Consider the following 109,028-nt stretch of genomic DNA (forward strand, 5'->3'; position numbering starts at 1 on the left):
AATTATTATCTAACTGACATCGATAAATACAAAAATATGACTAAGTCGAAAGTCGACAAGACGGTATACAAGCCAAAATGCAAGTCGAAAATAAGAAATTAGGAAAAAACGAGTGGTGCTATTATCGCTGTGTGTTATTTGTTAATTTCCTATTTTCGAGTTGATTTAGGCTTGTATAGCGTGTTGTCGCCTCAAATTTTGTCGTAACTTCTACTTTTCGACTTTCGTGTTTTGAAGAGGCGAAAAGTAGAAATTATGAATGGTAGTTATAGGCTTCCATAGATATGTAATCAAGAAATTCGCAGTAACTAAACCCTCCACTCACAATTAATCAGTTTTATTTGCTGCAATAATGTCTGGAACATCTCCTTTAAGAAGTTGATAATAAAGTGGCGAAGGTCCAAGATGTTCGTGAATAATGAAAGATATTTCAATTCAGAATAAAACAATGTAATGGCGCGCCAAAGATACTTAAATATCTTGACAACATTACCATTTTTATCTTTTCTTTCATTATGAAGCATCTTTTCTGCATGTTTATTGCCTTCCGGTGATGCTAAAACCAGCAATATGCTCCAAAATAGTTGCATAATGAATTAACACCATTCTATTATTAGACGCAATATGTAAAGAAGAAAAATAAAAATAAATAACCATTGATCCATTTTTGTGATTTTTATTCAGAACTGTTCGGCTATTACTAAAAAGCAACCCTATCGAAATTCAGTACCGCGTATTTGCCATTTTATTGATATTTCATTTTGAGAAGTTATTGTCTATGTCATCAAACTTGTGTTAATCGAAGCCTTCTAAATACTATACTATTCAAAAAAAGTAGGGGATATTTGATTTTTGGGGCATAATACTAAAATATGCAAATGACTACGAAAAAAGTCACTATAGAACCTAACAGAAGAAACATTTCCAGTTACATGTGACGCCCAAACGCACCAATAGCTACCGCATGGAATGCAGGTGATGCTTGGGATCATCATGGGGGTCCAACCCAAGATTTGCACGACTCTGACTTTGAATGTTACAGTCATTGTGGCATTGAATTCCAGGGTGGAAACATCAGTTTAATTGTTTTAGTGACCAGAAAACAAATTTTGATATGCGTCGGCTTACCCAAAATGAAAGGTTACGTGCCCTTGGCATGCTACAGATCGGCACAACATAGGCGGTTGTGGCGCGGACGATGAATGTTTCTCAGTCTGTCATAAGCAGGCTATGGTCCAGATACCGTGATACACAATCTGTACAGGACAGACCACGCTCAGGTCGACCATGGGCGACAACTAGAGCCCAGGATCGATTTATCCGTACCTTGGCCTTGAGAAATCGTGTCATCACAGCAAATCAGATCAGCGCTCGTCTTCAAACAGACACTGGTGTGAGAGTGAGTGGCCAGACGATTCGGAATCGACTGCATAGGGGTCACCTTCGCGCCCGACGTCCTCGCGTGATCCCTTGTTTGAGAGATCATCACATTCAGGCAAGACGTCGTTGGTGTAGGGATCGTCAACACTGGGATAATCGACGCTGGAGCAATGTGATGTTTTCAGATGAGTCAAGGTTCACTGTTGATTTTTTGGACAGACGTAGGAGGGTGTGGCGTCGTCGAAACGAGCGCTTCCAAGACGTTAACGTCATCAGACATGATCGATTTGGGGGTGGTTCTGTTATGGTGTGGGGAGGCATCACTGTTGCTGGAAGAACGGCTTTACATGTTGTTGCAGGGCGTGTTACAGGCCAGTACTACCGGGACAACATCTTGGCAGTCTATGTTGTGCCGTTCGCACGACGTCATGGCCGCCGTTTCATCTTCCAGGATGACAACGCAAGATGTCACAGGGCCAGGATCGTTACAGGTTACCTCCAACAACAGAACATCACCACATTACCTTGGCCAGCACTGAGTCCCGACCTCTCCCCCATCGAGCATGTCTGGGACATGCTTGGACAGAGGTTACGTCAACGTCAACAACGTCCTGCCAATGTCCAAGAACTTGCTGCTGCGTTGCAACAGGAATGGGACAATCTGGACCAAAATGACCTTAGACGTCTCATTAGGAGTATGTCACGTCGGATCAATGCTTGTTTGGCAAACAGAGGAGGATTTACCCGTTACTGACTTGGTTGTGATGCTGTGGTAACTTTGCTGTTTGACCCCGGGTATCATTTTACCCTTATAATGGTCAGTCTGTGCCTTACTTAGTCTAACGATCATTTGGAATAAATCGATGAATGTGAACTTCATTTCATTTTGTCATTTGTTTCTTCGTCAGTTTCATTAGGTGACTTTAATAACACTTAAAAATCAAATATCCCCTACTTTTTTTGAATAGTATATAATGACAATAAGTGTTTTAGTTCGGCTACACTCTCCAATTTGTATGGCAGTCATTCTTATTTTAATTTAGGGGTGTTGTATGTAGATCTTCAGATTATTGGACAAAGAACTAGGCCCCAAGTTCTTATTGTTCTTTTTTGGTGGTGACGCTCTTCGGACAATGTCTAAGGCTCCGTCAATTCAAGTCCGACCGACTTGAAACTTGGCATGCCTGTTCTTTGTACACTTTCGCGTTGGCGGAATATGGGGTTACAATTACAACATGGCGACTATGACGTCATGCGCGGTTCCTCTATATTGGATCTCTCTTGGTTTAACCTTCAAATTGGGGTTGTGTTTAAAGTCTCGCCAGAAAATCTGGGACAGTCCCGATAATTTGCACTATAGCCTCTCACTTCCCTCATGTTTTTTTTTGACTAAGTATACGCATCAAAATAAAGTGTTTATTAGAAATGTTTCGTGACGATAATAGAAGGCGGGTGGTGGTAAATGAGACTGATTGTCAGTAATTTACGGGAGATCTTCAGTTCGTCGCATAATTGAGGTGAACAGCGAAGTAAAGTCTTTGTTAAGTACTCGCCAATCGAATCAGGTTATTTCCCCGACAGCTTTAAAAGAGTCTAAAAATCTAATTTTTCATTTTATTAGATCCCTACAGGCGTGTCAGAGCACACCAATCGATGGGAGTCTATATGGCAGTCAATTGATTAGAAACTATTTAGCAACATATTGATCACTCTGATGATATTTGAAATGGATTGGGTGTGTGTTTTTTCTATATAAAAACAGTAAGAGTTGGGTATTTATTTGCTGTGAATTAGTGTAGATGGCCGCGATAAATTATCACGCAAATATAATACAGCATTACATAAACCTGATGATTTGAGATAAACAAAAATGTGAACTTGTCGTCTCCTGAAAATTTGATCAAAAGAAATAATTCTCTGTCCTTAGTTACGTCCAAGAAGGACTGTCTCCCAATCCAATTCTAAATAGAGAATTTTATCATTAATTAATGATTACCGATACCAAGGGGGATTTGCTACTTCTTATTTACGGTTAGATACATATCTGCTCGCTTTGCGTTTAATTAAAGGTATCAATCAAGCGAGCACTATATAGTATGTATTTCTACTTCGGACAGTTGGCTATATGGGTTGTCTGGGCCGAGTTTAATAGTAGAATATTAAATCCACGTTTGTCATCACAAGCGAGGATTAACCAGGAAACCCGAATAGCAATGCGTGTATAGCAGTGATATATATATATATATATATATATATATATATATATATATATTATATATATATATATATAGTAGAATAGTTAATTAAAGCTGCTCTTTGGTAATATATAACTGAAATTAAAGATGGCAAAATAAAACTACATTTTTATGCTAACGTTTTCACCGCGATAGCGGCTCTTCAGGCATTTATTTCACTTTGCGAGTGAAATGGGGCCGTCAAATAAGCCGCCCCGAACTGTTTATGTTCACGTGTAGGCAATTGGCCTGTTATTAACATACACTGGTTACCTCTAATAAAAACAGCAGTGCATTTCCGCAGTTTTGTATTTTTTCTGAATATCCCCTCCTTTTTTTGAAGAGTCTATTTATATATATACCTATGTGTGTGTGTGTGTGTGTAAAATGGCGTGCGATGACGGTGAAAAATGCTTTTGAACAAGACCCATTCTTCGAATAACCGTGCTGAGAATTACTATTAATTAAATTAATCTTAGAGCCGTGTTTAACAGGTAAAAGGAACCACGGTTAAGTTGATCGGATATAAATATTTAACAAGGAGATTAGACAGGCTTAAATAATGAGTTATTCACGTCTTTTAATAACTGGGTCTTCGTGTCGAGGTAAAATATTAATTTACATAGCGGAAAATAAAACAAACCATAACTCAATTTTGGTATTAGGTGGGTTAAATGGCCGAATGGTTAGCGCGTGCGTGTTGTATCATAAGGTTTATCATTGAGTCAACTGGCGTGGTTTCGATTTCCCGGTTGTAGCGTCGCCTGTCCAACCTCCTGTATTTTCTCCGGGTCCTCCGGTTTACTCCCACTGTTAAAGACCCTTACGCGCAAGCGAATTATTGAAATAAAGTTGAACCATATGTTAGTTCCAGAGTTTGTGACCTAGTTTGTGTCGGATAGACGTTAAATCCCACCTCTCTCTGACGTGACGTAATGAGTAAAATGCTACATCATTTAATATTAAAATGGTAGAAATCTTGGCGAGAAAACAGAAAGTATAATACTGACGTTTCTTGGCGAGAGCACACACGTGTAGGTATTAAAGGGTTATTTGTACTGAGCACGAAAGCGAGAGAGAGAGAGAGAGAAATGGGGTTTAACGTCCACTCGACACAAACTAGGTCATTTCGGGACTAACATATGGTATAATTTTATTTCAATAATTCGCTTGCGCATAGGGGTCTTTAGCAGTGGGAGGAAACCGGAGGACCCGGAGAAAACCCACGAGGTTGGACAGGCGACCCTACTCCTTGTCACGTACAACCGGGGATTCGAAACCACGCCAGTCGACTCAATGACAGACTTTATGATACAGCGCGCGCACGCTAACCATTCAGCCATCCAACCCCCCGAGCACGAAAGCGAACGCGACCGCTGCGACTTTCCGCGCGAATCATCATGCGATATGCGCCGGTAATTCATAAATGAAACTGGCACATTGCCGATTTCACGATGTATGCCTTTCCACCTTGGGCTCTGTGTAAGATTCCAGACACTAGTGTAGTAAAGAAAAAGATATTCCAGTTTAATAGTTTCATGGTAAGTGTCTTGTGGTGATTATCCAGTATTAAATCTTATCCTACTTTCTTGGTTAGTCGTTGGAATTTCTCAAGGACTTACCTGCGATATCACTATTGAGGGAGCAGACGTTAAACCACAAGCTACTAGCTGTACTACAGTCGATTGCTCGCCGCAGATGACTAACATGAGATTCGCGGATCCAAACATTGTGTGACGTACCAAATACACTAAGGTCTTTGGAAATAAGCGTTTCGACAAACTATAAAATAAAACAGTTATTTAAAAACGATAACCGATGGCTATAAATTTAGACTATATTGTTTAATCCAAAATGAGTGGGATTAGTTCCATCCTGATGCATGTCGTTAATATGATTCTATTTTATTAGAATAAATAACAAGAATCACGACCGAAGAATTAAAAAACACGTTAGATATTTATTTTCGATGTTTTTCATGGTTACTAATAGACTAAACCCAAACGGCAATCGCTGCAGGCTTATTTATGATAACCGGTTGCATAGGAATCACATTGGCTAGCCATTTCATTTCCGCTAAATAATTGCAAGGGAGGAAAGTTTTCATTTCAATAATTAATGAGACTTAATATGAGTATAAGAGGAATGGCTTTGCAAATATAGCCGATATGTTTATATTAGCCTATATTGTACTAGAACAATTCATTCATTTTGAACCAAGCACATATATTATTATACTGTACTGTAAATCTATTAAAGGCTCAATACCACTCTCGTTGTAACTGAATAATATGTCCCAATCTTTATTCTGGTCAACAAATTGTACTATTTTACAATATTCTAATTAATTGATGATACCAATTTCATCTTAACACACCTAATTTAAAAAAATGGAAAAATTCAACTAAATGATTCGAAAAGCCTGACGCAAAGCTTTTCAAATGTGACTTGGATTTAAAAATATTTTCGAACCCTCTGGACAAGTAAAATAAGATTTAATGGATAATTTACACAACAGGTAGGACACTAACACATACTTAGAATAAGGCTGTTTTTTATTTTCTGGAGCTGTCAAGCCAGCAAGAGTGTTATTGTCGCTTTAATACGTGTGTGTTCATCGTCGCAGTACATTTCACTTTTATGAGCACATTGGATTTCTTGGCCGAGTGTATAAGATGCGCTATTTGTCAACAACTTACTAACAGAAACATAATAAATATACAATGAAATATACATAAAATTGCTTTTAGTGTAAATCTTATTCTTAATTTTTAAAATGATTTGTTTTGAAATTGAGTGCGTTTACTATTGAAATTTTAATAAACATGAGTTTAAAACCACTTTGTGCCTTCTATTCAAAGGCTTTGTGGTGGTGTAAATAATGCATTTTTTCACTTTTGTAAACTTCTATAAGTTCTCTACATTATTATATGTTTTGCATTGGATTTTATCGGCCAACCCTGTGCATAATTCAGTTGACGTCATCCGTCTAAACGGCAGCCACTAGGATAATGTCAGATCTCATCTAGCGAAGAAAATTAAAACTATAAAAACGGAACGAAAAAAAAAAAATATCATTTTAGTTAGATTGTCAGAACGTTAGAATTGTCAAGTGAGACAAATTCCCAAAGACAGGCGAAATACAGATGTAATTCAACCATGTGTAATGCAATCCATGAAAATATATCTGTGGTTCCAGTGTAAACATGTCAAAAGAAATATAATTTTCTGGACTATAATTTATAATATTATTTTTTTCAAAGTTTGAACTCTACAAAGTCCTGCGCGGGAGTGTAAGAATTCAAATAAAAAGAAATCGACTATTTGTTAGTCCCAATATGGCACAGTTAATCTAACTCTTTATTCCTTTGACATCTTAACAAATAAAAGGCGGTTAACTCGTTGTGCCTAGTTTGTCTGGAGGTGGCTCGAAATAGAAAACCGATGGGAGAAAGGTAGACGTAAAAGCCTGTCAACGCGTGTAAGTAGACGTAAAAGCCCGTCAACGCGTGTAAAACAATTACGAGTAACTGAACTCTTTTATTATACTCATTACAAATTACTGCCAAGTAGGTGCCCCTCGAATTGTAAGACACTCACATATACCCAGGGCCTAAAATAAGGTTAAATTCTCGTAGAATGGATTCTGTATCCGGGAGGCCGACCGTCCGCAAAAAATATTTGAAAATTCAGAGCTGAAAAACGGCATCTGTGGACTATTCTGGCACATAGGAGTTTTTTCGCATGAAAACTCAGCACTATGAAGATAACATAATAGCACTTTTGTTACAATAATAGTTGAACTTTTTTCAAATTTTATCATCACATCAACATGATGCGACTGGCGCTCACTCAACTCATCCGAGGGAGTCGATCGAGCCGCAGCTGATCTGATCTGACCGGTGCAACTGACCACTGGAAGAGGAAACATTCATTAGGGATCAGGAGGTATCGCTACCTTACACTTTTTCAGAGCACTACACCATTTTCTTTTTCAGAGCACGGTTTTCTTATTTTTGAAGCACGGAGTTTTCATTTCGAAGCACGTTCGTACTCCAAGGTACGTTATTTTAGGCCCTGTATATGCCTTTCAGACACTACATGTAGTTTAACTTGCACGAGAGTGGTTGATCGCTATATAGGACTAAGACTAAGACTACGAATGTAGTGCGAGTTATAAATAGACAATTTTTTCCTTATTTTTTTTCTCCCCTCTTCCTGCATTTTTGGGTTGACCTTTTGGTCTAGAATTGGAGAAAAGGGATCAAATTTGCAATTTCATAGCAGTTTTGGGTAATACGGATGATATTACAGCGGAGGGATAGGGGGTGTAAAGTGTCTTTCTGCAGAGCAATCATTGTGTCGGAAGTGAGATTTTCACCCCTGTCAACATCAAATTCCCGTAGCAAAAAATCTAAATGGTCAACCCCCTACAAATTTATGATGAGGATATTGTCAAATGTGGTCCCCATTGTGCCTATAAAGATTGAAACCAACGGAATGTTGAGCAAAGCTACAGCCTGTGATGTAACGGCCATTTAACATTGAAGTCAATGGGCAAATAATTGCTAGTCCGAAAGGAACAAGGGCACAGTTATTATATAACAGCGTGCTATATTGAGATACATTTTGTAATAATAATTTTATTAATTTGTAGACATTTTGTGGACATTTCATGGCCATTAGAGATATACTTTCAGATACAAATAAGATATGCGGCGTGAAAGATCTCATTATGCTCTTTAACTATAACACTAACAACAATCTGTGACAAGAAAACAAAAAGAACTCACACTTCGTTGCATTGAAAACAAATAGTTCAATAGAAAGATAGATATTATTCAGTATGATTGATATGATTGTTTTGAATCAGTCTGGTGATTATATTAGACTCTTAAAATAATATTCTCTCGAAACAAGCTCTACTGACGCTCTTCTATTTTCCACGTTGTTAAGTTAGAATTAGAATCTTTAAAGTAGCTAGACCTCTAACTCGATCAAAAATCTTCGACATTGAAAACACGAATTATTTGTCAATTCAAATCAACATTGGTCTTGTGATCTTACAGGGAAAAGATGGGCTTCTGATATCCAATATTCAAGACAAAATAAACATTTTGCCATTGGTACACGAATCGTGTACCATAATTAATGCGTTTCAGCACCATTTTGAACAAGGGACGCAAAGAACGAGGCTAGACATATTCCACAAGTCATGTCAAATGGCGCGCGGGGGGGGGGGGTAAAGAAGTTGATGTTCTCATATAATTTATGTTGTTTTGGATGAATTGGTAAGGTAGCTAATATGCTAAGGTTTGGGGTACTCAACATATATTTTAGATGGCACTATTTACAGGCATTAGAGAGTGGATCATATAGGTAAAACTAGAGAGTGAATAATGTATTATAGGTAAAACTTAGAGTGAATAATGTATTATAAGTAACACTAAAGGATGAGTATGTATTATAGGTAAAACTAGAGAGTGAATCATGTATTATAGGTAAAACTAGAGAGTGAATCATGTAGATAAAACTAGAGAGTGGATCATGTAGGTAAAACTAGAGAGTGAATCATGTAGCTAAAACTAGCGAGCGGATCATGTGGGTAAAACTAGAGAGTGGATCATGTAGGTAAAACTAGAGAGTGAATCATGTAGATAAAACTAGAGAGTGGATCATGCAGGTAAAACGAGAGAGCGGGCCTTGTAGATAAAACTAGCGAGAGGATCATGTGGGTATAACTAGAGAATCGTGTACGTAACACTTTAATTTAGAGTGAATCATGTATTATAGGTAAAACTCAATCTGGTTAAAACACAGTATTATAGGTAAAACTAGAGAGTGAATCATGTATTATATGTAAAACTAGGGATTGTGAATCGTGTATTATAGGTGAAACTAGGAAGTGAATCGTGTTTTATAGCTCAAACTAGAGTGTGAATCATGTATTATAGGTAAGACTAGAGAGTGAATCGTGTATTATAGGTAGAACTTAGAGTGAATCATGCATTGTAGGTAAATACATTGAATAATGTATTATAGGTAAAACCAGAGAGTAGATCATTTTATGCGGCACATACCGCAATTACCAACCGATTGCCATGAAACTTACATAATATGATGACATTAATAATATCTCCGAGTAGCGGTTTCCGAAACATCAAGATACAACGCATTTTATGTGGCACGACTACAGACCGCAATTATAACCCGATATCCACGAAACTTACAGAATATGATAACATAAGTAATATCTATGATTTATAGGTAAAACTATAGAGTGAATCGTTAATTATTATAGGTAAAACTATAGAGTGAATCGTAAATTATTATAGGTAAAACTATAGAGTGAATCTTTATTATAATTCTTGAACAATGGGTCGTGAAACACCTACACCAAGTTTGAAAATTCTAGCTTAATTAGAAGCAGTGTTATTGTTTTCCAGAAAGTGTGACGGACAGGGTTTTTGATAATTAAACGGTAGTCGCAAGAATTTCAAAATAACCTTACGACTACTGGCCGCAATTATTATCGACTGGGACTATTTGCCACATGTGGTAAGACAATTCGGAGACTATTTGCCACATGTGCCAAGTCTCCAAACCGCAATTATCAACCGATTTCAATGAAACTTACTGATTGTGATTATATTAATATACTCTTCAAAAAGAGTAGGGGATATTCCGAAACAATACAAAACTGCGGAAATGCACTGCTGTTTTTATTAGAGGTAACCATTGTATGTTAATAACAGGCCAATTGCCTACACATGAACATAAACAGTTCATATGGGCGACTTATCTGACGGTCCCATTTCACTCGCAAAGAGATACACCGTCAAAAGTGAAAATGGACGTTTTTGATTTTTGTCTTAATAATGAGTAATTGCTCCACCAATCCTCAGACATTCTTCAATTCGTCGTCGTAGCATGCTCCTAATCAACCCTCCAATCACGATTTTGGGCAATCTGACCCATTCCTCTTGAAGTGTCACGGCCAATTCTTGCAGTGTTGTCGGTGGACGTTGACGTCGACGAACAAGTCTCCCGATGAAATTAAACGTAACACACTAAAGCAAAGATACGCTAAACAGTAAATATTATGCAAGAACCGATAGGAAAGCTCAACCCTTCCTTGAAGTGTCAAATTTGACAATGAGCCCCTCCCACGTGTATGGCGCTATTGCGTGTCGCATGTGCAGCTCAGTGTTTCTGTTGGGGCGATAAGTTCTTCATCTGTGAACATACTCTCAAAGCATGTCAAGTGTCCGTTACTATTTATCATATCACAACCTACATAGGTATTTACATTTCAATATCCCCTACTTTTTTTGAAAAGTATATCTCAGAGTAGGTAAAGTTTCGTCCATTTCCGGTTAGCGGTTCCCAATTAAGATATCTGCTTACCACACATGTATAAATAAGTCTTTATCCAATGAAGTTTAATATCAAACTGACTGCTTTGTACATAGATACAATGATACAATGTTCACCGAACTAAGTTCCCACAATTCAGTAGACTGATTACTATTTAAGGTATATCATGTGTTCATACAATTCAGTATACTGATTACTATTTAACGTATATCAACATGTTATGTAGCACGACTACTGACCAACCGATATCCAGGAAACTCACAGAATATGATAACATTAATACCATCTCAGAGTAGCCAAAATTTCGACCACTTCCGGTTAGCGGTTTCCGAGATATCGGGTTACCACACATTTCATGTGGCACGACTGCTGACCGCAATTACGAACCGATGTCAATGAAACATGCAGATTATGATTACATTAATAATATCCCAGAGTAGGCAAAGTTTCAGCCACTTCCGGTTAGCGGTTTCCGAGATATCAGGTTACCACACATTTCATGTGGCACGACTGCAGACCGCAATTATCAATAATATGATAACATTAATAATATCTCGGAGTAGCCAAAAGTCTCGGGCGGGTTATCACACATTTTATGTGGCACGGCTGCAGACATCAATTGCCAACCGATTTCAATGAAACGCGTAGATCATGATAACATTAATAACATCGCAGACTAGGCAAAGTTTCGGCCACTTCAGGTCTGCTTACCGGAAGTGACCGCAATTTTGCTAACTCTAAGATATTATTAATGTTATAATCTGTAAGTTTCATTGAAATCGGTTGATAATTGCGGTACGCAGACTTACCACGTGGCAAATAACTCCAGTCAATTTTCCAATCTCGTCGGTTTTCTCTGTGTCTTCCGGTCCCCCCCCCCCACACACTGCTAAAGACCCCCACACGCAAGCGAATTATTGAAATAAAATTGACCATATGTTAGTCCCGAAATGACCTAGTTTGTGTTGAGTGGAAGGTACGTACGGTCCGATTTTCACAAAAATCTAATTCATCCGTGATTGTTGTGTAATAAACATATATTTTAACCTTAATCAAATTCGAACAAAAATTATGACCTTTAGAGGTTCAACAAACTGTGTTTGTGATTTTCGACCCATTCACTCCTACTTTAGTTCCGTGACTCCTTATAATCTCTGTTGTTTGTCCCAAGTTTTGTTGCCCAGTTCTCACCAGATTGAAGATAGTTGGACTATACCTAGTGATTTACATCGACTTCAAACCCTAAGTCTACCCAGTTAAATCTTGAAAGAGCAGGCAAACGCTGTCTTGACAAAACATTCCTATGGTAATGCAAATTTGAAAAAAGTGATCAACAGAAACATTTTGACCACAGGTTTAAAAACTTTTCCATTCCATTTATTTTCATACTGAATTCAGAGAACTCAGACCAGCTAGATATCATTTAGTTTTCGAGCAGTTTCGTACCACTTGTTTCCTGAGCGGTTTATGTCTCTTTAATTATAAAGCAAATTCCATTATTTTTTGAGTACAACAATCTAATATAAATGGTATTGACTAATACTTGTACTCCATGGATTTATTGGGAAATTAATAATAAGAAAAGTATATACAAATATTTACAATAACAATAAATAGTAAAAAAATAATATTATACACATCTTAAATTGGCGCTCCCTCTTTGATCCAGGCCAGAAACAAAATAGCTGATTCCATAGGATTTTATATATGGATTTGTATTGTGAGATATGAAAACAAAAGTTTAAAGAGAGAGAGAAATGGGGTTTAACGTCCACTCGACACAAACTAGGTCACTTCGGAACTAACATATGGTTTATTTTTTTATTTCAATAATTCGCTTGCGCGTAGGGGTCTTTAGCAGTGGGAGGAAACCGGAGGACCCGGAGAAAACCCACGAGGTTGGACAGGCGACCCTACTCCTTGTCACCTACAACCAGGGATCGAAACCCCGCCAGTTGACTCAATGACAGACCATATGATACAGCGCGCGCGTGCTAACCATTCGGCTATCCAACCCCCCCAAAAGTTTAAAGGACAGGCCTATAACACATTAGACCAACCCAAATCGATACCATATTTTGACTTAAATCAAAGAGGTTTAGCTTCTTTAAGTTTGACATAATTTAAAAACAAAATATAAATAAACAAATGAGAAGCTCAACATTTTTATAACAACATGGCGTACAGTGTTGGGATGTCTATACCCAATATTTGGATTATCAGTCATATGACTTTACTTCACCAATATTGGCTTAATTTACCAGTATTGACAGAACAGAATCTTATCTGATTTGCCTTCAAGTGACTTTCACATATTTTGCCCAATACCCACCCCAACCGATCTGCAACCATTCAGAATTCCTGAATGTATAACTGATAAAATATTTTTAAAAAAAATAAAATTCAAAGAACAACCTTAAGCTTGTATCTGTTATCAATTTTCAAAATATGGTAATGTTTTCCTTGTCTGAGTTAAACTTCCAGATCAATCTGATCTGACTACATTTTGGTAATAAACCTTTATTTAAGGAAAGAAACAACCGTTATTTCCATAATTAATTGGTATTATTTTCATTCCAAAAGACAACTAATTAGACTGATTAGCTTCTACCTCTAATTAAGTACAAGATAACTTCATTAATTATCTTATTATGTCCTTAAAGGGGCATTATGGGAGATTAGATAAAGAGTTGACAATTCTGGCTATAGTTAAAAACTAAATAATGTAAATAAAATAAGCTTTTGAATTTTAGGCTAGTCTCGATCATCGTTACTAAAGTCGGTACCATAAAAAACAAAGTCTCAATAATCCATTTTTTTTGTTTAAGTATTTTTTAAAAAATGTATTCCAATTTTCTAAATATTGCAGGCTAGCGATGGCATTGAGAGTTGATTATGGTCTGGATAATTTAATTAATGTCTAATTAATAATTTAGATAACATTTCAGGTCTAAAGAAGGACCTCCAATAGGCAGATTTAGCTCTAGCACAATGTATGTTTAATTACTATATTATGTCATTAACATTAAGCCACATGACTATAATTAGATAATTCATAACAGAAACTACTTACTACTGAATTACAGTTCCCAATAATTTTAATACTTGAGACAAAAGCTTATTTATAAGGCAAAATCACCTTGTAAATAACCACGCTAAGTCTTTGATAGCCAATAATACGAATAAAATATATTAATAACAGATAATCCGGTAATTATACAATATCTAATAATCTGGCTCATTACTGGCTCTAATCTACCTCAGTTTATCAGCATTTAATCAATATCTCTTGTATATGAATCAGTATTAGGTAACACATTACCTCACAGCAAACAAGTTATATATAAATAAAAACAAACAACCATATTTAGATTTGTGTGGAGATTTCATCAACTACAATATACATTAACATACATTTAGACAGTTTAGACTAGTCTCAAATCATCCACATTAATAAAAAAAGCTGACTTAATAAAACATGGTCTTCGAAGAGGCTAATAACAAATAAATACTTTAACTTAATTATTATAATATCATATTCTTTCTGTTATTACTGGGCTGATAACATATTTAATAACATTAATAGCTAATAACAATATAAACAAGCAGTTTTATCATTTAAAGCAACAAGTCAGGTCATTCACGTTATATTTTAATATAAAGATTGTAATTAAAGATGCATTATGTAAGATTTAGATAAAGAGCTGACAGTTGTCGGCATAATAGTTTAAAAAAAAAAGAAAAAAAAAGGGGAATATTTTGAAAATTTCAGTCAAATTACTTCATTCTAAGTGGAGTTATTGAGTGGAGTTATTGCCGTTAGAAGAACAGTAGAGTCTCGATTGTCATTGCTACCGTTGTTTCAATACTAAAAAAAAAAGTCTCAATTATCCAGTTTTTTAATTAAATCATTAACTAACAATCTTGTTAAAATCCGTTGAAAATCAAAAGCAACCGATGGTCTAGAGCGTTGATTATGAGATTGGCATGTGAATAAGTGTCTAATTAATGATTTATATAACATTTGAGGCCAAACAAGAATCTGCATTAAGCAGATTTAGCTCTTGCATAATGCATCTTTAAGGGCATTCAGTATAAAAAAAATGGCCTTATAGCTTGTAGGCAAAAGATGGAATTATTTTAACTTCATTTACTTAGGACACTTAGGATGACAGTGTAATACAGGCATGTAATCCAATAGAAACCAATGTTAGCTTTAATTTAAATGAATGTAATTTAAGCTTGAATAAATAGATTTGAATAATTATTGCACCAAAAATTATTTTTAATAACGGTACTTTTCATTGTATATGGTTATAAAAACACTATATTTAACCTTCATACTGGCATGTTGGGGATTTTATGTCCAATTAGAACCAGGGGTGTAAAAATGGAAATAGCTGCTATGCGATATTAAGAATTGCACAGCCAAATTTATTTTGATAATTCATAGATAAATTATTTTCACTGTAGACAAGTTTGTAGGAACATCTAATATCATGATCAGTGTCATGCTGACTTTATTAGAAAATAATTAGAGTAATATAATCCCAGAAATCCAAATTAAACAATGTCCCAGGAAACTAAGACTAATAACTGGGATTCTTACTTATAAAAAATAAAGATTATTAAAATATTCATTAATCCTATTCGGAGAATGGGATTCACATTTTATCAAAATTAAAATTTAAATCCTTTAATCTAAATATTAATTATATGCAAGAAATAAAAATTAAATTAACATTTTAATTATAGTTTATCATTTAAAGATACATTATGGGAGATTAGGTAAAGAGCTGGCAGTTCTCACAATAATAGTTCAAAAATAGATAATGTAAAGGGAATATGCTGAAAATTTCAGTCAAATTGATACACTCTGAACTGAGAATTTAGCGATTAAATTTTCTGCCTAGCCTCAATCATCATTACTAAAGTTGGTACGATAAAAAAACATGAAGCAAATCGGATCATAATCCAGTAAATTTCGCAGGCTAGCGATGACATCGCAAGTTGATTATGGTCTGGATAAGTTAATTAATGTCTAATTAATAATTTAGATAACATTTCAGGCCTAAAGAAAGACCTGCAAGAGGCAGATTTAGCTCTTGCATAATGTATGTTTAACAATTCAGCAGTCTATTTTTTCAAATTTCAGTAGTCAAATTAAGAGACTTTGTAATAAAAGCATTTTTATATACTTAATATAATATTAAAATATAATTTTTATCTTAACCCACACACTTAAGATATATTATCACAATGGAATGGACGGTTTAGCATGACAACAACATACTGTAATAAACTGTAACCCGTACTTATGCAAGTACAATTTAGTTTGGCAACATTTCGAAGAGTGTTATTTCAACATTTTCAAAATAAATAATTCTTTTCCATAAGTATATGTTATAGTTTGTTGCTTTATCCAGTTACTAAATGCCTCTAAAGGATTTAACATACATGTATTTCAACAAGAATATTCAAATATTCAATCAATCAAACTCACTGAATGTTGAGTGCTAAGCACTTATAGACAATGATTACAATATCCCATTCAATTTACCATCTCTCCATATAAATGAATCAAAGATTTTTATTTGAATTTATCTGTACACTTATCCAAGATGTATTTTAGCCTAGGACATATCTGTACACAATATCAAAATCAATTTAGAATTTTCTATTCAGATACTAAAAGATATTCTAAAGTCATTGAAAATAACTAGAACCTACCTATTTTTTAACTAAATAAAATAATACAATATTTTTACCACTTTGGTGTGCCTAGGCAATAAATGTTGGTTTATGCTGTCAAAAATGCTTTTGTTTTTCAGTAAACATCACTGGACACTGTGAAGTACACAATTCATAAATGTAGAGCCTGTTTTCATGTTTTGATGCAAGTCAAAGTTTACACAGATAATTTTATACTGTAGTGATAAAAATAGTTGTTGAGCAATCTTTTATGCTAATAGATAGCACATTTTTAAAAATTAGCATTTGATAATCAGCATTTACACATTAAAATAACAAAAATTTAATTCTCCATTCAGCAGTTGTTAATTTTGTTTGTTTTCACGCATAATCAGTCATCACAGTGGCCTAGGTGACTTTTCTAGTCTCTTTCATATTGTTCTAAGCAATTGACCAGTAAAATTAAAACAACAAAAATTTAATTAACCTTTCAGCTGCTGTTAGTTGTTTTGTGTTAGATTAAATTCATAATCATAAATTTCAGACGTAATCGGTTATCACAAAACTCCATCCTGAAAACAGTACTGGTGATTTTTGTAGTCGTTTTGATATATGTTCTAAGGGAGATAACTCCAAAAAATCTGATCCATTATCAGCAGTCAACTCTCTGAGCATTATCTCAACGAATGAGTCAATTGTATAAAAATAATAAAACAAAGTACTTCAATACTTCAGTAGGAAGAATAAATATTCTTTCACATTTTAAGAGAAATCTGTTAGCAATTCTATCTGAAACCAAACGTCAAATCCCCACTTCGTAAATTACGAGAGTAACGCTTTTAGTGTTGAACTCTGCACATAAATAATGCTGGTTTGTAAGTAGTTTTAAAACAAGCTACGATTTTGGAGATGACGGTTTAGAAGGTAAACTTGGTACTTGAGGAAGTTGTCGTCTGATTCGAGGTGGTGTGGGTAACACTGCTCGGGAAGAAGCTGATCGAGGTACAATGGGTGGCATAACTTTTTCCGGAGGAGTCTTAACTACTGGTACAGACATTCCACTGGATTCATAGGGGAACCTAAAAATGAAGAATATTATTAATACAAGATAAACAATATCCTTGAATGAAAAACAAAACTAGCAATCTCAAAACTCAATATAAACTACAATTATTGATTTCTTTACTCTTGTTTAATTGAAATATTTTAATTTAATTCCTTTCATTTGAAGTCAAGGAGAAAGAGGCTCATCCTAAGATTCAAGATGTGGTTACACAATGCTTCTCATAGTTTCGAAACTTTCAGAATATTTTAATATTTATAGCCTGTCGTCCTTGAAAGAAAACAATTCCAACGTTACCTGATGTCGTGTATCTGATTTAAAACTGGTTTCTGTTTATCTTCATTTCTGTTATAACCTGAACTATTTGACCGTCTAGTGGGGCTAGCAGAACGATGTTTTTTAAGTACATCTTCATTTATTTCATAATGAACATCATGCACTTCATCATGTTTATCACCACGACCGTAATTTTTACTGTCATTTAATGCTTTCTTTCTTGTTAAATTAGCAGTTTTATTAGATTTGGTCATATCTATATAATCATCGTCTACTGAACTATCTTCGTTATCGTCATGGTGATCAATCACTAACACTTCAGCTGTCTTAGTTTCTTGTAACCTGACCATTCGACTGAAAAAGAAAACAATTTATGTAGTACACAGTAACATATGTTTTATATCAGGATATAATTACGCCAACAAAGATAAAGATGAGTGGTCTTATTCCACATCTGCGTCTCTCATTTAGTGAATAGCACACCAATTTGGGAGGTAGCACACACTTTTGTGGAGGTAGCATATACATTTGGGGGCATAGCACACACTGTCATTGAGAAAAAACATGCACTTAAGTGGTGCCATAGGGTTGCAATCAAGTCCCCCAGCATTACCACTGGTTTTGGACAGAACTATGAAATGTCAAATCAGTTTTTGTGGAGGTAGCACACAGTTTTGTGCTGCCGACACATGCATTTGGGAGCTTTTGTGGAAGTGGCCCAGTAAATATGGGGGAGGTGGGGAACACATTGTTCTGGAGGTAGCCCACAGTTTTGGCAATCACTTTTGTAGAAGTGGCCCAGTATATTTGGGGGGGGGGGGGGGGGCAACACATTGTTCTGGAGATATCCCACAGTTTTGTGGTGCTGGATTAACTAGAAAATGTTAAATCTATTTCACTTAATAACACCTGATACCCACTCTATATTATGTGAGGAAGGTAGAAGAATGGTTTAGATACCTGACAAAAATCTCATAATGTGGAAATTATATGTGGATCAATTATGCCAAAGAATCTCTAATTTTCCTGTCCTCAAACCTTGGAAATGATTTCCTTTGCTACCTCATAATGGTCGTCATAGAAATTAAGGACAGCATTCAACAATGTCAATGAAATCAGTTTAAAGCCAAAATCCTGCATACATGTAGAATTATTTTATATATAACTTACTCATTATGATCTTTTCTCCATTCTTTTAATTCTTCTACAATATTAGTTTTACTGTCTTCTTCTTCATCTATACTTTTATTACTTGTCTTTTGCTACAAAAAAAAAATTACAATTTTTTTCCAATGTCACATTTACTATGGTGTAGCTGAACTAGAGACTACAAAAAGGATCCTATTTCCTTTTGTTTTTTATAGTTCAAAATTTTGTTTTACTTGTTTTTACTACAGTAGGATCTGGAATAGTTGTTATATAACCTGCATTCTGGTTGATGTGAGGGATTAGCCAATGAAACGGTCCATTGCAGCGAGTTCTTGGCGTGCGATGCACGGAACTGTGGGTATCCTACTAGAAACATCAATGTTGATCGGTTAATCAAATGTCTGACGTCATAGGGTGAAAAGCCACTAGTATGACCACTAACGTGACCTCCAATTACAACTGGTCAGATCTTCATGCAGTAGAGTCCATCGAAAGTATGATAAAACGAAACGAAATATAAATCTGTATTTTAATTGGTTTGAAGATCATGAAGACTATTACTCACTGTATTTCTAGGTGTATTAAAACTAAATTCATCTTGATCTGGTGTTTTGGGCGTTATCTTCCTTCTTTCTCTTAATGCACGAGATGGGTTACCACATATAACACTACCTAATGTTAAATCACTAGCACCATCAGTCGTCGTCTCGGCAGCATCTGGGATTAAAATGCATGAGGTTTTTATAGTTATATATATATATTTATTTCAATTTAAATTCGGACAGTAATTATGCTCTACCTGTAAGCTACAGTTTCGGAACTCCATGTCTAAATAAACTATCTCTTCATGTCATGCAAGGGGCAATGTATATGACTATTCACTTTATGGAAAACCTGATATCACTTCTTACTTGAATTCAAATTTCTAACAAATTCCTTAGTACTTTTTTATTACTATTCATTCAAGGATATAATACACGGCTTATAATATCTTATATATCTATATTTAACAATAGTATAGGTGAGGAATGAAAGATTTACTTACCACTTGAAGCAGGTCTTTCAGCAAAAGCTGTAGTTGGTCTAATGCTAGTGGAGGGTCTTCCGCTTATAGTAGCAGGTCGTTTAGTTGATGCCGATATTGGACGGAATCCAGAAGATGGTCTTAATGCTGACCCAGGGCGATATGCTGTTGCTGGTTTTAAGGCAGCAGTTCCTGGTCGACTGCCTGAAACAAAGAGATGTTTTTTTTTATTGTTTGAAATCATATATTTTCTCCTTTAAATATAAGATAAAAATATGACACAAAGAGGTGGATTTTTATATGCCCACATTTTCATGTAGACGTATATTGTTGTCGCCCCTGTCCATCCGCCCAGACCTCCACAATTTGTTTGTGAACAATCTACAGGTCACAATTTTGAATCTGATTTTGACGAAACTTGAAATATAGGTTTATCTCCAAAAGATCTTGGATTCTATTGATATTGGCATGTATCGGATTGAAACTTCATGGAATATGGCCCCTGATTGTACGAAAAATCACGTTTTTAGCTTGTGGACACTCTAGAGGTCACAATCTTTATCTGATTTAGATTAAACTTAAAAGTATGTTTATATCCCAAAGATCTTGGTTACTTTTGATGTTCGCACATATCGGACAATAATTTTCTGGATTGTGGCTCTTGATTGTATGAAAAATCATATTTTTAGCTTGTGGACCCATAAGCTAAAAACGTTTAAATATTTAAATATTTCACCGTTACACCCGAACAATGGTTGAGTTCCAATTCTGTGAAAATCAGACCGAAATTGTCTGACAAAAAACCGCTCATTGTACGCAAATAGTGTAAACGTATGTAATACCAAGGTTGTGGACATTCACATGTAGATATTCACACATATCGGACCGAAACTTCCTGGATTATGACCCCTGATTATATGAAAAATTGCTTCTTTTTTTGAGCTTGTCCATCTTTTGCAAAATGTGGGCGAATCTTGCATGGCAACCACTTGTTATTGTTTGAAATCATATATTTTCTCCTTTAAATAAATAATAAGATGAAGACATATTTTCATTTCATTAATTCAAAATCAAAACACAAGTTCTGAAAAGTATTTTTACAAGATATTTGATGATCTTGGGTGAATGAGATGCCTACAATGTAATTATTACATTGTAATATATGCCCACAACAGCCAAGTCATCTGACCAGTCCACAAAGGTTGTCACATATTTGTTCTTTTGTAGCATTTACAAGACATTGAAACTGATCAAGATTAACAACCTATAGTAGTAGTAGTAATTATCAGGACTGACTAAAATTTGATTGTCTTCCAGTTCTACCCAACAGATAATAACTTAAGCCACAAGAGGTTCCACATATTTTTCAAATTAATGAAGGGCCATATCTCAATGTAGGCAAATAAAAATCCAATAATTAGATTACCAACCAACATCAATTTGTGTATCATCTTCATCTGTTGGTGACTGTAATAAGGCATCATGCTGTAATTCTTCTAAATATTCCCAATCTTTATAGAAAGCATTAAGTGACATAGATGGTTGAGATCCAGTTATTAAAGGTTCATCATCTAGAATCTCTACATTAGGCAAAATATTCTTTACTGCTTCTCTATAATTATAGTTTACCTACAAAATATAATTAGAAAAATCAAGAAACTGTACTAAATACCTGTGGCGTCCATCTCGACAGATCTAAATTTTAGAGGTGTTTTTGTATAATTTACATAATTTAAGTGTACAACACAAATAAGTTTACTCTTTTCTGTTCTGAACATCTAATATTACTACTTTAAACTATATCACATTGTAAAAATTTCTTATATAAAAGTACCAAAAAATTTTATTTCTCACCTCTTCACTGTCAGGTGTTCTCATGACACAAACTGGATTTCCTTCTATAGTTAATCTGGTTAAATTCTGACATAAAGCTAAATACTGCATCTGTGCTATATCATCAATATTATTACTGAAAAATATAATATTTTCTAAATATAAACAACCATAATCTATCTTAATATACTTCAAGTGACACTAAATTTAATATCTACCAATGTTATTGTAGTATCATATATATACTACATGTGAACATGAGACAGAGCTCTAACGGCAACAGCCGAAACAGTGGTCAATGCTTTGTAATAATTAACTTTTTAACTTTTTGTAGGCATTTAATTTATGCAATTTGAATATTTAAAATTGTATATGTCCTGGCTGTTTGGGGTCAAATACATTCAGGGTCAAATTATGCATTAAGGAACACAGTTTTAAAAACTTAAACTTAGAGAAAAAATTGCCCAACAAAATTCACTGTTTTAAGCAGACATGACTATAGAGAGAGAGAGAAATGGGGTTTAACGTCCACTCGACACAAACTAGGTCATTTTGGGACTAACACATGGTTCAATTTTATTTCAATCATTCGCTTGCGCGTAGGGGTCTTTAGCCGTGAGAGGAAACCGGAGGACCCGGAGAAAACCCAAGGGGTTGGACAGGCGACCCTATTCCTTGTCACGTACAACCGGGAAATCGAGAGAGGGAGAGAGAAATGGGGTTTAACGTCCACTTGACACAAACAAGGTCATTTCGGGACTAGCACATGGTTCAATTTTATTCAATAATTCGCTTGCGCGTAGGGGTCCTTAGCAGTGGGAGGAAACCCGAGGACCCGGAGAAAACCCACAAGGTTGGACAGGCGACCCTACACCTTGTCACGTACAACTGGGGAATCGAAACCCCGCCAGTTGACTCAATGACATACCGTATGATACAGCGGGCGCGTGCTAACCATTCGGCCATCCACCCCCCCCCCCCCCGGGAATCGAAACCCCGCCAGTTGACTCAATGACAGACCGTATGATACAGCGTGCGCGTGCTAACCATTCGGCCATCCAACCCCCCAGACATGACTATACAATGTAGCTTCTCCTTGATGTGAAGAGAAACTTTTTAACTGTTAAAATAACCATTACTCACCCTTCTATATCTAAAATCTGTAAATCATCTAACATACTTAATGTACTTATATCAGATATTTCATTATAGGGTAAATATAATTCTTGTAAACTAGTCATTGATGAAATACCATCTACTTCATGTAAACCACACTGTGACATCCATAATACACGTACACCACGTAATGATGATCCTATATCTCTGTTTAAAATGTAATGGTATAATGTAAGTAAAATCTATTTACAGAGCATTACATTTTATAAAACACACAAAATACTGAAATCATCAAACAAAGTTCGCAACAAGGGTGTTTCTTCATCTGGCTGAACAACCAGCTTTATACACAATAATTTCAAAATACACAACAATCATTAGGAAATAACAGGCTGGTGTAAGGGAAAGTCATGACTGCAAGGATGTTTTTTATAGACCTTCTTACTGTCCATTCATGGAACAGTCTAAAACAGACGTTTCAAAAACATCTAAAAAATGAGCAAACTTTTGCTAATAAATGACTGTTCCATTACTGTAAGTCAAAAATAAATGTGAGCAAAAATGATATGTATCCTACCCTCAGAAGCATTAATTGCAATACTCCTGTAAATTGTCAAACATAATGGGGTTAATGACATGCCACATGGCAGTCCAATCAAAGTCATTGATAACTTAAAATGGTAACATAAAGTTAAGAGAAGTCACTTAATTTAAATAAGAATAGGTTATGATGGGTTACATTAACTTCAAGAACCATTAATTTCTTGTCTGACTGTAAAGAGATCTGGACATAACTTGCGACGGTCATATTTTTTTACGTTTAATAATATTATTACTACCTGATAGAATGGACAACACTTTCTGACATCTTAAGTTGTGTTAGATTCGGTAAAAGGGATCCAAAATTTCCTAAACTTGTTTCTGTTGTGTCTACTTTAAGATCTAGAGACGTCACCTCTTCTAAATTATCAGATCCAGTAAGAAGTTTCTGGAATTCAAAAGCAGATCATTTTTTATAATCTTGGTTTAAAAAACGGCTTAATCCCAGTAGGGAAGATAGGTGAAAATCAAAATATCTAACAAAAGACAATTAATCGAATAAACAAGGCATACTTATTTTTGATCCTGGAAATAGAAATAAGATTATACTGTTGTCAACGGCTATCTGATGATTGTCATTTCGGTATTAAGGCACATATAGACCGGAGGCTCAGTGTGTGGAGGTGTCAATCAAATGGGCACAAAACCAGACCCAACTTTCCTGGAGTAAAATTTTGCATAGAATATGATGCCGAGTGGTAATAGTCCATTGTTGATTCTTGTATCATTTTTGTATCATTCTTGACAATCTTTATTTATATTTGAAACAGGTTCGAAGTGTCTGCATCCTGTTATGCAGAATCTTTTTCGACATTCCAAAGTAAACGTACGGTGCTAAGACCCCCTTAAAATAAATTTCAAATGTTCCTATTATTAATTAGAAAATGTTTCTCTTTAGTTTTTATATTTTACGCTGATGTGTATAGCATTAAATCTTTCTAGTGCAAAAATGGACAATTTGACCTCTTGACCTCCAGGGTCACAGAAAACAAAGGTGAATTTAGCAAGTGTACATTTTTATTGAAAGAGTGATTAGTTTCTATCATTTTCAGCATGTTTTCATGATACAAGAATGGCTACGTATTCACTTTCAGTGTAAATGACCTCATTTGACCTTTGACGCCGAATATCTCGAAAACGCCCCAACAGTGGACTGATTACCACTCGACATCGTATTCTACGCAAAAAAATACTACAGAATTACTGAGCCTCCAGACTAATATACTTTTCTCTTTTCTCTGTTTTTATGGATATTCCGACACAAATTAAACATAACGGTATTTTTCTTATTAAACATACATTATGCAAGAGCTAAATCTGCCTATTGCAGGTCTTTCTTTAGGTCTGAAATATTTTCTAAATTATTAATTAGGCATTAATTAACTGATCCAGGCCATAATCAACTCTCGATGGCATCGCTAGCCTGCGATATTTACTGGATTAGAACCTGGTCTGCTGCTTCTGATTAAATCAAAAAATGGATAATGTTTTTTATTGTATCGACTTTAGTAATGATCGAGGCTAGGCCCAAAATTAAATCGCTAAATACTTGGTTCAGGGTGAATCAATTTGACTGAAATTTTCAACAAACTCCCTTTACATTATCTAGTTTTTATAGTGAGTACTACCAGCTCTTTATCTAATCTCCCATAATGTATGTTTAATTGTTCAATGCTAGAAAGAGATTTAGTAGACTAATAACAAATTCTACCTTTGGCTTAACATCGTTGAAAGGGAATTTGTTTTTTAATGACCTTTAGTCAAAATGAAATCAAGAAACCAGATATGACAGATTACATCAAAGATTCTATTTCTTGTCTTTTGTCTTTGGAATATGAATATAACAGTTTTATTTTACTTACTAATTTTCTTGGGGACAGATATTGTTCTAATAATATTTCTGTTTCTTCGAGAACCACTGGTTCAGGATTTACTGAAGTGTCTTTAAATTCTGTAATCTGAACACCTCTAGCCAAGGCGGAACTTGGCCTGTTAAAATTGGGATCCATATTTGATATTCTGAAATATAGTAGAAATAAATAAATTATCATTAACAGAACATTTAGAAACAATTCAGCCAACGAGTAATGTATTCAAGACTAGGGAAAATTAGAAAAGTGACTTTGTAATAGTTTATTAAAAATATCTTTACCTTCCTTGTGTAAGACTAAGGAAAATTGGAATGGCGACTTTGTAATTGTTTATAAAGATAGGTTTATCTTATGTAAGACAAAAGAAAATTAGAATGGACACTTTGTAATAGTTTATTAAAATTAGGTTTATCTTGGAAGAGAAAGTAAATTACCAAGGAGACTTTGTCATAGTTTATTAAAAATATAATTATATCTCACTACATGTACCAGACAAACAAAAATGAGAACAAATACTAAAAATTAAAGTTTATTAAACATTTGATTGAATGAAGACTTTTAAATGATTACCTTGCTGGAATAGCTGGTACTGATGATTGAGCTAGAGCCATTGAGATCTATGTATGGACTGATTAACCCTGTAATAAAAGTGGATAAATCATACTGAAACAACAAATGGGTGGTTTGTCAGCCCCACCTAATTCGCCCATGCTAACTTTAAAATCCTTGTTGAGAAATTTTGCAGTGCCATTCTTAAAAAAACAAAACAAACAAAGCTTTAATGTCAACAATGTGAACAGAAAAAAGGGGGTTTATTTCTTTAAAGATGTACCTTGATGAATAATTCCACTGAGTTTAAAATTTTCTACCTGTGAAATCTAGATCTGAAAAATTTCAAAATCTCTAAGCTTGCAGTAACAAAAAATCTTAGATTATTATCAATACATCTGAACTGTATCGTATTTTATGAATTGGAAAATAAATACTGGAATGACTCAGAAATTATTAAAAATTTTACCATCCAATGTGATATATAAATTTTTGATGTACAATCCTGATGACCCGATACTCTGTTCTGTAGAGTGGCCTCAAGAAATACACACTTGACTTGCTTAAACCCTATCCACACAGTGCTTACCCTAACATAATTGTCATGCCTCATTTAACATTTCTACAGTTTTTACACCTGGCAGACAGGTAACTAATCACAACCTGTACCATTAAATCCTTCAAAACATAGCCATGTTTACCAAGAAACAATTAAATCATAACTTATACACTGAAATTGCCAAAAAAGCAAGAAATAAATCAAAGGCCCAACATGGCAGATTCATTTTGAGACCATACACAAACAATAAAGAGTAAGTTTAATTTTAGATTTATTAAAAAAATTAAACCCACACATTTTGGTCAAATATTTATACCAATTGAAAAATTCTAACTTTAGTTATGGTATGGCCATACAAAGTTTACACTGGTTTCTGTATTGATTTCTCACAATTATCATGTGCCTTTTACTTAGTCCTTAGTCAGTGTTTAGATGAATATATATTAATAGAACCTTTTATATCCGAAGCTTAATTATTTATTGTCAAACTCAAACCAAAGCAGTCACAAAAAGTTGATTGTCCCTTTGAAGTCAACTAAACCCTCAATACAGACACCAAGTCCCAAGTTCACAATTATTAATGAATTATTATGTAAGTAAGCTAATAGTAATACTAATAATGTTTTTTTTAAATCTAATCTAATTCAATTGTACTGAGTTACTGTACTGTAGTCAGATTAACCATGCAACGTTTTGGATTTTTAAAATCAAATCCAAGTTTATTATTAAATTTTCACTTTTCTTTCATAAATATGTATATAACACTATTTCATGATACCTGATCTAGAATACAAAATCAGCGCTAACAAACAACAGATTTGTCTGTTTTCAATAATTCTCGTCTCGGTTTTCAATCCATAACAACCACGTTATTGAATATATAGAGATCTAAATCCATTTTAGAATTTCATATTAGTGAAAAGATCTGTAGAAAGTTTGTATAAATGTTTGGAAAGCGCAATAACAGAATATACACTGCAGGTTTGGTCAATATATTGATAAGTTGTACATCTTCACAGTTGGCACAACACTTTTTTCCGTTGCAACGGACGCTTTTCGGCCATCTTGTAATTCCTATGTCACGACGCATGCGCTAATTAAATACCCGGCGGATATGACGCGTTTTCGTAGACTTGGATGTAAAGACGTATCGTCAAAACGTCTTGTCGTTATCTGAATACAATAATTATTGTAAGACTGGATGACAAACGACTACATTTTGCGGGAAGTATATGAAAAAGTGAAAGTTTCATAAAAGTGATGTTTTGGTGAATTATTCAGCAGCCTGAAAAGCTAATTAGATTTTGTGATTTGTCAGTATGGGTCCGAAGAGAAAAAGGAAAACCACCGTAAATCATGATACAAATGGTGTTTGGAATAGTATAGACTATTGTATTTAAAAATTAATCTTTTAATTGAACCAAATGACACCACTGCCCTGCACTCTGACTCTATGTATAGACTATAGGCCTACTAATAACTATGAATATATGACACCCAGAAACGTTTATGTTGTAACTTTCGTAGTATTGTACTATACTATAATGTTGATACAATATAAATCTTAAAGGCGCTAAATCGCTAATATTTGGGACCTAGAAACTGACACAAATGGGTCGCAACACATACAATAATGTAATATGAATGTATATAAATTGATTTACATTCAATCGTTTCTGTTTTTACTGTAATTTCTAATCAGTAAGGTTCGGCAAAATACGCCAGAAGTCTCAATCGAATGGCAATCTCTAGCGTCTGGTTATTCCAGTCTACGCCGAAGATATTTACTGCGCATACTCTCCAGATAAGAATATAGCGTCACCGTTTGACATGACTTGTGGAATATGCCTAGCCTCATTTTTCAAGTCCCTTATTACAAATAACGCTGAAATGCGTTATGGTATACGATTCGTGTACCAATTGTAAAATGTTTATTTTGTCCTAAATATTGGATGTCAGAAGGCCATCTTTTCCCGGTAAGATCACAACATCAGTGTTTATTTAAGCCGACAAATAATTTGTGTTTTCAATGTCAAAGATTTTGAATGATATTGAGTTAGAGACTTAGCTACTTTAAATTAAACCTAAAAAATAGAACCTGACAGCAGGGACAGGCACTCCTTGACTCAGCTGAGATGAATCACTACTTAACTGCGTTATTAATTTATTGGCATGATTGATTGGATACTAAGCTGGATCCTGCAGTGCCAAGGATGTGACTCCTTATTGTGATTCAGTCTGTGATAAAAACTATCAACTAGAGGTACAGGTCAGATATCTTGAACGGCAGCAAAGTATATGACAATAAGAGATATGAAGTTTACGATATAAAAAAAGAAAATAATTACAAAAAATGTTAAGATACAAATTGATTTCTGATGATAGTAAGATATATCATTTCTAGTTAAAGTTTATGAAATTTAACCCCACCAATTTTTAATTTAAACTTACTTTATTCATGCATTATATTTGGTGTTTCAGAAATATCAGACGAAAAATCTAAATCAAAGAAAAGAAAACGAGAAATTGAGAAAGTAGAAGTTAAAACTGGACTTCATGTATCTGAGAGATATACGTGTTGGCTTATGAAGTCAGAGCCAGATACTCGTATGGAAAATGGCATTGATGTTAAGGTGAAAATCTAGTTTCTTAGTATAGTTAATAAACTAAAACATTTATTTACAGGGATAAATATTGGAGGAAACCAAAGATTAAGATGCCATTAATTTATTATTGTTGATTTATATAAAAGTTACTAATAATACTGTGGTACTTTAATTCAGTTTGGGTTTGAAGATCTGAAAGCTTGTACAGATCAGACATCTTATTGGGATGGAGTAAGAAACTATCAGGTATAGAATTATATTCAAATTTATGAAATCTTGTGAACTTGATAAAAAAAAAGATAAAAGAACTTGAAGGAGGCATAGACGTCTTTGCTGTTAGTGCATATATTACTATTAGAAAGGTCTAACAATATCTAGGGGGCCTACATGCATTGTTGTCTTAAACATCCATCATCATCCTCGGCATTGCTTAACATGTTTAAAACCACTTTAATCTTCCTCTAGTTGGGTGAGTGGGATGGGTCTCATAAGTGGAATAGCCTAGGGCCTCTCTTCATCTAAATCCAGCACTGATGCTATTATGAAGAAATCCCAATAGAAAAGTGATATTTTAGACTTTTAACAGTAATGAACACTGAGAAAATACAAAAAGTCCAAAAAATGTTGCCATTAATTTAAAAAAAACATAAATAGTGGAAGTTATTTTGTAATCTTGTATGAAAATCGCATGGGCTGTATTCTAATTTATTTCAGGCCCGTAATTTTATGAGAGATCAAATGAAAGTGGGTGATAAAGTATTTTTTTATCACAGTAACACAAAAATACCAGGCATTGTTGGAGTATGTTCGGTAATAATTTTTCATGTTCTATTTTATGTTAATATAAAAGCATTAAATGAAACATTAATTTTTTTTTCAAAATCAATTAAATATATGGAAGTGTTAAATGAAACATTATAAGAGAGAGAGAGAGAAATGGGGTTTAACATCCACTCGACACAAACTAGGTCATTTCGGGACTAACATATGGTTTAATTTTATTTCAATAATTCGCTTCCACGTAGGGGTCTTTAGCAGTGGGAGGAAACCGGAGGACCCAGAGAAAACCCACGAGGTTGGAGAAACATTATAAAGACCACATAATGTACCATATTTCCAATTTAGAAGCTAGGCTTATATTTTGGTTCTTTGCCATCGATAAGGTAAAGTCAGTACATGGAATTCCAACTTTTACGTGCACACTCAATTTATTTATCCCATCCGAATGATTAGATGCTGTTTCTTGCCAGGCTCTCCGTCATGCACCACTGACAACAGGAAACCACATCAGAGAATTTAGAGCACTGGGATCAAACCTGCGCTTTACTCCCTGAGCCACCAGTGCTCCCTAGTACATGTAGATACTGTATGGTAATTATTGGTACATGTTAGGGATTTATGAAGCTGTATAAATAGATATATATTTATAATATTTATTTACAATGTAATCAAGGTAATTGTTTGATATTTGTGTTATAGATTGTAAAAGAAGCTTATCCAGATCATACACAGTTTGATAAAAAGAGTTCATATTATGATGCGTAAGTGGCAGAGTTTAATAAATGTCAATATGAATACACAAAATTCATGCACGTCATAGAACTATTTCCTGGACAGTCAAGATGGAAATACATAACTATCGCACCATGGCTTCCTATTTTAATGTAAAGAATGTTGTTACTATGTAATTAAGCACAGCCTTGTACTTCAACAATTGAAATCTATCAGAATTTTGCCAAATCTTTTTTCATAAAAATTTGCACCTGATTGAAAAATTTATATATTAGTTAAAATATTTGTAGTTCTGAAATACACCAAATAACCTTCCACAACCAGTACACTCATCTTCTGAAATTTCAGTCAATAAATTATTGAGATATAGATAAGGGGTATGTGTCAAGCATGAGACAGGATATGTTTATATTTTCTTGAACACCTGATACCACTTCTCATTTATTTGAGAAGTTTGTTCATTCTAAAATTCAAGAGGCAGGGAAGGTGATGGGAATACTCTCTTTAAAAAAGAGTAGCAGAGGCTGGACAGGTTGATATAATTAATATAATAAACTGATTTTACAAATGATAATGAAAAATTTTCATTTTCACAGGAAATCAGATAAAGATAATCCAAGATGGGTTATGGTAGATGTTAAATATGAGTATGATTTAAAAAGATATGTGTCATTAAAGGAGTTAAAGGAATTACATATCAGTCACAAAGCTAATGGAGGACCTCTAAGAAATATAGCTTTATTTACAAAAGCTAGACTATCAGTACAACCTGTTACAGAAGGTAGGTTTGAAAACTAATCGATTTGTAAACTGGTATTAGACATTGATATACAAAAAGGCTCAAACTGTACAGTACAGTACATAAAAAAATCCACATATCCTGATTCCCCAGTTGTACGTGGCAAGGAGTAGGGTCGTCTGTCCAATCTCGTGGGTTTTCTCCGGGACCTCCGGTTTCCTCCCACTGCTAAAGACCCCTATGCGCAAGCGAATTATTGGCGCAATAGAAGGAAAGCAATTTTGAAATACACTCCATAACTTTTGAGCTTTATTTTGATCGTAATATTAGTTTTAAAGATTAAAATTTTTTCGTTCATCTAGTAATCACTCAATAGTCATTGTGAATAAAGTTTAGCATGGCTCAGAAAGTAGATTACAGTAAAATAAAAGATCCAAGGATTTGCTCAATGCTTCAAGCATGTACATGTAATAGTGTTACTGGAAAATACTTTATTTAATGGTGTGGACTGAATAGCAGAGTTAAAATTGATTATAAACTGAGTCATTTAGTGGCCTGTGGAATACTTTGAACATTAAAACCAACGCGAACAAACTAATATTCTCCCCCCCCCCCCCCCCCCCCCCCCAATTATTTGGTCGTTAAAAATTAGTAGATATGTTTGGATTGGGTGATTGATAATAATAGTTATAGGCATTTAGTGACTGGATAGAGAAATAAACAATAACACATGCTTATGGAAAATAAGCGACTTATTTATTAGCATGATAACCTTGAGAGAATACTCCTCGTCAGTCGTCACCCAAATAAATTAGTAGCTGTTTTCTGTTTTTCCATAAGTATGTGTTATTGTTTAATGTCTAAAGTGGTTACAGGATAATTTGGTAATGTTAATTATGAGTCAGAATTCTCCAAGTTATAAATGGTTGATTGACAAATGGTTGATTGTTTTTCAATAAATTGCACTGGGTGAAAACAGGACCCCGAGAAAACCCATGAGACTGGACAGTTGACCCTACTCATTGTTACGAAATTGATACCATGCCACTTGACTCTATGGCAGATCTTATGACCTAAAGCACTCATGTTAGAGCACTCGACCCCCCCCCCCCCATTCATTCATAAGGAAGCATACATTTATGTGTATTTGAAACAAATAATAAAGCTAATGAAATAGATAGTTATTATTTTGTTTTCTTTGCAGAAGAATGGGATTTTATTTGTAAACTTGCTGAAAAGCCTGTGGATGCATGAAACTGGATTGAAATAAAAAGAAAAAGTAACTTACCAAGAAAAGTGTGGTGTAGCCTAGCTGGTTTAATTATTCTTTCGAAAACTAGTACTAGTATCCAATAATAATTTACAAACATGTGAAACCTTTAAATGATTTACTTTAAAACTGAAGGATTCAGTGAAATGGCTGCCTCTCCAGTAGAGAATTATGTATGGATTAAAAGACATGTCCTATTGGATTAAAAATCAATAATCCAATCAAGAAGAGATTAGTGCGTTGAGTAATTAAGATTTTTTTGTTCTACATTGATCTGAATGTATGTGTCAGACATTATACCATTATTTTATAAGTATATAATCCCATTGTTTAGTTTGTGTATATTTTTTGGGAATAGAACAATTAAGACCATTGATATGTGTTTGGAGTAAAGTTTCTATATTGAACAGGGATAGTGTTATTATGTTAATTATCAATGACTTTAATTGAGGATAATTAATAAACAACAACATCAGTTAAAAGCCTTTCAAGATTGTTTTCTTTTTTTAGGCCCACATTTGAATAGGATTACAGTTTAATTATCTGTCCACAATTTCTTGTTAACCCTCTAGAGACCACAACTGCATTTGAATGTTTTTGAAGTTTTGTAGATTGTTCAACTTGGTATAAGGTGCATTTGGATTTTCAACAATTTCTGACAATAACTCATGGAGTTATGCCCCTTGATAATACTTCAAAGGCAACAATTATCATGAGACCATTTTGCAATTGTGATTGGTTGTTCAGGTCTTTAAAAAAAACCTAGGGGATGGAGGGGACAAATTTTTTTTTTTACTTTTCCTGGTCAATTTTAATCTGGTTTCCTTATCTTATATAAAATATATATTTAAATTAAAATTTTCTAGTTATTTAGAGCAAAGCTATAGTTATACACTTTCATTTGAATCTTACAGCTGGTTAATACGAGTAGATAGTTACAAGACAACATATTCTACATTCTCTATAAATTGATGACATATACCCTCACTAGGTATTGACACAATTTTAAATAACTGTCATTAAAGGGAGGGTGTTGGATGGCCGAATGGTTAGCACGTGCGCGCTGCACTGTATCATACGGTCTGTCATTGAGTCAACTGGTGGGGTTTCGAATCCCTGGTTGTACATGACAAGGAGTAGTGTCATCTGTCCAACCTCATGGGTTTTCTCCGGGTCCTCCGGTTTCCTCCCACTGCTAAAGACCCCTACGCGCAAGCGAATTATTGAAATAAAATTGAACCATGTGTTAGTCCCGAAATGACCTAGTTTGTGTCGAGTGGACATTAAACCCCATTTCTCTCTCTCTCTCTCTCTCTCTCTAGTAAAGGGTAACATTACAGTAAGTTACAACCCTGCCTCTTTCCAGAAATGTTACTATTACTATTCCCCATTCACTCACCCCATTGTACAAAGTTTGTTATATAAAGTTGTTATTACTGACAAATATCATAATATAAGGTATTGAATGAAGCAGTTTTAGTTATATAGCAGTACATAATCACAGTAAATACTATTAACTTTGTTCTATCATACAATAGTGCAATCATTGTCACTCATCATATCACATGTAGATGGTAGTAACTGTAATTAAGCAATAATAAATGCTATAACCTTCATCTTACATCCTAATACAATAATTTCCCTCATATCTCATAAAAATATAATCATGTCATCACGTCACATCATAATACAATTTTCATCATATAATCTCCCTGTTATATAATACAATCGTCCTCATACATCACATTTTATCACCCAAAAATACATTCTACAGTAGATATCGCTTGTGTGATATATTTCATAATCTACTGTGATATCTCCTAAGGAGATATAGCTTTACATAAATTTGATTGGTTAGTTGAAAAGTAACTACTTTTTTTTATTTACAAAGAACAGTTCATTTCTTATTAAAAGTAACTTTTTTTTTTATTAAAAATGAACTATTGTTATTCAGTTGACCTTGATGGAAACACTGGGTCAATATAAAGGACTTTGCAATGGTTGAATTGCTGTCAAAAAATGATGTATCACTACGCGGTAATGTTCAGTAAAAGTGAAATCTACAGCAAAGAATTATATTTATCTATTTGTGCATGTAAGAAGGGATTGGGTGATAAATAAAATCTCCTACTCGTCTTTTTTGATATCAAAAAATATCAACACTCGTTGATAAAGTAAAAAAAACTCGGCTTGTGTTGATATTTTTTGATATCAAAAAAGACTGGTAGGAGATTCTCTATATAGTACAGTCATCTTAATAATGTATCATTCTATGTTCCAGTACAATCATCCTCATTTATAGTACAATTGGTCTCAAAATATAATATTATAGTATAGTACAATCGTCCTCATGGTATATCATTATATTCTACTACAATCGTCCTCATCATTTATGATATTATAAAATTGTACAATCTTCTTCCCATGTGATATTACATTATAGTACAATGATCCATATCATATTGTCAATATCATCATAGACATCACATGATAATTCTGTTACTGCCATTTTATTAATTAACATTTTTTTGGAGGATATCTTTTCACGGTTTAATCCTTACTAAAAAAATGTAATCAGATTGATTATTTAACACTTAGTTCTCAAAAACAAATCAAAAATATATAAAAAAAATTCTAAATGGCGACTATTTTATAATGCCTTGGAATTATATATATAATCAAAATGATGTTGCTTGTATTTATAATAAAATATTGCCCAGGGTTGATTAGTGGGTTAGACACTGGCTCACTCACCAGGGGATCCCAGTTCAATCCAGGTGTTGGCCAGCATTTTCCACTGTGGTTTCTCCTTGTCAGTGGTGCAGAACAAAGTGCCTGGTAAGGACCGGGGACCCCGTGTACATGTTGGTGTGCACAAAAAAGAGCCCTTGACAGTTGGAATTCAGTTACTGCCCACCGCCCGTGCAAAATTACCCTCATAGCACACACCGTCATCATTAGTCATAACAGGTTGGACATTAAACCCCATTCCATTCATACATTCTTTCATTCATTCAATCAATCAATAAAAAATATAGTACTATCGACTCTTAATGTCATTTGAAGTCGATAAATACAGAACGACTCGGTATTGAAATGAAATGGGGTTTAACGTCTGCACCTACCGGAATATAAGAGACGTGATAATAGAATGCTATGTGGACTTAGCCAGAGAAACGTGCCAAATACACTTTCATTACGTGTTTAGCTTCGTAGTATAATTTTAGTGCACTGCATTTTATTTTGAGAGCAAGTTTTCTTCCCAAGTCTTCTCTCAACTTTGAGATCGATTCAGTTTTGCCGCGGGAAATTTGTTAGGAGCTGACATAAAGTGTTAGAACTAAATCTGGTCGAGTCGATTGAGATCGTTGACGTGTTTTGATGATTCACATAGTAAAACCAACATCTGGGTACTAGAAATATTAAGTGGATGTTATAGGTGGGTTCAAGTGTTACTATAAGTCACTTCATTGTATATTTTTTTTCTCTTAACCACAATTAACAAGCCTCACCGAGTCTCTTAACTCGTATTTCATTTTTACTTTCAAATACGAAAGCTGTGCGAATTTCTCAAATATGGATTAACGTCCCACTTTTCTGCACCAACGGAATAATGAAGGCATACGCCATGTATTGTGCTATGAGGAACATTTTGCCCGGACGGTGATCATCAGTCCACTCTTTATTGAATTTAAACTACCCAGGGCTCTTTTACGTGCACGCATACGTGTACACGCGACTTCGGTTTATCTATCATCCGAACAATTAGACTCCTTCCTACAGAACTATGGAACCGAATTCTTTCCAAAAATTATGCCTTTTGCCTTAGTTCATGAATATAAAGCCACATGTTTGAATGAGAGCGAAAATGAGTTTGCAATGGTTAATGCAGTGGCGGACGCCAAATATTCGGAGAAGGAATGAGGGTGGGGGGGGGGGCTGGAGTCCGAGAAAATCGAGATCGCGGGTTGGCGCACCTGGAAGCCGATGAAAGTCCTCAGACTGCATCTAGTCACAAGCACATCCGATAGGCCAGCGTTTTTTAGCAAGACATATTAGCTAATCATGTACCAACCATCACCAATTAAATTACTGCATCAGTTCAACTTCGTTCACACACTTGTCTTAAGAGATTTAGCTCCTTTTAAGCGTACACTCAAAAAAAAAAAAATTCATTGAATAGAATACTCGTAATAAAATGTTATTTATTTATATAGCTGTAGCGTCTGCAGATTGTTGTTTGGTATTCTGTTAATTAAAGTTGGGAATGTTGTTACGCTTGGAAAAGTAGTAAGTTTTAATGTTGTGACTAGACTTGGAAAAAAGCAATCTCACTGGTACTAAAAGGGGTTGGTTTGAAATTTCCCGGATAGCCGTTCTATTTCGAGTTCCACCTGCCAAGGATACTTTTACGCCAATGTGCGTACACGAAACCTTGTTTTTTCGTCCCACCGAACGCCTAGACACCGCTGTACCTGGCCATGCTCTTCACCCTGCACTACCGACTAGGAGAACCCACGCCGGAAATTCCCGAGGAACTTTTCTCGGCGAACACTGGGAGCGAACCTCAATATATAACGTATGAAGTAAAGACCACTCTTTGTTTTACTGTGTCAAACTGACGTAAAAGTTAAAACGTGTTAACTGAAACTCGAAATCGTCCCTTTATCACAAAACAGATCACACAGTGAAGTTAAAAACAATAAAGTAAATTGTCTTGGTTTCAATTAGCCAATGTTTATATAATTCAAGTGGTGTACCCATTATTTATCTCGTAACATTAACTACATGATATATTTATTGTTAAAGGGGTGTCTACTTCCACCCTCTTTTGATCTTCACCCTAGAAACATCTTGACTTGGACGTCGGTAAATCACCGAGATTTAGTTTACGATTCAACTTCTACTGCACGCCAATTTCCCCCCTGTACACGTCGACGCTCTGTGTAGCAGTCTGGGTTAACCCTTGTGGGGAAAATCTTTTTATAAATTAGAGTCAAGTGAACGGACAAACGCGTGTGAAACTTGTCAAACAAAAGCTCTTTTCGATAGGCCAAGCGATCAACTGTATCCATGCTATATCCTCGGGTATTAATAACCCGTCGAAGATGGTGATAATGAGATCACCAAGATGACTATGTTTAGACAAGAGAAATAGTTCTATAATAGTTGTAAAGAGAAGCAAATATCGATAAAGTTTTTTTTAATCTTCATCCTACTGTGCCAAGTGACTGTGTAGGCCTATTGACTGAAGGATGGATGCACAAAGCGGAAATATTATCCGCTGTAGAATAGGTTTCTTTTAAACTATAAACCGTTCTTGTGTCCACTCATGTGCCTTGGCGAGCAAGAAGATGTTCAATCACGCTAATGTTGTCATATCTGTCAAAACGGATTTGACGTTTTGGAAATAATCAGGAATAACAGAAGCCGTTTAAATGAGAAATTGAGAACAAAACTTAAAAAAAAGGAGATATATTGTCAGATTCTACTTGTGTTGACCAACCATGGAAGTAATGCAAAACGGTACTATTATTTTGTCTTTGGAATTCCAGGAACTGTGTGTTATCGAATGTTTTTAATTGAAGGGCTTATATAGATGTATACATGTATGAGAACAATGCCGGATATATTAATATTGTTATTACTTATTTTATATACAGGTAAGCATATAAATAAATTGATAGATATCCCATGTATAGTTAAAACTTCATGATTTCTGTAAACGTCCTTAAATTAACTATGGGTGAGATACCGTTTTCATCTTGGCTTTTTGGAATTAAAAGAACTTTTGGTGCCGAGGCCTGATTTTTGTTTTAAAAAGACTTAAAACAACAATGCATGTATCCTCCCGTGAGTTTTGCGGTAAATAATTGATTATCTTTGGTTATAGAGAAATACATTAACAGGGTACAGTTTGTTATGGTGAACATTCGCTGGTTTTATTATAAAAACAAAACTTTTCGACAAGGATCATCTTTTCGTTATAAAGCACAATTGATAAAAATTACGTGCCGAAACGTCGTGCTTATATAATATAACCAGTGATTGTGGTACGGATCTCGGTCAAGATTTGAATTTAACTTTCTTTCTGTAATTCAACTTAATTTATTTATTTCTTGTTACAAATTGTTTAAAGACGAGTGGCGTACAAGAGAACACTGTATGTTTATGTATAGTAATGCTGTACTTTAAAATCCATTTTTATCATTGAAAGTAGCTTTTTCACAAAATGGGGTGTAAAGTGGCCATAAAACGGGCCAGATAATGTGATAGACATACTGGCAAAAGCATAAATTAGAGGGGTGTTTATTTCACCATCATATGGTAAGTCGTTAAAGCAATTTGAAGTGTGTTAATTGATGTTTGGCAATAAAGATAAATCATAGGTTTCTTCATACGATTCTTATCTTTCACCATCCTATATAAACACATACTGACAAAAACATATTCAACAAAACTTTCTATTAAGTGCTCCATTTTTTTTTTCTTTGAATATGATGACTTCCATAAATCACATTTGGCCATGAATCTGATTCCCCCCACAGAGAGATTGACGGTGTCTGTGATTCTCCTAAAATGGCGAATGGCGAACGCCAAAAATAAAAATAGGAATAATGCGACTTAATGATCGGGATTCATTTATTCCCCGCGTAATTTTTATTCTGCGGTAAAAATTAGAACTACCGAAAAATTCACAACGAAACGAAGAAATGCCATATTATGCTGATAATACGAGAAGGCGTATATTTTAAATGCTATTTTAAGACATGTCTTGTATTCACATAATTCATTAAATATTTTTCAGGTAGTTCTAATTTTTACAGAGAATAAAAAAATACGCGGGGAATAATGGAATCCCGATCATCAAGTCGCATTATCCCTATTTTTCTTTTTGGCGTTCGCCATTCGCCGTTTTAGACGAATCATGGTCACCGAGAGATTGGAACTTAATACACTTAAGACAATTTCTTGAAACACATTCAACAGGCCACTCTAAATTTCAACAAAAAGCATTTTAGTGCCAACAATCCTTGTATTGGAGACTGAATGTATTCTAAGCTGTGATTTTAGTATCACCAATGGCATTGTCGTAGATTGCAATTATTCAAAAAGCTAGAAAACATTGACAAACCCGAAGGCCAGTGTAATATATATCTACGCAACCTTGTTTTGCAGTGGTAAAGGGTCGGATCTATGGAATGAAGTGCACATTTAAGTTCAGTTGTGAACATTTATAACAATACATCTCACTGAAAAGACTTTGGTCGTCTGCACGGTCCTGTACTCGAGTTAAAGGCAAAACAAGTCAGATCGTTGTGATATATTTCAAAAGTAATAATATAAACTATTTCAATGTAAAGAGTATTTTATTATGTACTTAAGCATTTAAAATGGGCTGACCAGGCAGAAAGGTAGCACAATTATCTGTCCACGAGAGATAAAATGGCGTGTTAAATCGATAACAGAATTGATCGGTTTAAAAATAATTTGCATCAAAATATTTTATTAATAAAAGTATTTTTGGTTGTGTATTTTCTTAAACTCCATTTAACTGCTATTCTGGCATGTTCGGGATTTAAGGTTCTTTGTTTCATTTTGTTCGATTTTAGATTAATATCTGACATTCAAAAATTTATTTTCGACCTGCTTCTATAATATTGATTCATATTTAATTATAATATATTCTATTCACGTACTAGTAACAGTCTTACACGTTGTGGCCTTATGTATGTACTAAATTAGCCATCGTATGTAGATCAGTTAACAATCTAACACTCCGGACATCACTTCTAATCTCACTTATTGCATTCATGCCGTTTCTGAAGCAAACCTTCACAATAATTATGTTTATAGTAAGAGGCGAGAATGTTTACTGAGCTTTCATAGCCTATTAGTTGTCGATTGCTTTGCTTCCAGATCCATGTATAAATGTTTATCTGTGTTCGCACCATCATTTGCTAACCTATTATAACCTCTACAGCTTATTTGCTATAGTATATTATGTACAATATAATATACACCACCTACCCCTTTACACCACCTTCAGCACCTCAAAAATCATGTAATTGCAAGTATGTCTTTAAAAACAATCTTATGTAGTAGGTAAGAGCATAATTGGTGATAAACAAAATAAAGCTTATTGGTAATCATAATAATAGTACACCTTATGGGGCCTTATTGTACTCTTCCACACACATTCCACACTTGAACCTTTTACTTGTAAAGCATTTAGATAAAACTTGATATTGATATCACTAATTTGTTCTGTAGACTAGAAAAGACAGCCCAGGGCTCTTTTAATTTCAAGAGAGATGGAATGAATCACAGAAAATTGCATTATGTCAATCAAACAGTTTAATATGGTTTGAAATCGACGTGCAATATAGGATGTTATCTGATGATTCTAGCCGGGGGCAATCTTGGCTCCTATATCGTATCTTGATGTAAGTTCTTTCATACCCAAATACAGACAAGGTGTTATATACTGCAGGCAATGCAGTATTTTCCTTGATTAAATTATAGAGCATGTGCCTTGTTTAAAAACTTTAGCAAGAAAACTACTTAGCTTTCTCAATCGGACACCACCATGAAATTAGATAATTTTTTTAGCCATCTCATTCAGTATGACTTGATCAGTGTGGTGTATGTATGTAGGAAAATGGAGGTATAGACAAATATGTTAAACGTTTTGTAAGCAGACTTTGGGGGATTAATTAGGTCGGAGGGGGGGGGGGTGTAGGGGGGCTAGTGGATAGCCCAGTTGCTCAACCTATTTCTATAAAGATAAAATGAAATGCAATGAAATATGGTTTAATGCCCTACACTTCTACCCTGACTGGGATAATGTAGACGGGAATACGCCATGCAGTGTGCTATTCGTCAGACAAATATTTATTAGTAACCTCTCTCTGCATACGTAAATCGAAATGTTTACCGAACTGTAAACTGTTCTGCTCCGACTGGGCTAATGAAGACGGGCTTACCGCATACAGTGTTCTATAAGGAAATTTTGTCCGGGCAGCGGCGCTATGGCCTACTCTTATATCGATTTCCAACTGCCAAGGGTTCGTTACGTGAACGCCAATGTGTATACGGGACCTAGGTTTTTTGTCCTATCCGAACGACTATGTTGTCCCTTGTCAGATGCACTGTCCTGCACCAGTCGTACTGCCGCTGTCCGGGTAAAATTTCCCTCAAAAAACACCGTGTGGCATGAGCCCGTCTTTATTAGCCCAATCGGGCCAGAATAGTAGAACGTTAAATCCCATTTCATTTCATTTTCATCCTGTATCTGTTCTGTTATAATATTTTTTTTACTTTTTTTTACTCATTATCATCAGGTCTGTTTTTCCATGTTGTATAATATTATGTAGGCTTACCATTTTACTGTTGAGGTTAGGACTTCTTTTACTTTTAACTAAACCCCGTGCTACCAGGTCATGGGTTCTTTTACGTGCACACCAATGTATACACGGTACCTCGGTTTTTCGTACCATCCGAACGACTACACGTCCATTGTCAGGCCCTCCGTCCTACACTACTGACAAGGGGGGGATACACCGGAAAATCCCGATGGACTTTCTCAGCCAACACCGGGATCGAACACGGAACCTCCAGGTTAGCGAGCCGAAGTTCTACTCACTGAGCCACCGCAGCCCCCTTCTATAAAGACAAGCCAATGGATTTGATCTTTTATGACATTACATTGATTCATTTACATAAATGAATATCAACTTCATGAGACCGATTGTAGAGAAACGGGGAGCTATTCTCCGTTTATTCAAGATAAAACAGAGATACCTGTTTGAACAAAGTCAACAAACTGACTTAGCAGGTCGACCACTTCCACGAAAGTCACTAAATTACTCAATTCAATTGTGACATTTGGATTAACTATAGATAAACTAGGGTATACATACGTAGACGGGGTGTGCTTTATCTATGTAACGTGTTTTATACTAGTAAACTGTTAGGTTGACAACTATTCTAAACATTATAATAGGCCGGATGGTAGTGAGGTGTGCTTATTGATATTGGGACAAGCTGGAGCTCATCTGTTAACTTAACTTATTAAACACACCCCACAATATACACTCACCATCTAGTAATGAGAAAATAAATACAACAATTTGTATCATCTTGTAAATTAAAATATCTTCTTGTAATCTACCTCGTATCAAACATTTTACCACAAAGACGCGAATTCTTTAAGGAATGCAATTTAGGTTTTCCTCATGCTCCGTTTAAACCACATTTAAAGGAGCAGTCCCCTGTTTCACAGGACATTCGTTGGTAAAAGTAGTTTAAATACCGGTATGCAAGATATGCGCAAAAATCCGAAAAACAAACCCAATTAAGTTATCTGAAAGTTTTATCTTTAACTACTAACTATTTACGTGTTACTAAATTTCAACTGTTCGATTATGTATAAGTGACATGTTAATCGCAACTACAGTTTGATTATCTCATGTATTCAGTATGCAAGAATAACGTTGCAATTATTATTTCATTGTTCACGGTCCGAAATGCATATTTTTTCAATTGCCAATTTCCAGTCCCCTGTTGGTAAAAGTGGTTTAAGTACCGGTATGCAAACCATGCGCAAAAATGCGAAAAACAAGCCCAATTAAGTTATCTGAAAGTTTTATCTTTATCTACTAACTATTTGCTTAACGGCGTGTAACAAAATTTCAACTGTTCAATTATGTGTAAGTGACATGTTAATCGCGACAACTACTTACCACTATTACTTCAGCATAATATACAGTTTGATTATCTCATGAATTCAGTATGCAAGAATAACGTTGCCATTATCATTTCAATGTTCACGGTCCAAAATGTAGTGTTAAAATACAGAATACACTTTTCAATAATAAAAAATACAGTAGACCTATAAGAGATTCATGTATTTGTTATTTTGCATAACTGGGGATCACGTGGCTAACTGGGTAAGGCGCTGGCTCGCTAGCCTGGAGGTCGGGTGTTCGATCCCTGCATTGGCCGAGAAAGTTCATCTCGATTTTCCGGCGTGGTTTCCCCTTGTCAGTGATTCAGAACAGAGGGCCTGACAAGGACAGCTGCCTAGTCGTTCGGATGGGACGAAAAACCGAGGACCCGTGTACACTTTGGCGTGCACGTAAAAGATCCCTTGGCAGTTGGAATTCGATATAAGAGTAGGCCGTAGCGCCGCTGCCCGGGCAAAATTTCCCTCATAGCACACTGTATGGCGTATGCCCGTCTTCAATTAGCCCAGGTTAGGTGCAGAAGAGTAGGACGTTAAACCCCATTTCATTTCATTTCATTTGTATTTGTTATTTTGCATAACAGAACAGAAGTGGGCTGTACTCTGTTCCCTGGTTGTGGTCATTAAATTTCACCATCTCGGTACCCACAAATTGTAGTTCGTCTATTTACAGCAATTCTCCCTTCACATCTTTTGAATGGACATTTATGTTGATTTTTTTGGTCTAGAATGGAGGAAGAGGCTTTGACTACACTCTCCTAAAGCCTTTTAAATTTTACTTGAGTTCAGGGGTAAATGCGAATAGATTGTAAAGACTTACTAAAATACCCAGTCTTTAGCCCTTTTCATCAATTTCACCCGTAAAGATTTTTGAAAATAACTACACTACGTTCTGTTCCCCATAATAAGATAAATCGACCAAGATTGGTCCACGATGAAGCTATACACAATACGCCCAAGATGATTTTGTGGGAGTATTGGAAACTGGACTTTTGAGCACAAATTTTTCGACAATAAAAGAGCACCTTTGTGAGTCTTTATGGTAAACGGAATAAACATCTGAGAATGTAGTCCAGTATAGTGTCATATTGTTAGAAAATTGTCGATTTATTGAGGGATGTCTAAAAAGCTTGCATCCCTTGTTGTTCAGTTATGACCCTTGATCATATTGAACAATTTTGTGGATGATCTAGAGACTTGACTTTAACGTTATCATCATGAGATGAAGAACCCTATTGAATTTCAACAATTTGCGATATTTACTGTCCTTGATCGATTTTTAAAATACTGTGGACGTTCTAGAAGCTAAAGTTATTGTCCAATTGACTTTATACACAATGTTCATGTTCATGAAACGAAGAACCCTATTGATTTTCTCGAACAGTTCAAGTTATCTTATAATTACCGTACTTGTATAACCATTAGAAGGAACCGGAAGCCAACCAAATTTTAATTATTTTTGATAATTACTTCATAGGTTGGTCAGTATTTTTAGTGTCTTGTAAATGCACCCATTAATCGGGCGTAGGCCTATGTTTTGTTGTCTGGGAACATATATTTAGACGCTGATGGAGGACACTGAAATTGTAAAGACCGAGTGAAAAATTGCATTTGATAATTTTGGGTCTGACAAAACTAGTTTTAACCAATCACCTTACACTTAAATAGATTTTGGAGCCAAGTGAGTAAGACGCTGGCTCGCTAGCCAGGAGGTGCGATTTTCCGGCGTGGTTTCCTCTTGAAAAGGACACCAGGAACTGTCTAGTCATTTGGATGGGACGTAAAAGATCCCTTGCCCGTTGGAATTCGATATAAGTGTAGGCCGTAGCGCCACTGTCCGGGTAAAAATTCCCTCACAGCACACTGTATGGCGTATACCCGTCTTCATTATCCCAGTCGGAGCAGAACAGTAGGGCGTTAAACCACATTTCATTTCTGTAATAGATTTATTGTTTTGTAGGCTTTCAATGTTCTTTAAACCAGTGGGTTATTAAGACAATACATGCATTTCATTTAAAGTATCTCATTTTCTGAATAGATTCAGTGTACAACAAACCCACAAATTTGCACAAAACCTATGAAGATTAAACTTCTTAAAGAGTCCTATAAAATGCCTAAATGGTTTTAAATATTACTGTATTATCTATTGCAGGTTCAGTATTTGGATGTAGAGATGATTTTGTGGAACTAGATTTACAATATGGCACAGTGAAGGGATACAGCCCTTATATATCTTTTATACATACCCCCGTTCCTGCTATAGACCGGAGTTGTTCTGGAAAAGCTGTAATTAAAATTAATTTTTCGGGACCTTACAAAGGTGTAAAGTTTCTACTTGACTATGGCGATTCACCAAGATTATGGACAATGGATATTTCGGATTCGGAGACAGGGGATGGATTTGGTGGGGACAATGGTACAACCAGCAACATGGCAGAGGCCCACATCCATAATAGGCAGTTACGGATTTATGGAAATTCCTTACCGGGATACGTGGATGCGTCTACGAATGGTGGTCATCTGATTAAAGTAGTGGATAATTTCGTTAAAAAGGGTTCAAAAGTCACTATTGACATTAGTGATGAGCGAATTCAGTGGACTAACGGTAAAAGAGTGGAGTATTATGAATCGCCATATTTGTATACACTGAACGGTCAAGAACCTACGTTTGGTCGTTTGGATTATGATCTTTATGCCGGCTTTAACCGAGTCGTCTCTGGAAATCATCGCGTAGGAAGTGGATTATGTCGTGTGTCAATCTCTCTTTACGAACAAGGTAAGTTTTCATAATAATATAAAATGAAATAAAATTTTAATGGGGTTTAACTTCCTATTTTCTGCACCAACCGGGATAATGAAGACGTTTTTTTTTACCCGGGCGGTGGCAATTCCGCCTACCCTTCATCGAAACACATTATTTTCTATAGCCTAACGAGCTATTGGCGTGGGATAACTTTGCTCTGGCATCGACGTTCCGACCTAGTTGGTTTTGAGTTCCTGTTAAATCTTACACGTGGTCTAGGTTTTGTTTCCCGCCCGAACAACTAGTCCCATTTTTCTCGTTAACCCAAACGAAGAAAGATACAGTAATCGGGCTGTTTTCGGCCCACCCTAGCTGAACGACTAGACACCCGTTTCTTGTTGGGACGGGCTTGAAAAGTACACAATTCTTCCTGAAATGAAAGAGGAGTTGTTTCCCTTCAATTGGACACGCAATGTCAGCATGATATGCAGGACAACTCAAACGGCTCATCATATACAGCGTTCGATATTATATAGCTAGGCCAGCAGTAACATTACCAGATGGAAGCTATCAAATCATCCCTGTTGACATTTGAATACATAAACATAATGCATTTCTATTATTTTGCACATTTTAATTCACTGTCAATTATCTTGGCAACACTATTTCTTAATGCGTCAGCTATGATGATGATGATGATGATAGGGTAATAACATACATTGAATGAACATCTTCATTGAAAGAATTGATGATGTGTGGTCTTTATCAGGTTTTATTTCTTATACTTATATCATGGGTTTTTTTTATCTGACTGGGTTCTTATGACTATGGCCGATGTATAAATCTCAGGCTTTCTCTCATTCCTCCCGCCGTGGACACGACACAGTTAAATAAGAACAAAAGTTTAAAAAAAAGTATTTAGCTATACATGAATATAAACCCCATATCACGTTTTCTGTGGTATAAACATACCCTGCCTTATGCATAACATCCGTCACTACTAAGCTGAATGGAGTGGCAGTTGAGTCTGAATTTCAATTGAGTTCACCCTTCCGAATCCCCATCTATTTTCGATCAATACCTTACATTAATAGCATTCCAGTTGGTGGATCACCGGACTAATTAAAATAGTATTCTGCCTTTTTCGCTTTCCTGTCTTGTAAATCGTGAATCCAGACTGTTGACCAGTCTGTATAATCTTCAGACAAATATTTATTAGCAACCTTTCTATGCATACGTAAATCGAAATGTTTACCGAACTGTAAACTGTTCTACTCCAACTGGACTAATGAAGGCGGGCTTACGCAATACAGTGTTCTATATGGAAAATTTGCCCGGACAGCGGCGCTATGGCCTACTCTTATATCGATTTCCAACTGCCAAGGGTTCTTTACGTGAACGCCAATGTGTATACGGGACCTAGGTGTTTCGTCCTATCCGAACTACTTATCAGGCCCACTGCTGAAATTTAATTTGGCACTCCCCCTTGAATGTTTTATATATCGTTGAGCTAACCTATTATTCATTAATAAATCCTCTTATAGTTTAAGACGGAGCAGAAAAGTAGGACGTTAAACCCATTTCATTTCATTTCATCTATAGTTTAAGAATGTATCTTTGTAAGGAGTGGTTTATCTGTCGTTTGAAGTATCTGTTGTCTTCACTATTTTAAGCCCATCTGGTCTCACAGTTCATGTAAATAGTTATATCAGACACCACTACACGCCGTAGGCATGTTTGGTTTCAACTCCTATCTTTCAAAAAGTTGTAAAGTTTCTAAATGTACATGTGAAAAACTAACAAATCGTTTCTGCCATTTCTAGAAGATAATGTCGATCCAAGGTTCTTTCTATACGATGAGTAACGCACCACTAAAAATATCATTCGACAAATTAACTGTTAAACAATTCGATCAGATTAAGATAAGATTAAAGGAACTAAACCTCTATTCTTTGGCATCTTAGAATAAACGAAAATGGATCGAAAATATATATGAATGTATATAAATTGATATACATATTCATTTCTTATTTTTTTTTTTTATGGTAAGTTCAATCTACAAGGTTATCTTTTAGTCTTTTGTGGATCAGACAGTTTTAATTTCTTCTACATTGATTCGTGGGATATGTTTTGCTTTGTAATTTGTTCATCGCGCCTTCTCATTACAAATGGCGCTGGAGACCATAGAGATCCCGACTTGTTTACTGATTTTAAAATATTCGTTGTGCACTAAGTGTTGGATATTAGGAGCCCATATTTTCACGGTAAGATAACGTCAATGTTGATAGAAATAGACCAATAATTTATTCTCATTCGTGTCTTTAATTTCGAAGATTGTGGATAATACTAATTTTGAGGTTCACCTCCTTTAGAATAATATATTTTAAGTAACGACAGTAAATTAGAGGTACTGTACATAATAAGTAGTCCATCCTCTTATAGCAAAAAGCAACTACGTCTAACCTTTGCATGGGGTTAAAGCATGCTATGTTATGGCCTTCCACATCTTCATTAGCCCGGACGTTAAACCCCATTTCATTTGTTATGGCCTTCTTAAAACGTTTTAGGTCAAATACAACGGTTGAAAACTCAAATTCTTAGATTAATTGCCTACCAAAATAATGTGTGTTTACTGTAGGTGGAGTTATCGGGAGATAAACAATAGGTAATATTCTTGAATTTCTAAATCAATATGCAAACATTTAGTTTGATCAAAGGCTGATTGATGACGACATGTTATTCTGGCTTGCATAAAATCAATATCACATTGATAGTCTTTAATTTATATAGGTTGGTTCTCCATTAGTTGTCTTTAAACACTTGTATTATCTCTCTTCATCAATGGGTTCGATGTACCTTAGTTGTCTTTAAACACTTGTATTATCTCTCTTCATGAATGGGTTCGATGTACCTTGCTTGCCACGAATTTCCAATAGTCCAATAATCTGTCACCAAATTATTGATTATTTGATCAGTAGCTCGTAATAAACCGCAACAGCCCAGCTCTGCAATAAACGGGCAGGTTTAAAATCTGGACACTATGGATAATTGGAATGTGGGACAATAGCTATTCAATTGCAAACAGGTCAATCAAATTTAAAGCCCATATAAAGACAAACAGACAGGAAATTCTCATTTCAGTAGTATTTGACAGTTTTGTCTAGGTGACATCTGCTAGTCATAATATTTTGACGTCTGATTCTGATTATGGCATTTAAATTTTGTTGTACAGTCCTACAAGATCCACAACGTCCACGTGAGGTTTTAGTAAATATTATAAAAATGTGTCAAAAAGAAAATGTCACACAGAACCTGTCATGAGATCTATATCAACCAACGCAAAAAGACCGGAAATTCGTTACCGAATGTCTTTTGTGCACAATTATTAATAGAAATTGTCAGTTAAGTGAACTTCACAGAAAGGGTATCATTTATTCCAGTAAGAGTAATTATACCATACCCTATCCGTCACAAATTACAGCTAATTGACTGGGTTTGTGTAAAATAAACCCCACGGACCCACTCCTTTGGCGCAGATTATAGCTAATTGGTGCGTCAGATTTCATTTGGATCTCCGAACGAAGCGTATTGGTAGAAGGTAAAAATAGCCTACTGGTCACCAGAAATATCACTAATCAAGTTGTTCAGATACCTTAATTGTTAGCTATGTTCTAAAAAGAATAAACTAGCCTGCCTCGCGCACTATAACTAATTGGTGTGCGATAGTTTGCATTTGGACTCAGTAAAAGATAGTGTGGACATCAAGAGAGTAGCGCCACTTTAAACATTATCCCCGATGATATGACCACCGAGTGAATTATCGGACAGAATGTCAGATCAGAAACCCAGTGGAATTTTATGACCGGGGCTAGATCGAATAGTTCATACAGTAACTGTGAAGCCAATATGTCAAATGATAAATGATTCGACCATCCATTGTATTTTCACCCAATGATCCCAGATTCGGCCGCGAGACCCGAGGGGATTTTCGTCCATCCAGTGGAATTTTACACAAGAGTTCATCCAGTTAATGTGAAGCTAATATGCTACGTGGCAAATGATGCGACCATCTACTGAATTTTCATTAGGTGAATTTTTAGCAGTTATGGCAAAACCTAGATGCCACCCTTCTGTCACCCACCTTGGCATAACTAATATTTTCTTACATGGCTAATATGCTAGAAGATCACTATCTCGGAAGACCAACGTGCTAGCTACTAGATTCTATGTGTAAGGCAACCCATGAATTTTTCAGTCAAGATCCCATAGATCCCAGTTCTCAGGTCTATCAAGTGAATTTTCAGTATCTAGATCTCAGACGCGACCTGTTTGTCACACCTCTTGGCATAATCAATATCATTGATGATGTTTGTTAGGCACTGCGAACATGTGCACGCGAACATGTACATCGGACCTCGGTCTTTAGTCCCATCCGAACGACCAGACGTTGTTCCTTGCCAGGCCCTCCATCATGCTCGGCGAACATCAAGATCCAACCTGGGACTAGCCTATTTCTGTTTCTTGAACATGGTCGTGATATGACGCCATAAAAATGTTTTGGGTGCTATAACTGTCTATTGCATCTTTGCTCAAAACAATGACATCATTTGATCTGTCAAATTTCCTTAATACCAGGAGGGGCAAATTTATTAATAAAACTTATTTGAACCTTGGGAAAATGGTGCCGCATACATGCAAAATGTTTTGGGGGACCGTGATCCGAAAATAGGCAACTGGGCCACTGTGGTTCCCCGATTGTCATTATTAATCGTCGGACTACTGAGACTTAATAGTAAGATACTATTGGTATGCTGGTCTATTAGACCTGCTGTCCACAATCATTGGATTGATGAATATTGGTACTATGGATGTATGATTTGGCAATAATAACATCACCAGAAAGGAACGCTCGTTCAAAATGTTTGGATTTACGATGATTGAGTAGTCTATGTTTTTTTAATTTATGATATTCTTCAAAATATAGCTACATTTATTTTATTGATGAAAGTGATGACGCCCATTTAATATTAAAATACAAAATTGGTATGCTTTTGAGTTCTATAGAATATACCATACCCGCGATTCGATTTGAATCACAAAGCATCTTTCCAAAATACAGTTTATCTTATACACCCACGCTTCCAAATTCTATCTTTTTCGAGTTCTAATGGCCTTGGATTTTATTTTCATCAAGCTTGGTATTTTTTTTATTTTGTGTATGTGATGTTCTTTACATCACGATTTTAACGATGAATAATGCCAAAGACATATTTTGAAAGTTCCAAATTTCGTTTTAAATTCATGTTTTTCTCCATGGGTCTTTTTCGCAAAGGAAAGGCGTTCTATCTACTTCTGCTATGAACATCAGAAAACGCGCAGGGGTCTCGTTAAAGAATTCTTTACCTCTTACTTATAACTGGAGTACGTTTATGTAAAATTCATGTGTACTGCACAGTCTACATGAACTATATAGTAGACCCGTGTCATCTTTTTGTATTCCTTACAAATTTGGTTTCTCTTTGAATTTGAAAAATAATGTTATCTTTTAGTCAAATCAGAACGCCTATGTGAATGAAAAATCTCTTTTTAATATGGGATCACAGCAGGGAATTTGGATCATACACGCTTATTAGGTTCAGACTCAATTTTCAAGAACATTTACATCAAATTTAACGTGATTGATGAGTGCTTTTACAAAAGGCAAGTTTCATAGAAATTTACTTATGATAAATATATATATATAAATTTGGTTCGCCATTTTGTGAGATGGTGCTAAACAAATTTGAATTGGAGGTTGCTTTTTGAGAACTTGAAGCTGTATTTGACAACACTTAATGCGGCAGTAGGCGTATCTTGAATAGCGTCAAATTAAATGTTGTACATGTATGTACTAGCATGTATGTATAAAAGGTGAATTGAAGATGATGTACGAAGAAAGAGTAAGAAGGGATTACTAAAGCCACTGTGAAATTTGATAGTGCTGTACGTAAACCGTGAAAGACAAACCGAAGTCATATATAACGAGTTGACACTTACTAAAGAGCGAATCACAATAACAACACAGTGTGACATTGAAAATCTGTCAAATTAAATCAGTTTTAAAATACCAGTAAACCATGTGGAAAGGTTTTTTTTTCAAAAGGAAATATTTCATACCATTTTGTGTTAATGAAAGGGGGCAGCAACTGTCATAAATTGTATGCTGGATACTTTTGCCATGCTTCATGAGGTACAAGATTACAAATAAACTTCATGATAAAATGGCTATTATTAAGTAATATTGTGTTTGAATGTCTAATATATCATGTTGATGGACCTGTGAGTAATGTAAAAGATGAAATTGTCTATTTAAAAAACAAGATCAACGGATTGATAATTTATATATAATGTGTTCTGTCTTGCATTAAGTACCAGTATCACGTGTCATGAACAGTTTACGTACTGGTGGTGATTTTATATCTTTTTAAAATAATATGTTAGATGTTTTATCATCTTCATTTATGCAAGTCGCGACACTAAACGGAAGTTCATGTCAAAACCTATCATTGACATTGTACTTCTTAAAGGTAGAATGTCATTGGTACTTCGGATTTGCGCGGATGAGTGCTGCGAGAAATCAAATTTTATTTTTCTTGTTAAAGTTTAGGAGAAGTTTCATTTTCCATATATTGGCCAGAATTGTTCATCGAGTAAAAGGGAGATGTCTGTAACTCTTAGATAACCGAGGTGTTGGACCGTGTATATGAATGGTAATAAATCATAGGTCTAGACGATATTGATATTATGTCTTGTAAAACATTGTAAAGAGAAAGGGAGAGACGGTTTATGTGTTCATACCCATTTACTTTATTAATTTGTCTTCCATCTCGACATTATTTCGTAGTCCAGACGATGTTCTCAAACACAGAAACCAATCATACAGATTAGATTCCATTTGTATCGAGTTGAGGGCATATATAGCAACCGCTTGACACTCAATTAGAATGACTCAGGGAGATTAATAATTAGAGCTTATTATGTAATAGTCTGATCGTGACGGAAGAATTATCTGTATATTAGTGAATCTCAGAACTGTCGGTACCAGGTCAGAGTGCACAGTTTGGAAAAATCTAATAATTGTGATTCTGAGTGTTAAAAAAAATACTATGGAATTGGGGATTTTTTTTTTAGGAAACCTTCAGTATAATCACATTTTCTTCAAGTGATATTGACACCTGAAATCTCATGTTTGTTTACTGGTTCTTTCATTCATAAACATCATTCTCCGGTATATGATCTTTTACTATTCCAAAATATACGCGTTAAAGTGGATGAAACACATTTCATTAGACGTTGTTAGAAGGATTTAAAGGAACATATGTACAATTAAGTTTGATGGAGTTGACATCCAAAGGCATGTTGCACAAGTATTGCACTTACCTCATATTACAGTGTGGGGTTAGAAAGAGGATGCTGAGATGATGTACCTAGAGCAAAGATAATATGAATAGGGACAAATATCTTTTATTGTATTCATTACAGAATGTTACAAAGAGGTTATAGGATATTTTGTGCTTGACAAAAACCGTTCGGATGTTTTAGCAGATCTTTCGCCGAGTTTTGGATGAACCTCTTATTTTTCGAGAGCCAATCAAATTCTATACTGCTTAATGAAGACTTATTAATGCTGTTGTTTAAAGTATTGTGTGAGAAATGTCTCTAAATGATGTTTAATTGATTGTAAAAGGGGCATACAGCATGTGTATCTTTATACACCGTGATTGCCTTGTAGATATGTGATTGATGGCTGGCGACTTTACTTCACTCCTCGTGTTAATGTATAAACGAAAAGGAGAAAGCCTATTCTGACATGCAGTCTTCTCTATGTATCCCAATTTGTTTATTCATCTTAGTCATTACTATTCCATCCACTCCCTGGGCTAAAAGACGCAACAAGAATCGATCAGGTAGGTAGATTAATCTCATTTATCCAAATCTTTAAATTGTTTTACTATACAAAGTCATTCCAAAAAGCGCAAATTTAATTTCGCATAAATATAAGTATATATAACTGATTGAATTGTTGAGATTTTTGATGTAATGGATCTTGATAGTTTATATGAAATAGTCATTAAATTTTATATCAGGTAAATTTATAATTAGTCTTTTTAGACGTTATTAGTGTATAAACGTATGGATGTATCTAATTAAATTACCCATAACTAAGTAAATTATATTTGAACGAAAACCACGTGTTAAACTGTGAGTGTGGAATTCAAATTAAATTTTCTTGCATGGTATGTTTATTTAAAGAAATGCATGCCGCCAAGAACTTACATCAATATTGGTTTTTGTATTAGGAAATGTTTTTAAAATTATCAAGCAAACATTACGTAACTCACTTTTCATGCTGCGTGAATAAATTCCCCGTTATCATAACGAAATCTAAACCACACTTACAAATACTTCTCCGCCCTCTAAAGAGTGCTTCACTTCAACAAACAAGTGTCGTTTTACTTATCTAATATCAAATATGCAAACTTTGTCCCCAATGTTTCGTTTCTTTTCTGTTTAATTCTTAAAGTGTATTGAAGTTTTATTTTATATCTTGACATTCCTTTATATACCACACCTTATCTCTGTGTATACAAATGATACATAGCTTATTACATAACTAGTAAAGGGCTACATGTACCTATATCTGTCCTATAGGCATTTGCGGGCTTAAGGGCTTAGTAAAATATATTTAGCCCTTGGTCCGAAATTGTGACCCAGATATGGTATCTGGTGAATATATTCTTTTGGGGTTTTGACGGGTGTCAAATCATCAGAAAAAAGGATCGCAGGTGTGTCCATTCCTCGCTACACGCTGTTATTAGATAGATTATAAGTTCGAGGGACTGTAAATGGATGGAATCGCTATGACATACAGATCAATGAAGTGGTACCATGCTTTTATATAGCTTCCAAGTCAGTAACAGACTGTGAGTCGGAGGTTCCTGAGCCTGCCCCGTGGGGGCTCCCGCTCTATATCCTAAGTACCAAATCTTCAGAGACTGCAAACCATATATCAAAGGACAAGCGTACCAATTCATCAAAGATGGTGTAGATTCAAGATTATAATGGGTCAAAAGAACCCACAAACTATGTGAGAACATTAACTCTTGGGGAGCCCCGAGCCTTCCATACTTACAGGCTCCTTCTCAGTCCATCCCAGTTCCAAACTCAAATTGCAAATGGAACAAGTGCAAGAACAAATTTAACTTTTTTGAGTATTACGAACGTGGATTTGTATGAGATTAGAAACATGTTGCTTTGTTATATTTATGTAAAATGTTATGGATTTACATTAAAACTTCTAAATGTAACGACACAGAAGCTACATGTATGTCATTGAAGAGATCTGCAGGGCACACGCACGCATATTGACACGCAGTCCTCCAGAACTTGCTTCCAGTTGATTTTTATTCGAAATCAAGATATATCAATGGCCAACGGATTGTAAAAATCTTGAATTGTTATTGACGATAACTTCTAGCATTCTACAGATACAAGTTTAACCTTTCACTAGGGGTGCAGCTTTCCCGGAATAATTTTCCCACAGTCCAACCCTACGAAAAGTAGCCCTTGATCGAAGAATCAATCCAAAAACCACCAGTACAGACAATAGCTGAACACTGAAATTGATTTACCTGTGTCTTCTAGTGTCCGATTGAATAATGCTATCTGTGCCTAATTTATCATCACATTGTTGTTAAGTTTTGTTGACGAAGAATTACTAAGTAGCTGTACTGGGCTGTAGCCTACCAAGCCAGTAACGTCAGCTGGATTTCTCTCGGATTGTCATCTGAGCCTTTTATCATCTTCAATCGAATTGGAATATTTTTTTGGTAGGCTCTATTTAATCTCGAATTAATAGTAATACAATTCTGAAGCTGTTATTTCTCCTATAAACGTGCTAGACAACTAGATTAGAACATAATTATTAAGTTTGGTTGACATTTTGGATTGGCCCCGAACTACCCGTCCCCTTGTCTTGTCAACTAGGCAGTATCTAAGCCTTTCTAATCACACCGCGGTCCTTGTATACGTTTAATTAAACTATTTGGCATTTAACTAAGCTTCAGATTTCCAATATTGCATTTCTGGGGTCCAACCTGGTGGGTTTTCTCCAGGTCCCCCGGTTTCCTGCCACTGCTAAAGACCCCTACGCGCAAGCGAATTATTGAAATAAAATTAAACCACATTATGTTAGTCCCGAAATGATCTAGTTTGTGTCGAGTGGACTTTAAACCCCACTTCTCTCTCTCTTTGCATTTCTGGGGACAATGTTGTTTTCTTCTACATGTACCATAGTGAATCCAATGGATGTCTGTTTATCATTCTGTAACTCGAGGCATATTAACGTGTCTAAATTTTGCCTTTAAATAATAAACAAGGTAATAGACGTCTATATACAAACCATCCTTTCTTTAATTCAACACCATATCTTTATTATGTCTGATCAAACTACTTTGGAAAATTGCCTATAATATAAATACGTTATATAAACTAACCTCATCCATGGTATAAAGGCTAATATTTAATGAGGTCTTCTTTTTAATGTGAATATAAACTCTGGTTTTATGAGCCCGTCAACGCGTGGAAGCATAATTGTGAAAGAAAATGTTTAAAATTAAAAAAGACGGTCGTTAGCATGTCTCTAAACAGCGTTATAATGAAGTCCCTTTGAAAAATATATATGGTTCTCATTGGCACTCTCGTTATAGTGGAGATCCGTTGTAATTTAAAATGCAAATTAGCAGACAAGGTGTGGCACCCGTCGTTAAATACATACGAAACATTAAAATTAATTTTAAAAAGATAGGTTGCCGGGCAACGAAACATACGCTTCACAGAAGCATGTCAGTTGTCCATGGGTCCACTAAGGTTTTCACTCTTTTTTTTTCTCTTGTGGATAAGGGGCAGGATTTTACACGATGAAATAATTATCATAAATGTTTAAAATTTGATTCTAGTTCTTCCTATAGTGCTAACATTTATAATACAGTGACTTCTCGTGAACACTATTATAAATTTCAAATCAGTCGGATGGATAAGTTTAGGATAAAGAGCGTCCTCGAGAATTTTCAAATTGATCAAGGATCAAAACTCTAACAGTAATTATAGGAAATAATTGTGGACGACCGACGGACGGACGGTGTGACAACAATATATACGGTTTTACGACCGCATATCAATGTTGGCGTATAAAAAGAAGAAAAAAAAGATAACAGTAATACGTCTACAGCTGCAATCATCAAAGACGGATCATCAATGTCATCAAGCTTCACTAAACTACATGTGCTTGAATCATTGGTCATAAACCGAGACGTCTGGAGAAGTCGATCTTGGCACAAAGTTCATCATGATAATAGCAGTTCAAGACTTGGTCGATTGTATTTTATTAGCAGGAAGAAATTAGGCATGGTGGTGCCATGCTTGCTTGTCTGGTGAGTCAGAAAAAACATAAGCAAACCTTTAAATGATGAGCAATTATTAGGTCTGCTAACCCGAATCTGTCTGGAAATTGTACTATATAATGTGTGTTTGGCGTAGTCTGTATACTTTTTTTTTCGGGTCAGGTCGACCAGTCATCGAGTACGTTTCTCGTCTTTTCTGTTACTGACCAACTCAGACAGGACAAGACATCGAAATTCAGACTGTGGCTTCGTACAGAGCCGATGTATCATATGTAAATAACGAAATAGTTACAAACTCAGAACATTATGTTTCACCTGCCCTGATGATAAATATTTATATTAATTGTAAATAGGTATGATCGGCTACATTATATTACCAATACAACACTCCATGGTCTGTTAATAATAAATAATGGAATATAATAAACTGGTGCTGCTTAATTATAGCAAGAGATCGCATTTACTTTCAGTCCCAATCGGTTCTCTACATGTACTTTTACGTTGTATAACTGAATAGCCTATTGGGATGATGGGGAACATAGGTTATCTTTATTTATCTTAACGGGCAAGAACTGAATTTAGCAAACACACTTGACTGTTTAAAGTTGAAGCTTAACTAAATACTAAATCTAAATAGGTGTAAGTAAGTCATTATATGAAGCATCATAACCTGGTTTTTGGTGATTTACATTTTTTAAAAGGATTCAACATTTCGAAGAATGCATGCCAATATAGTCATCATGGGGAATATAAAAACACCCCCAAACTCACTTTTACCTTGTTTTTCTGTTTCTGTTGTCTTTTGAATACCTAAACCAGGTATGTATTGATAAGTTTTAGTATTTTATTATTTAGCAGAATTTAACTGTGAGCACCATTCAGGGCTTGAGGTTTCTAAAAGTCTTTATCCCCCTTCTGGTGACAAGATGCAATTGATAATCTTATGATATGATATGAAGCATTTAATCTTAATCTGAAAAATCGGCAGGAGTATACTTGACTTTAATAATATCGCCAAAAGGGCATGTAGAAATTACACCACGATGAATCTGCGGGGCAGATTTGGCTGAGATGACTAGTATGAATATAATACGAGATACTACTAATCAGCACAGTTCGTAGGGGTGGCGCTTTAGAGGCTGGGTTGGATGAGACTCAAAACAAAAGTCTTGAAACATTGGACCGCACGTAAAAAAAACCCAAAAAAACCCTAAACAGTTGAAATTGAAGGAGAAATGGGGAAACGCCGTCGTCTGTGCAAAATTGTCCAACAGAAATAAATATTGCCATAAAATGTATGCCTCAAAATCAACGATGTATTTAAGTGGGTATATTATTTTATGGTTAAATAGCTATACATAATGGTATTTAAGAAGGAGCAACAGTTCTCATTAGTAGGGATGCGGGGTTTTAATTTACGTGTGTGGCGTGTACCTCCCTCCCCCTCTCACCTTTTTATGCGCCCACATTTTCATGTGGCGGTATTATTGTCATCGCCCCTGTCAGCCCGGACGTCCGTCCAAAATTTGTTTGTGGACACTCTACGGGTCACAATTCTTATCCGATTTTGACGAAACTTGAAATATAGGTTCAAAAGATCTCGGTTCCTTTCGATATTGGCATGTATCGGATCGAAACTTCATAGATTATGGCCCCTAATCATGATTGTACGAAAAATCACGTTTTTAGTTTGTGGACACTCTAGAGGTCACAAGTTTTATCCGATTTAGATGAAACTTGAAATTCGTTATTCGCGCATATGGCCACTCCTTGTATACGCGATTAGTGTAAAAGTTTGTAATGCCAAGGATGTGGACCCTCTAGAGGTCACAATTTTTATCCGATTTTGATGAAATTTAAAATATATGTTTATATCCCAAAGAACCAGGTCACTTTCGATATTCGCGCATATCGAACCGTAACTTCCTGGATTATGGCCCCTGACTCTATGAAAAATAACGTATTTAGCTTGTGGGCCCTCTAGAGGTCACAATTTTTATCCCATTTTAAACAACAATGTCACCGTTACACCCTAATGACGACTGAGTTCGAATTTCGTGAAAATCAGACAATTAAGTGGACGCTCTTTGTACGCAAGTATCAGATGTTGATGAAACTTAAAATATATGTTTATGTCCCAAAGATCTCGGCCCCTTTTGCTATTCGCGCATATCAGCCCGTAACTTACTGGATTATGACCCTTGATTGTACAAAAAATCACGTTTTTATTTTGGAGCCTCTAGTCACAATTTTTATCCGTTTTAAAAATCGTTTAAATATATCACCGTTACACCATTCGTTCGAATATCGTGAAAATCGGAACAATACTGCCCGACTTAATGGCCGCTCCGTACGCAAAGAAAAATCATGTAATGCCAAGGTTGTGGGCCCTTTCTAGAGGTCACAATTTTTATCTGATTTTGATGAAACTTAAAATATATATATTTATATCCCGAAGATCTCGGTTCCTGTAGATATTCACGCATATCGGACCGTAACTTCTGGATTATTGCCTCTGATTTTACGAAAAATCACGTTTTTAGGTGGATTTTTTTTATCTTGTTTATTGTCCATCTCTTGCAAAATGTGGGCGAATCTTGCATGGCAACCGCTTGTTTATAAAATCCACACCAAAATATTATTACGAAATATTTGCTAAAACTCGTGTAGATATCGTGTAGATAATGATGGTCTACAAGGACAAAGTCAAATAGTGGATGCGTGTCCTTTTTCATTTGATTCCGCAATGATTCAAACTTTATTGTATGTTGAAAGCTTGTAAACGTGCTACAGAAAAGTACAAAGGAATTTTTGATAATTCTTGTGGTGATTGTTGAGGCAAGGAAGAGGTCAAATTATGTTTGGTATGTTAATGTATAACCGCAGTTATCTTCATCATTACATTTCGACCCGGTATGAAGTTCATATTGGAATTTTAAAAATTTTATTGGCGGAATTTGTTGATCCCAATATTAGAGCTAGCACTGCAGGGACGTAAATATGGTAACATAACTCTAGCATCTTGGGAACGACTGTTTAACAACTCTGCATTCGCTTTCCAAATGCGAAGTTCAATCATCAATATGAATTACTAAATTACTATTTAAAAGTCTTCATTTCGTTTTTGTGTAGTATAATAACATTTATAGTACCATGGCTTTATCAAAAGTACAAATATTGAATATATAGAAGCCCATTTTTTCCCCACAAAAATCACAACATCAGTGTTGATTTAAATGCACAAATAATTCGTGTTTTCAATGTCGAAAACTTTGGATGTTATTGAGTTAGTTACTTTAATGAGGTTCATAGTTCTCATTTTCTAGTGTGTTACGGTGGAGGGATTACACATTCAGTAAGTTAGCCCATCGTAATTTCTATTAGAAATTGATAATATGTATAATTCCAGGAAAAGATTGTGAAAAGGGAAAACATAATTGTCATAAAGATGCCACCTGTATAAATACTAGAAGATCATTTAGATGTCGATGTAAACCTGGATTTACTGGTAACGGTAAATCTTGCCAAGGTAGGTCTCAAAAATGCTTTTTGTTTTGTAGTCACTAATTATAGATATTACTTTTAAAACTTTAAAACAAAAATAAGCAATAGACATGGGTACAAGTTATGTATTCAGATCTTCAAGATTTTGCATAATTATAAGGGTTTCTGAAATTAATGAATATAAAAGTTAATATGTTTGATTTCAGATAAAGATGAATGTAGTAATGAGAATGGAGGTTGTGTACATACATGTATTAATTCACCTGGTAATTATACCTGTCAATGTTTTCCTGGATTTTACCTTGCACCAGATGGCCATGGATGTTTAGGTAACATTTTTTCAAATTTCTTTGTATTGATTTGTATTTTCTTTCATCTTTTATGGCAGCTAACAGAACATTCTTTATCATATCTTATTCATTTAATACTTTTGGGGTTCATAACATCTTTCACAATTTATATTGGACCTTTCAGTTTATAGAATATGTTCATAATAACACAATTTTATGGATTTGCAACCTCTTATTTTATTACATGCAGATAAACAGAAGAATATTTATAAATTTTTATACGTCACATACGCCCATATTGAAATGTGGTCGTATATTGCCGTCGTCCCTGTCGGTCGGTCCGTCAATCAGGCGTCCACAAGCAATTGTGAACGCTCTACAGGCAAACGTTAATATCTGATTTTCTTTAGATTTATACACAGTTATGGCCCTTGATCACTTTGAAATATCTTGCGGACGCTATAGACACTAAATTTAATTTACGATTGACTTGAAATTTATACACAGTGTTTATAAGCTCATGAGACATATAAGGTCATGAGACAAAGAAGCCAATAGTTTATCAATTATCGATAATTACTGCCAGAGATATGACCCTTGATTACATTGAAATATCCTGTGGACGCTCTAGACGCTAAAGTTAATATCCGGACTGTTGATTTTCAAAGATTTCTGATAATTACTGCCAGAGTTATAGCTCTTGATCACTTTGAAATATCTTGTGGATGCTCTAGACGCTAAAGTTCATATCCGATTGACTTTATATTTATACACAGTGTTTAAGGTCATAAGACGAAGAAGCCTATATATATTATTATCAACAATTTCCGATAAATACTGCCAGAGTTACGGACCTTGATCACTTTGAAATATCTTGTGGATTGAATTGAAATTTATACACTGTGTTTAAGGTCATGAGATGAAGAACCTATCAATTTTCAACGATTTCCATGGATCATGGCAATTGATATTAAATATTTTGTATGTTAAATTTTAGAATAGGGCAGAACTAGAAGCCAAATGGATTGTTTCTCGTAATCAGATTTCAGTGTGTCATAAATGTTTTCATTTCTGACAAAAGAAAAATATATGCGGCAACCCTTGTTGACTTCCTGGACGACTTAGCTGCTGTGGGCGTATGTTTTGTTGCCTGGCAACCTATCTTTGTTCTAACTTTTGTGTTATTTAGATAAGAATGAGTGTTTGGATAGAAGAGGAAGTTGTGAACATCAGTGTATTAATACTTTAGGAAGTTATGAATGTCGCTGCAACTTTGGTTATTCCTTACAGTCTAATGGGAGAAATTGCCAAGGTGATGACTCAAAATGTGATTTTATCTCATTTCTAAATTACATTAGACATTATCATATTCTACTATTGAATTCTGTTATCTGGAACATGAAAGGTCAATGTGGTATACTTTAACTAAAAAAAGTTAAGACTTACAGCAATCTGTCTTACAATGTTGTGAATTCATTAAAAAATGATGAGAAAATTTTTCTTGATCATTTGTTTTTGTAATTAACATCAATCATTTTCTCTTATTTGGTGAGTAAGACATTGGCTTGCTAAGCTGAAGGTCCTGTGTTCGATCCCTGTTTTGACCGAGAAAGTTCATCAGGATTTCCCGACATGGTTCCCCCTAGTCAGTAATGCAGCGTGCAAGTAAAAGAACCCTTAGCAGTTGGAATTCTATGTAATAATTTCCCTCATAGCACACTGTGTGGCATATGCCTGTCTTCATTCACCCAGTCGGTGCAGAAATGTAGGATATTAAACCTCACTTAATCTGGACGTAAATGTGTGGTGATTGGTCATGGGGTCATAAGTTAAACACTTGATTTTGCATAACTATTGGCAAAGTTATGGCCCTTGATCACATAGAAAAACCTTGTGGATGCTCTAGAGGCTAAAGTTATCATCCATGTTTTGCAAAGATATCTTTCAAGTTGTATTACGACTGTTATAGCTTGGAACAGTCTCGAGTGTTTTATTCTTTTAAACTTGGCTTGCAGAATTAGTTGATAATGATTTAGAGCTAGCATTTTGTTTTAAAAATGTAGTGAACCTACTAAATGTTATCTTATTTCTCTTGAAAAAATGTTTATATTTTGTAGTTGGAACTCGGTGTAAAACAAATCTAGGATGTGAACATTTTTGTAGTAGTCAAAGAGATGGTGCATGTAGCTGTCTGTATGGTTATACACTTGTTAATGGCAAACAGTGTTTACGTAAGTAATCTAATCAGTATTATTTAGTAGTCATAGCCCAGAATGGCTAGTTTTAAGTTTGATACCCTGCTTAACCTGGTGAGTTGTCTGGGGTTGTCAGGTATCATGTAAGAACTGGCAGTCTCACCAAATTTCCATGAAGGTAGAAGTTGCTTTACTTATGGGTTGATAACATTGCACACATTATTTTACTGCAGAGGAATAATAGGATTTTATTATATGGGAAGCCGAGAAATGAAAGTTATAATGTTATATGCATATGAAAATAATCAAATTTGTTCAAATTTAACAGAAACTTGTAAACATGGTAATGGGGGTTGTCAACATAAATGTTTAGATACACCACAAGGTCCAGTTTGTAGTTGTGCTGATCAATATAAACTTAAAGATGACAAGAAAACCTGTAGACGTAAGTTACCTTTTATATGCATATATCTGATCAGGGCTTATAATGTAATTAAGAACTGAACTCTGTCAAAACTTTTGCTGGGTGTAAGGATAAGTCAAGATGCCACATACCAGAACCTTTGCAGGCAAGTGCCTGTACTCAAATGCAAAGATTTACTTCCTGATTAAATATATAAAATTAAGATCCTTGATTGTTTTTTGAATTTTATTTGAAGCTAGTTGTGGTGTTAAGAATGGTGGATGTGAACGTAAATGTACAGATTTAACAGAAGGTCCTGTCTGCTCTTGTCCTAGAGGTTACCACTTACATCAAGATGGCCGCAGTTGTTTAGGTGCATATATCAAATTTTTTGTTTAATGCCAACACTTTATGTGCATGCATTATTTATTGTCTGTGGGGTTGGGAGATTTCATTGAGTCAAGTGGAGGGATTTCGATCCCAAGCCTGCACGTTACATGGAGTCAGGTTACCTGCTCAATTTCGTAGGTGTTCTCAAAACCGTTAAGTTTCCTCCCACTGCTAATAAAGATCCCTACGCACAAGCGAATTATTGAAATAAAATTGTAACTTATGTTAATCCCCTAAAGACCTAGTTTATGTCACATGGATATTTTTGTCTCCTTCTCTGCCTCCCCGCCGCCTCCCTCCCTCCCTAATTTATGTTAATCCCCTAAAGACCTAGTTTGTGTCACATGGATATTTGTGTCTCCTTCTGTGCCTCCCCTCCGCCTCCCTCGCTCACCCCCACCTCACATTACCTCTGTAATATTTAAATCTAAGAAAGAGTTTCTTCTAGTTTAAATTCTTCAACCTGCAGCCAATTAGTTTATCTTGTTTTTGTGTTATTGTTATCAACAGATATAGATGAATGTCGTGGAGGGAATGGTGGATGTAGTCATCAGTGTGTTAATACTAGGGGTAGTTACGAATGTACCTGTCCAAAAGGTTTCAAAGTAGACTATGATCAAAGATCATGTAAAGGTAACAACTATTTTACGTTATCTTATAAACGGTGGAGTTAAAGGGGCATTTGGTGAGATTAGATAAAGAGCTGACAGTTCATGCTATAATAGTTAGAAAATAGATAACAAAAAGAGAATATGCTGAAAATTTATGTCAAATTGCTTCACTCTGAACCAAGATATTAACGATTCAATTATAGGCTAGCCTTGATTGTCATTACTACCGTTGGTATGATAACAAACTAAGTTTCGATTATCAATTTTTACAGTTATTTCATCCATCACAAAAAGTATTCAAATCCACTAAATATCGCTGGCTTACGATGGCATCCATTTTTACAGTTATTTCATCCATCACAAAAAGTATTCAAATCCACTAAATATCGCTGACTTACGATGGCATCCAGAGTTGATTATGATCTTGATGTGTTAATTAATGTCCAATTAATAATTTAGATGACATTTAAGTCCTAAAGAAAGACCTGCAATAGGCAGATTTAGTTCTTGCGTAATGCATGTTTAAGTGTCCAAGTCGTCTGACTTGCACTGCAGATCTAAGGACTGTTGATTTATCCAAGTGATGGTTTTGATCACAAGCTTGTATATGACAAACAGTAGAATCACCTGCCTTAACCTTGTGGGGTTTCTGAACTCCGGTATCCCCCGACTTAAGTGAATTGTTGAAATAAAATAATACTATAGGCCTATTACAATATCGAAATGACCTAGTTGAATGTACATTAAAACTAATTTCCTTATGTCTCCCTTATATTTAAAAATGATTCTTTAGATCTGCAAAACAGACATGAAAGCTATCATACTTAACATCTCTTTGAAAATTGTGAAGATGATCATTCTTTTCTTCAACTACACAATTCAGACTTTTATGATTTAATTCTGCAATTTGATGTTTATGATGTTTATGGCATATTTCGTTTTTCCACTGTGTAATATATGAAATTTAAATGAAATATTAATTTCAGATATAAATGAATGCTCTGTAAATGGAACATGTGATCATATTTGTGTTAATAAACCAGGGAGTCATCATTGTGAATGTAGGAAAGGTTATCAGCTATATGGCGTTTCACATTGCTCAGGTAATCAGAACTTGATAAAAAATAATATAAGTTTAATTGGTAATAGAATGTTGATATTATGTATATGTATGATATATAGGCAAAGTCTACTATAAATTAAATGTATGATTAGTCAGTAAATTATTTATCAGAAATTTTGGGAAAAATACAAATTCACAAAATATTTCATACAGAGTTATCCCCCTTTAGTCTTCAAGTTTGCTCTTTATAAATGTAACAAAAGGACTGATATGTGAAATTTGCAAATCATGAAATAGAGCTCTGGTTTTTATAAACGATTGTATCAATTATTATAAATATTGTGCATTTATATTAATGAATTAGATGTGAATGAATGTTCTAATAACAATGGTGGATGTGAAAAGGGTTGTGAAAATTTTGATGGTGGCTATACATGTACTTGTGGTGAAGGTTATAAACTTCATCCTAATAATAAAGACTGTATTGGTTAGTATTATTATCTACTCATCAATTAATATACTCAATTCAAACAACTCAATACCTGTTGCTTGTTGTAAAAATATATGGATAGTCACACTGGAAAAAGCTCCCGGATACATTGATCGTCATATCTAGACTCATACAATATTATTTATTTTGGACATCAGTGATATATTTTCAAAGTGGTCTGTAGCCGAATATAATTTTGCAACTCATCTGCCAGTGACCCTTTCACTTCAGAATTGAGTAGCATATGATTCGAATTGAGTAGACTATAATGTGAATTCAGAATTGCGTAGAATAATATGATTTGAATTCAGAATTGAGTAGAATATGATTTGAATTCAGAATTGAGTTTTGAATCTTTACTAAAATAATTTCTTCTGATTATAATTATTTTACAAATCCCTACACGATATTTTTAATACTTTTAATTTATTAAAACTGTTCTCTGTTTTTGTAAATAGAATCAACACGATGTATTGATATCAAGACACCCGCTAAAGCTGATATGAGTAGTACTATATTAAGTGGTGGTAATAGACAAGTTATTATAGAATGCAAAGATCCTAGAGCCAGATTTACTAGTGGACATGTTGGTAGAGCTGTATATGAGTGTGGACGAAGTACTGATTACTTGTGGACTTTCGAAAAAGAAAATAAATCTTTAGCAACATGCTCAGGTTATTATAGTTTTTATCTCTTTAATTAATACTTCAATATGCCAGGTAATCTAAGGTACCCATAAAAATATGTTCCCTCTGAAAACAAGAAAAATTAAATGACAGACCTCAGATGCTTCTTAAGTCTGTAATCAGAGTAATAACAACAAAATTCTGTCTGTCACCTTGTAAAATGGTAGCCATTTGAATTATTAGGGTGGGTGGGGGGTCTTAAAATTTGTGGATTTGTTTGATTGGTCATATTTAATTTACAGTCAACTTACGATGACTCATCTGTTATCGACAAATCATCTGTTGTGCCATCTGTAGTCATGTCATCAGTTGTATCATTATCTGTTGTATCATCAGATGTCACACTATGTGTGGTGTCATCATCTGTTGTCTCAAGAGTTGTCACACTATCTGTTGTGTCCCCATCTGTTGTCTCTCTATATGTTGTGTCATCATCTGTTGTATCAAGAGTTGTCACACTATCTGTTTCCCCATCTGTTGTGGTCTCTCTATATGTTGTGATATTATCTGCTATGATCTCATTGGTTGTCACACTATCTGTTGTCTGGCTATATGTTGTGTCATTATCTGATATGATCTCATTGGTTGTCACACTATCTGTTGTCTGGCTATATGTTGTGTCATTATCTGATATGATCTCATTGGTTGTCAAACTATTAACTGTTGTGTCATCATTTGTCTCTTTATGACTAATCATTAACGTATATGGGGAGTCATCTTCTGTCGGCTCATCAACAATTATACAATCATCATCCGTTCTTTGATGATCTCGAGCTTCAATATCATGTTTTGTTTTATCATGTTCTATATAATCATCTGTTGCTTTATCTCCAGTTGTCTTATCATCATTTGACATATCTGTTGCCTCATTATAAACTGTTGGCCCTTGATGATCAAATACGTCTTTATATATATCATTTATTTTAATTTCATCTTCATTATCTGTCACATCACTGTATTTCTTATTATTTACTGTTCCACATATAAATGATACACCATCTACTGTATCATCAATTATCTCACTGTTAGTTTGTACATCATCTAGTTTTTGATCAATAATTGTCTTAACAAGTATAGTTCTAAAATCAGTCAAATGGTTAACGGTTGTCGAATCCAGTGTTGTCACATTATCTGTTGCTTCATCATCTATCAATCCATTATAATCTGATATCTCATCCCAAATTGTTGTCTCATTGTCATGTGTTGTCCCATTATCTGTTGTCTCAACATCAATTATCTTATGATCTGTTGTCTCATCTGCAAGTATTGTTCCATTATCAGTTGTGTCATCAATAATTATCCAATCAAATTCATTGGTTGTCCCATTTTTTGTTCCCTCAACTTCAAGTATTGTCCCATCATCAAGTGTTGTCTCATTATCTGTTATTGTTTTATCATCTGTTATTTCATCTTCACTTGTTATCTCAACATCTGATCTTTCATCGCCATTATCTGTTGTCTCATCATCAGTTATCAAATTATCTGTTGAATTGAAAATGATATAAGTTTTACAATAATTGATTCAATGGCATTTAGTAATTGAACTAGAAATACACAAGGCATAATTCTATTGAAAATTATTAGTTTATTACTGAGCCACGTTTTGACTAGCATTATCTAGCCTTTATAAAGCAATGATCATTAGACTATTTCATATCTGTGTTCTTTTTTGTATTTCAGAAACGAAATTACCACCCAGTTTTAAACGTAAAGCAAGATTTGTACTTATAATGGATGAATGTCATTTTCACGAGAAATCACTGGAATTATTAAAATCTAATTTAACCAGTCTACTAAATGGTATGTTTATGTCTATATCTTAATATGTTTTATAAAGTATATTATTTGTTTTCTTTTTCTTGATCATTTATTATCCTTAGGCATACTATTGAAATCTGTTTTCTTATTGTCTAATTTCAGAACAAAAAAAGTTTAAGTGTAGTAGAAAATGTAGTTTAAACTATTTACAAATGAATTGTGGGTCGCGTAGAAAGAAATTTCGTAGCTTGGTGAGAGGAACCTTTAAAAATCTAATAACAGCGGAATTTGAATTACAAATGGATTCACGGAAGTCAAATGGTAAGGATTTACACTCCATTAAAGGTTCGCGAGTTTAAGCCATTAATTGCTATTAATTCATGATTAAATGGAAGATTGTCAGAAACAATTTCTATTGACTATAAAAATAAGCTGCTTGTGTAATGATATCAATGGCGAAATTTGTGCTACATGTATGAATACTTAGATAATCCTATAGATGTTGGTATGGTCGTTGTAAAGATTTCAAGGGATCTTTTACCTGACAGTTACTATTGACTATAAAAATAAGCTGCTTGTGTAATAATATCAATGGCGAGATTTGTGCTACATGTTTGAATACATATATAATCCTATAGATGTTGGTATGGTCTTTGTAAAAATTTCAAGGGATCTTTTACCTAATAGCCTACTGAACTGAGCAAAAGGGATAAATGTAATAAGATTGGTAGAATTTTTGCTCTTTAAAATAATAGCATTATATTAACTATGGCTTTGACTAATTATTGGTTTCAAATTATAGAGAAGTCATATCTCACACATTTAAATTGAATGAGTCATGGGTTGACACATTAAAAGATTTATAAAACCAAAACATAGCTGACTCTGTGTGAAAACAAAATATCACCAGATCACTTATGGTAGGAAAATTACCATTGCACAATTTGGCTTAGTAACCAATCATTATCATTAATTACGTCATTTTTGACCAATTAGATAATTTAAAGGAGCAAAATCGCTAATATTTTGGACCTATAAATTGGCACAAATGGCTCGCAACACATATAATAATGTAATATGAATTTATATAAACTGTTTTACATTCAATCGTGTCCGTTTTACTGTGAAATGTCATCAGTTATGTATGGCGAATTACGCCAGAAGTCTCAACCGCAAATCAATTTCTAGCATCTGGTTATTCCAGTCAACACCGATATTATTAATTGCGCATGCTCTCCAAATAAGAACATGATATCACCGTTTGACATGACTTGTGGAATATGTCTAGCTGCATTCTTTGAGCACCTTGTTACAAACGGCGCTGAAACGCATTATGGTACACGATTCGTGTACCAATGGTAAAATGTTTATTTTGTCTCAACCGCAAATCAGTTTCTAGCATCTGGTTATTCCAGTCAACACCGATATTATTTATTGCGCAATCTCTAAATATGAACATGATATCACCGTTTGACATGACTTGTGAAATATGCCTAGCTGCATTCTTTGAGCACCTTGTTACAAATGGCGCTGAAACGCATTATGGTACACGATTCGTGTACCAATGGTAAAATGTTTATTTTGTCTTAAATATTGGATATCAGAAGCCCATCTTTTCCAGGTAAGATCACAACACCAATGCTAATTTAAATTCCAAAAAAAATCGTGTTTTCAATGTCGAAAATTTTGGATGATATTGAGTTACGGACTTAGCTACTTTAAAGCTGAAACCCAAGGGTAGAAAACCATCATAACTCTGGACGATAGACAGACAGCCGCCATACTGCCATAGGGATTTGTTTTAACGCCTGTCAATAAGGCTAGCAACAATATTTCTTTTAGCTGTAAAAAATACTATCTTAGGAATATTCTTACTGAAGTTGGAATTTGACCCAATACCAAAAATGACACTTATAAATGCATTACGTATTTAACGAAACTAGATATTTTACATAATCAGCATACTTCAACAGGAGCAATGATATTAAAGATAATGTTAAAGTAGATGCACTACTTTACATTTTTTTAATACCTAAATTGCATAAAAACCCAGTAAAATTCTGGTACATAATATCCTCCAGCAACTGCCAAACAAAACCCTTGGCTAAACCAAGGGACTTAAATTATGCCAAACCCAACATGCCATTTGGTGCAGAATAGTTATTTCAGAATTGATAAAAACAAACCTATCAGAGAAACTTTAAATGAAATTAATGCTAAGTCAACAGAAAAATTAGATTTTTCTACTTTGTAGACTATGCTTCAACATTCAGATCTTAAAGAAATTTGGATTGGTTTGTGGATAAAACTTTTAATGGACGTTGATGGCCATTTACTCAGAAGATGCTAAATGGAGTATAAAATGTCGGAATGCCGACACTGTGTTTTTTGACAAAGAAAAGTTCCAAAACATTATACATTTTCTCATTGATAATGCCATATTTGAGGTTGGGGATCAGATAATACAGTAAACAATTGGTTTACCAATGGGAACTGACCCCACCCCATTTATGGCAAATACACATTTATATAAGTATGAATTCTGCTTTCAAGATCATAAAAGAAAAACTGATTACCAAGTAGCTAAAGTCTAAACTATACTTTCTGCTACATTGATGACATAACACCTATCAATGATAACGGAACTACATGTATATAGAAGTGAGATATATCCCCTGAACTAATATTAGATAAAGAAAATTCTGGCACTATAACTGCTTCCATTCTTGACTTGGATATTAATATAATTAACAGTAAATTTAATGTCCGTATTTTCAACAAAACAGACAAATTTGGCATCGAAGTGGTAAAATAACTGTCAATTTATAGTAACATACCAGATGTCATGCAATATAATGTTTTTTATTCACAGGCATTACGATTTTTAACAATATGTAATGATGAAGAACTATTTCTTTCTAGAATAAAATGTCTTTACTTTAAGTGCACTGCCAAAGGCGGAACACAATTATGTATTTTAAAAGAAATTTCGAAACTTTCATTTCTTTAACATATCAAGTTTGACATTTCTTAAAAGTATATAACCACCTACATATTGGATAATAATCTAATTGAATAATTATTTTATATTTTCTGCAGTTTCCTAATTTTATTTGGGTTATCGCCCTTATTTTATGCCTTTATATGAATACACTTTCATAGTACGATTTCTTCAACATACCTGGTTTGCATTTTTGATAGGTGAATTACCTATTATATACTCTTCAAAAAAAAGTAGGGGATATTGAAATGCAAATACCTATGCAGGTTGTGATATGATAAATAGTCATGGACTCTTGACATGCTTTGAGAATATGTTCACAGATGAAAAACTTACCGCCCCAGCAGAACCACTGAGCTGCATGTGCAAAAAGCAATAGCGCCATACACATGGGAGGGGTTCATTGTCAAATTTGACACTTCAAGAAAGGGTTGATGAAAACTACCTCTTGCTGGTTTATCCTATCCATGTTTGCTTTCCTATCGGTTCTTGCATAAGATTTACTATTTAGCGTATCTTTGCTTTAGTGTGTTAAGTTTAATTTGATCGGAAGATGTGTTTGTTGACGTCAACATCAACCGACAACACTGCAAGAATTGGCCGTAGCACTGCAAGAGGAGTTGGTCAGATTGCCCCAAATCGTGATTGGACGGTTGATAAGGAGCATGCCACGAGGAATTGCTGAATGTCTGAGGATTGGTGGAGCAATTACTCATTATTAGGACAAAAATCAAAAACGTCCATTTTCACTTTTGACGGCGTATCTCTTTGCGAGTGAAATGGGGCCGCCAGATAAGCCGCCCATATGAACTATTTATGTTCATGTGTAGGCAGTTGGCCTGTTATTAACATACACTGGTTACCTCTAATAAAAACAGCAATGCATTTCCGAAGTTTTGTATTGTTTCTGAATATCCCCTACTTTTTTTTGAAGAGTATATTTTGTGCAATCACATAGCTGAATAATTCCGATTATTTCCTAAATTGATAGTTTATTAACCTTTTGACGTTGTCTTATCTGGATTATCACCCATTTTATTATTGGTTTTTATCACATTTAACTCTTGATGTCATTTGGCAGACTACCGCCTTTTACTTCACATCATTCAGTCAACAAACAACTGTCTTCGACACAGATTGCACTTTCTTCATTTCCTTCTTTGTATTCTGTATGCCCTAACTTTGTAGTCAATACACCTAAGTTCTTTTGAACACTTAAAATATTTCTCACTATAACATAGACCATTTAGTTTAGACTACCTGGCTTTTTTATAGGTACCCCAGTTGACTCAATGACAGACCTTATAAACATTTGAAAAAAATGCAGGTATATTAAATAATAAGTTAGGGCATTAGTCCTTATTTTTATAAAACAGAGAAAACCTAGCACAGAATACTTGAAAGAAGCAATTGGAATGATGCAATAAGTCTTGAAAGCTGTTGATGATATCGAATATTGATATGGTACATATATTTTATATTGTGTAGGTAGATGTGATGATGATTGTATGACTAAACGAACACAAAGGAAACTGAAAAAAGCCATAAAAGCTCTTAGAAAAACTATTAAAAAAGAGAGATTTTCTATCAGGTTAGTAAATCTTGCAATCCTAACTTTAAGTTATGGCCATTTAAATCTGTCTTTGATTTCTATTAACTTCATAAATTCTGCTATCTTTTTCAAACAAGCCAACCCAGTCCTCATGATGTTTTCTTTAATATTCCAATGTTTTTGATTACATAATAATTACAGTGTTTATATTAAAATAGTACATATTTTTTTGACTTTTGAGAAATATTTGAATCTGCTGGTTCTGCCTTTCAGAGGACTCAAAAAAATATATACCCTCCACATGTAGTTGTGCTCAAATTTATCATTATCCATCAGGTTTCCTGACTTCAAAGTCCTTCTGAAATGTTACTCCTCTACCACCCAAAAAGTGAATATTAGAATATAAAGACAGATATAAACTAATTTGGCTACATAAAAAAATCAATCCACTATTGTCGTTATCTGTATTGCACCTGTAGCAAACAAGAGCAAGTGTTCAGGTATTATTTAGTGGTCAGATTCTAAAAAAGCTACGAAATTGACTTTCAGTGATAGGTTAAAAATGTAATTTATAATTTTTTTTACATGGCAGGTATGAAGGTATAGATTATGATGTGATAAAAAAATCTTTTAAACCTGATAAACAAGTCTATAAGGCATGTAGTACTGGAAATGTTCTTGTAGGAAATTTATGTAGTAAGTAAATTTATAATCATTAAACATGTCTGTAGAAATTGTCATACATTGAATTGCTTGATATGATGAAAAGAACAAAATACCATACATTGACACTGAGAGAGAGAGATGTGATTTGATGTCCACTGCAGACACTAACTAAGTCTTTATGGGACTCACATAATATTTGGTATATCTTCCTATCTTCAATAATTTGCTTGCGCAACCCTACTCAAACGCTACTACAAACCCGGATTGAACACACGACTTGTATAAATAACAGGCCTAATCAGAGGCGTAGCCGTGAAATATATATTGGGGGGGTCCGCAACCCTAACCCCTAACCCTATTTTAAAACCCCTAAAAAATATAAACAAACACCATGTGGCCATGCTGTCTACACAACTCGTTTGCTGATTGGCCCACCGCGTGCAAAGTATTATGGTTACGTGGCTGGCTGAGCGGGCGATAAATATTTGGTTTAGGCGATAATGTTTTGGGTAACTACATGCGATTCACTGTGATAAGTGGCAGAAAAAAATTAACTAGACACAATTTTATGGAACACAGTTACTTTTCACTTCACACATGTTTCCAGGATGATTCTCTCTGTGTTTTATTTTAGCAATGTAAACCATATTTCATTTTGATCTTTGCTTTAAAATAAAAGATTAATTATTTGTAATTAATATTTGAAATATTTATGTTCAGTTGCTTGTAGTATTGGTACATATCATGATATAGAGAAATCAAAATGTCTGCCATGTCCAAGTGGAACATATCAAGATGATGAAGGTCAAGATAAATGTAAACAATGTCCATCTAAAATAGCTGATTCTGGAATGGTTGGTGCCAGCAACACAAGACAGTGTATTGGTAAGTTGTGTTAGAACAAGTTCCGGTAAATGTATATTTGTGATACCAATTAGAGGCTCTCAACCTTCCATAAAATTAAAAGCTTCAAGCATGAGTATCGGTAGATTATTAAAATACCAACACTGCCCTTATACAGCCCACAACCATCTAGCTTCATATATACATCTATCTATGGTGACCCTTAAATTCATTACATTGTTTTTATGTTTCAGATTTGTGTGAGCCAGGTTTTTTCTCTGGGGATGGATTTAAACCATGTAGATCATGTGAATTAGGAACATATCAACCTAGTTATGGACGGACATCTTGTATGTCTTGTGGCGCTGGTATTATGACTAGAACAATAGCATCCAAACATTTTAAAGATTGCATTTCAAGAGGTTGGTTTTACCATTCTTAATGTATTTCAGAGTGATTTATTTTGCCCTAACAACACTGTGCGGGACCTTAATGCTCTTGGAAAATAATCTTGACAAACTTACATAATATGTTATTGTTGTCCATTATGTTATTGGTTGATATTTAGTGGTAGTCTGAGTCCAAGATCAGTTTTGATACACTGTAAAGTTGATATCGTTCACTTATGAACACATGGCTTTTACTATTGAAAATATCTGCTGTAAACAGATCTAGTTGTCTTTTTATATGCATACTGTTTTCTAGTCAGTTAAAATGGTAAGTATATAATCACTACCGGTAATACTATCAGATGATATTCATTTTGAGGTTTTAAGGTTTAACATGATACAACAGTTACTTTCATTTTCATTTCTCTCCTTGGGTCTTTTAAAAAAGTGATTATAAATGGCTATGACTATCATTTATTGTTGTCTAATAATAACATCCTATATGCAGATTAACCATTGTGGTATCAATTCTGCTTTTAATGTCACTGTGTCTCCACGCCATCCATAGACAAAATAAGAGGCCATTTGGAATTTTATTTTCTAACTTACTATATTTCAGATTATTGTTTATCTGGGTATTTTTATGATATTAGTGTACATAGATGTGTGAAATGTAAACAAGGAACATATCAACCAGAACCAAATCAGAATTTCTGTCTAGCTTGTCCGAGTGGTACAACTAATGATTTTGCAGGTTCTAAAACTAGTGAAGAATGTAAAAGTAAGTCTTGTATCCAAAACATTTTTAAAAAAATAAAACTATGTGGTACTCTGACTCTAACTACATAATGTGGCCCGCTGACATCGTATCATATAATGTGCTACTCGCATACTGAACCAATGATGTCAAATGGTGTCCTGAAATGAAATGAAATGAAAAATGGGGTTTAACGTCCTACTGTTTTGCTCCGAACTGGGCTAATGAAGACGGGCATACGCCATACAGTGTGCTATGAGGGAAATTTTGCTCGGACAGCGGTACTACGGCCTACTCTTATATCGAATTCCAACTGTCAAGGGATCTTTTACGTGCACGCCAATGTGTACACACGGGACCCCGTTTTTTTCGTCCCATCCGAACGACTAGACAGCTGTCCTTGTTAGCCCCTCCGTCCTGCATCACTGACAAGGGAGAACCACGCCGGAAAATCTGGATGAACTTTCTCAGCCAATGCAGGGATCGAACACCCGACCACCAGGCTAGCGAGCCAGCGCCTTACCTACTCAGCCACCGTGATCCCCAAAATGGTGTCCTACTCTGACATCCAATCTAATGTATTGAAGTATAACAAGATGATAATCGATAATCTAGCTCCTTTCTCTAGTTATCTTTACAAATATTTGTGAATTTAAAGAATTGAACATTTTTAAAAGGCCTGGTAGTAGTTCAATGGCATTGAGTTTTGGCATACGAAAAGGATTTTCCCGTTGCAGCTTTAGTAGTTGTCATTATCAATTAAGATTATGTATTGTTTGTATTTTAGACCGTAGATGCGGTGGTTACAGAGGTCGGTATCAAGGTGTAATAGAAACTCCCAACTATCCCGGTAATTACCCAGTCAATGTTGGATGTACATGGAAAATAAAACCTGAGAAACAGAGACGTATTTTGATCATTATACCCGAAATACATTTACGAGCTGAAGATAAATGTGGTGACAGATTAGTGATACGTAAATCGAGTAAGTTCAACATAGACCATTTAATCAGTAGAGATATGTCAAATCGATTATGGAATACAAATTAAGATTTTGAATTTTAACCTAAATTTTCTTTTTTGGGGCATATGCAAACTAGACATAAGTCAAAAGTTTAAGTATCAAACTTAAAAGAAAATTTGAACTACCTGCACTATTAATTATCAATTATTTCTATTTCAAAATATTTATAGTCATAAAATGTTAGGATTGAGAACTGTGAATTGACTTTGGTTTATTTGATTATCGGTATTATTTGATATAGTTTTTAAATGTTTTTTTTTTATTTCTAAAAGAATCACAATACAGTCCATCAACATTTGAAACTTGTGAGAGTCAAGAAAAACCAATAGCATTTACAGCTAGATCTAGAAAAATCTGGATAAATTTTAAATCCAATGGTTATAACACTTCAAAAGGTTTTTCTATACCGTTTGTTACATACCATGGTAAGTGTAGCACTACTTTAATTTTCCCACTAGGTTACAAAAAAAGGGGTAGAATGGGGGAGAATTCATGCTAGTTGTTTTATATGAAATGATCTGATGTGTTTTCCTGAAATTCCTCTGACTGCTGAGGTCGTCCCATATTCTGTTATTTGAGGTAAATTTTTTAGGTGGCGGGCGTAATTATGAGATCCAGTTCCATGGGAAATCATACCCCAATGTTTTTAAAATAATTTCAGTTGATGTTTTTTCAACACATCAGATTTTCGGCCATTAATAAAAACCTGACATTGCTGATGTTAAGCTAGGAAATAGTGTTACAATATAAATATTAATCATATTGGATGTTAAGCTGGGAAATCGTGTTATGATATAAATATTAATCATATTGTATAAATATTATTTTGTAGAAGAATATCAGACATTAATAGAAGATATAGTACGAGATGGTAGATTGTACAGCTCTTATCAACATCAACAAATATTTAAGGTAATTTAACAAAAACACCAGAGATATTTTGTTCCCTCATTCTCTCAAAACTGTCAGCATTTTTCCATACTTTTTATCAAGAAATTTTCCCTATAAAATCTGAATCAGTAACAGGTCAAGACTGAATAGACAAGATGCTTTAAATTATATAAGTGATGTTACCACAGAATTTTAATAGTGATTGTTCCCTTGAATGTTGGAATGTGATAAAAGCATCCTAACATCAAATGAACAATTGAGTCATCCCTAGTTCAGATCCTGTTTAAGAACAGTTTCCACTTGTACGAGTATGGTCTGCCTTGGTATAAATAAGTTTGTGGCCTTTGCATATAACCGATTATGATAAAAAAAGAAGGCTCGATCATCAACATCCAAAGTGGAAACAGAAATCATTGAACTGAGAAATGTCTAATTAACGAAAAAGCCACAACTACAAAATTAATAGGTTGACATATGTACAAAGTTTTGCAGAAAGATCTTGAGTCATTCCTGGGGTATGTTCTGGAAACAGAGCTTGGACAGATGGGAAAATAAAGCTCATTTCAGTATTCCTCCCATTAAGATCCTTTGGCCTGGGATAAAAAAAAATAATATTAATCTATAAATGTGTTGGCACGATTTTAAGCATCAATTTTCAGTTACGGAACAACTAAATTTAGAAAATGCATTTTTATTTCAGGATCGGAAACTGCTGAATGCTTTGCTAGAAGTAATAGCACAACCATACAATTATTTGAAATATGCCAACGTATCTCATACAATGTTCCCTCAATCATTCTTTAGACTTCTGACACCAAAAGTGAGACGATTTTTCTCCACATGACCAAATACAATCAATTTGAAGGGATGGAGATGAGAAACCAGGAGTAAAGAAGGATAAACAAGGACAATATTTGCCATTTTGTGTGTTTGTTGTTATGCGCCTGCTCTAAGTAGGATAAATTTTGGCTTCATGTAATGAAATCAGACATTTTAAACATACTACTATATGATTGTAGTTAATGTTAATGGTGCCATGGGAGGACATTTCTATAGAATAAAGTTATTTAGAAGTTATACTTGACCAACAGTCCATTTTGTTTTTCAATGTGAATTTCAAAATGGCTGACAATGTAGAGTGACCCGATCTTCTGGATGTGAAGAGTAATGAAAATGCTGCTTATTATATATTGTGCTATATGATTTTATTGAGGACAGTAAAAAGGACTGCCATTAGAGTTTATATTGCGGTTGATATTATTATAATATATGTTATGCTCTCATTTTTCTGCTACAGTCTATAGAATTGCTTTTAAATCAACATTTATTTTATATTAAATCAAGACTCAACAAATAAAAAAATATATTATAAAAACTTTTGAATATAAAATGCATATTTTAATCCAGTACTGTTGTTTTAAAATATAATAAATACATAATATTTCTCTACAAAAGCATATACCTCAGCCCACTGAAGCATGATAACTAAAAGGCTATATATAATAAAAAGGTGGAATTTTTATTTCAACTGAATATTACATGTATATGATCTAGCAGAGTTAAGAAAATAAACATCACTTCTATATTTGGAGCCTACCGGTAATTCTTCATTCTCAATCACCCACATAGTATGCTACTAGTCGGCATGAATAGAAGACTGGGAGATCTAGATTGATGGGAGAATAAATAAAATTGAATCCCAAAATTGAGGTAAATTCAAACAGTTTTTCTCAAGGTATATATTTTCTATCTTGTAGGACAAGATTTTAATTTTTTTTTTTAAAAATCAGCACTCTAGTATATTTTGAAGTACAATCTTTTATGTTAGGCCTATTTTAGAATTTCTGTTGTAACTTGTCCATTTTTTTTCCTCCATATTTATATTACATAAAAATGTGTTTTACTATCAGCTAGTGCTATTATTATACATAATGAATAAAATTTCTTTAGTTTAAATATGTATAGTTCCATTATTGTAAATAGTTTTACTAGATGGTATACTGAGTCAGCACTGCTGGTCTACTGTAGTTTTGTTTCAAATAGCACACAAATAAACCTTATTGAGTTGGGTTAATCGGATGTGTTATATTGATCAATGAACGGACAAGCTCTGTACAATTACATTTTCATTTCAAAAGATTAGGTTTCCTAATTTTATTTCTGTTTTTGTCTTAAACTGTCAACTTTTCAACACAAGATCAATTATAGGTACATGCAAAGTTTATCAATAGTGGTATGGGAATCATACTAAAGAGCTGATATTAATTATTTTAGTTTTTGGAAAATATATTACCATAAACTTTAGGGCTGACACAATATATTTTTTTAATCGATATATTGCAATTCTGAATCAATACTTCACAATACCTTTGTCTTCTCTGAAAAACGACCTTTAAATTATGCCTTACTAATTAGGAGTCTAAAATAATAACAACTCAGTAGATACTGTTCAGCAACCTGAGATGTTCCCTATAAATGGACCAACCGTAAACACTTCCATTTCCGTTAGTTAGGTCTATATGGTAACATTTCGTTCTTAATATATTTTTAGTCATAGTTATTAAAACAAATATTAAAAATGGTAGTTTACTGTATAATATTGTGGATTTAGATATCGCCAAATATAACAGAATATAGCTCCTCTAAAAATCAATGACTAACCCTCAAGCTAATGCAAATCAAAGGTTTGGAAAAACTATGTTTTTTTTTAAAGGTGACACAATAAAAGTTGTTTGTAGAATATGGAAAACTGTTCTAAAACATGGAGGCAATCCGACAAATCTCACCACTCACATCAAAAGCACTACACTTCCGACTTGAAAGTAGATCGAGATCGTTATCTAGAGTCGATATTGTGACCTGGTTATGAATCAGGTTGTGAATCGTATCACAGTCATGATACCCACAGCACTAATAAATTCATCCTTCTTCTAAATATTGTAGACACTTTTGTAGCCAGTTAACAGCAGATTGCAACTGTTCACAGGGTAACTGATCTTGAAGTTCTTGTAAGAATCCAGCCATAGCTTTATATCGCTCTAACACATTAAATCCACAACATTTTTGAAGCTTTCGTAAACAAACTGGACATAAAAACAAGGGTTGTGTTACAGCTTCTTCTATAGAGTTACTTTCATTCATAGCACAATGAAAAAATGTACAGTGTTGAAATCCTAGCAGATGACACGTCTCATGACTAATTATCTGAAATACAATTTTACAATCATTAAATATAAACAATCATTTTACAATGAAAGCTAACATTATCACATGAGAGAGAGAGAAATGGGGTTTAACGTCCAATCGACACAAACTAGGTCATTTCAGGACTAACATTGTTCAATTTTATTTTAATAATTTTGCTTGCACATAGGGGTTTTTCGCAGCGGGAGGAAACCTGAGGACCTGGAGAAAACCCACAAGGTTGGACAGAACACGCTACTCCTTGTCATTTACAACCAGGGAATCGAAACCACGCCAGTTGACTCAAGGACAGATCGTATGATACAGTGTGCACGTGCTAGCCATTCGACCATCCAACCCCCCACCTTAACACAATCTACACTTAAATTTAATAAAATGCATGTATAAGCTTGTTTTGGGTGTACGCATATATGTTTCCACCATATATTTCACATGTTGTCCTCATAAAGAAAATATAAGCAAATAAGTTTCTTTTACTATACTGATAAGGTAAAGGGATTAAATTTTATGCCAGAATCTAAACAAGATAAGAGCTGTATTTAACACAGGGTAGGATGAAAACCAAGGTCCAGTTTACAGATTGACATGCACATAATTTGACCCTTGACAGTTGGAATTTGATTGATGAAGACTAGGTTTTTGTCCACATTTTTGTCTACCGGTACTTCCATATCCATATCAGTAATATCACCATTTAAAGTTAAAGTTGCCCAATATATTGCATGTAGTTACTCAAATTTCATAGTAAAATACCATAAAACGACACATAAAAAAATATATTTTTGTTTTGTAACCCTGACTTTAATCTGACTTACTCTTAATAATTTCCATATCAATAATCCATCTACTTCTTTTATATCTTGGTGAGTTTCTTTATCAAATCCTTTAGGCTCATATCGTCCAAAACAAAACATGGCAGACTTGTGAACAGCTGAACTTTCTCCAAGAACAAAATTAAGATCATCTTGTGGATAGAGATCGGTCCATGTTAATCCTAATATACATAATCCATTTGAAGGTATTAATCTCTGCAGATATGGGAAGAAATCGCCAACATAATATTGTTTTTGTTCTGTTACTGAATGGTGTCGGGATCTTATCTGGAAAATATAAGCAGTTATTGGGCATGTGTTAAAATTTACTTGAACAACTCATTCTAATATATATGCAATGAATAAAAGCCAAGGATTGATTGGTAAGAAATTCAAGAAATAGTTTAACTAAATATTAAACAAATAATTTGTACATCGTGTTTCTGGTCTTATAATTTTGAAGAAAGGAATGGAAAAGGGTTTAATGCCTATCAATTCAATACTTCCATCATGACAATCATCATAGTAAGACAAAAGATATGGTAATGAACATAAGAAGTACAAAAATCAATCCTAACTGGTTGTCCAGTAACAAAATCCCAAAGACAAACTGAGCCAATCAAATTGCTTATCACTCTACTTAGCCTAAGCAGAGAATACTCATGACTGAGTAAAGTCGTTTTAATGCAGTGAAACTATACACCAGGTTGCACCACTCACACTCTATTAGAATCAAAGTAATTGGGCTGGAATAATCAAATTTCTTATCACTCTGCTTTACCCGATGTAATGGAAGTATACAACAAGCTTCATCATACAATTAGAAAAAACGTTTGAGTGTCATAAAGTATCAACCAATCAAATTCCTTATCTCTGCTTTAAGCCCAAACAGAAATTGCTTATCATTCTGCTCATTATCAAACTCCATCAAACCTTGATGATCAAGGCGTTCAATTAATAAACAACTATTCTAGCTCTATTAGAAACAGACTGATAGACATAAAGATGGACGGACCCATTTTAATAGTCCTCTGCTTTGTTCAAAATGCAGAGACAAGAAAATAACAAGTAGACATTCTAATTAAAAAAAAATGAAGTGCTTGCTTCACACCTTTTGTCTTTGCAAGCCTATATTAAGCATCGGTTGGTTTCTAACAACTGATTATTTTAATGAACTTTCGTTTGCATGAGTGTTAAGAACATCAGCTAGTGATGTAATGTACTTGGCTTGTTTTTAATGCAGGGCAGGTATATGTAAAAGGGTAAGCACAAGTGACTGAGAAGAAATACATTTACCTGCCACTGTTTGTCCTTGATGTTAACTTCAGGTAAAACATGGGAATCAAAACCGCTGAAATATATCTGACAAAAACTTTGAAGCAAACTAAACAATGTTAACTCTAGTCTCTTAGTCGTCAAACGGAAAATTTTAATAAATTCTGGGAATTCATCGATTGGTTGAATGTATATTATTGTCTTAACAGGTGCACAAAAGGCATACACATTCTGAACATCTCTGACACTTCTCCATTTTACATAAGTCTGTCCAGAATATAATGGCTGAGTTAATTTCAAAGGTCTAAACAATCGGAAATCTGGATTCTGAAGATCTGCAAGATTTGTAGCTTCTTGAAATTTTAATTCTGGTTCGTTACCAAAAGGCAGCCTTGCAACTGATGTTGTTAAGCACTCTTTTCCCAAATTAAACAATTTACGAGCAGAAGGCGCTAGTTTTTGAATGTCACCTAGTAGATACTGAACATTAGAAGTTGATGATTGGTCTCCTGTTGCTGAGATCTGTTCTGTCGGATTTGATGATGTTGCTCCCATTTTCTTATATAATCAAAATAAACTAAAAGTAATAGATACCAATTCAAATCAATTTCATTTAATTTTATGTTTATATTTTATTACATTTTTACAACATAGGTCTATATGTCAAATCTTAGGCCTTAAAGAAAGCCTGTAATTTTCATCGAATAGCAATGTAACAGGTTGATAATTTTCTCCCCTGTGACTGTTCCAAATTGCCACACTTGGACACAGACACATATTAACTTAAAAACATTTTGATATTTAGAGGAGTTATCAATCATGTAACCCAGTGTTTTTTCCTAGGGTATAGACATAATTATTTCATAATAATGCATTTTCCGATAATCAATTTTTAATACAGATTTAATGGTATCTGTTTAAAATAATAATTTTACATTTATAAAAGTATGAAACTATTGAAACTAGCCTGTTTTTTTGAGGAAATTGTCTGGAGTCACACAACAATGTCCAATATAGAAATGAAATGAAATGGGGTGTAACATCCTACTCTTCTGCTCTGTCTGGGCTAATGAAGACGGGCATATACCCCATATAGCCTACAGTGTGCTATGAGTGAAATTTGACTGGACAGCGGCGCGCATACGGCCTATTCTTATATCGAATTCCAACTTTCAAGAGATCTTTTACGTGCACGCCAATACATGGAACCTTAATTCAATTAATTGGTTTTTTTTCCCATCTAAACGACTAGTCCTTGTCAAGCCCTCCGTTCTTTCACCACTGACATGGGGAAACCATGTCGGAAAATCCTGATGAGCATTCTCGGCAACCTCCAGATTAGCGACTCAGCGTCTAACCTAGTCCAGCTCTGCTGAACGTAGGTCTCTAGGTCTCTTAATTTACAGTCGACTGTAAAGAGACCTACGTTCAGAGCTGGACTACGTCTAACCCACTTAGCCACCTTGGCTCCGTCCAATGTGTAGACCTAGTAAGCCTATGCCATGTCATGTGTTTAACTTTAAGAAAAAGGTTTAATAAATATACTCTAGGCCTACTAACTCTTGTATATTCTTCCTTTTTAATTATTATATACATGCGTTGGCTATCCTACTTCTAATCAATTTATATCAAATGGTAACCAAAACTATAGTTGTAAATTTGTGAAGTTTAGTCACACTGATATTTTATCAAGCTATTTTTTGCTGATTTAATGTCTAATAGTAGTCCGGCAGATAACTGAAATGAACTAAATTCAGCCTTGTTTAACTGGACATTCAACGTATATTGACAAACCAGGATCTGTATCAACAAACGTCTGGTTCATCTAAACAAATATAGTGTGGGAGTTATCTAACCGGAAACACATGTTGTTGTTTACAAATGGCGACAAGATTTAACATGAAAGTTAAATTTTTGACAAAGTGATAATGATTAGGCGACATCGATTGACTAAAAGTAAGTCATTTACATCACTTTGTTTTTGTGATCTTAACTGATGGCAGTCTATACAAATATTTTGGATTTTACCTGATCTTATTTCATTTACCGGTAGGCCTAATATGTTACAGGCATTGCCTGAGTAGAGCGAAGCTGATAATTGCCAAATAAAACCTTCATAATTAATTTTCTCAAGTGATACAAAAAATGTTAAATAATATAGTTTTTCAAAATTGATTTTTATTTAGATCTAAATTTTATACATTAATTTTGTTTTTTAAAAAAGAACAAAAAAGTGTGAGAATTATTTTCATTGACATAAAAAATATGTGACGTCATTGGTTAGATGCGTCATAGAAATAGTTCGATGAGGCGCGTAATCTCGCTTGGGCGAGATTTGTTGTGTAGAATTATTTTTGTTAGTTACGTCATAGACATGGTTACGTGATCTCGTTTGGTCGAGATTTGGTAAGTTGACATGCACATTGCCTATTTTGCCCAGATATCCGGTTCCGGTCTGAAATTTTTTTTAATCAACAGTCTGTGGGTGACATTTTTAATTACGCTCCTGTGTTACCGGAAAAGAGCTTCGCTCAAGCACCGCGCTTAGAGCTTTGCTCTATACTACTGAGACTACTGATCCCGATTTTTTCAACCCCGGACGGCGGAGTTACTCCATCTCCAGGGCGCCCGGTACAGTGAAACTGATAGTGGCCAATTTTGGCCGTAAACAAGCAATATTTAAAGATATGAAAATTCATTTCAATTAAATGGCACTGGGCTTCCTTTTTTGTGGTTATAGTTTTAAAAAGTCACGAATTTTCCTTTCACTCCTAAAAAAAGAGGTACCGGTAACCCAATTTACCCAAAGCCATACAAATCTTAGAAATCTACCAATATTCCAACTTATGTTTCATTATTTGAACACTCCTTGTATGTTACATTTATTATTTTGTAGAGATCAGACCACAGTTATTCTCATCAACATTTCATAGCAGATGACTCCGATGATCGAGTGTACCTAAGTTATTACTTTCAAGCTGAGGTGCTCCGCTTACTGTTAAGCTTGCTGATATTTTGATTAGAGTAAGAGCATACGATAATTAACTGACTGTGTTGCACTAGAAATGGTTCCACTATTGATTGCATGCACCTGCCAACAGATATCATAAAGCCCACAATAACTGTCTGTGTTGCACTAGAAACGGTTCCACTATTGATTGCATGCACCTGCCAACAGATATACTAAAGCCCACGATAACTGTCTGTGTTGCACTAGAAATGATTCCACTATTGATTGCACCAGCCAACAGATATATAATCTAAAGCAAACTATTTTTAAACTACATGTTCTGTCTGTCCAAATACATTTTTACGGCTAGGCTTTTTACCAGAAGAAACCCTGGGAAGTACGTACAGCTTTACAATTAGTTTTTGCAAAAAATATTAATTTTTTAGTTTGTTCAAATATCGTTCTTTTGTAAATCAAAATTTCCCTGAAACACTTTTTGTGAGTTTATCTTTTGTATGCCACACATCTTGAATCTTTTTTTTGATTAAGTTTGTACATTGTTAACTGCATTCAGTAATGTCAGTCATAATTAAGATTTTATATTTCAGAAGCCAAAGTTAGTTTGTTTAAATGGAGAAGATAAGGAAGTGAATTGAAAAACTTGTATGCTAATGTACACTTCAGGATCAAGAAATGGCTCACATCAAAACCTATGCTAGAATCAAACCAAGCTGTCATCTTTTTGAAGGTTTTGAAATCTCACCTAAATGGCTATCTCTACATGTTCCAGAATTATCACATGATTATGGAAGTTCTCCTGGAAAAGTCAGAGCATCTATTGGTTATGATTTTCAATTTCATCATGTTTTTGATATAGATTGTACTCAGGATGACATCTTTGATAATGTGGCTAAAGATATTGTTGAAGGTATTGTTTACTCATTATTTCATTATTGCTCAGTGGTTGAGCGTCTACATTAATTTCACTGTAATTAGATTTTTAGTTTTAATTGAAAATTTACATTATTTGTAATGTATCCTTGCAGATCATTCTTAATTATCAATGTCAATACGTACAGTATACAATGTAATTAGAACTTACCATCATTTTCTCAATTCAGGATTTGTTAATGGATATAATGGAACAATATTTGCATTTGGACAGACTGGGTCCGGTAAAACATTTACTATGGAAGGTGGATCACATAGTTATAGAGATCGAGGAATAGCGCCAAGGTTGGTATCTTATTTATTTCAAATATACAAGGCAAATGTAAATTTCTGCAATAAATGAAATGTGGTACTAGGGTTTCCATATATTGAATAGGAAGGTTCAGTACACCTAGTAATAAAAACACTAATTTGGAAAACTTAAAGTTGGTATTTGACAATTAAATACACAAAAGTTTTTCTGAAATTCCAATATTTAAAAGCCTTGTTATTTATTCTTTAGAATAACATATAGTTGGTAACAAATAATTCATTGTAAATTTAATGGTTGTACTAGATTTATGTATAACAGGAAAGTTTAAGTTTTAAAAAATCATATTAAAATGTTTCTGAGTTAATTCCCTTATGCTAAGAAGCTGCTGGTGAGAGCTCTGTCACATTTGTTGTATCTTCACAGGTTATATGAAAGTGTGTTATTATGAAATTTGGCATGGATTTGCATACATGTAAGATACCTGGGAAAAAAATGGATTGATTTATTACCAGAAAATTTCATCAACTTGGGAGAAATATGCATTCGAAATATTGACAATAGCGATACAGTGATCATTGTTTATCTAGTATGGTGACTTATCTAGTGAGGAGTTACTCGCTTAAACAACACAGTCCTTAAACTTAAACCTGGAGTATTAACATTATTATGTTTCTGAACATTAACTCTGTTAAACCAACCAAAAGAAATAGGAGTGGTGGAAAAAAAATTCACAGCCAACCTCAATAGCCTGAATACTGTTGAAGAAACACCCAATGAATCTGGGTTAACATCTGTCAATAACGATAAGTTGGAACTTTGTTTGTTAAACTCAAGATCTGTCAGAAAAAAATCAATTGAATTGAATCAGAATATTTTATTAGATGAATCCATAGACATATTGTTAATAACTGAGGTGGTGAATTAGCAATTATCTTCAGACAATCACTATCTCTGAAACAGTTTAATAGCAGTGAAATCAATTCTTTCAAGAGTTTCAACATATTGGCTTCAACTTGCAGCAAAATAATGTTTCTGCTCGAATATTTGCCTTATACAGACCTCGCCCTTCTGCTAAAAACAAATTGAGTTTCTAAAATTTTGAGGAGGTATTCCTTGAATTGATCTCTGATCTTAATCTAACTTGCAGTCAACCTCTATTCTTTTGTGATTTTAATATCCATGTTGATAATGTTCTTGACAATAATTCCCAGAGATTTACACAAATATTCGATAGTTTTGGATTAAAACAACTTGTTACGAAACCTACACACGGTAGCAGCCACACATTAGATCTAGTTATCTGTAAATTAACCTCAAAACTGATAACAAATGTGGATGTATGTAACCACGAATTATCAGATCACTTCAGTGTGTTTGTGGATCTCAACCTGTCAAAACCAGCCCCTACTAAAACTGAATTAGTATATAGGAAGTGTCGGAATATCAACTTGAGTCAATTCATAGAGGACATCAATATTGAAACTGTTTTACAAAAGATATCTTACTTAGACTCTGTTGATAATAAGTGTCCAGCTTTTAATTAATTCCTTGTTGGTTCTTTAGACAGACATGCTCCCCTTAAGAAGTATACAGTAAATGGTTCAATGATTCCCTTTTAACATTAAAACACCAGTGTCAAGTGCCGAAACCAACTGGCCAAGGTCAGGTTTATAAGTACACTGTCAAATAAATAAGCGTAAATGTAACCAGTACTCTCTGAGTTAAAATCAACCAAGATAAACAAAATCTGCGATCTGTTTCCTGATGTTGCTGAAACCAAACAACCTATCTCTTCACTTGACAGTGTAGATGATTCAAGCTGATTAAAGTTGGATCCAATTTCTCTAATAGATCTCAAGAAGATTATTCAAAATGCTCCCACAAAATCATGCTATACCGACATGGCTTTTTTCAAAGATATGTTTACCACATCTGCTTCAGATATTATTCACTTTAATAAATGATTGTGTCTCTTGCTGCCAGTTCCGACTGCATTCACAATGACGCTTGTAAGACCATTACTAAAGAAGTTAAACCTTGATCCAGATTGTCTTAAAAACTACCAATCAGCAATCAGTATCAAATTTATTGTTTTGTTTTGAAAGTCATTGAGAACGTTATTGCTGAACAACTCAAAGAACATCTATCTCATGAGAATCTCTCAGAACCATTTCAGTCCACATATCGAGACAATCATAATTAATTATTTGGTTCACACTTATTTCTATAGAGTCAAATCCCGCGTGAATGATATATTTATATATAAAACACAGTGATATTTTGGTAAAATCCTTACCATTGTCAAAATATCCATCAAATTCTACCCCCCCACCCCCCGGTCTTTGGAAAATGGGGATGGTTATTCCATACTTGGGAAGGAAATTTACCTCACAGTTAGTCTATGACGTACAGATATTAGGGGGTTATAAAAGAGGGTGATGATCGAAATTCATCAGAGCTCATCTAGATATTCCGAGCAGCTATCAGCTATGCTTTATTTAACTGTAGTTTTATTTACAATCAGAAAGGAAACACAACAAGGAAGTCTGATGTTACTACATTGGCTTGTTATTATTAAAATATTATATCATTTTGAAATAATTAGTATTAATTTCTGTCTTAATGATATACATTTTTATTTTCAGAGTTCTTTCAACTATATATAAATATTTAGAACAACGAGAAGATGATGATGTGACTGTAGAAATATCTTATTTAGAGATTTACCAAGAAGTGGCATATGATTTACTTAGTTCTGCTGCCTTAAACACTTTCTCACCTGTAGTTCCACTTCCTAAGGTAACCAACCATACAAGGAAAAGTTTCTTTATTGAAATAGAGTTGTCATAAATAATATTGTCACAATCGATTCTTTTTAGCACACTAACGAGCTAGAATTATCCAATCTGTATAAAAATTTGTTTTGGTTTTGTAGCTAATCGCAACAAAGGAACTGACTGATTTCCTACAATTTTCCTTTATATTGTCCAATAAGAAAGTTTGTTATTTGATTTACATGTTTCATAAAGTAATTTTGAAAATCAAATCAAAAAAAGTAAGTTATATAATGTCTTGGACTGGATGTCAGTGAATCAATTTCAAAGCTTTTTCCAATCTTCATAGATGCATAAAGATGGTGTTAAATTGCCATAATTATGTTTTTATATGCCCATATTGTCATGTGGATGTATTATGCCATTGCGTCTGGACGTTCGTCCGTCCACATTTTGTTTGTGGGCACTCTACAGGTCCCAATTTTTATCCGATTTTGACAAAACTTGAAATATACGTCTATCTCCCAAAGATCTCGGTTTCTTTTGATATTGACATGTATCGTAACATAACTTCATGGATTGTATGAAAAATCGCGTTTTTAGCTTATGGACACTCTAGAGGTCACAATTTTCATCTGATTTTGATGAAACTTGAAATGCATGTTTATAACCCAAAGATCTCAGTTCCTTTTGATATTTGCGCTTTTTTTTTTAACTTGATCTCTATCCATCTCTTGCAAAATATGGGCCTGGCAACTGCTGTTTTTTTGTTTTGTAGATATCTGTTGTGGAAGGTTTAGAAGGTTTGTTTGTTATGAGAAATCTATCTTTACATATAGCTGCTAATGAACAGGTGGCACAGTGTCTGCTGTTACAAGGACAATCTAATCGTAAAGTTGCTGAAACACCTGTCAATCAAAGATCATCTCGATCTCATGGTGTTGTTACAATACATTTAACATGTAAAGCTAAAGGTTCCGATATAATTGTCAGGTATGTAAATTTCTTAAAGACTAACATGATACTTCTAGTGCCTACAGCACAGATACATGCATTTTCTTATCCAAATGGACATAGATTTCATGAATCCGATCGTATTCAAAATTTTACACATATTAGCCTGGCCACGTCTAACTTGATTTCATCTTACATGCCTACATTTTCATGTGGATGTATATTGTCGTTGCCCCTGTCCTTCCGTCCACAATTTGTTTGTGGACACTCTACAGGTCACAATTTTTATCCGATTTTGATGAAACTTGAAATATAAGTTTATATCCCAATGATCTTAGTTCTTTTCGATATGGGCATGTATCGGACCATAATTTCATGGATTATGGTTCCTGATTGTATGAAAAATCACGATTTTAGCTTGTGGACACTCTAGCTTTCAAAGTGCTATCACTGAATCGTAATATAAAAACCAGGAACTTACCTATATGATGCCCAATTAGACCAAAAAAACCCCAACTATTCTGGTTCTCAGATAATCCAGCATCACTTAAAAAGGGTAGCATCACCCATTTTTATTTTAAAAAATAAAAAATAAAAACAGTCTCATTAATTACTGCAGAAAAATGTTTTACACCGTTACAGGAAGTAGCTCTAAAAAAAAAAAATACTTCTCTGGACAGTTCCATTATCTTCAAGTAAACTATGCAGCACACTCACCCATGCAGTGCTAAGTAACTAATAGAAAATGTAATCTTTACAAGTAAAGATAGGGCAAACATACAGTCAGTGGCTAGAAGTCAACAACAAGAAAAAAATCCTTAATATAAATCCTCACACTCCTATATTCAATAAGCAATACATGGAAACTTCACAACTAATACTGTAAGTCAAATCTGATAACCTTCAAACCTAATAGATGAGGTCAAGAGTTAGCATAACACATGCTGATATCTGTCTATAATCTATCTCCTTTATACATCTTTTTTTGTAAAGCTACTCTATTATTATAATCTTCTCGCTCTATAATTAAATTATAATCAGTAGTTTATCTCTTTAAAAGTATCTCACACTATCTCTTTGATATATACAATTCCGATTCATAATAAAACACAATGCTATACCTCAAAGAGATATTCTTATCATTAAAAAATATCAAATGTTAATACAGAAACTGGCTTTAATGTGTATAAACAAATGAAACCTTTCTTTATTGGAACTTCAAAACAAACATTTTTTGTTACTGACATATTTGGAACTGAGAATTATTTTAGAAATATTTGGTGTGTATTTTATTCAGTGTAAACATACTTTAAATTTGTTATGCTAATGCAGGTCAAAGGTCATACATATGTACCAAAGATATTTCTCACTTGACTGCTAAGTAACTCTTTATGTACGTAAAACTGTAATTAGGATCAGTATTAGGATTATAGTAGTAATATGTATACTTGATCTTGTACTTAGATTTATACAGGTTTATATTCTTAGTGCTGATAATTAAATTAGTTATAAATATTTTATTTTGTAAGGTCACTGTAGATCATGTACAAATTGGAACAGATTTGTGTAGAAGTCAGTGAAAATTCGTAAAATACTTTCAGATCCAAGTTACATCTGGTTGATTTAGCTGGTTCAGAGCGTGTATCTAAAACAGGAGTTGATGGTCAGCAATTATCAGAAGCTAAATCTATTAATTTATCATTACATCATCTAGAAACGGTTATTATAGCCTTACAAGCTGATTCTATAGAAACTGGTAGACAGAGACTGAATATTTTTCCACCCAAGAGGTGAGATGTTCTTAAAATGTGTTATTAATCTTCAAAAGGTCAGTGCAGGTTTGAGGATGCTTAGCCTATTACTTGTTCTATTTTTTGCTTTTGTCTTGGTGTTCTTGCATATGCACTAGGACCTTGCTGTTAATGCAGGTGTTGGTGTTCACAATGGTGGTCACATTATAGCGAGCCAGGTTATTGGAGGATAACTCTTAATAATTTGAATTGAAATTGTATTTGTATTAATTTATGAACCAAGGCACCCCAGCGTTAGACTGAAGCCAGCAATTTAGTGAGGTTATAGTATATTTCAGTTTTTAAGCTTCATTTAGTATTTTTGATAATTTTGATTTCTTTAAATTCTTTTATATTTATAGATCCAGTTTGTGTTGGGTTTTTTTATTTTCTATTTTATTCTGTTTTAGCTTTATTTTAATTTTGATTTCTAGATTTTATGTTTCTCAATCACCTAATAGAAGTGGCTGTAATGATGGCCCCCGAGGTAGACATATTCCATATAGAAACTCTCTTTTGACTATGATCTTAAGAGATAGTTTAGGTAAGACAGTAAAAATGAAAACTCATGGTGAAATAATACTCGAGAGACTAATGAATTTGTTTACCAGATACAGGCCAAACACTATGCATTGGTTGTTTTTTGTATTTGAGCCGAAAAAAGCTCCCCTTAATGAACAAATTGAAAAAATCGCTCCCCTAAAAAGCTCTCCCGGTTTCGATAAGAAGAGTGATTTAGAAATTAAGGAGAGTGATCTGATATTAAGGAGAGTGATTAGTTTTATGTATATGGGAAATGGTTCTGAAGATCAATAACTGTGTGTGAGGTGTCATTCCTGGTTACATAAATGATAATAAACATCGTCTGCTAAATAATTGCACTCGTACTCATACGGTCAAAAACTTTTGCTATCGTTTAAAACTACTTACGATATTCCAATAGAAATACTTGTTGACATTTCTAAATATTTATAGCTTGTATATATTTTGTTTAAAAACATAACCCATATTCAAAATATAATCATAAACGCTTGAAAATTCCATCAAAATATAATCTATTTCTTCCGGAATTATTCTCATTGGAAATTTTCACGTGCTATTTCTCGTAAATTCTCACGTCTCGGGAGAGTTCTACTTTACATTTCAGTTAAATTAACCTATGATGCATATAGGTGCCATCTATTTTTAGCAACATATTCATCAGAATTTTATTACCATGTGCAATCACATTATACAATAATCGAATACACCAAATAAATGTTCACAATGACAGCATGGTGGCCATCAGAACGCAAGTCCTTCACACTATTTTTATTTTTTTTTAAAAATACATATGTCCATGATTTACAAATAAGGAGAGCAATTTTCAATTTTAAGGTGAGGGAGAAAAACCTCCCTTTGGTCGACATTCAGGTGCGCGGCAGGCGCTCGTGAGCGATCGCCCACATCAAAATACAATGACTGACTGACAATGCACCTGCTTTTTTTTTTTGCCAAATATCACATATTGTTATTTATGACATGTACATATGTTTATATTGTATGCTGTCCTCAATGGATGTTTCGATACAATAAAATCTTATCTCTTATGTAGGTCCCGACGTGATACAAAAAAAAATGAGCCCATATTTTAGTGACAATGTTATTTTTGATACATTACTGTTGTGTTGCATTGTGTCATATTCGTTTAGCACAGTTACTTAACTGAGAAATAAATACATATTCAGGGGAAACTAGAGTTAATTGATGTATGAATATATTGCATAGTGCAACGAGGCTTGAAATTTTAAGGCTTAACATGATTTAGAGAAATCACATTTTAAGAACATTTTAGTTTCTGAGTCTGTGTGGCTCCCTGCGAAAGCTTGCTGACTGAAGACTAATGGGGTATTCTTCAACTGGTTGTGTTAATTCTGAAACAGGGGACATAATCAATAACTGATTTATACTGCCTTAGTAGGCTATTGGGTGGAACTGCTTCATTAAATCATAAACATGACAAACAAGACAAGAGTACAGCAGCAAAGACAAACAAATTAAGAACCATGAATGTGCAAAGTGCTAACATTTCCGATTTTAGTGTCCAAGTGAATAATACTGTTAAACAAAACTGTGAAAAAAAAGAGTAAAAAAAGTCTTATTTTATTTTATATTATCAGAAATAGGGAAATTAAAAAAAGAGCAATTAATCAGTCAATCAAAGATAAAGAATCTAATATATGACATCAGACAATAGTGATGTCATTCATTATAACCATGGTTTCATAACAACTCAATATATACTTTAACCTATTTCAGGAGGAAATTGTTTAACTGCTATGATAGCAACTGTATCATTAGAATGTCAGAATCTTGGAGAATCAATCTCTACTTGTAGATTTGCTCAAAGAGTTGCCTGTATAGCTAATCATGTTACGTAAGTAATTAATAGATTAGATTGCTAACATTAGATCTAATGGCATCTAATTCTTGGTTGGTACTACTTTCCAGTGTTCCATTGCTCAGTAACCATATATATCGAGACTAAGCCAATAAAGTGCCAGATCTGGGGGAAGAAATGACCTGGAGGGCAGAACCAGGGTGTGTGTTAAGATAAAGGGTATTTTTCACCAATCAGGAGATCTGGCAAAGGTACTGCAGTACCCTCAAGATGTTAAAAGGTGTTTTATATAAGTTACAATTAATTAAAAAATGAACTTTGATTACTGAAATTTCGTTACAAAAATATAAGTGCAAAAGAATTCTATTACCAGGTAATATTCAATGTGCATTTCATTTACAGGAGAAATGAAGAAGTAGATGATAAAACCGTTATTAAACAGTTACGTAAGAAAGTAGCAGAATTAGAATCAGAAGTAGCGTGTTTAAAATTAGAACAGGTTTGTAAATCCATAAAGTAAATCATCTGTTTGTATCACATTAATTTTCAAGTTTGAATCACATAAATCATTTAAATTCTAAATGAAAGATCCACACACATAGTGTTTCCAAATCTGGACTTTCTTTAAAATTTAGGCATCTGCTACAATTATGTCTGGTCAGGTTTGAATTTCATTATTTTATGAATGAAGCTATTAAAGTTAATGTTATTTCTGTTTTAAATTAGCCAAGTTTTATGAAAATACATAATAGAATATTTAGCTGATAAATTCAGAAGCAAGTGATATAACTGAATGATATCACAAATCCTCCTGGAGGCTTTTGAAGTTGGAAGTTCAGAAATGAGTTTTATTTTCTATAGTGGCTGTATAAGTGATTGATATTTTATTTATTTTCTAGAATTCTGAAATAGAACAGACCAACAGTATGAACAATAAACTTACAGACGAAGACAAACTTGTCTGTTCACAAGTAGTTCAAGACTATCTGGCCGGTAGAATTAATGATCCAGTTTCATCAGGTAGAGACATTGCTATTACTGTAAAGACAATTTCATTTGGCGAGTAAAGAAGTCATTTACAAATAAATCTTAATACATTACCATATGAACTAGGATGTCTTGGAAATGGGAAGATTTTTTCTATTCATCTCAAAAGTGTAAACTTTAATACCATCATAATAAGTGATATCAAGCATTTCTCTTCAAAATGCTTATTTATCTACAGTAAAGTTTAGAATAGATCATCTGTTTCTATCAGGCTGTAGAGACAAACATTGGCTGCGTCCTGTTTTTTTATACTACATGTATCTAGACCAATAAAATTGCACATGATTTCTGGATTTATATTAAGTACTTATTATTTTTAGGAATAAGAACCCCGTATAGATTTAGAGAATGTATGAAGTTATTAAAGAGACTTGTATTAAATCATGAAACAAATAGCCGAGAAGCAACAGATAACAGACATTTTATTGGTATCCAACCATCTATACCATCTAAATCTACCTCAGTTAAACAGTAAGTTTATTTACTAACTTGTATAGATAAATAATGGTTCAGCAAGGAACAAGGTCTATGTGTTCGGATGGGACAAAAACCTGAGATCCTGTGTACACATTGGTGCGCATGTAAAAGAACCCTGACAGTTGGAATTTGATTGCTGTTCTGGCAAAATTTCCCTCTTCTATTTGTTCAGCAAGGAACAATGTATAGTCTTTCAGATGGGACAAAAAACAAGGTTCTGTGTACGCATTGGGATGCACTGTTAAATAACCTATGCCAGTGGAATTCAATTACAGAATAGTAGGATGTTAAACCCCATTTCATTCATGCATTCTAATGGTTTATTTTACCCATCTTTGAAACTAGTACTCACTAGGATATGTAGATAAGAAATGAATAAGCTACTAATGAAAAGTAAGCTTTAATTGTCGAGAATTATAAATAATAGGGCATAAAAAAACATTAAAGTTTGTTCAAGCTTGACAAGTAAAGAGTGTCTATACCACATGACCTGAAAGTCAAAACAATCTGAATTGAAAGTACTCGGAGTAAACATAGTAAAATAAGTATATCTGTATATATTAGTCTCTAAATGACCTCATCAATAATTAACCCATTGTATTCCACCACTGATAATTAACCTTATGCCTATTCCATTCGATTAACCCATTCCATTCCACTATTATTAATTAATCCCATCCTATTCCACCACTGAGTACTAACCCTATTTTTCATTCAACCACTGAGAAATTATCAGTGATAATATTTGGATTTAAGTTGTTTTATTTAAAGGTCACCATGTTGTTATTTAGATCTGAAGAGAATAGGAGTAAAACAGTGTGGACTATAGACAGTAACAACCAGACTTCAGATTCTACTCATTATACAGGTATAATAACCAGTATTCATGACAAATATGTTATTTCTATTAATTGATCCACATCATTAAAACAAGGATTATATATGATATAGCAACATGTTCTGTTACCTCTAGGCTGATATTTACCGAAGATGACATCAGCTGAGATCTTATCAGTGTTTGGACTATGTTCACTAAGCGTAACAACTATACAGATTATGTTATAATTACATGACAGCATTATGTTATAATTGCATGACATCATTATGTGGAGCATTGCAACCTACTTAGAAACTGCAGATCAAAAATTTACAATTTGGATGTTTTGGTTCAACTCAATTTTTTTTATCACACTAAGTATAAATTTCTACAAAAAGTGTAAAAATAATTCTTCTTTCGGTATAGGTTTTATCAGAGCAAACTATAAATGTCTACGTGATTGGGTAAATAATTATGCAGATGTGGAAATATAACTGTTTCTAATTTGGTTGAGCTAGATCACTTCAATTTTCAGGTGATCGCATCTTGCCATGCTCGATGGACATGGTTAGGAAAATCTGCCATTTACATTGAGTGAAATCAATGCACATGATATTTTTCAGCCAAGAAACCATCAACAGCAAAACTGAAAGAAAAAACAGATCCTGATTTACAAACATCTGTGAAATCTAAACTACAATCAAATAATAAATATAAATCACCTTTTGAACGAAAACGAGAGAAAGAAATTGAAAAATTAACTAAAAGTATTAAAACTATAGAAGAAAGAAAATGGAAGGGAGAAATAGAAATAAAAGAAATGAAACGAGATTTAACTCAAAAAGAAACAGAGATCAAAAGTTTAGAATTACGGTATGAAATGGTTCCATATTTTGTGTTGTGAAAATTGTAGTTTTGTTGTAATTTTTGGGTGATGTTAAGTATTTAATTGCACATTTCCTAAATGTTGTAATGCTAAATAGAGAAAAGTATACATGATAAATTTGATTGAGTAACCTAACAAGAGTATTGACAGCACCTCGAAATAATTAATTAATGTAAACTAAATTTCAAATGAGATTGTATGCAAAATCAGATATGTCAATCCATCACTGACATTATAACAGATGTATTAATGTTTATTACAAATCATAACATAGTATATTATAGCCAATACAAATTTTCGATAATTAGATGAATCTATGGTTATTTTGAATATTACATAAAGCATCATTACATTTTCTGAATGAAGAAAGGGGATGTATATATATTATTTATTTATCAGAAAACAGTTAGAAGGTGTTCAACAACAGATAAATAATCAACACAATTTAATAGAAGAATTAAAAAATACAGACAGTGGACAGATTATACAAGAATTGTTAGTACAAACTCAACTTCAACGTAAACAGGTATTACACAACCAACATAAAATATAGCGATATATAGTGGACTGGGTTGGCCAAATGAATAATCCAAGGTCTGTCATCTATGACCTTGTGCGTTATAGCTGTCTCTGGTTTCATCCCATTGCTAAAGGTCTCACTGTGATTGCTAGTGAAATAAAAATAACCCATTTTAAAATTACACATATTGACGAGCAATTTAACTCTCATTTATAAATGGGGAAGAATGCATTTTAAATTCTTTTGGGAAATCAACATTTGTTTTTTTAATTTGTTATACATATTTGTCGGTTTTCTTAATTACAACTTGTATATCAGTATTGTGATACGCAGATTGTTTCTTAATGTAAAAATTTTTACCTACCTAGGCTATATAAGTTTCTTTATACATTTATAGGTAGTGATGATATGTTTTGATATGGCAAATCACATTCACATTGCAATATTTCATTGGCATTAATCGTTTGATATATGTTACACAATGTTGGCAGAGTGTTGATTCCTTGTATCCTTCACTAATAGTAAGTACCAGTAGCTAGGTCAGTACCAGGTAAAATGATATACCGCAAGCAATCGCCCAAGGGAGGTAAGAACATCAGAGAGTTCTGTGCCATACCTGAATCCTATACAACAACGCCAGGAATCCAAACGAAAGTCTTTAAAAATTAAATTATTCTACTTTGTTTATAGGCGAAACTAGTTGGTAAACTGAAATCTATGAAAGATGCACAAGAAGAAAATATTAAAGACGATGTGGATGAAGCTGTTGCTATGAAAGACTGGGGAATTGAAGAGAAATTTGGTCAGTACAGAAAAAGAGATGGTTCACTGAATACCAGACAAGTTTTTAATATGCTAAAAGAAGAAGAAGAAAAAAAGAAGAAGGTAGAGTAATGTTCTTTACACTGAAAACTTTGTGTGCATCCGGAAAAATACTGACTTCTATCAATTTTGGATTTCATTTCTACAGTGGTTGTGTGGTTAATTAGAAGACTGGACTCACCAGTATAGTGTGTTGAGAAAACCCTTCAGGACTTTTGGTACTTTGCAAGTCTTAACAGGTGTAAGGGAAGTGGGTCTTGTTGTTCCATACAAATTTGTAGTGAACATAAAAGATCCATTGGCAGATAGAACTTGACAAAGACTTTGCATAAAATGCAGCTGTTCTAAAAAAAAACCAAAAAAAATACACGTGTGACTGAATATAGTATGCAAGTACAAAAATGTGCATTTGGATAATGATATCTTGAACCCTAGTCCTTTCTATAAATTTAATTTATCGTCTTGTGGGGAGCAAGAATTAACATATTTATCCCAATTAGAAATCTTATATTATTGGAATATTTTAGGCTGTGTATGGTGTGGAAAAAGAAAAGATAATAACTCTATCTAAACAGCTTGAACTACGAGAGACAGAAACAAGAAAAAAACTAAAAGACTTGAAAGAAATGTTGCGATTTTCAAAAATGTCCGGTATGTTATGTTACCTGAATGTCATCTTGGAGGGAAATCAGTGTTGATATAATTTCTTGAAACAAATCATGTTCAGTATGTGCACAGAGTATAAAACATACTATAATATATTGTTACTGATAACTGCAAATTTATCAAATATTGCTTGTGAAATTTAAAAATATTTATAAGAGGGTTGCATGTAACAGAGCTTAAATTGTTAGATTTCATAATTATTAGCTTTATTTAACAAAAAAAATTTGTTTATACCTAACTGATTACAACAAATTATTCTTGCATAAGTATTTAAATTTATTGGCTAGAAAATTTACTGACAAAAATAACTCTGAAAAGGGGACCAGGAGTATTTATAGCTTCAGATTATAACTTACATGATGGGGGGGGGGTTGGGATGGCCTAGTGGTCTAGAGTGTCACGTTTCGACCACTAGTAGGCCGGTCACCTCTGGCTTGCGGTTGTGGTTTCGATCCCTGGTGTGAGCGTATGTGGCTTGGAGTTAGGGGCGCCTTCTCAACCTTGTAGGTTTACTCCGGGTACTACGGTTTCCTCCCACAGCAAAGACCCCTGCGCGTGTGCTAAGATCATTAAAATTAAAATAGACAACTTGTCTGCGATATCACCTTCGGTGGAAGCGGACGTTAAACACTAAGAACAACAACAACAACAACTTACATGATATGCCTGACAATTGTATTTATTAATTCTGGAATATTAAAGGAAACTTTTTTTTTTATTTAATTAGAATCAGATTCCACTCATAAGTCTAGATCAGAACCACCACCAGTACAATATACAGAAGATTCACCTCTATCTCTCACAGATCTTGAAGATTCAACACAAAAACCTTACCAGAAACAAAAAGACTTATCTACGTCTTCTACACAAATTATTTCTAATTTTAATGAAAATGTTTATAATGTAAAGAAAACTCCTTTTAACAATCAAAGTAAATCTTTGTTTCAAAAATCTGATATCGCAGGAGACAGTAATGGTGATCATGTTGGCCACACAATACTGAAACAGACTATGAACAGACCTATGCAACATAGGACTGAGCCAATTGAAAAGCCTAATACAGTCATTCCTAGTGAATATGTTCACACTAGTGGTTCGGCATCTAATTTTGATGCACGCAAAATGGGTTTTACTTCCACTACTTTTGATGCTGCATTGACGTCCATGTTGGATCGCGAGATAGTGTGCTCTGATAATTTTTATAATCAATTTGCCCGACCATCTCGATCAAAAGTCAAGAAAGAAAAGAAGAGGAGCAGTATGATTCATGTACAGAATAACATGGATGATGCAACTAAAATGATGATGACATGGGGATCATCAAGTAAAGTAAGGTTCATTTTTTATATCAGAGTATTCAGGAACCTTTCATGATCTTGAAATTGACAGATTTAGATCTTTCTTAGGTGTTTTATTTTAGCTTTGTTCATTAACACCGAAACAGTGTTGAAATAAGTGATACATACATGCTCAAGCATTCCAATTTCCCATTTTGGCTTCAAATGTTATATAAATTATTATCTAGACATTTATTCACATGACAAGCCTATAATCAACTCTCTAGATCATCGGATGACAGTATTAAAACATGGTCACCATTTAATTCTTAAATGACCCAGAGGTTTGACGTCATAACGTCATAAAAACCCACGTCATAATCGTCAATAGTGTTAAAATATACATACATTTTAAAGTCATAATATTATTAAAAAACAACTGTAAATAGACCCTACATGTAAATGAATGAAATAATCTAAATTTAATGTTATTTTCATAAATATGAATTTTATACCAAAAATTAATTTAGACATTTCATGCAAAATTTATGTATATAATGGTTAGTTCTATTTTCTTTGTTCGGCTGTTGTGAACTAAAAATCATTCATCATGAATCTCTTTTAATGTAAGCTTATTTAAGCTTATTTGCTTCTATCAGTCCATCAGTAGGCCTACTAGCCTATCAGTATCACATTCTAACGCAAAACTATAAAATTCTACACCACCGATAAAATCTGAATCACTGTCATTCAAAAAGCATGGTAATCCGTCGTTAGGAGAATGTCGTCCTATAGGCCTAGACATATCACTTTTTTATTATAGTTTTTTAAAGAGAAATAGTAAGATTTTCACTGTCAAAATGTCAAACAGGAAGTAAAGAAACGAGAAAAAGTAATCTGTTCATAAGGGAAGTAACTCTCATTACGCTAGAAACGTTGCATTCGGCAAACTGGTTTTGTCGACAAAAGTCGCCGTGGGTACTTATCGGTAACGTTATCGTGGGTCAGTTAAGAGTTAATGATTTGATTTAAAAATGGCGAATGGAGGCTAAGTCTTAAATAACAATCACTGTTGTTATAATAATAAACAATCTATGCCACAAATAAAGTAATTTGAATGAAATTTTCAATATATCCAGTTGCATTATCTATTTTTGAACTAGATTAGTGAGAATGATCATCTCTTTACATAATGCATCTTTAAACCTTTATTGTTACTGGTATTGTTAACAAATTAATTTATAGTTTTGAACCGTTTTAACAGAATGATTATTTAATTTACAGAATATACCAGTATCAGTGAGATTAGATACATTATTGGGTAATGTAAGTCAAGATTCTACAATGTCTAAAAACAACTGTAAGTGTTAAATATTTTCTCTCAATATTACTGATAAGTTTAGGATAAATGACCAGGGACCCATTTAATGAAAGCCTCATACACATTACACAAACAATAGAGTTGTGTAGTAAAATGTGTGCTTTCTGAAACTTGTGTATGTGTTCACCCTTTTCTCAGCAGACAGCTTCATAGACATGTTCAATAGTTATTTTTCTCTAAATTTTAAAACAAGATACTGTATTAATTGGATTATGAGAGTGGTATTGTAGTCATTAGTATATAAAAAGACTATATTAACTCTGATCCTAGTCTCAACAACCCTGGTGACTATATCTGGTTTTTATTATTGAAGAGCAATACCTTGTACAGGGCTGTATCATTCATGTAAGAATCGATAGACAGACTTCGGTTTTTGATGACGTCACAATTCCAAGACGTCGGAGATGACATCATGCCCGGTTCCTGGTACATATAACACTATTGTACTTGTTATTGTCATTTGTTTTATTTCCAGACAAATCAAGGAATGGGAATAGCCAAAGAGAGGCTGTGTTTTCAAGTAGCAGGATACTATCATCAAGTTTAATCAAAGAAAGGGACAATGAACAGTCCCTTAATGATTTTGCATGTGAAACATCTATTGTTTTGGACACAAGTGATCAACCTATGTCCTTGTTGACCATGAAATCACCTCGTTCACACAATCAAAACTCACAATCTCAGGTACGTGCTCTATCTGACGAACAGTGTGAAAAATCATATTTATCAAAAGCCCAGATTGAGAAAAACAGAATTTTACGGATCAGAAAAGCACAGAAATCAGCCAGTGTTATACAAAAGGCATGGAGAAGATTCAAGCTTAAAAATAAACCTTGAAATTGTTAATGGGTTTAGACAATTTAAAGGTCAACGGAAAAGCTTCATACGTTTTTTAAATAATGCAAATAATTATGTCAACTTATCCGTTCCATAAGTATAACATGAACCTGAATGTCAATATTACCTGCAACAGGTAAATTTCAATGTTAGTAATATCTGCCGTTCTCCGTGGGTAGTCGTAACTTTTTGTCAATAGACAATCCGTGATGTCATTTTAGTCCTTCTGCTCATAGAAATATAGACCACAAAGTGAGCAGAAGGAATAAAATGACGTCACGGATTGTTTATTGACAGAAAGTTATGACTACTACAATTAATTGTTCATTATTATTTTTTTATTTTTGACATTTAAAGTCACTGATCCATTTGCATCTTTTAGACATGTAGTTTTTTACAGCTTTATCCATTTTACAATGTACACAAAATGATTATTTAACATTAAATTAAAGGGACATTAGGTAAGATTATATAAAGAGCTGACAGTTCTCATCATAATAGTTAAAAAACGGATAATGAAAACAGAATTTGCTGAAAATTTCAGTCAAATTGCTTCAATTAGTGATTCAGTTTTATTCTCCTCTTGATCGTCATTACTAACGTTGGTACAATAAAAAACAAAGTCTTGATTATCCATTTTTACGTTAAATTATACATCACAAAATATATTCAATTAAATATCGCAGACTGACGATGGCATCGAGAGTTGATTATTTATGCTCTGGATAAGTTTATTAACGTCTAATTAATAACTTAGTGAACATTTCAGGCCTATAGAAAGACTTGCAATAACCAGATTTAGCTCTTGCATAATGCATGGTTAAGAAAACAAAACAAAAATATCAATGGTTGATAATCTGCAGTCTTGGTTCAATTGGATTCAATAGAGACCTGTCAAAAGAATTTTACTTGTTTTGCTGGTTTGTTTATGTCATCATGCAGTGGATGCCGAATATTTGGAAATTTTCAATTCATCACATCTTTGAAAATACTTCACAGAATTTTTGAACCGATATCCTTTTTAGTGATTCAGCTTAAAACAATAGTGTAATTTGTAAGGGATTCAACAAACCTCACATTACAATCAGTAACTTTAAGAATTATACTAATATTGGAAAATAGGGTATTATCTAATCATGTAAGTGTGTTGTATGTATATAATGAAACTGTTTTGTTACATCAATGTTATTATTGTAAAATGCAAGTATATCTTATAGACCTGCCATAATTATAATATTGTATTGCTAATTATTTAGAAAATTATATTTATTACGGTATACAGTTTTAGCTAGGTATTTCTATTAATCAAATTTGTAAAACATTAAAAATTAAATATTTAGTCATCACTGGGCATTATATAAGTTTAATTTAAGATCTTTTGATTCCTCACATATTCCCTCACCTTTACAATGTCAAGTGTGAAAAGAACTACCTTTGACTTGTTTTAACTACAACTTGAGACTTTCGATTAGATGTATCCTTGAGTGCGCCTTCATTTAAAGATGCATTATGTGAGATTTAGATAAATGGCTGGCCATCCCCGCTATTAATACTATTATATTTCAAAATGAAAAATAAATTTAGTGAAATTTTAATTCAAATTACATCTGGGCGAAGTTATAACTGTTTGAAAACATATCACAGATCATTTATTATCATAGCAACTTGACAAATGAGACTAAGCCTCGATTATCCATTTTATCATTAAATTTTTATCTGCCCACATTTTCATGTGGACGTATATCATTGTCTCCCCTGTCCATCCGTCCATCCTCAATGTTTTTGTGGACACCCTACAGGTCACAATTTTTATCCAATTTTGATGAAACTTGAAATATAGGTTTATCTCCAAAAGCTCTTGCGAAATCATTGTGTACATTCAAATCCTTGCTAAAAACACACCTATTCAGTGCAGATGATGGAAAACTGTCGTAAATGTGACAGACTAACTCAGCGCCAGTGAGCAAACTTTTTGGATACGAGGTGCTATACGAATCCATTATTATTATTATTATTACATTCCTGGATTATGGCCCCTGATTGTACAAAAAATCATGTTTTTAGCTTGTGGACACTCTTAAGGTCACAATTTTTATCTCGGTTCCGTTTGATATTCGTGCATATTGGACTGTAATTTCCTGGATTATGGCCCCTGATTGTACAAAAAATCATGTTTATTGCTTGTGGTCCCTCTAGAGGTCACAATGTTTATCCGATTTAAAAAAATGTTTGACTATATCACTGTTACACCATAATGATGGTTGTGTTCGAATTTCGTAAAAATCGGACCGAAACTACCCGACAAAATGGCCTCTCATTGAATGCAGAAAGTTTAAAAGTATGTAATATCAAGCTTGTGGACTCTCTAAAGGTCACAATTTTTATCCGATTTTGATGAAACATAAAATATAGGTTTATATCCCATATATCTTGGTTCCTTTCTATGTTCTATCATATCAGACCATAACTGCCAGGATTGTGTCCCCTGATTGTATGAAAAATGACATTTTATGGACCTTCTAGAGTTTACAATTTTTATCTGATTTTAAAAACCGTTAAAATATATCACGGTTGTACCATAGTGAAGGTTGAGTTTGAATTTCGGGAAAATTGAAATGAAACTGCCTGACAAAATGGCTGCTTCTTGTATGCAAATAGTGTAAAAGTATATAATACGAAAGTTGTGGACCCTCTAGAGGGCATAATCTTTGTCCAATTTTGATGAAACTTAAAATATATGTTTATGTCCCAAAGATCTCAGTTCCTTTCTATCTTCGCACATTTCAGACCATAATTTCCTTAATTATGGCCCCTAATCGTACTAAAAATTGGGGGGGGGGGGGGTAGCTAGTTCTATAACCATCTCTTGCAAAACATGGGCATATCTTGCATGGCAACCGCTGGTTAAATCTCGCAGGTGTTTAAATTAATTTAAATTAATTTAGGCTTACCAAGTGAATTAATGTCTAAATGATAATTTATATGAAATTTGGAGCCAGAAAGAGTCAGATTTTGCACCTACGTAATGCATCTTTAATCTTGACGACTTTTCTTATTCTAGTCTCAAGCAGCTGTATCAGTTAGAGGTGAATATTTCTTATCTAACACTTATCACACTTAATCATTACCACCATGGCATTTGATATACTGGTAACCAAAGAATTCTTCCCATTCTGCCAAATCTATTCCTTTTATTTGAATATTTATACATTTTATTTATTTCCATAATTGTGTAAATAAATTATTTTTTTCTAGTAAAAACGATTGTATTAAATGGTACTGTTTCAGTTTTTGCTCCGTGAAACTAAATTTAAAAACCTTGTAAATCGTTAATTTTTTTCTAGTAAAAATGATTCTTTTAAATTAGTACTGTTTCAGTTTTTGCTACCGGTATGTGTAACCTGTTAGCATAGCTCTCCTCATGAATTAGATGGCTGCATATCAGTCGAGCCATAAGGGCACATGGGTTTTTATATGCCCACATTGAAATGTGGTTGTATATTGTCATCGACTCTGTCCGTCCCGTTGTCCACAACTGCTGGTGGACGCTCTAGAGGCTAAAGTTAATATCCGATTGACTTTAAATTTATGCAGTGTTTAAGGTCATGAGACGAAGAAGCCAATTGATTTTCAATGATTTCTGATAATTACTGCCAGAGTTATAGCCCTTGATCACTTTGAAATATCTTGTGGACGCTCTAGATTCTGAAGTTAATATTCGATTGACTTGAAATTTATACACAGTGTTTAAGGTCTTGATATGAAGAAGTCTGTTGATTTGCCAGAGTTACTGCCAGAGTTATAGTTCTTGATCATGTTGAAATATCTTGTTGACACTCTAGAGGTTAAAGTTAATATCCGATTGACTTTAAATTTATACACTGTGTTTTAGGTCATGAAACGCATTACTGCTAGAGTTAAGGCCTTGATTACTTTGAAAAATCTTGTGTACACTTTAGAGGCTAAAGTTAATATAAATTGTTTAAGGTCATGAGACAAACAATCGAAACAAATTCTAATCGTTTCAGATAATTACTTCAAGGGTTATTACTCGTAATCAGATTTTCATGTGTTGTAAATGTTCTCATTACTGACAAAAGAAAAAAAATATGCGACAACACTTGTTGACTGCCCGGACAACTTAGCTGCTGTGGGCGTATTTTTCATTGCCTGTCAACACATCTTTACTAAATGTCACAGGTTAAAGTACCACCATTAGTTACTGAGGACAACCCATGAACTGTTATTTTTTAAATGCAAAATGAACAATATTGTGATTGACTTATCAAATGAAGGATATCAAAAAATGAACAATATTGTGATTGACTTATCAAATGAAGGACATCATGGTGGCATTGAAGACATCACAAATGGTTTCTTTAATTATTAGTAAGAATATTGTTAAAAAATGACCCCCATCTGTGGTTATCTTAAACCTAGTAGACATTGGCTTCTGTAATCCAGGTCCAAAAAAATAATTGTTCAGTTAGCTATTGAAAGTGATGCATGTTGTGTAAGTGACATGGTGTGGTTATTCTTCCTAAACACCTGGCACAAACTTGTGTTGTACTTTTTGCATTTAGAGGGGTTGGGTTGCTGAATGGTTTAATGTGTGCACGTTGGATCATAAGGTCCATCATTTAGTCATGAGGCGTGGTTTTG

At 34.1% G+C, this 109,028-nt stretch overlaps 5 protein-coding genes across 7 annotated transcripts; 3 read left to right on the plus strand and 2 right to left on the minus strand.

The window, feature by feature from the left end:
- Nucleotides 1–12,487: 12,487 nt before the first annotated feature.
- LOC126824290 (leucine-rich repeat-containing protein 56) lies at nt 12,488–27,776 on the minus strand. Its single transcript, XM_050553488.2, has 12 exons — nt 27,501–27,776; nt 26,185–26,252; nt 25,606–25,762; nt 23,983–24,131; nt 23,171–23,350; nt 22,049–22,163; nt 21,625–21,823; nt 20,216–20,398; nt 19,736–19,887; nt 19,192–19,283; nt 18,043–18,375; nt 12,488–17,761 (listed from the first exon to the last, which is right to left on the minus strand). The coding sequence occupies exons 2-12, from the start codon at nt 26,223–26,225 to the stop codon at nt 17,578–17,580; spliced, it is 1,785 nt and encodes a 594-aa protein (XP_050409445.1). The 5' UTR covers nt 26,226–26,252; nt 27,501–27,776; the 3' UTR covers nt 12,488–17,577.
- Nucleotides 27,777–27,904: 128 nt separating this feature from the next.
- Nucleotides 27,905–33,343, plus strand: LOC126824568 (thymocyte nuclear protein 1). 2 transcript variants are annotated; one of them, XM_050553805.2, is made up of 7 exons: nt 27,905–28,102; nt 29,204–29,355; nt 29,506–29,574; nt 30,043–30,138; nt 30,808–30,869; nt 31,437–31,621; nt 32,784–33,343. In XM_050553805.2, exons 1-7 carry the CDS (start codon nt 28,042–28,044, stop codon nt 32,831–32,833), a joined length of 675 nt encoding a protein of 224 aa, XP_050409762.1. In that variant the 5' UTR covers nt 27,905–28,041; the 3' UTR covers nt 32,834–33,343. The 2 variants fall into 2 exon arrangements, with proteins under 2 accessions (XP_050409762.1, XP_050409763.1); XM_050553806.2 differs by having other exon boundaries at nt 27,907–28,090; nt 32,784–33,339.
- A 4,881-nt stretch (nt 33,344–38,224) lies between these two features.
- LOC126825597 (signal peptide, CUB and EGF-like domain-containing protein 1) lies at nt 38,225–79,260 on the plus strand. Of its 2 annotated transcripts, XM_050555272.2 has the most exons (23): nt 38,225–38,512; nt 45,749–46,372; nt 61,190–61,309; nt 61,491–61,613; nt 62,764–62,886; nt 63,692–63,805; nt 64,098–64,214; nt 64,429–64,545; nt 65,073–65,195; nt 66,160–66,276; nt 66,601–66,723; nt 67,185–67,400; nt 69,093–69,212; nt 69,333–69,491; nt 73,660–73,762; nt 74,316–74,419; nt 75,110–75,274; nt 75,487–75,654; nt 76,241–76,402; nt 77,166–77,363; nt 77,675–77,827; nt 78,235–78,314; nt 78,994–79,260. In XM_050555272.2, the coding sequence occupies exons 1-23, from the start codon at nt 38,449–38,451 to the stop codon at nt 79,135–79,137; spliced, it is 3,537 nt and encodes a 1,178-aa protein (XP_050411229.2). In that variant the 5' UTR covers nt 38,225–38,448; the 3' UTR covers nt 79,138–79,260. The 2 variants fall into 2 exon arrangements, with proteins under 2 accessions (XP_050411229.2, XP_050411230.1); XM_050555273.2 differs by lacking the exons at nt 38,225–38,512; nt 45,749–46,372 and adding an exon at nt 52,809–54,285.
- A 1,042-nt stretch (nt 79,261–80,302) lies between these two features.
- On the minus strand, nt 80,303–85,344 carry LOC126825600 (archaemetzincin-2). Its single transcript, XM_050555275.2, has 4 exons — nt 85,145–85,344; nt 83,606–84,161; nt 82,313–82,597; nt 80,303–81,497 (listed from the first exon to the last, which is right to left on the minus strand). The coding sequence occupies exons 2-4, from the start codon at nt 84,137–84,139 to the stop codon at nt 81,213–81,215; spliced, it is 1,104 nt and encodes a 367-aa protein (XP_050411232.1). The 5' UTR covers nt 84,140–84,161; nt 85,145–85,344; the 3' UTR covers nt 80,303–81,212.
- A 1,136-nt stretch (nt 85,345–86,480) lies between these two features.
- Nucleotides 86,481–96,117, plus strand: LOC126825599 (kinesin-like protein KIF6). Its single transcript, XM_050555274.2, has 8 exons — nt 86,481–86,608; nt 87,143–87,462; nt 87,656–87,770; nt 90,384–90,537; nt 91,291–91,505; nt 93,068–93,256; nt 95,555–95,672; nt 96,039–96,117. Exons 2-7 carry the CDS (start codon nt 87,228–87,230, stop codon nt 95,631–95,633), a joined length of 987 nt encoding a protein of 328 aa, XP_050411231.1. The 5' UTR covers nt 86,481–86,608; nt 87,143–87,227; the 3' UTR covers nt 95,634–95,672; nt 96,039–96,117.
- The last annotated feature ends 12,911 nt before the right edge of the window (nt 96,118–109,028 follow it).

Source organism: Patella vulgata, chromosome 6 (assembly GCF_932274485.2).
Source record: "Patella vulgata chromosome 6, xgPatVulg1.2, whole genome shotgun sequence".
NCBI classification, from domain to species: domain Eukaryota; kingdom Metazoa; phylum Mollusca; class Gastropoda; family Patellidae; genus Patella; species Patella vulgata.

Coding starts and splice junctions, on each gene's coding strand:
- LOC126824290 (XM_050553488.2), bottom strand. CDS start 26,225: ATGGCTCTAGCTCAATCATCAGTACCAGCTATTCCAGCAAG. Junction 25,763..26,184: donor GTACCAGCTATTCCAGCAAG/GTAATCATTTAA, acceptor ACTATATTTCAG/AATATCAAATATGGATCCCA. Junction 22,164..23,170: donor CAGATTTTAGATATAGAAGG/GTGAGTAATGGT, acceptor TATATTTTTCAG/TAATAATATTGATGATATAG.
- LOC126824568 (XM_050553805.2), top strand. CDS start 28,042: ATGGGTCCGAAGAGAAAAAGGAAAACCACCGTAAATCATGATACAAAT. Junction 29,575..30,042: donor ATGGAGTAAGAAACTATCAG/GTATAGAATTAT, acceptor AATTTATTTCAG/GCCCGTAATTTTATGAGAGA. Junction 30,139..30,807: donor GCATTGTTGGAGTATGTTCG/GTAATAATTTTT, acceptor TTTGTGTTATAG/ATTGTAAAAGAAGCTTATCC.
- LOC126825597 (XM_050555272.2), top strand. CDS start 38,449: ATGTATACATGTATGAGAACAATGCCGGATATATTAATATTGTTATTA. Junction 63,806..64,097: donor TAATGGCAAACAGTGTTTAC/GTAAGTAATCTA, acceptor CAAATTTAACAG/AAACTTGTAAACATGGTAAT. Junction 78,315..78,993: donor AACATCAACAAATATTTAAG/GTAATTTAACAA, acceptor TTTTTATTTCAG/GATCGGAAACTGCTGAATGC.
- LOC126825600 (XM_050555275.2), bottom strand. CDS start 84,139: ATGGGAGCAACATCATCAAATCCGACAGAACAGATCTCAGCAACAGGA. Junction 82,598..83,605: donor TCAAGGACAAACAGTGGCAG/GTAAATGTATTT, acceptor TATATTTTCCAG/ATAAGATCCCGACACCATTC. Junction 81,498..82,312: donor TGATATGGAAATTATTAAGA/GTAAGTCAGATT, acceptor ATTGTATTTCAG/ATAATTAGTCATGAGACGTG.
- LOC126825599 (XM_050555274.2), top strand. CDS start 87,228: ATGGCTCACATCAAAACCTATGCTAGAATCAAACCAAGCTGTCATCTT. Junction 87,771..90,383: donor GATCGAGGAATAGCGCCAAG/GTTGGTATCTTA, acceptor TTTTATTTTCAG/AGTTCTTTCAACTATATATA. Junction 90,538..91,290: donor CTGTAGTTCCACTTCCTAAG/GTAACCAACCAT, acceptor TTTGTTTTGTAG/ATATCTGTTGTGGAAGGTTT.